Genomic DNA, 121,896 nt, shown 5'->3' on the forward strand with positions numbered 1-121,896 from the left:
AAATTAAACATTACAATACAGTCCACAAACAAACAAACAAAAAAACTATTAATCCAAAACACCAATAAAAACAAATAAGCAATTAAAATGATAGAAATACATACATAGTTTATAGGCCAAAATTCAATAGTTTTTTAAGTAATTCATGAATTTCTTAGAGCGCCTCGATGGGGCCAGTAAATTTAATATATGTAAGTTATAGATCATACACTAGTTTTAATCCTTTTTTCTAGTATTAAGTAGTAATAAGTTAAAATGAATAAAAAATTAAATAAAACTTAAATTTTTAAGTTTCTTATTGCAAAATAAAAACGAAGAAGGAGTTTTCTTCGCAGGTCTATGTTTTAAGTTCAATAATATTTCAATAAATATAAAAAATATAAAAACGTTTCAAATGAATATACATATATTTAAAATAACAAACAAATTTTGTTTTTGATTTTTAGACATACGAAAGCAATTTAATGGAGATATTGCAAGGTAAGAAGATAGCTGGAAAATACCCGGTAGAACTGAGGTCCTTCGCATTGACTTTACATTTGTATAGCCCCCGGGCGTATAAGTACGTAAGGTCACTCTCTAAAGACAATTTACCAGCAGAGAGTACCTTGAGATCGTGGTATAGCCAGACAGAAGCTGGACCTGGGTATACCCAAAAATCTATAGATGTCCTCATTCTTAAGTCTATTGCTCAAGAAAAAAAGAACAGAAAGTTGGTCGCATGTCCGATGATGGACAAAATGGCCATAAAAAAATCATATCCAATAGGATGACTCTAAAAAAATATGTTGGCACCATAGATTATGGAACAGATTTCTCGTCAACTGAAGAACTTCCTCATGCAAAAGAGGCACTTGTTTACCTACTTGTTGGAATGAACGGGGCATGGAAACTTCCTGTTGCATACTTTTTATGCAATGGCTTAACCGCGTCTGAAAAGGCCAGTTTTACTAGAAAGGTTGTAGATTTTGTGAGTCAAACAAATGTTGAAATTGTTGGTCTTACTTTCAATGGTCATCCAGGCAATATGGGCATTAAGGTGGGTCGATTTTGTATGGGACAAAATAAAAGTTATTTGATCATATTGTAATAGTAATATTATGTTGTGTATAGTCCAGACAAATAATAATTGCAAAAAAAATGAAATTAAATCATATCTTTATCCCGCGCATGGGCTTTGAGGTTTCTGAGATTTTGAAAAAAAACAGCGTTTTTTTTTATTAATTTAAAGATTTTATTGAACAAAATTAAATATTATTGAAAAATTAAAAATTAATTATTAATTCATTAATCATAAAATACAATTTAGAAATTCATATCACAAAATTTAATTTAAATAGGTAAGAAATAATTTATTTTATATTCTCGGCAAGAAATCTCGTTTACTCTCAAATCGAGGCATTAGTTTCCTGGATGAAAGTTTCGCTGGTATCGAGCTTTCCCTTGAATTTTTGTCACATAAGATCATAGATGCTTCTGTAACTATTTTCACAGAACATTCAACAGCCTGTGTGTGACATGGTAGCTTTAAGAAAATGAGATTTTCGTTGCACTGAGAACTAAAAGCCTCGTTAATTTCTTCATTAGTGTTGTGTTGAAGAATTGGTATTTCGTAAAATTCTTGCTGCCAATCTATGAGCTCACAATAGCTTGCAGCATCGAAATTGAGAGGAGGCTCTTCAAAGACACGAGGTTGCTTTTCTGTATAAGGTGAATTTCGTGCTTTTAGTATCCTCCTGGCAGCTAGTTCCCTGATTGTTTGATTTTGATCGGACAGCATAGATAGCAGCAAATTCTCTGGATGAGCGAAGTAGGCGTTTCGTTGAATTACGGGATCAATTAATAGTTTAAACTCTGATGGCAGATAACGAGTACTTTTAATCAACGTCCACAAATTTTTAGATCCATCTTTACATGTTGGATTTGTTTTTACTTCAAACCATATCGGAGCGTATGTAGGCAAAAGGTGCCTAGCAATGGACCCTTAAGTCCGTCCTTTCAAAGAATGACAGCAACAACAGCAACACTAACCAAATAATTCGAACTTGAACGACCAACAGCAATAACCAACAGGAACAAAAAGAAAGACGAAACGAAAACGCCACGAATTTAAATTGTTATCCTTATCTACTTTTATTAAACTAAATTTATTTTTATTTAAACTAAATATCGCTATTACTAAACTTAAAACTATTATTATTTAAAAACTAAAGTGAATTAAAACTATATACTATTATTGAACTATTAAAACAAGTGTTTCTTTTGATTTAAGAAAACCTTTATTCCTCTACTTAGCCCCCCACATGGTGTCAGAAGTGTTTTTATCCCCCCTCAGTGATTTTTTTTTTCTTTTCGTAAAAATATAGTGCATGACAAATAATAGATAGCAGTGTAATACAAAGTGAAAAAAAAATATTCTACTCATATATTAATTAAAAAATTAAAAAAAAAAAAAAATTAAAAAATACTATATGATATGCTAAATGCATGATTGTGCGTACATATTTATCATATAGCTGTTAAAACGTGGTGTGATTTGTGACAGTGCAATCAAAATAAACGGTTGTCTATACACCGTAACAAACGGCATTAGTATGCAGCAGTATTCAAGAAGAAACAAAAAATGAAAAATTGGAATCAAAAATACAATTAGAAAGAAAACGATAAGTATCATTATTTTTTTCACTATATTTTTTTATATGCACGTACATAAATGAATTTTGAAGCATTATCGACAAAGCAATTACAGGCTTTATTAAAAGATCGTGGTTATTCCGTAAGCTATAGGCTCAAACAAGATTTAATCGAGCGACTTAAATCTGTGCTTGGTGAAGAGAGTCTCGAAAAGTCTTTAGAAGGGGTTGAACTTGAGGAAAGTGTTGACGGGGATCAAGAAAAGGGTGTGAGTGAGGGCGGAGACGAATACGATAGCAACGGGAAGGACAGTGTCGACAATACGGTAGAAATGGCGCAAAATAATTTCGTATTTAAAGATGTTGAAGATTCCTTAGAATCATTTGATGGTGAAAGCGGCAAAGAAATTAGCGATTGGATAAAGGATTTTGAGGACATTGCCTCTGTATGTCTGTGGAACGATATCCAACGTTATTTATACGCGAGACGTTTGTTGAAAGGTGCTGCAAAATTAGCTATAGAATCAGAGAAAAACATAAATACGTGGAAAGGGTTAAAATCTATCCTAGAAAAAGAATTCGGTAAAACTGTTTCGGGTTTATTGATTCATCGTCAACTAGAATCACGGCGTAAAAATGTAAACGAGTCGTATTTGGAATACATGTTCCAAATGAAGTTGATCGCGAACAAAGGGAACGTCGACGAAGAATCCTTATTTTCATATATTGTATCGGGTATAAATGATAGCACAATAAATAAAACAATCTTATACGAAGCAAGAACATTTAGCGATTTAAAGTCAAAATTTAAAATTTACGATGAAATGAAGCTCCAAATACAAAAACAAAGAGACGAGGTCCGTACACATAAAACAAACACCCAAACTCAGAGTTTTAAAATTCAAAACCGTGTTCAAACTCCGGGTTATTCATCGCAAGGTTCGGAGTCCCAAAAACGCTGTGTTACCTGTGGAGCGAAAGGGCATCCTTCACAAAGCTGCCCCCATAAAGATAAAGGACCTCGTTGCTTCAATTGCAATGATTTTGGGCATCTGTCTAAACTTTGTCCAAAAAAGAACCAAAATCAAAATTCAACTAAAGTTAACCGTATCTTTTCTCCTATTGTTAGAATGCAGATAAAGATAGATTCGATTCCTTTAGATGCATTATTTGATACAGGTAGTCAATTATGCCTGATAAAAAACTCTGTATTTTTGAAGTTGAATAAACGATTTGATAGTGCAGGTACTTTACTAACAGGTATCGGGCAAACGGTATATAAATCGGTCGGTGCGGTTAAAATGACTGTCATTGTCGATGATATGCCCTACATTCTAACTTTCGATGTCGTCAATGATGAATGGATGTCTGAAAATGTTTTGATCGGTACAGAAATCCTAGAATACGCGAATATGGTGATTGAAAATGGCAACGTTAGTTTTAAACGCAAAGATGTTAAGTGTAGCGATGAAGTAGGAAATGACAATCATATTAGCAAAATCGATACGGAAGCTTTAGTAACGGAAAATAAAAAAGTATACAATATAGACATAATTCAGAATACGCGAATAAAGCAAACAATAGAAAATATGGTAAAAGCTTATAACCCAAAAAAACCGATAAAATCGTGCGTGGAAATAAAGATCTTATTAGAAGACGAAAAGCCAGTCTTCCATCGTCCTAGAAGGCTAGCGCCTAAGGAAAAAAACTTTGTGACCAATCAAAAATCGGAGTGGCTTGTAGAAGGCATCGTGGTTCCAAGCAATTCCAATTTTGCAAGTCCAGTTGTTCTCGCGAAGAAAAAAGACGGTAGCTACAGACTTTGTGTCGACTACCGCAAATTAAATACAAGAATTGTTAAGGATAGGTACCCATTACCAATAATCGAAGACATTTTGGAAAACCTCTATAGTGCGCGTGTTTTTACTAGTTTAGACCTTAAAAATGGATTCTTCCATGTAGACATCCATCCCGAAAGTCGAAAGTTTACATCGTTTGTCACTCCAGATGCTCAATATGAGTTTTGCAAAGTTCCTTTCGGTCTTTGTAATTCACCTTCCGTTTTTCAAAGATTCATTAATACGGTTTTTAAAGATTTAGTACGTGAACGATTTTTATTTATTTATATGGACGATTTAATAATCCCATCGGAAAATGAAGAAGACAATTTAAAGACTTTAGAGCTTGTTTTAAACGTTGCGGAAAAGAATGGGCTCATAATTAAATGGGAAAAGTGTAATTTTGTGACTCGATCAATTGAATTTCTTGGCCATATTGTTGAAAATGGAACGGTAAAACCTTCAATCGAAAAAACAAAAGCTGTCCGAAATTTCCCAGAGCCGAAGCGCTTAAAAGACCTTAAAAGTTTTCTGGGTTTGACAGGTTTTTTTAGAAAATTTATTTATATTTATATATATTATTCTAGAATCGCGAAACCTTTGTCCGATTTGACAAGAAAAACTTCCGTCGGTTTTAGTTTTGGCCACGAGCAAAGAAACTCATATTTGCAGCTGAAAGAACTTCTGTGTCAGGAACCAGTTCTCAAACTTTTTAACCCAGCATTGGAAACCGAGTTGCATACGGACGCAAGTAAAGTTGGTCTTGCTGCAGTTCTGCTTCAGCGCCACGAAAGGGAGTTGCACCCGGTGTTCTTCCTAAGTTTTAAGACTAAACCGACTGAAGAAAAGTACAGTAGTTATGAGTTAGAGGTACTCGCAATCATACGGTCACTTCAAAAGTTAAGGGTTTACTTGCTAGGTTTGAAATTCAAAACTTTCACTGATTGTAAAGCGTTTCAGTTAACAATGCAGAAGAAAGAACTATGTACTCGCGTGGCACACTGGGCGTTATATTTAGAGGAGTTCGACTGTACAGTTCATCATAAGCCAGGGAAATATATGCAGCATGTGGATGCACTGAGTCGTGTTTTGACTTTAGCAACAGTTGATACAGGAGTTCTCCATAGAATAAAAAAGGCTCAAGAGAAAGATGAAACTTGTCAACTTATTCTCAAAATTCTACAGCAGGAGCAATACGAAGATTACATCAATCGCAATGGTGTCCTTTACCGATTCATCGAGGGAGCATACCTTCTTGTAGTCCCAAAAAGTATACAGAGAGAAATTGTAAGAAGCGTTCATGAAATCGGACATATCAACTCCCAGAAGGTGGAAACGCATTTAAAACAACATTACTACTTTGCGAATATGCGGAAAAGAATTAATGAAATTTTATCGAACTGTGTCTCATGTATTTTAGCAGTTAAGAAAGGTGGCAAGCAGGAAGGGTTCCTCAATCCAATTACAAAAGTTGATGTACCGTTACATACTATTCATATGGATCACCTGGGACCCATGCCCTCTACTAATAAGAATTATAAGCATCTGCTCGTAATAATGGATGCCTTTACGAAATTTGTCTGGATTTTTCCAGTAAAGTCAACGACAACAGAGGAGGTTTTATCAAAACTTGTGACTTTAGAAAATATTTTTGGAAACCCTGCACGAGTAATAACTGATAGAGGAGCCGCTTTCAGTTCAAATAACTTCGAGGAATATTGTGACCAACGTAAAATCTTACACAGTAAAATAACAACGGGTGTCCCTCGGGGAAACGGACAAGTCGAGAGGATGAATCGGATCATAATAGCAACTCTTACGAAGATGTCCTTGGAGAACCCTCTTAAATGGTACCAGCACATCACAAAATTGCAAAAAGCTATCAACTCAACGACCTCCAGAGCTACGAAAAGAACACCGTTCGAACTTTTATTCGGTGTACCAATGCGAAATAACGAAGATGTCAAGCTTATAGAGATGTTGGAAGAAGAAATGTTAGAAGAATTCGAAAGGGACAGAGCCGAGCTAAGAAAAGAAGCCAGGATACAAATCGAACAAATTCAAAAAGAAAACAGTACACAATACAACAAAAAGCGTAAGCCAGCCAGGAAGTATGCAGTTCATGATTTAGTCGCAATTCAACGAACGCAGTTCGGAACAGGACTAAAAGTTCAACCAAAGTTTCTGGGTCCGTACGAGGTCACGAAAATTCGACGAAATGATCGTTACGACGTTTCTAAAATCGGCAGTCACGATGGTCCTAACAAAACATCGACTGCGGCTGACCTGATGAAGCCGTGGGTACAGGAAGATGATTATGAATCAGACATCAGCTCAGATTAATTCAGGATGGCCGGATGTAGGCAAAAGGTGCCTAGCAATGGACCCTTAAGTCCGTCCTTTCAAAGAATGACAGCAACAACGGCAACACTAACCAAAAAATTCGAACTTGAACGACCAACAGCAATAACCAACAGGAACAAAAAATCAATCGAACGGTGACGACGAGAAGCTACGAAAGACGAAACGAAAACGCCACGAATGTAAATTGTTATCCTTATCTACTTTTATTAAACTAAATTTATTTTTATTTAAACTAAATATCGCTATTACTAAACTTAAAACTATTATTATTTAAAAACTAAAGTGAATCAAAACTAATACTATTATTGAACTATTAAAACAAGTGTTTCTTTTGATTTAAGAAAACCTTTAACACAATATTCAGCTAATACTTGTAGGTTTTTTGATGGAGTTAAAGCAGAAATATAAAGCCGTACAATTCTGTTCGCTTTTGTCAACCATCGGGCATGGGACATCTTTCCTGGGGACCTGTTAGCCAAATCATGAGAACATTTTCCACTTATAACTGAATTCGTTATTTCGTACAGGTATTTTTGATCGGTACTTAGGTCATCAAACTGAACTTATGGCAGTTCACTTTCTATTTTTTCATAAATTACAATTTCTAGTTTCTCGCAATTTTCTAATAGTTTTCCAATTGGACCAGAATGTGAGGACGGACCAGTGGTAGCCCCATCTAATTTGTTAACAAATGTCTCAAGGGCAATTCGTTCAAATATAGCATAAAAATGATCCACTGTAAGGGACGCTGAAGCCTTTTTTCGATCGTTCCATCGCAACCAAGAGCCATTAAATCATCTTCCTTAATGTTGTGTGACAAAAGAAGCTCGGTAATTGATGCTTCAATACTTTTGGCAGTTCCTGCATCAGGGGTAGCGCAGCCGATATAAATTGAACCTGGTTCTTTAAGAACAGATATATGTTCCTCAATCACTGTTTGTTTGTACTTTTTTGCTCCTTTCTTTACAATATTCAGCGTCTTATCTTTTCGACCATCAAAAAACAGAGCAGGTAAATGGAGCTGCTTTTGCTTATTTTGTAGTTCGTTGCGTTCTTTGGTTCTTTCGCGGCGTATTTTTGATTTATCAACCACTTCAAAATCGTCTGATATGTCATGAAATACAGAGGAAACAATTGCAGCAGCCGCTCTGTCAGAAATACCGTAACGGTCACATGTTTTTGACACCATAGGTAAATTTTGAACATGTTTTTTTTTGTGCTTTTGATGTAGATGGTAAGTTAAGTTGTTCAGGCAAAGGTATTTTTGTTGCAGGTAAGTTTAGTTTCTTAGGAGAATGTCTCGTTACCTCAGAGTCGCTCGAAGAGGAACATAACTCCTGTTGTTGAGTATTAGACTTACCTTGATTTTTGTTAATGTTAGTATTAGGTTTTGGTTTTGTAACATTAGTTCGATTTAACTTTTGTTTTAATTTAGTTGTTAGAATTCTGTCAATTCCTCCAAAACGCATCTTCCTTTCCTGTCTTTGATCCATCAAAAAGTTCCACTCTTCTTTTGGTACCTTGTTTTCTCTTCGACAGCAACAAAGTTGAAGTTGTTTGCATTTACACGCACAAATATCGAAAAGGGCCTTGCTTTGTTTTTTTCTGCTGATAAACGCTTAAGGGATTTGATGAGGTCTTTGCATTTTAAGTGGTACGCTTTTATAAGCTGAATTACCCTAGTGTGGGAAACCGTTGGAAGCGACGATTTTCTCCATACCATTTTAATTTTTTGTGACATTCTCACTTTCAATCTCTGAACTGTGCCATTCATAGCATTTCATGACATCTTCGTAGGTAAGTAAAATATCATCCCATATATCTCCTACATTTCCAAATAAAGGGCACTGGTTACTTTATCTCCTCGTTTCCATGTTAATCTAATTACCAGTATTATTGAATATTAATCAGAAACAAACAATGGTGAATCAAAAAGCAATTCATGTAAGTTTGGTAAATACCTAAATAAAATTAATCAATCTAACTTTAAAGCTATAGATTTGGCCGAAGCTAATTTATTTATTAATTGCAAACTTCTAACTCCCGCTTACACATCAGAGAGACGATTGGTGTTTGATACGAGATACTGTAAGTGCGCCGCGATAGTAATGCAGCTGTGAAAGCTTCTTTTCTAATCTCGGTCGCAACTACCGCTATTTTTCACAGAAAGAATTTGTGTTTGATACAAGTGCATTAGCTGACCTTCACATTCGTTACAATATTTTTTTTGTCATTTTGTTGGGACTAAGCTGCAAAAAATCTTAGAGGAATAGGAGATGTGCTTTTCTATGATTGACAAAAGCTAATATTTGATTTTGGGTGTAAAGAAAAATTAATGTATCGAATGTTTGCCGCACTGAGGAGATAGTAGAAAAATCGCAATATTATAAGGCTTAATACAGCTTTGAACTATCTCTAAGTCTTACAAAACAGACATTTTATTTAACAATAGGGACATAAAAACTATATTCTCTAAAAACAATACAATGGTATGCATTACACTGAAAATATTTGAATAATATTTTAGGTGTGTGCTATTACAAATTAATTTGACAAAAAAAATCGACCCACCTTAATGGGCATGCTGCGATCTTTGGGTGCCAGTTTAAAACATTTTGAGCCGAAATTCGCAAATCCTGGTAATGGTACAAGTATTTCGATGTTCCTCGACCTTAAATTGATACGTAATACGTGGGGTACAAAAAAAAAACATTTACGAATGAAAGTGGTCAAGCAGTAAGGGTGGAATACATTGAAAAGTGTGTCCATTACCAAGGAGAATTAGGACTTCATTTGGCAAATAAAGTGAGCAAGAAACATTTAAACTGGCACTCAAAAATAATGAATATCAAACTTGCAGCAGAAACTATGAGTGAGAGCGCTGCAAACGCCCTTACTTTTCTACTCGAAACTAATGTTGCAGGATTTGAAGGTTGTGAAGCGACCATCCAGTTTATAAAAACTATAAATGATGTTTTTGACTGCTTAAATTCAAAAAGCAAATTTGAATTTTCTTTTAAAAGAGGCATATCCGAAGAAAACAAAACTGTCACATTTGAATTTTTCGAAAAAGCTATCAATTACATCTCAGGACTTAGAATAGGACAGGAAAAAATTATATGTACTAAAAATAAAACAGGTTTTATTGGTTTCATCATTGCTATGAAAAATATAAGAAACCTGTATGTAACTCAAGTAGAGGAGTTAAAAAACCTAGAGTATATACTTACTTACAAACTGTCGCAAGATCACTTAGAGTTAATCTTTTCAAGTATAAGATCTTGAGGAGGCTTTGACAACAACCCATCCTTCATGCAGTTTGCTTCAGTATATAAAAGACTTTTAATTCATAATGAAGTGAGTTCGTCTACTCAAGCAAACTGCATTGCTTGCGACAAAACAAATATTTTAATGGCATCTTCGAATGCACTGTCTAAAAAAGTCAATTAAGAAGAAGTTAATGACGATGAATTAGTCAATTTTGAAAATATAATTTCTCCGAATGATTTTGCTTCCAACGAAATTATAAACTACATAAGTGGATTTGTAGAATTCAAACTAAAAAAAATTGCTAAATTTAAAAAATGTGTTCAGTTTTTACTGCATTCAGAAAAAGTTAGTTCGAAACTTATGTCATTAAAAACAAAGGGGTTTCTTACATATCCGCACAAGGATACTATAAATATATGTAAGAACTAATATATCTGTAAGTATTAGAAACAGAAAGAAAAACCAAACAAATAAAAATGTCTATAGTTTAATAGTTTTAAGTACGCTTAAAAATTTAGATTTAAGCAATATTTATAGGAAACTGGATAACCATATATTGAATGGCGATGCTTTAAATAATCACAAGTATGAGTGAAAAATTTGTAATATTTTTTACAAATTGATTCTTATTTCGAATCTAAATTTACTTTTAAAATTCGTTTAAAAACGACGAGAAAAAAGGAGCGAAAAAAAGAAAAGACCGTGCGGGTTGAATTGTTCGTATGGAATGATTTTATTTCTTTCATTTTCTTCTTTTTCTTTTCTTAAATTAAATATGGCCGGAAGGGCGCCATGAAAAATTTGTAATATTTTTTACAAATTGATTCTTATTTCGAATCTAAATTTACTTTTCAATTAAGAAAATAAAAAAAAATTTAAACCACGAAACTTGTTTTTGTTTGTTCACCAATAAAATAAATAATATGTAAATGTATAATGTCAAAGTGACAAAAACTGAAAGTTGTGGTATTATAATTTAATTACAACACAAATTGGCAAATGTTGCAGAATAGCAAAATTAAAACACTTTCAGTTTTTGTTAAATACCTCTTCCTCAAGAATTTCAACTTCCCTTGGCGAACTCATTGGGTGCTTGTCAGGGTTTGTCTTGGTATTTGATGTTGCTGTTGACGGCTGCTGCTCCCTGCTGGCTTGAATTGTTGCTGCTGCGGCTGCGTTGTTGGTTTTTGGTGGTGGTTTTTTATTTGTTTTTATTTATGGCTTTTTAGCTTAAAGCCTTAAAATTTACAACTCGCGCACGGCAAATGATTCCACGGATTAATAGTTAGTTTAGTTACTTGTATTTAAAGTACACTCGCGACTTTATATTTATTATATATGTGTCTATATATTCATATATATGTATATATGTATATGCAAATGCACAAAAACACTTTATGTTTTAACAAATTAAAATTTAATAGTTATTTAATTTGTCCCTGTTCGGGCGCCATGAAAAATTTGTAATATTTTTTACAAATTGATTCTTATTTCGAATCTAAATTTACTTTTAAAATTCGTTTAAAAACGACGAGAAAAAAGGAGCGAAAAAAAGAAAAGACCGTGCGAGTTGAATTGTTCCCATGGAATGATTTTATTTCTTTCATTTTCTTCTCCTTCTTTTCTTAAATTAAATATGGCCGGAAGGGCGCCAAATTCAAATGTTATACCAGTTGTATAATTCAAATACTGGTATTTTTAAAATTCATATTTTTATTATTATTTTGTTTTTATAATTTTTTAAAAATCGAAGTCTCGTCGAAACAATGAATTTATTAAAAAAGTTATCGAACAATTTTCAAAAGTACTTTTGCATTTTGTTGCAAAAAAGAACAATATTGAGTGCCACCAGAATCTAGTCCGCAGTAAACTGTCAAAAATTGTGCAATTTATGGGTTAGTAATTATTTTTATTTATTATGTTTTAGCTTAACTAAAAGCCCAACACTAAAAAAACCTATTTTGTTTTAGCTAAACTAAAAGCCTAAATTATAAGAAAACCTATTCTGTTTTGTTACTTGTATTTATACATATATTTATTTTTGTTTATATATTTTTTTTTTACTTGTATGCCAATATTTTTATTTTTTATATAAAAACAAACTTGAAACATAAATGAGGAAAACAAATTTAACCATATACAAAAAATGCCTTTTGATTGTTTTTATTTACTTATATTGAATACTATTCGCGGATGACGTTCGTGGTTCGTCTAATGACTTAAATAAATACATAGTATGTACATGAAAAGTTTTACATCAAAATAGCTGAAAAGCTTTACATCTAAATAACATACATGCATAGTTTATTCAAAGATCAAAACAGGGGTATTTATGATACAACTAAATTGCATAGATTAAGAAAATAACAAGATTAAAAAAAAAAAATAAATTATTTTGAATATTGAAAATATCATTCGAAACCACTGTACCATCATATCTCCTCTGAGACTGAGATGTTGGCTTCAGCACCAGTTCAGTGGGTCATTCACGAGAGTAGTCCTCCTAATGAATTGACAAACGGTCTCTTGGTCAGGCGCATCAAATCACTGAGGCGGCTGTTAATTGCCATCCCACTGCAACAGCACCATCCACAGCAGCAGCATGGCAGTGGAGCGCGATTGGGAGCGCATGCGTTTCGTTCGTATGCCTGATCTTCCGAACTAAAGCATCTTGCACATGAGCTACGCTCTTAAAAGTTTTCCGCATTTTATAATCTGGGACATGTCACACAGAGTGGTACAATTCAAAGCCATAGACACACCATATAAAGACCGGAAACCAATCTGTCATTCTGGATTCTACGCACCCTTAGGTCTAACATCAGTTCACCACCCTCTAAAGTCAATTCACCACGAAAATAAAGCAGAGTGATAGGAATTTTTTAAGGGGAGGCACCTTATAGTTCCAATGTGAGTTCCAATGTTCGTATATTCCTATCAAAAATGTTAAAAAATGGAAACATCGAAATTCATTTGGTCGTGTCCTTGGTACAATAATGTACCTACAGGAATGGTTTATACCTACCTGAAATCCTTGAAGTGTGAGTAAGAAAGTTGAATTCACTTTAGTAAAAATCAAAAAACCTTATAAGAACACGTCTAAGTGAGTTCCAATGTTCGTATTTTCCTATCAAAAATACAAACATCGGAATTCATTTTGTCATTTGACAGCTTAAATCAAATCTAAAATTCTCACCACAGCAATTTAATAAAAAACAACATCTGTCAAAACAAGTACATACACTGCATCGAATTGTTGTTGGATTTCAAATTTCAAAATGGACGTAATGTCAAAATTACATATACAACAATGTAAACAAATGGGTGTTGGAGGGTAAAACGTACGAAAGATTCCGGTCTTTATATGGTGTGTCTATGTTCAAAGCTATAGATTGTTTGCATACGAGTGTGCAGAAGCAGAGAGAAAAAACTAATCTAAAAAAAACTTGGCATCGTTTGTCTTCAACAAATTATACTAGATGTCAATACTTTCTATATCAGCTTATCTTAACTAAATTAAAACAGATGTCGCTAAATATTTCATAATTTTTGTTGCCACTGTGCCTGGAAGGGCTAGTGTAGCTAATTTGAAGTGGAACAATTTTTATTCAAATTTTGTATGGAAAATTCACACCACTAGCAGTCCATGTATAGTATGTCTATGTGCAAAGGGCTTTCGAGGTTTGTATTTCCGTGTGCACCATAGATATACTATAGTATGTCAATGGTGTGCACAGTCGAAACTTCTCCTGTAGCTCCACCTGTTTTCGCACAAAAAGGACAGACTCCTCGATTTGAAGATCGTTTATCATTGACATACTATACATGGACTGCTAGTGGTGTGAATTTTCCATACAAAATTTGAATAAAAATGGTTCCACTTCAAATTAGCTACACTAGCCCTTTCAGGCACAGTGGAAAAAAAAGTTATGAAATATTTAGCGACATCTGTTTGTATTTAGTTGTGATAAGCTTTTTCTGACATAGAAAGTCCTGACATCTAGTATAATTTGTTGAAGACAAACGATGCCACGTTTTTTTTTGCTGTCGTTTTGAAAATTTCAAGAGTAGTATTTTTCTATCATTTCGGGGAGCATTTCCTAAATTGAGGAGTAAAACAAAAAAACAACAAACACATGCTTGGCCCATGAACAAATTAAAAACTGAAAATAAAAATGGCCAAATTCGAAGTTAATTGGCCTATTGCGAAGGTATTTGTTCCGAAAACAGACAAATAGAAGGATATAATGTCGTACCAAATTTTTGCTTTCACTGCTTAAAGGCCAACATTTTGAGAATAAAAATAATTGCGCATTTATTTTTCTCTACAACGGACGGACATTCATTTTCCTGAACAGCTGATACTTTATGTTCAAAAGTGAAACAAATCGTTCCACTGATTTGTGTTCCAATTTCACACAATTCCAATGATAGATTTCCGTCAGTAAAATTTTACCGGTGGATTTCAATCCGGACATTTTTTCAATGACAGAAATGTTTAAGGATAGCTATAAACGACAATGATTTGTTATTCTCGTTTAAAGTTTTCGATGGCTCCCATTTTTCTGTGAAATTGTTTTTAAGGAGTTCCTTAGTAGTTAGAAGGGCATTTACCGATTCTACCTTGAGTGAATTTCTTTTTTTATCTTTTATAAAGCTTATATCTGAAAATTTTCTTTCTGCTGTTGCACTATTATTGGGGCATTATGTTTTAAATTTTGGTTTTTATTGTAAACCAAATACAAATTTCTTTTCCGTTTTATTTTGGGGAGTAGTTTTCGTCCGTGGGTAGAGTAGCAGTTGACTCTGAAAATAGTAAAATAGTACTATAGTAGCAAAAACGACAGCAATGGATGTGAGTATTAAATGTTACACAATTTTTCCGCATAGCCCTCTTTGCGCTAGTGTTTTGTCCGTTAAAAGTGGAACCATCGTGAAGTTGGCTACTAGCAGTCCATGTATAGTATGTCAATGTCGTTTATACTTTTTAATGCTGACCTTTCATGTTTTGAATTAGTTTGAGTTGTTGCAGTTGTGAAATTACGAGTTGGTCGTTGAGCTATTATTTTATCCGAGTCCGATAGAAAGGTTTTTATTTCTTCGTCGAAATCTAAAAATGTTCAAAAAAATGTTTTATTTGAACTAAAACTAACTTTCTTTCGTCTTCACCACCATATGTAGCTTGAAACACCACAGCATTTTGTGGGATTCTTTATAGTTATTTCCCTTTGGAGAAAAGGACTTGGCCAAGTCTGTGTGCTGCTGCATCACAATTCTTGTTTTTAGAATTTGACACAATGGTTACTTACATTTTTGTCCGACTTGTTTGTAATATTTAAACTCTTCCGTTGTTTATTATTAAATAAATAAGAATTTGACACAAACCTCAAGACTGAAGTTCATATTTTATTTTGAAGTGATCCAAAGCTTTGAGAAAAAAAGTATGATTTCAAAACAATCATCTTAAACAGACGGAAAAGTATAAACGATCAAATTTGATAGTAAAAAAAATGATAGCCGATTTCACTCTTTATCTCCGGTGGAGTGATCAAGTTGAGGCCGACACCCAGCGGCTTATTATTCGAAACTGGAGACAGCAAGTCAGAGATCGAGTAAGCTGGCGGGATCTATTGCTTGAGGCTTAGGAGCACGATGCGTTGTAGCGCCAGCTAAAGCAAAGTAAATTAAGAGCTAAAATAGTTTCCTTGCGGGTTGTTAATATGACTCATTTGATATTATCTGTAAATCAAACAAATATTTTAATAATTATGAGATGCTATACAATATAAAAAATACTTGGAAGTGGAATTCATCTTATTGCATTTATCTTTTGGTTTAATTAAGCTCTAAAAGTTTCAAAAAATAAAAAACAAAAATCTCACTGATGGATTTTCTGACTCCTTACTACAAGCAATGCATTTTCTTAGGCCCATAAGATCATAGTGTAATAGGTGTACAAGCATAATTACCAGAAAAGTCTTCTTGGCAGCACTGTTACGAAATTAATCGCTGCCAACTTCGCAGGTCTTCTTCAACAAAATTCCTCTTTCGTCAAATAGCCGTAGAACAGTGCGGACTCTGCTAAAATGGCGTAAGTAAAATTAAATATTTTATCTAATTTTTTCTTCGTAATCCTTTAATAATTTTAAAATTTAACGATGTAATATCAAAAAGAATATATTAAACTATTAATTTGTTCTTAAATTATGAAAGAAATAAAACTTGTAAAATTCAGCAATCATAAACCAGCCATATGGATCTTTCATGTCCATTTTCGGTTTGGAAATGATTGCAAAATTAATTTAAAGTTTTTGTTCAATAATCCTTCGGGAAATTTAATAAACTTATACGAATATTAAATTATGAATAAAATCATACAATTCCATAACATTTTTATTAAGTTCTTTCTTATTTTCTATGAAATGTGCATCAATACTAAAAATCTTCATTTTATTTTCTTAATTTCAGATCCAAGGTATCACGTGATACCCTGTACGAGGCAGTCAATGCTACCCTCGAAACTTCATTGAAGAAGAAGCGTAAGTTCTTGGAAACCGTGGAACTACAAATCGGTTTGAAGAACTACGATCCCCAAAAGGACAAGCGTTTCTCCGGCACCGTCAAGTACGTCTCAGCAAGTAATGTTACCTGATAGCTGCATTAGGGAAACGACCATTGATCAATCCCAAAACCAAGCAGGAAAAAAAAAAGTTAACCTCTTGTTTCTGGGATTCGGAAGTTTCTCCGAGCGCTATTTGGAAGCCAAGAGTATGAACTCTTGGCGGACCTCTACTCAGGGTCTTTAAATCAAATTGAGGAGGTATCTTTTGTTTGGCTCCGGTCACTCGAGAGATACCGAACCCCCTTATTAATTTCATATATATATGTACACATTTTTCAAGTGCAGCTGCCACGCCAATGGCGGTAAGTTCTTGTTTCACGTGGTCTCTTCCTGACAAAGGCTCAAATGATGTTACAAATTGCATGTATTATCTTAAATATACCATGTGGATACATTTTTCACTGATTTTAGTCTTCTCACTTCCATCCCTCCTTGAAGCTGTGACAACCTAGCTAAAGATTTTCATTTTGTTTTTCTTTACTCCAAATAGATTGAAGCACATTCCCCGTCCAAAGATGAAGGTTTGTGTGTTGGGAGACCAACAGCATTGTGACGAAGCCAAGGCCAACAACGTCGAATGCATGGACGCTGAAGCTCTCAAGAAGTTGAACAAGAACAAGAAACTCGTCAAGAAGCTAGCCAAGTCATACGACGCTTTCTTGGCCTCCGAGTCTCTGATCAAACAAATCCCACGTCTGTTGGGACCCGGTCTGAACAAGGCTGGTAAGTTCCCTGGTCTTTTATCTCACCAGGAATCGATGATGGGCAAGATCGATGAGGTCAAGGCCACCATCAAGTTCCAGATGAAGAAAGTCTTGTGTCTGTCCGTCGCCGTCGGTCACGTTGACATGAAGCCCGATGAGTTGGTCCAGAACATCCATTTGTCGATCAATTTCTTGGTCTCGCTGCTGAAGAAGCATTGGCAAAACGTCCGTTCCCTGCACATCAAGTCATCCATGGGACCACCACAGCGATTGTACTAAGCATATGTTTTGTAGAAGAGAAATACAAAGAACCGTTTTTTTATTGACTTAACACAAAATCTATTTGTTTTTATTTTCTTCTATCTTTGAATTTCGCTAGAATTATAAATTGTCTGGGTTAGGTAGTCTCTTGTCTTTAGGGCTTGTTTGGAGTCCTTCCTCCTGTCTGCCTCGAAGGTGGGGTTGCATTTTGACGTGTCCACGGAGTCGCCCCACTCCTCACGATAACCATCTTCGTTTTCCTCGAGGAGATTGTGCAGAGCGCAGCAGGCCATCGCTATGGCTTCGATGGTTCGGGCTTCTAGGTCGTATTTGCGTTGGAGGATGCGCCAACGGGCAAAGAGGCGCATGTAGGCATTCTCCTTGAAATCGAGAACATTATCAACGGCCTCATTGAAGGCGTGCTGCTGCGGCGTCTGTGGGTTGGGGTACTTCTGCATGAGCCAAGAATTCAAGGGGTAATATTGATTGGGAGATATGACGAAGCTAGGGACGAGGCGGTCTCCAACTGGTTGTGATTTTGTCTGAAAGAGGCAAGAAGACAACTAGAATTACCAAAGGACTTCCTCGCCTCTTCGAAAGGGCAAACATACCATTATTAGCTCCTGCGGAGAGTCCATGAACATTGTTGGAGAATTGGGGACCATGCTTACTTTTCGGAATCTAAAAAGAAACGATGATTAAAATTGAGGTCACGTCACACAGAAATTCAATCATACAAAAGTTTGTCATCGATCAGGGCCTGCATCGTTATGGATGTACCACCATTGGGCTTGGCATAGAGCTCGGCGTTGTTTGCCGAGGCATTGATCGGGATCAAACAGAAACCCAAACAACCTACGACATTGGGCAACGATGACGCTGCTTGGAATGTCTGTCGAATCACATCGTATTCGGCCTCGTCCTGAGGCATCACCAGCAGGAATGAGGCCATTTCTTCAATGATAGAATCTGCAAAGCGTTTTATGAATTTGCACACAGATGTCCGAGACACCCCGAAGAGCTCGGCGACCATACGATAGTCGTCACCAGTCGCTAGGGTGTATATCGAGAGAGCAACTCGCTTCTGGAGATTGATCAGATTCTTTAATGGAACTGAGGCGCCATTGGGGCGCATTGTGACGTCCAATCTGTCGCAGATCCAGTGAAAGGTCTTTCGGGACATTCGAAATGTCTCTAGCCACTGTTCGTCGGTGTAAGTAGGCACCACACCTTCCCAGAAACGAGAATCTGCATCGCGAATGAATTTTTTTGTGGCAGTAATAGGCAATTGCATTAGGAACTCATTCTGAATGCTCATCATCTGATGGAGGTATTGATTGCGATGGATTCTTTGTCGATTACGGATTCTCTGAATAGTTTGGCGACGATTCCAGAGAATCGTACGACGGAATGACATTAGTTGTGTGGCAAAGATGCTCATGATGCGCTCCCATTGCTGTTTTGCATTTGCTTTGTTGGCTTCTGAGTTGCTAGTGGAAATGGATTCATTGGAATCTAGACAAAATTATGGTACAATTAGAGAGGGTAAGGAGTTTAATAAAATTGATCTACCTATATCGGACATTTTAGCGCAGTTTCACATTAAAATTAAGACAAATAATTAAACAAAATATTAACTTTTTTAGGAAAAACAAACAGGTGTGTTCTGTCTTGTAATTGGTTGTAAATTCTTGTTTTTATTTATAATAGAAGTGCACAGGTGTTGCCATCATAGCAATTCTTTAAAATGAATACAAGTTTCGGGCTAAGGTTGAGGGTTTCAGTTGAAGTTTAGTTGAAATTGTATTTTGAATGAAGGATCTCTGCATTTTTGGTATACTTTCTCAATTAATGCATTGAATATGATTTGAATCTTTTATGCAGATTTAGAAGTGTAGAAAAATGTGACTATAAAAACTATTTTTAGACTGAAATTGAATAAGGATTGTCATACAAAGAGATACATATCCGCTTTGCAGGCAAATATTATTTTTTCGACGACTAGAACTTTGGATGAATATCCATCTCCTATAATAAACAAGTTAAGATTATACTGAAGACGAAAATGTTAAATTTTATTTAAGCATCTTCGTCGGCGTCAGTGTTGCCAAAATGTTGCAAGTGTAACAAAAGCCTTATAGCTGAATCACAAACACGCTTCAGCTTCGCATTCGTCTGCGTTACGGTGGGCCTTTTTCGAGGTTGCTTTGAATGACATTTCTATTATTTCATCCCTCCGAAGACCAAATATTTTGTTTGTTGACATTTTTTTTACAGCTGTTGAGCTGTCAGACAAATGTTCAGATAATTGATCTAGAGCTCCCGTTGGAGTCATATTACGTTACATTACATTCTTTTTCTTATGATTGTCAAACGAAACGTTAGGTCGGAGCTCAATTGTGTGTGATAGCATGCATTGAATTCCTATGGCTGAACTCGTAAACGTCAGGTGAAGCCGAAGCTGAATTCTTTAATTTTTCGTTTTGTGACACCTTTTTTCGGCTTTTGACATTTATTTTGCATTCTACTTTTCTGCATTATGCGGATGCAGATACCTATTAATCCACTTTCAGACTTTGATAAATCGATTATTTTTATGTTTTTATATGTGTGTACATATTATATCCAAATATTAGTTGATATAAAAAGGTTTTTATTATGTAAATTTATGACTCATGGCTATTTGTTTTAAAAAAAAATGCTAGAAAAACATGAATGAAAATCGCAACTTTTATTTAATACTTTGTTTTTAAGCTTTCAACTAAAAATAGAGAAAATTATATGAGAGAAAGAGATATAATTGTATGAAGGTAGACTGAGAAAGTTTGGTAGTTGGTAGACCGCATACAGAATAGAATTGGCTCGTTTATTATCCACACACGTTAGCTAGAGTTCGATGATTTTTGAATTGCTGAATAGCTGCACCGAACCATTTCATTTTCCCACACACGTTCGATTTTGAATCGGCTCCGGTTCATTTGGCTCTGACGTGTATGCTTTAAGGCTTACTTTACATTTATTTGATAAACAGCTCGCTTACCCTGAGGCTCCACAATAGTAAAATCCAATACAACTTCTCTACCGCAATCCAGTGTTTTTTACTGGGCATATTATGGCTTGCCATGAGCAACTCAAATGTCACATTGGACACAACGATTAATCTGTTGTTTACTTTTTTGTTGATTTACCATTTGTGTTGGTAGTTGTTGTTTTTTTTTTTACAAAATAAAATTAAAACAAATTATATCAAAAAAATGCCCATGGACTGGATGTTGGATTGTTTGTCTCTATTGTCTCTATTCAATGGAGACCCCAAGTTAAGTCAGACATTACTTCTATGAGTTTTCTTATCAGGTTTTCCGGTAATACATATATATGCATTGTAGGGTAGGACACACCTTTATACTTCAAAATGGCTCTACAAAATTGCTCAAAAAATCTTCATAGCAATTTAAGTTGTTATTATCACAGCCAAATGTCATATTTGATTTTTGTTTGTGAATTGAAAAGCTGAAAAAGTAAATTATATCAAATAAAAATGTCGATTAATACCGCAATTGAAGAAGATATGGATTTCTTAGAGGAGTTTGAGTTATTTGGTGTTCTGCAAACTATGCCAAGTATAGAAAAACATACAAAATACGGCACAATTCATTTGAATTAGGTCACAAGAATTTTTAGGAATGATATCGTTTATATAAAGAAACAGTCACATTTCTTTGATATTATTATTATATTATACACCCAATTTGAGGAATGACAACAAAAAAGAGAATAATGATTTAAGAGCGAACCCTAATACCTTAAACTAGCAAATATCTGTGTTGTATACAGAAGCGTATATAACGGGTTATCCGTTTTATGATTTCAAAAGTATAGGATTGGAATTCGACATCTGTCAAACTATGCTGTTAATTTTTTTTTTCAGTTTAAATTCTTACTTTTAAAAAAATGGATTGCTTAACTATCGCACAACCCATACAAATTGTTAAAAGCTACTACAAAAATTGTGATTCTACCACAGAGGATATGGTTTACATAACACATAATCGCCCAATTTGAAGAAATTTAAAGGGACTGCATTAGTTACAAATATTGTAAGGTCTGTGCATCATCGTTTTGCTCGTTCCAATGAAAATATTACTGCTGTAAGTGAAAGTGTTGTCAAAGACCCAAATTTGTCGATTCCTCATCGTTTTCAGGAATTAGGGTTGTCTTACGGCACATTATGGCGTATTTTGCACTTCGATCTACACTTACATCCATATAAAGAGCAGCTCACATAACAACTGAAGCCACCTGACCATTCAAAGCGTCTTAGATACGTCGAATGGATGCTTCAACAACAGGTGGTGGACGGCGATTCTTCGAACAAAATTTTCTACAGGGACGAATCACATTGTTCACGCGATGGGTATGTTAATAAACAAAACTGTGATATTAGGGGTTTTGAGAATCCTCAATTAATTGAAGAGAGGTTATTTCATCCACAAAAAGTAAATGTTTGGTGCGCTTTTTGTTTCGGAGGTGTTATTGGACCTTACTTCTTCGAAAACGACGATGAAACGGCTATCGTCGGCAATTCGGAGCGTTAGACTAGGCGCGCACATACAACTTTTAGTTTCGAAACTGTTTGGTTTAGTTTCTAAAGATCTATTATATTTCTATCACTAAAAATAAATAAGTAAAATAAAATTGAAAGATGTTTTATTTTCATTCAACAAAGTTAAAATCCATCAAAAATGGCAGTGTTAAAAAGCGTTTTGGCAACCAAAAGGAAAGGGGGCATTTTATTTCGATATTCTCTTAGTTACAGGTTTATTCCCTATTTTTTATTCAAAGGCACATATCAGTGCAAATCAGTAAAAATCCATATCCAGAAATTTGTATTGAATTACTCGTATGATATCTCTTTCAAAAAACAAAAATTATATTTTATATAATTTTGTATTCCAACAATATATCTACTCTTTTCTTTCATAAGTAAATGAATGAGATAGAAAAAGTGAATAAAATAAATGTTTCCTGTCTATTGGTTTATTTAATTGATTACTTTTGGAGTTGCCAATGTACGCGATGTTTAAGCAACTAACGATTAAGCTATTTTGTTTTGAAAAAGTTGAATGTGCGCGCATAGCCTTATGGTCATATGATAGCCAACTGTTTTGCCTGCTATTGAAGAATACGACTTAGAGAATATGTGGTTTCAACAAAACTATGCCACATGCCACACAACTCGAGTAAATATGCTTTTATTGCAAGTCATTTCCTCGCCGCATAGTTTCTCGTCCCGGCAATATCAATTGGCCACCAAAAACGTGTTTATGCAGATAAACTCTTGAGCTCAAAAACGAACATTCGTCAAGCTATGGCTCAAACACTTCCCAATATGTGTCAAAAAGTGGTCGAGGATTACAACAAAAAAACGATGCTTTCAACAATTCACGTGGTGTTCATTTAAATGATGTACCTAGTGTTTCATACAAAATGTCAATGTTTAAAATTTATAATAAAAAAAATATATAAGAAAAAACATATATTTTCAAATCAAATCAAATGGGGTTGCACAACAGTCCGTTGTGAACCAGGGCCTAGTGGCTTACAACTCTCAACCATTCCTGTGTGCGAGTACTGTTGTCAGGAATGGAAGGGACCTACAATTTTAGAGAAAGCACTTTTTCATGACAAGAATTACTCTTGAAGGATTTGTCAATTCCTCGCAAGAGGCAGTACCCGCGTAAATTAATTTTTTTTTAAATTAAGGTGGCACAGGCAGGGATTGAACCCAAGACCCCTTGCATGACAGTCCAACGCACTAACCATCATGCCACGGGTACTACATAAACATATATTTTAGATGTATTTTATTAACGTTTATTTTTGAAACCGCAAAATAGATAACCCTGTACATTTATGATATCCGTACAACCGTACAAAATTCTATGAGTAGGCTGTGAAAAGATTCAAATTTCAGTTCTGACGCTTCTATCACTTAAATATCAAAAAATCACTCTGAATAAACCTGAAACATATACTGCAATTTATAATTGCCATGAAAATCGCGTTACCTTTTATTGTGTAGTTTTTGTTTTTAAAACTTATGACATTTCTAAGTTGGACCATCTGTACGATTATTTTGTGCACTTTGGCGGCCTACTCGGTGCTTTGTCGCATAAGCCAATGTTTGTACAGACCTTAATATAAATTTCTCACAACGCACCCTTAAATTAATACCAACTATACCCACCTTCACTCGATCGAACAATCAATTTTTGACACTTGTCCTTTGTTCTCACCAAATCCACTCAATACCCATTCCCTCTCACACGCTATCCTAACCAACCATTTCCATGCAAACTCCACTCAAACACAACTAAATTGTTCGCCGTGGTGAGAAGTCCGTCGCGGAATTTCTCTCGCAATCGAAAAAACAGAAAAATCATTTTCAACTCTCAAGCTCAAGTAGACCATCTGTAACAAAAGAAAATTCATTTACCCGAGTTTCTCTTCTCGCATAACGTTTTTCCTATCGAGTGCTCGGTTTTGCTTACGCAGAGAAAAAAGCCAATTAAAAACTCCAATCAAGTGAAAATATCAAATCTAGAAAAACATTTTTAAATCAAAAGAAGAAGAAAAAGAAAACTACGCAACTTCCCAGCCCATAACAGGAAAAAGGCAAAAACAAAAACCACTCAACTCGAGCGCTCTTGAATTAAATATCGATCGAGTGGAATTTAGAAAATAAAAAGAAAGAAGAAGAAGAACGAACGAGCACCCAAATTAACTCGTGCGTATGTGTGTGTGGGGGGAAAAACAAAAACAAACGTCAGCCGCGAAGCAAAACGTCAAATAAACGCGTTATTTTTGTTGTTGTTAAAAAGTGAAGAAGCAGGAAAAAAAAGAAAACGAATCGGAAGACGTTCACAGTGGTGGAGAAGCAAAGAAATAAAAGAAAAAATTGTGTGCCCCAAAACCAAAAGTTTCTCTACTGAATTCCTCCTTGATTTAGATCAACAAAAAGAAATAAATAAAATGAATTGAATTAAAATTAAAATTAAGAAATAAAGTTTCATAAAGGAATTGCGTTAGTTTTGTTTTTTTTTTTTTGTTTCTAATCGAGTCGAGAGTCCAAATCCGTCACGGAAATTCCAATATCCAGTGAAAAGAGAAGAGTTTCTTGAAAGTGCTGATAAAGAATTTTCTCAAGTGAAATAGTTTTGCATTAATTTATTTTTGTTGTCTGTTGTTTATCCTTGTTCCGCATCTCTGTTGTTTCCCAGAGGAGGACTCATCATCTTAATCTTTTCCGTTTTATATAAGAAGAAAAAAGTTTTTACAGGGGTAGGGGAGTGGCAAAGGCAAAGGAAAAGCCAAAAAGATAAGCCACCGTTAAGCTTAAGGAACAAAAACACCAAACCAACCAAGGATTCGCATGAAAATTAAGCACGGATCGATGCAATGAATATTGTCGGAGACTATGAATACAGTACAAAAGATATGCTCGGCCATGGGGCCTTTGCTGTCGTCTACAAAGGTCGACACCGCAAGGTAGGTCTTATTTAAATAGAATAGAATACAAAAACTTTTCTGTTTTTCATTCTTTGGATAATTTTATTCTAGCCTCTCACTAAGCTGAAATTCCATTTAATACCAAACAAAACTACGACCTGATGTTGTTGTTGTTTTCGATTTTATAAATTGCTTCGGTATTCAATATTCTTAATATGACGACAGTTTTGTTTTCTATGCTTTTATTCGGCCTTGTTTTGGAGGGGTGACAAGGCGCTACGGGTCGGGTACAAAAAAAAGTTGATTGAGAGCAAGCATTGTTATTTTCAATCAAGTGCGTAGTAGGTGGGTTGAAGGTGTTAACGGATAGGAGGGCTCCAACTAATGAAATCTTCTAAGAAGAAACAATTTGGAAGCTTTAAAAAGTATTGTCGTAACTTAGGCTATGTCTGAGTTACACTTTAATTCGATTTGTTTGTTGACACAGTATTGGAAATCCTTTTGCCACTGAAATTTAGTTTGCTTGCATTTTTTTGCCACTAAAATTTAGTTTGCTTGCATTTTTGAAATAAAATATCAGAAGGATCTTTAGCTCAGAAAATTAAAACAAATCTTTTGTGTGAGTGCCAAAAAACACACGCAATTATTATTATTATTTTAAACTTTATTCACTCATTACAGGGGTTCGTATGTATAACATAAGTATTTTAGGCTTTGTTTGTTTTTAATTTCTTTTGTTATAAGGATGTTTGAGTATAAGCCTCCACGATGATCTTGCATCTTTTTCGGTTGAGTGTTTTTCTCGCCAGTATAGTGTACATGCGGTCCGAATATCACATTTCCAGCGTTTGAGTTGTCCTACATTTTTTCTTTCATCTAGGGGTAACAATTCCTTTGACAGCTTCGCCCATCGGTTATCAGAGAGACTCATGATTTGTCCCGCCCATTCCCATTTATGTTTTCAAATTATATTATACGCACATCTTCAAGATTAGTTTGCTTTTTTAAGAATGTATGGTTGATTTGGCAAACAAATAGCTGCAAGCTCTGCTATTCGCCTCAAAGTTCCATCACAGTGTATTAACAACAACATTGGCCACTCCGTAATTCTTAGGTATTTAGAATCAATTCCAAACCACACAGACTACATCATCCCTCAAATGCAATTCGACAGAAACTTCGAGATTTCTATACCTTCCAGATCTTCCTGTGAGGATAGGGCTTTCGTGGAAGACGAGTCAATCCATTTCTATACGGATGGTTCAAAAAAAATCCTGAAAAAGTAGACCGTCTTAACTGCACCAACTATAAAGGAATCAGTCTACTTAACAACGCTTACAAATTCTTCTCTGCCGATGGGTCCTTATCAGTGTGGTTTAAGACCAGGAAAGTCTACAGTCGATCAAATATTCACATTACGCAGATCCTGAAAAAACCCAAGAACACCAAATCGACACAATAACATCGATTTCAAGGCCACATATGACAGCATCAACAGGATGACCATAGAGAATTCACGCTGCTCCATAAAGGTTGGAAACAACTTAACAGAACCTTTCGATGTCAAAAAGGTTTTAGAGAAGGTGATGCGCTGTCATGTGATTTTTTTAACATCGTGCTTGAAAGAATAGTGCAGAGCTCACACGTCATCACTACAGGCACTATCTTTCAAAAGTCTGTCCAATTACTAGCATATGCTGATGACATTGACATCATCGGAAGAACTCAGCGTGATGTCAATGGTGCTTTTGTCAGTATTGAGACAGAGGCGGCAAAAATGGGTTTAACGGTTAATAAGGGACACACAACACAGACTTCTTCTTCAAAACGTCACAATCGACAGACGTAACTTTGAGGTAGTCAAGGACTTCGTCTACCTAGGCTCCGCTGTAAACTCAGAAAACAACACCAGTGCTGAGATCAAACAAAGAATAACTCTTGCTAACCGCTGTTTCTTTCAGCTAAGAAAGCAATTGAGTGGTAATGTCCTCTCTCGAGGGACCAAAGTGTCGCTATATTAGAACCTTATCATCCCCGCCCTGCTATACGGTGCAGAAGCATGGACTATGACAAAAGCGGATGAAAGCACCTTGGGTCGTTTCGAGAGAAAAGTTCTTCATGTGATCTACGGTCCCGTATGCATCGATGGGGAGTGGAGAAGAAGCTGGAACGACGAGCTGTACGGGCTGTACAGCGACGTAGACTTAGCCAGAAGGGTAAAAGTGCAACGACTAAGATGGCTGGGTCACGTAGAGCGCATAGAAACCAATGCTACGGCCCGGAAAGTCTTCAAATTCATACTTACAGGACAGCCCAGTAGAGGAAAGTGACCACACCCAACTTGGAGCGTGAAACTGGAGACATCTAGCTACGGACCGAGCTATATGGAGAAGTTTGTTGGGTGAGGCCCTAGTTCACACAGAATTGTAGCGTTACCTTTTGTAAGTAAGTAAGGATCAAAAAAAGAAGGTGTTGGTGGAGGTGCTTACTCTGAACGACTGAAATTAAGTCTCTCATTCCGCCTTCCCAGTCATTGTAGCGTGTTGAAGGCATAATTTTTGGCAATAAAAGAAGTCTTGTCCTTGCTTAAAGAAGACTTGATATCAACATCGGATATCAGTATTTTCTCAGATACTCAGGCCGCTTTCAAATCTCTGGACTCTAACAGTCCATAACTGTCGATCATCTCTAATGGAGATGGCACAACAGTTTATATTCACCTTTGCTGGGTGCCGGGCCATAGAGATATTCCAGGTAACTGTAAGGCAGATAAACTCGCCAGGAACGTCACAGTACAACCCATTCGACCACGTTTGGCAAATGCTAGCACATCAATCGCTACTTGTAAACTATTGCTAATGCAGGACGCTATGAGGAAGGCAAACTCCAGGTGGAACAACATACCAAGGTGTCAGGTCACAAAAAACAGATCGCATATAAGTTAATACGTGTCATAACAGGGCACTGTTTAAAAGGACAGCATGCCAAGCGCTTAGGTGTATTCTCAAATGACTTTTGCAGAAGCTGTATGGACGAGGAAGAGGAGGAAACAGTTTTTCACCTTCCCTGTACATGGCCTGCACTAGCCCAAAAAAGCAAGAATGACCTAGGAAGATTCTTTTTTAACAATCTAAATCCTTTAATCAGCCTCTCGCGTTTCGTAAGTGACTCAAACTTGAGGAGGAAGCCTCAAGATTCATGTGGTATCACAATGGGCCATTAAACTGGCCTAATTCTGTCCTATTCCTATTTGTTTGTAGATGCGAATATTTAAAACTGCTCTTTCCACTGGTCTTTGACACGATCTGAGAAATGTTTGACATCTGTAATTTAAAACTGGGAGCACTGTTGAATATATATTTTCTTGTTTGGTTTCAAATATTTAAATCACGAAGATGTTTGACATTCCAGAATTGTTTCCATGTTTGTCATTCCTTGTTCTAGCTCTTTTGTTTCTCTATTTCTAAAGGAAATAATTTGATCAAGGTATACGAAATCCTAAGCGTATTCTAGTTATTGTATTGAAATTTGTCATAATTTTTTCTTTTAACTGATTTTTTGATAAGTCAATATTTGTATAGCTTGAATTTCTTAACTAGTGTTTGATGTCATAAAGATATCTGAAAATCGGAGGTTTGAAAGGAAATTTGCCATTTATTTTAAGTCATTTCTCCCCCTAATCTAGCTGCCTACAGATATGGCGCGAGGGGTCTACTTGTCTTGCACCTCCTGAAATTTTAAATTCTGATTAGATAAAATTCTGTCGGACCGTATCGAAAGCTTTGGCAAAATGGATAAAAGCAAAGATAGTAATGTTGTACTCCTTGTATTTTCTATTATTTGGTTTACAGTTTGGAAATGATCCATTGTTGAAAAATCGAATTGCTGTAAAAGCTTGTAGCTATTTCGTTGATGTTTTTCCCTTTCATAATGTTTAACATTTTTATATTAAAGGGATGCTATCTATTCTTTGTAGACTTGAATTGCGTTTTAATCTTTTTTATTTTATTTATTGCCTTCAAATTGATTTTATAAGATTATCATTGAAGTTTTTGAAATTCTAATATCTTTTTTGTAGGCACTTTAGTAAAGATATGATCTTGTTTAAAAAAGATATGCAGCCTTATCGGCAGTTCCTTGGGAAATATTTCTCTCACGGAATTTTTCTCTTCTCGAGAACACATTCCTCCCATCAGGAATTCCTGGCAGAATGCTTTTCCCTGGGAATAAGTTTTACCAACATGAAACGAGAAAAAAATATTCGAACATATCGATTTTAAAGAAAAAACAAAAAAGTTAGCTTTGATACAAAATAATAACATTAGTTAAACATTAAATTAAACATTTATAAAAATGCAAAGAATATCAGTTTTGTTGTTATTAGAGAAAGAAGAGTCAAGAAGGCGAAATGAGCCGAGAGCCATACGACGCAATTTGAGAGACCATTCTAATCCTTTGGAGCTTCCACAAGCACTGTATTTTGAAAAACCTATTTGTTTGAATCATCACATTTGTTATGAGTATCCTTTATCCACAGATTTCACAATCGTAATGGAGTTGAGGTCTTGTTCTAGCCGATTCCAAAATTTTTGGACATCATCCTTGCTTTTATTAGTAAAGCCATTTGCAATGTCTGGATTTTTTCCATTGAGGAAATTAATTCTTCTATTTGTTTGGAATTTGAAGATTTAGACCTTAAAAAATCAATTATTTTAGTTAGTTTTTATAGTTTTGTTTATTTTTTATAGAGATAACTCACATATCAACAGATAACTTTCCGGATTCCCTTGCAAAATTGTAACGGAATATTTCTCGAGAAAGCGAAGGAAATTTCCCATAAAAAAATAGGTAAATATTTCTCGCGGAATTTTTCCCTAATTTCGAAATTACTTTACGATAGCTATTTTTCGAATTTGGGAAACATTTCTCGAGAAATGCGATTCACGATAGCAATGATGATCTTGTTTAAGAAAAATATGATCTAGTTCATTTAGGTTTGTCTTCCTTCTGAGGTGCTTTCGATGTGTTATAAGTTTTAGAGTTTCGTACGATAATTTTTACGTTTTTTGAAATGTTGCTGTGAGAATGTATCTATTTGCTGAGTCCTTGATAGTTATTTCCATTTTATTATACGCTATTTGAGTAACGCAATATTCTTTAATGATCAAAGCTTCTTACAACTTTTAAAAAAATTAAAGAATATCATCCATTTTGTTTTTAATTGCGGTTCATTGGTTTCGTTTTTGAAATATATTTAATTTTAATTTATAATTAAATTCATTAAATTATAATTATTAATTAATAATTAATTAAAAACGGAAAATGATTGACAGTCGAAATTTTTTGCAAAAAATTGTTAAGTAAATTTATATCCTTGTATATAGAACGTTAAACATCTTCCCTTAATTATTATTGCGTCGCTTCATATCTTCTTTGTCTGGGAATTTGTTGTCCAGGCATTACGAACTGTTCCTTCAATCGTTTGTGGATTTACAATAAGCAATTACTTACATCACATTAAAGTTCTCAGTAGGGTTATAATCGGATGGCAGTGGGGCTATTTCAAAACATTGATCATGCTGACTTATTGACTTTGCTGGTATACATACATAAATTACTGGCATTTTGTCACTAACAATTATAGAAACCATGACTTTTTAAAGTCCTTCTTCGGTTTATAAGCAAATAAAAAATCAATCATTTCTTTTTGTGAAATGCACAACTATTTTATTTCACTGATGGAAAACAATATTTTGAACATGAACTTAACAAAAACAAAAAACACAAAAACTGAAAGAGGACTTAAAGAAGCAATTTGTGTTGCTATTTGTTTTAGTTATACCAGTTCTTGAAAGTAACTGTCGAGAAATAGACTAGGCGGAATTATGAGGCTATTACAACAATATTTATATCCATTTTTGAAACATTTCTGATAAAGATTTTCTATAATTTCTTGTTCGTATTTTGCTTTAAAATCGTATTGTATTTTAGAGTACTTAATTTTTTTATAAACTGGGTTCTCTATTTTAATTTAACTCAAAAAAAAAACCGATATCGAAAAACTATAATTTTTTAAACAAGACATTCTTCTTGGAACTGCCCTCATTTAACACTAAACTCGGTTTCCTTCGCATTGCTCAAAAACGCTCCACTGAAATCAAGGTTTGATCTTCCAATTATCTCATTTCTTGTGTATTGTGCAAACTATACTGAGATTCCATCATTGGACATGCTTTCTGCCGACAATATTTTGCAGATGAGTTGGTGCATGTTCCCCACGAAGTCATGGTTTCTGCATTGAATAATTCGGCAGCGATGCCGTCAACTCAGCTCCAACAGACTTTAGTTTAAATATAGCTATCTTTACTTCGTCGATGACAGGTAGGTGGAGTTGATGATCTACGTCTAAACCTAGAACTTCAGAGGCGGCATCTCTGATAGCTGCAAGCCAATGTTGCCACTGGTTTTCAATGCTTAAAGCATACAACTTATTAAGTTGTTGTTAGAGACTCTATCGGAAAAGAACATGACAGTCTCTTGCGATTTTAGCAGTCTAACGTTGGATCTTCCAGTACTTGATTGTTTTGGCTTGGATCACTATATCCGTAGCCGTATATGGGCAACAAAGAGGTAGTGGTCGGAGTCAATGTTGGCCTCTCGGAATTTCCTGAAATATGGTCCATCTAGTTGACAGTTGTTTGATCAGGAGATTTGTATGTTCCCTTATTTGATCTGCGTACTAACTACTAGTGCTCTCGTGCAGGCTGTATCTCCCGATTGTGCCACCAAAGATTTCTTCTCTTTCCAAGTTGGCGTCAAAAGGGTTTTCATAACCCATTTAATGCGCGCACAATATAAACAAAATAAGCCATGGCACTGCTTATACATATTTCTTGTCCAAAAGCACGAAGAATATGTTTTTGGTGTCATCATCTTTCTCCTTTTAGGCTTATGTTAAGAATTTAGCCTTGATGCGGATTGTCGTGATGCGTTCGTCCACACTGTTCAAACTCAAGACTTTTTACCTGAGTCTAGTTCCAACAACAAATCCAGACCCAAACAGACGCTGCCTATGTTCTCGGTAGCAGTCGCCGTAGTAGTTTGCGTTTGCCCGGTCTATCCTGTCGCACTTTTTAGATGGCAGTAATATCTGCCTCGCTAATTGTTCAGCTTCACGTGGTTTATTAATTAACCTAACATTACACAGATCCGAAGTTCGTTATCATTATTTCGTTTGTTCGGTTCTTCATCTGTAAATTCGTCCGTCTCCGACGCTTGTTGGTGCTTTGCAAATAGGATGTTTTTACGTGTTCAGGAAGTCACTTCGACAACAAAACCCCCAACCTGGAGGGCCAGATCCTTAGTATAACTCAAAGGACGGGGAGCCCGATAAAGCGATCCTTATAGGCAGGGTTCTAAGTATGTCGTAGAACCCCTATAAGGTGTTCACTAAGTAGTTCAACCTTACTAGAACTATAGACGCCACCGTTGATGCCGTCTCGATAAAGAGGGGTGCCTAAGTGGAAACACTTCTCCCTCTCTCTCGTGTGCTTCCCCAACAACTTTTTATTGGGGTTTGAATTTAATCTCTAGTTGAGGCACCCGATTTTAAATTTTGGCAAGTAGGTTAACCAAAATGTCCATTCTCCTTTAATGTTTTTTTAAATACGTACCTTTTGTATCGTACATCAATTCAAAAGACTATTTCCTTATTACATACAATAAGGTTTTATCAGAAATAAAATGAAATCTGAAAGTCACAGATTCCGTGTAAAGCTTTCGATGCTCTTTGATCTTGAAAACATAATAAAAATGTATTCCTGATTAAGTTGATTGCTCGACCTATCTATTATTTTTAATATTCACCATAACAGGGCTTATTAAAAGTTAATCATTTTTGACCTACCTCGATGTATTAGTTTTTTGATGAAATAAAAACAGAGGTTAACGTTTTCAAGATACATACATACTACATATTTTAGTATATTCTCAACAGCATACTTATAATTGTAAATAAGCTAAGCGTGTAAAGGGTATTGAAGTCTTTTTTTTTAGTTTGATTTAAAAACCAAATCAGGCAAAATTAGGCCTCCAATGGTGGGTAACCTACTACAAGTTGGTATTATTATAAGTTCTTCCTACTTAACCGCCCCGCACACCGAATCCAAAAAAAAAAATAAAAATAAAATACAAATGGAACACTAGCAGAGAGTAATTAGGTCAAACAAATGAATACGAATACGGATTTTGTAGGAATGATAAGAGGCCACACATAGAGATCATAATATAGCGACTTCGCCTACTTATTGTGTATTTTTCTTTGTAAATCTCTTTACAGATGCTAAAAACGAGACTAACACTTTGTATACAAAAAGACAAATATCATAGGTATATAAATATATGTACATATGTACTGTACATAGGAGTGCCAAAAATAGATTTTGTTTTTGTAAACAATTTTTCATTAGTTTTTCTTTTTATTTTTCTTTCTTTTCGTATGCGTTTTGATGATCCTACATAATAAGAAGAAATACCCTTGAGTCATTGAGGGTGTCATTTTATTTTGTTTGTTAGATTTTATTATGATTTTTCAAAAAAAAACAAGGGATTGTGTCGGAAACAGAGAAGCCGTGTAGAGAATAATTAGAAAACTCGTTCTTGAAAAAAATATTCTACCTCCAGAGGGTGCATATGTTTACAAGAAATAAGTAATATGTTGTAACATATTGTGTATTTCAAGATTTACTCTTATATAGAAAATATTTGTATATACATAGGGTAGGTCAAAAGTGACTTCCTAATTTAGAGTGATATTAACTTCATAGATTTAATTTTGTATTATTAACTTCCCATAGGAAGTTATTGTAATGGGTCCGATTTGTCAAATTGAAAATTTTGACATTTCTCGACGTTTCATGGTCCCTAGAGTCGAAATAAAAGATTTTTAGAAAGATGTCTGTGCGTGCGTGTGTACGTACGTTTGTACGTCCGTACGTCCGTACGTTCGCGACGTTTTTTTCGTCGTCCATAGCTCAAGAACAAGAAGAGATATCGACTTCAAATAAATTTTGTTATACAGATAATAAGGCAGAAAGATGCAGAAAGGGCTCTCAAGAATATTGCATGGGTGTTTTTTTTACTATAGCAGTTTGAAAAAAAGGTGAACATTTTGGTTAACCCTAAATATCTTACGAACCAAAAACGCTAGAGACTTGAATTAAATTGTATATAATATATTGTAACATGATACCAAACAGGTATATTTTTTGAAAAAAATCAATATAACGGTTTTTTTTAAATCAATAAAACTGAAAAAAAAAAATTTGTCACCTCCAAAATTTTACGACTTAAATATAATTTCATCTCTAAAACAATTTTGTGCAACGAAGAATAATGTTTTTGACATCTGATAAAATTTTAAGAAAAATCTAATTGGCAGTTTTTTTTACAAAAAATAAAAATCTAAAAAAAACATTACTCAAAGTTGGTAAAAATTGAATATCGATTCAAATATCTTTTTAAAAACTTGAAATTTAGGCTTCAAACTTATTTTATCTTATAAGAAATAGTGTTTTCAACATTTTGAAGAATGTTGAGAAAAATCGAATAGACAGTTTTTTTACAAAAAATAAAAACCTACAAAAAAAATTATAAAAGTTGGTAAAAATTGATTTTCGACTCAAATATCTTTTCAAAACTTTGAGATATTGGCTTTAATTTACTTTTATCTTTCAAAGCATCTTGTTGTCAACATTCAGTTTAAGTTTGAAAAAAATCGAATTGACAGTTTTTTTACAAAAAATAAAAACCTAAAAAAAAATTTATAAAAGTTGGTAAAAATTGATTTTCGACTCAAATATCTTTTCAAAACATTGAGATATTGGCTTTAATTTACTTTTATCTTTCAAAAAATCTTGTTTTCAATATTCAGTTAAAAATTAAAAAAAATCGAATTGACAGTTTTTTTTACAAAAAATAAAAACCTAAAAAAAAAATTTATAAAAGTGGGTAAAAATTGATTTTCGACTCAAATAGCTTTTCAAAACTTAAAAATATTGGCTTGAAACTTATTTTATTTCACAGAAAATATTGTTTTCCATATTCAGTAATTTTTATATAAAAATCCAAGAGTCCGTTTTTTTCATAAAAAATAAAATCTACAAAAAATAGTACGCAAATTTGGTAAAAATTGATACGAGTACATATAGACAAACTTTTAAGCAAGACAAATCGACAGACGGGATGGGAAGTTATCAGTGTGGGTCGCATCCCAGCCTCTTTTTAATTTTATTTTAGAATCACAAAGTACAATTTATGGAGATTCATTGGGCTTAGTATGGAATATAGGGTCATATGCTAAAAGATGAGAAAATTCTCAGAGTCAAAACTGACGAGCTTGAAGTCGCATGTGAGATCGATCGAACAGATTTGGACTCGGTCTAAGTTTCATATGCAAAAAACCAGTTCACTCTCTGCGGATCTGACTCAGTGATATGATAACGATCTCAAAGCTCTTTTTATGCACTTGCACTAGTTAAAACAGTAGTTTCTGTGCGGTCAGTCGAGTCAAGAAGGAAAAATGTCTTCTGAGGGCGAAAATAAAAGTGTAATTATTAACAATAATGCTGACCATCTAAGTGAATTTCTACCTAGTTACTGAAACTTAATAAAGTTTTACTGGAGAAGTCGCAGTTACCAGTTTTAAAGCCAAGAGAAAAATCATAGAAGCATTTAAAAACGTGGCGTGGACATAAGTGAACAAAAATTACTAAAAAAGTCTCAAATATTAAGTTCCGCTTAAAAATCAAAATGGATTTAAAAAAAAAAAACTGAAAATAAGAAAATAATTTATATAAATTAAGAGAAAAATAAATATAATAAAAAGTAAATACTCACTTTTTATACATCAAAGTTTCTTTAACAATAATTATCAATACAATTTAAGTCCATTGTGAAATGCCAGTCTTTAACTTTTTTAAGAAAAGAGTTTAAATTTTCAGAAGATCTTATAAATGTTGTGTTGGTAGGTTATTAAATGACTTGGGTGCTGCGGCAGTATAAATATAAAAGTTAGAGAAATGAGTTTTATGAGCAGTGGGAATATTGACAAGTGGCATATTATTTATGCGTAGATTATATTTATTACATGAATCCTATCATAGAGTGGTTTCAATGAGCCTCTAACTCCATGCATAAAAGAATCTAATATCATTTTTAATCATGTTGACTTCTTTTCCTACCAAAGTCGAGTATTTTTAAAAAAAATATATATTACTTAACTCCTAAACTGGTGTTTCAAGTTTTAGCCTTACATAATTAGATAATTATTTATATATCACTTCTTTGTTGCTAAAGTTAAAAACCTTGTTTCTGTAGTCTGTAAGATTATATTTTATTTTTTTTAATTGTATATATGCCCATAAGTTTTTATCCCAGAGCTTCCACCGTACACTAAGGTTTTCAGAGATTCGTTCTTAAGCCGTACTGCGCGAATGTGGAATATTTCAACACACTCCGTCTTTTCCCGTCTAAGTTTGAAGTTACTCCAATAAGCTCTTGCCTTGTAAACCCAACACTTTATTTATAATTAAAAGCAAGCATTTAATCTTTTTAATATGCATTCTAGTTGTCCATAAATTTATTGCATTAAGTTATCTATTATTCAATTCCTATGTATTCTGTCGTAATTATTACAAGTCATGTAAGTAGTCAATGACTTCAAGTCATGTTATTCAAATATCAAATGTAAGTTACTAAGGAATGGTGAGAGGTTGTAGATTTTACGTTAAAATCGATTTTATAATTATATTTACCTAACCTCGTTGTAAGTAGCAAAATTACGTTGTTATGATATCATTCACGTAACTCAACAATTAATAACTAACTATTTTGTTAAATTTACATAAAGGTTCATTAACATGGTTCATTATCATTACCAAACACATTATACCCCTGCAGAACAGTCTCAGTAACAGTAGTGAAATAAATTTTGAAAATGATCCATTAACCTTAAGAAAAACCCTATAACGACCAATGTCTATGCAAAACCCATTGCAGTCAAAACACCAAGAAACAAAGAAAACAAAGAAAGTCGTCACTAGCTCCTACCTTAATCACACCTTTCACTTTGCGTGTTACAACTTATTTTCCTTCAACAAAATGTATGTAAAGGTTCCCTTTACATAGGTTCGTCAAAAATATATCAAAGCTTAAAGTTATGTAGTTATCCAAGTTATCTAAACTCTAGTTGGCTCTATATACAATTTATATACCATAAACAGTAGTTCCAAGCTTTGGGGGGTACCTGCCAACAAAAGTAAAGAAACATGAAAAATCAGCGAAGTGAAAGTGGCTAAAATGTACTTTTCTGCTAGAGTCGCCACGCAGTCTGGTCAAATTTCCTACTTGCTGAATTTTCTTTTTGTTTTTCTGCTTCTTCTTCTCCTTTTTCGAAGTTTTTTAACACAAAATGCCCCCGTGAGTCGTAAACTGTGTGCGACGAGATTCAGTTGCCATATTTTTGCAAACCGCCATTAAAAACCAGTGCAATGCAATTGTTGTTGTTTTTGCTGTAACTACTGCTACGTGTGCGATGAAGATTTATAAAGGGTGTTTTTTTTTAGTTAAAAGGTAAAGAACTTGGAAATGGAATTTAATAATAATGATTTTGTTTAATTGACATGAAATTAAATAATTTCGGAAGATAATTTTCTAGCATATGACCGCCACAGCTGGCTTGCACGTCCATAGCCTAATTTGGAGCTACGAATTTCGATGACTTTTTCCAACGTTTTGTGGGCGTTAAACGGTAATAACGCGATTTCACATATCCTCACAGAAAGTAGTCGAGCGGCGCGGCGGCATTAAATCGCACCATCTTGTTGAAATCACAGCTCGTGCATATCATAGTTTTTCAATTGTAACGATCTGATACATTTTTGATTAATCGGATTAGTGGCGTTATAAATATTAAGGGAGTTCAATTTAGTACCCATCCCGAACGTTTCGCTTCTAATTGAATCGACCGTGGTCCCTGGGGAACTATAGGGTCCGCTAAATAACTTTTTTTTCTTGAAAATGCCGAGTGTAGCTTCGGCGGTGTGGTACGTAGCGCCGCCGTCCCGATGAATCCAAATGTTTCCAATATCCTCCTCCTTTTGTGAACAAAAATTCGTTCAACATGGCCCGATTATTTATTTATTTATCATCAATAAGAGATTATAATAAGTCTTACAGACTATCGAAATACAAAATTTATCTTAACACAAATTTAAGTCAATTAACCAGAAAGAATAAGCTGAGCAAATTTTTAAATGTATTCCTACTCAAATGAAAATTAAAATCAATAAAATCAGATATTTGGTTAATTTCTCTGACACAGCGAGATATTGGCTCGTTAACAGCATAATTTACTCTATGAAGTACCTCATGGAATAAATAACGATTTTTAAGCACTCAAGTTGGAGCATGCAAATTTATAAGATACAATAAAAACGGGCCGTCAATATGATAGGATAAAATATCTTTAAAAACATTATAAAGGGTGTCCTAAAATTAACGCAAGATTTGAATTTGCCGCCATTTGTGCAGTGAAGTGTTGGCAACCCTGAAAAAAAGCAATTTGACAGCTAACAGTATAGGGTTATTAAAAATGGAGCGTTACACGATAGAACAACGTGCCTTCATTATTAAAGAATATTTCAAAAATAGTGAAAGCTTGGCGGCTGCAGTTCGAAAATTTCATACAAAATATGGTCGGAATAGTGTTTTAACTTCGTCAACTGTGAAGAGATTAATTGAAAAATTCATGGAGACTGGATCCGTTGGAGCCGCCAAACACACTGGTCGTCCAAAAACAAGCCGTTCAAATGTGAATGTCGAAGCAGTGCGTGAGAGTGTTGCTGACAATCCAGGAACCTCAATTCGACGTCGTGGACAAGAATTGCAAATTTCAAGAACCTCTCTACAGCGTATACTCACCAAAGCTCTGTGTCTTCATGCTTACAAAATTCAATTAACACAACAATTGAAGCCTAATGACCATGGACAGAGAAGAGAGTTCGTTGAATGGATTATTGAACATCAACAAATGGACCCTGATTTTTCGAGCAAAATCATCCTAAGCGATCATCAATCGCCAAAATTGCCGCATTTGGGGTTCGGGGAACCCACATGTGATTGTCGAAAAACAAATATGGTGTGGATTTTGGGCTGGAGGAATAATTGGGCCATATTTTTTTGAAAATGATGCTGGTCAAGCAGTGACTGTTACTGGTGCTCGATATCGCGACATGATTACACAGTTCTTTCTGCCAAAATTGGATGATGTTGATGTGTCCAATATGTGGTTTCAACAAGACGGTGCCACATGTCATACAGCCCGTGAAACAATTCAATTACTGCATGAGACATTTCCAGGTCGTGTACTCTCTCGTTTCGGTGATCAAAATTGGCCTCCTAAATCGTGTGATTTAACACCATTAGACTTCTTTTTATGGGGTTATTTGAAATCACAAGTATATGTCAACAAGCCCACAACCACCCGTGCATTAAAGGAGAAGATTCAACGCTGCATCAACGAAATTCAACCACATTAATGCAGAATGGTCATGGAAAATTTCAACAAAAGAGTGCGCATGTGCATGCAAAGCCGTGGAGGCCATTTGTCCGATGTGTTATTCCATACATAACCCTATCCTATGTACTTTACGAGCCAATAAAAATATAGCTATCAAAAGACTAAAAACGGCGTTTTCTATTTAATTCAAATCTTGCGTTAATTTTGGGACACCCTATAGAATATATTTTGCGGCGATTTTCTAAGGTCTGAATGCCAAGAAGTTGACACCGAGTATTATAGGGTGGCATAACATCAGTGTTCCATCTAAGTTTATAAATAACTATTCTTGTAAATTTTCTTTGAATTTTTTCAATTCTAACAGAATGAGTTTTGTAAAACGGATTCCATACCACACAGCAGTATTCCAGAACTGATCAAACATAAGCAACATAAATCGTTTTAAGGTATAGGGATCAGTTAGACCTTTTGAGTTGCGGAAAACAAATCCAAGCATAGAGTTGGCCTTATTAACTATGAATTCTCAATTTAGAGTCAAAAATGACTCTCAGATCTTTTTTGGTTGAGACTCTATCGAGAACTTTGTTCTCAATATGATAATCATGTACAAAAGGAGACGAGCGGCAAATGAAAAACATTGACATTCAGAGATGTTGAGGTTTAATTTGTTGATTTTGCACCAAGTTGATAAGCTTTGAAGATCTTCTTGAAGAAGCACACAGTCATCCGGATCCTTAATGCATCTCAGAAATTTGAGATCATCGGCAAACATCATGGAAAAGGAATTTAAGCGAAAATAAGGTAGATCATTTATGAACATAAGAAACAAAAGTGGTCCAAGATGGCTACCATGGGGAACACCCGAGGAAACATCTATTGGACTTGAGACGATCGAATCAATACGGACATATTGAATGCGTCCTGTAAGATATGAACGAAACCAATTTAACAAGTTAGAATGTATACCTAGTTTTTCCAGTTTATGAATCAAATTTTTATGGTAAACTCTGTCAAATGCTTTGACAAAATCCGTATATATGACATCGACTTGAAATCCTTTTTTTAGATTATTTAAAACCAAGTTGGAGAAAATTGTAAGATTTATAGAAGTTGATCTCCCGGATACAAATCCTTGTTGAAAATGGAGATAAAATCTCTTTTAATAAAAACGAAAGCTTATCGCAAACAATTTGTTTCAAAAAGTTTTGGTATTACGGATAACTTGTAAGTCGTGCGATAGTTGGATATGTCCTGTTTTGGACCACTTTTATGGATAGGAGTTATAAAAGATGTTTTCCATTTGGAAAAAAATACACCTTTCTCAAATGACCTGTTAAAATTAAAACATAGTATTCGAGACAGGGAAGGCGCTCAATTCATTAAAATAATGGAAAGAATGTCGTCTGGACCAGCATTCTTATCGTCATTCATGCTCGATTAAACTTTTTCAACCTCAGTTATGTGAAAACTTAACAATGTTAACCGTATTATCTACGGCACTATCTACCAAAGAGAAAGCATTGTTGTTATTTGAAACTAAATAAATAGATTCGAAAAATTTTGCAAAATTATTGGAAATGTTAAGTAGGTCAGTGTACGTACAATCCCAAATACTCTATACACTTTGGAATTCCATTATTATTTTTTTATTTTTAATAAAAGTCCAAAAATACTTGCTATTGTTTTTTAATTTAGATTCCATTGAACAAATATAGTTTTATTAATAAATTTATTTAACAAGTTGAAGCTCTTTTCAAGAGCAATGTATTCACCTCTCAAATTGGCATCAAACGAAGAAGCCTGCAACAGTTTATAAACTTTGTTCTTTTATTTATGAGTCTTTTGTTGTATCATGGTGGCTTAGAGTTATTTTTACTTATTTTTATTTAGTTTACATAACCGCCAAGATCAAAATGAGCTTCATCTGAAAAGATGATTTTTTTTTGTTGGCAAAATCGGCATCTTCTCTTAGCGTTGTTTCCAGCGTTATTCAAGCGTATACAAAAAAATATTCGTCCAGCGGAAGGATAAAAACTAATGATCCGTCAAATCAGACATGAGCTAAGTGTCACCATTCACGATATAAGCACTAGGTAAAAAAAAAACGTTAGATGGCGGACCCTATACAATACAAATGTTCTGAGCGATGCCTAAGGTGTTCTGTCTGTCTCTTGCTGTTGTTGTTGGTGGTGAAAAGCAAGTTGAGAGAAAACAGTGTTCACTGCACGCCTGTTGTTTAAAATGGGATCCCAAGATAGCGACCGATTAAAACTGTCGTCTATAATGTCGGGATATAATGCGGCTCGTTCAGAAGAACATAAGCTTGTTCAAAGTGAATCCAGTGGTGTTCGTCTAGTGTGTGTTCGCATATGGCGAAATTTTTTTTTAAGCGTGTAGCAATGCTCATCTGAGTCTGTCCTACATATGAAAACCAACTAGTGCAGAGTACCACATATAATCCAGATGTTTTTTGTTTGGATTTTGGTGATTGAAGGTAATTAATCACAGGTGGTAAAAATGTGTATTTTATACCATATCGTTTCAAAACTTTCCATACACTGTCAGTTACACCTCTTAAAGACGGCAGGAGGGCTTTTCATTAAATTGGCTATATTTCTATTCCTTTGACGAAATTAACTTCTACAATCTTTGTTTTTTAGACTAGCCATTCGCTTTGAGATCGTTGTCTAACAATGAAAGTTCAGTGGCAATATGGTCGCTGTCACATATCCTGTAGGCTCACTTAAAAACCGATCTTAATTCACCAGATAGTGGTGGAAAAAAACATTCAAGTACCTGTTTGTGTGTGTGTTCGTTCTGTATACTTTGTGTGCCAATGTGAAATTTTAAATCCGCATTACTTTCACATCCAAAAATGCAACGGATTCATCATTTTCTTTTTCCATAACTTTCTTTGTTTTTTGATTCTGAGTTAATATGCTCCAGGAAATTCAAAATGGAGAATTTTGTTAATAATACAACAAGTATCATCGACATAACATCTCAGCCATACTTTTGGTATTACTTTGGTTCAGAGCTTTTTACTCAAATTTCTCTATCCGGATACCTGCAATTAATGGAACTAAATGTTCCAATGGCAACGCCATCTATTTGCCAATAAAAGTGATGAATAAACATGGGCCTGCTTCGAGGATACTTTGAATGACACTTCCAATGACATTTATAAAATGGCACTTCTGTCATTATTAGCGTTTTTTTTTTTTTTTGTCAAATAAAAAAATACTAGTTTTGAAATCGAAATAATTAAATTTATCGCGGAAGTAGCTTACATTGCCCTCCAAAAGCAAATGCATTTAGTTTGTTGAATTTTTCAAAGCTATTGAGCTGTCAGACAAAGCAAATGTTCAGCAAATTTGAACTAGAGCTTCTATTTGGAGTCACTTAACGTAACATTACGTTATTTCCTTACGATTGTCAAATAAAACGTGAGGTCGAAGATTCGTTGTGATAGCATGCATTGAATTCCTATGGATGAACTCGTTAACGTCAGGCGAAGCCGAAACTAAAGAGTGTTTGTGTTTCAGCCAAAAATAAATTAGGTGGCGCAACGGTCCATTGAGAACTAGGGCCTTACAACTCTCAACCATTCCTGTGTGCGAGTAATGCTTTCAGGGATGGTTGAAACTAAAATATTCTAATGAAAGGCAAAATCTCAAAATCGGCATATAGTTTTCGTTGGCGCCAGATGTTGAGATAAGCTCATGAATGATAATAAGTACACTGGTTCTCAGCTTAAATGATGCAGTTCCTTTTTTTATGAAAAAAAGCTTACGGTTCATTCAAAATTGTAAAACACTTCAATTTTAAGTATGTAGAATATTCTATCAAGAGCAGCGCAGTAACCATCCGTCGAATCCTGCGAGAGTCAGATTTCAATGGAAGAAGTGCCCGGGAAAAGGCGTATATTAGTGCAAAGAACAAAATTGCAAGAATAACATTTGCTCGTGACCATGTAATCAAGGACGAAACCTTTTGGGAAACCGTTATCTTCACGGACGAGAGCAAATTTAATCTCCATGGCTCGGATGGCAGGTCATAAGTTTGGAGACAACCCAATACAGAGCTCCAACCGAAGAATATGCGTGGGACTGTGAAACACGGAGGAGGTCATGTTATGGTGTGGGGCGCCATGTCATCCTCTGGTGTTCATCGAAGGCAACATGGACAAAAATATGTACCTTGACATATTGAAGGAAAATTTAGTACAAAGTGCCGAAAAGCTGAACATAAAGGACTGTTTCCGGTTATACCAAGATAACGACCCAAAACACAAATCTGGTATTGTGCAAACTTGGTTGATATGGAACTGCCCCCATGTCATGCAGCCACCCGCGCAGTCTCCAGACATAAACTAAACTTAAGCGAGAAATACGAAAGCACGAGATAAGATGCAAAGACGATCTCAAAAAGGCGCTCTTGGAAGAATGGGGAAAAATACCTCCAGACTACTGTCGAAAACTGGTGCGATCTCTTCATAGGAGACTTAAATCGGTCCTGCAGCAAAAAGGATATCCTACTAAGTATTAGTGACACAATTTTGAACTTATAACTTATTTTTTTATATTACTTTATTAAGTGCATCATTTAAACTATGAGTCTATTTTTTAAGAATAAATGTTTAAGTTAATATTAAAATGTAAATATATTGTTGATTTAATTTTTTTTTTGCTTTTCCATTATAAATGAAGTTCTTTTAAATAAAAAATATAAGATTTTTTTTCCACTAATAAGTGCGTGCTTATTTTTTGACCAAATAAGGGAAACTAAGACTGCATCATTTTAGCTGAGAGCCACTGTACCTCCTGCACGGGTACTTTCATAAAGAGTGACTCAACATGAAAACTCACTATAATTTGATCATCTTCGATTTTTAAATCACCTAAAATATACACAACTCATAAATCACATGTCTCAACATACATTTGAGGATTATCATCACTCAAAATTTAACCAACGTTGATTTTGAAATAAAATTTTCACAATTTGTAAGCGTTGTTCAGGCGTCATGTCAGTCTATTGATGTTTAAATGTCAAACTAAACTGTCACTTGACAGCTGACAAAATGGCTGCCAGTTAAAAGTTCGATACCTCCAAAAAACAAAACACCCGTTACAAGTTAAGTTATTTCATATGGTGATGTAATCGTACATTTTAATTTCACATTAAATCACTCTCTGATGTTATTATCGAATGTTCGTGGGAAACTTTACTATAGGCACAATAACTTTTCTTATTGATTTCTTAGAGAAGTTAAAGTTGAAAATCCAATCAGTATTTCTTTTTTAATTCTTAACCCATTCTCAATCCCCTCTCGTGAATCGTGAATAATTTGACGAGAAACCAAGTTATCTGTATTTAACTGCACCGGAAGGTACACTATAAAGTTCATTATTCCAACATGGTCGCTTCATCAACAGACAGTTGGGTTGTTTCTTTAATTTTTAAAATGTACTCACTATGGATATGGAGATATCATAAAATAAAAGTAAAAATAAAATGCATCCCCTCGACCATAATTTCAGTGAAGATTATGATGACGATAATAATGATGATGCTGATGATTTTGATTCTGGGGGAAGATAATTTCGTTACATTTTTGATGGGGGTGTTGAGAGTACACTGGGTATATGATAGAGTGAGGATTATGTACGAGTACGAAAACGTTATTCTAGAGCTTGATTTTAATATGTAGGTTTATTACTTTTGTAAGTAGGTATTTTAGGCGAAAGTTATGACTCCAATTTTTGCTGAATACCTTTTATAAGTTATTAATAAATAACTAGACGCATGAACAGGAAAGTATTTGACTTTAAGTGAACTGAATAAATCACACTGACGAAGACGAGTTAAATGATATGGAGCTTTGTTTCAAGTTGATTACTAAGTTGTAATGCTAAAAATTAAGAATTTTTTTAAGTTTGTAGTGAGTTGAATTGAATTCATCGTATTCATTCTAATTGTATTTTAACATTTGCATTGTAAGGGGTTGAGTTTTAAAATTTTAGCAATAAGTATTTTTTATGAAACTTTGAAAAAAAGGTTGTTGCGGCACAAAGCAAAAAGAAACGGTGCTTGTTGAACTTGCGGCACTTTAGCCACAACCGGTACTTGCAATATCTGCTATGTGTTTTAGCAACAGCCGTAATCTATGTACTGTTGCCGCTCTTGGAAACAAAAGACCTTTTGTTAATCCACTCAATATAAAAAAACAGTTGATTTCTTGAGATGAATTACAAAACCTAAATTTTATTTCAGTTATTAGGTTTTTGAACAATATACTTTTTAAATTATATCTTACAGTGTCTTTCGTAGGTATTAATATTCGGCTCACAATAAAGTTTGACTATAATAGCAATAATATAAATCTACAAAAAAGTTATCTCAAAACAAATTTTAACAATTAAATTATTAATTAAGAATCTTACAGTTATTAATTGCTCAAGATATTTAACTACAATTTTTAATTTATAAGATTCAATTATTACTGTCGCTGATGAATATTAATGATGAAATGAAAATTGAAATTATATGAAATTCGCCATTTTGAATATTTGGCCACCTGTGGGTATGACATATGACGTTGAAATTAAGCTTTTAGCCATAAGGAGATACCTACATTATTTTTGCACGGCCTGTTTCAGGGGGGCCTGTTCCAATGTGGGGATACGTTCACAACAAAGGTAAATGATACAGTACAATCATTTGGGTTTAAAAGATTATGATCTACATGGTTTCTTATTCTCCATTGTTCAATATTGATGGTGATGGTTAGAACAGGATAAAATAACCTTATCATATTTTGTCGTTGCAGTTCCGCATCCGAAGAGGAAGGATGTGAGTTTGGCGCCCCATGGTGGCCATTTTGTTTTGGTGACATCTGTTAAATCTTTTGTTTATTATTCAGTTGTTCATGCCAAATTATGATGGCATGGTTACACGATTCAACAGCACGTTCAAAGTGTGTTCGTTAACGCAAACGTTGCGTTAACACATGACATATACCTATAGGGTTTTTAAATTGGCGCTGGTAGATTTTGGCGCTCCATGGCGGCTATTTTGTTTTGGTGACATCTGTCAAATCTTTTGTTTATTGTTCAGTTGTTTATGCCAAATCATCATGGCATGGCTACACTATTGAACAGCGACTATTTTACGGTAGACGTAATGTCCCTTCACAGCCGACTTTTCAACGTTTGGTGGCCAAATTTGAGACTACCGGTTCAGTAAACAATCAGCCAATGGTCCGTGAAAGTGTACATCAGAACCCGAGGCATCCTATTCCTCGCCGTGCACAAGAACTCGGCCTTTCAACTTTGCGTACGAATTGGGCCTACATCCGTTCAAAATCCAACTGACCCAGGAATTCAAAATTTCTGACCAGATGGTGTTAACAAGCAAAATTGCCGTATATGGAACGACCACGACACCAACCCACGAGGTTCACCATGTGATTATGCATTCTCAAAAAGCTATCGTTTGGTCTTGATTTTGGGCCGGCGCGGCGAGTTCGAATACATTTTACTCGACAGGCCCAATTAAGTGACAGCTGTCAAAAAACTACACGTCTCAAAAAGGACCCGATACTAAAAAAAACTTTAGAAAAATGAGTTTCAAATATGAAAAAAGGTTTAGCAGCAACTTCTAAAATCACCTTAAGGGGGTATTCTGGTCTAGAAATTAAAAAAAATCGATTTTTTTTTCTTTTCATATTTTCATAGTTTAACTATTTAAGAATATGTCTACTAGAGGATTTTCCCAAATTCAAATTATTTTCGGAGAAATAAGTATTTTGCTGAGCAGCCATCCAAATCGGTTGGGCTGCAACTAATAGAACAAAAGACATAATGGGGTACTTTAAACGCGTTTTTCTCAGAACTGTCTTTTTGAATCTGATACCCACGATTTCTCAGGTTCTGCCGAACCGATTTACTTGAAATTTTAAGAAAGTCTTCTTTAGGGACTTGTCTACGTCCGGAACTACGGCCATCCCCAAATTTTTATTTTTACTATTTTTAACAAATCGAAGAATGTTCAAAAAAATGGTAAATTTTTTGTATTTTTCTTTAGACAGCCGCCATTTTGTAAAAAAAAATGTTTGTAACTTTTCCGTAGTTCCAGACATTGCGACATTATTGTAGATTAATAATCTTTTTTAGTTTTTGATTTCAGATTTCTAGGAGAGTTAAAATCGTGGGTATGGTCACGCACCAAATTTTTGAGACGCACTACTCTATCAGCTGATAACTAACGGAATTTTTATTTTTTTTTTACTTTTTTATTTTTTTTGTATGCTTCTAATGTGAATAAATAATGTATAAAAAATTGATGGTAAAATTGTAGCTTGCTTTTTTCTACAGCACTTCAAAAATTACATAAAATTCATGTCTCTAGACCAGAATACCCCCTTAATTGAACATAAACGAAGTTTTCACTGTCAAAAAAAATCAACTATGAAAAAAGTATTGCCAGATAGAAAACCACATGTCTAACAAAATAATCGTAAGAAAAGTTACTGTCAAAACCAACAAATTTTTCAGCAGCTACTTCAAAAAGCACCTAAAGCATATAATTTTAATACGTAACCTGAAATATAGCTGTATTAACCACAAAACTGGTCAAAATTTAATTTTCTATGATATGTTTATATTGTATACATTTAATAAATCAATTCAAATTAAATTTGAAACTGTTAAAATTTAGATTTAACTAAAAAAAAGTCTAGTTTTGGAATATTGATGTTTTTGTTTTAATATTATTTGGAATTAAATTTTAAAATCCTGTTTTCTAAATTTAATTGATTCATTTCAAAACTGCCCTCCAACCAACCTCCAAAACCCCCATATCAAGTCAATCCATTTCATAAAACAAAATCCCAACTTGTTCTTACACGTTATTGTATATTTTGTTTTCTTTTTCTCAATCGATGAAGTCAGTGTCAGATATTGAATTACTCATTCCACAAATTACACCACAATATCGTACCACCGTACGTCGATTTAATAGATTGCTTTGTCAGATGAATAAACATATCGTTTTAGATATATGTAGGAACTTCCAAGCCTTTTGTTTTTATATTTTTGTTTATGTCACAGGTTTTAAAATGTAACCTGTAAGCGGTATACTTTTCTCATAATCATTATCAACTAACACACGCTTTTGCTAAAAAGATAAAAATAAACAAAATTAACAACAAATCATTAAAATTCCCAGACACTTGAGAACGAACGCGACGTAGTTTAGTTTTTTTTCGATGACCCTAACCTACTTTTCGAAAACATTAGAAAGTCATTTTAAAAATTATTGTCTATTCAACAAAACTCATGGGCAAAAGTACAAGTAGTACTTATGTACCTTAGCTCACAAAAGTTATTCCCTGGACAAATAAACATCCAACGATATAGTAATAGCTTATAGACGCTGTCTAGCCTCTTAACTAATAAACTACAAACTACCTGCTGATAAGAATTTTACATTTCAATTTAAAACTGATTAACAGTTCAATGGGGACTTGTGAATTCATTACTATCTTCATTTTTACTTGAAATTTGAATGAACTGAATATCGAAGAAAATGACATTTAAGTATCGATTCGAAGTTCGTGACAAATGTCACAGAATGCATTGTGTGAGATCTGTGGGAAACCTGTTGCTGTTCGAATTTAAATTCGAAAGTTGTTTACATTTATTTAACAACAATATGAAATTGTTTGACTTCAAATAATGAATAATGAATTTGTTATTGCAAAATAATATAATCTTATCAAAAAAAGTAAAAAAAAAACGACAAAATAAAACAAGAAGCGGAAGAGAAAAAATAAAGAAATATTGTTTACTTAATTTACAACCACCATCGCCACCATGCGTCGCCAGCGTCGCGTCGCCGGCCGAGTTCTGTTTGCTGTATTTTTGTTATTATCGACAAACTGTTATATTTATCAGCACCGGCTAAGCTTAGCGGGCTGTAATAGTTGATTACACTCGAGATCCGCGTGGTTTCTGTCACGGCTGTTTGTTGAACTTCAAATCGGTTGAACGCGGTTTCAATCACAAAGCAACAAAACAAACAAAAACCAGTAACTTTGCAAATATATTTTACAAAAATCTTTAACGATGACAGATGTAGGTGTTCTTTTTTTCCAACTGCCTTTGGCTCTGATAGATAATATCTGTCAATGGGGTTTTGCCCATCAGTTGATGATTTTGTTGCTGTCAAAAGTGTAGTTGTTTCGTTGTTGGTTGCGTGCAGCAAAATCAAGTGTAGCAGCTACATAATGTTATTTAATTTGAAATAAAGTTTGAAAAGAAAGTTTTTCGTTACCAAAATTGTTGACCTTTTTTTAAAGTATCCACTCTTTGTTTGAGTAACCAGAAATAACCCAATTCTGTGTTCACACTCTGGGTACTTAACCTTTATTTTTGTTCTTTTTTATTTGTTTGTTTAAAAAAGTCTTTTTTGGTTTGGATCTTGGTTTCCTATGTGAACGTTCAATTGTTTTTGGCCTTATAAATCTGTTTGCTTTTATCATTTTACATACATAATAATTTTATTGTTCCTATTTTTCTTAAATTAAATATTGATTCAATAGTAGATTGTTGAATTTTTTCCTGTATTTGTTTAAGACTGCTCGAAGTCAAAGAATTAAAAAAAACAAGCATTTTATACCAATATTTATTTAGTTAATTACAAATGCTTGTCATAAAAAAGTGCTTCTCAAATTGTTTATCTATTCGTTTTCTTTGTGAAACCCGTATTAGTAATCAACTCGCTACTCATTATGACGTTTTATATGGCCCTTTTTACTTTATTTAGTTCTCGCCTCTTTTTATATGTTTTGTTGAAACGTCAAAATAAACGTTCATAGCAAGCCCCAAATGAAAATTGACAGCTTGACTGAAGGTGTCAAAGTTTTAAATGAACTGGAACCAATTTGCTTGATTTTTGTTGTCTTTAAGTTAAACACATTGCTATGCGTTTTATTTAACACCTTTAGGAGTTTTTTTTTCTTTACTTCGATTTTAAAAACTTTGTTATTAAAGCGCGGTTAGTCCTAGTTTGGAATTAGAAAAACTTGTTTTAATTAAAAAAAATTAATGGAAGTACGATAAAGTAATAAATCGCCTAATGTGAACAAAGTCTTATATTAAAAAAGATAGGTCTGTTCCTTTATTTGAAATGTTTTTTTTTGTCTGTGTACGATGTAATGTCATATTTAAAATATAAAATATTAAAAATAAATTGACAGAACTTGTTAACAATCAGAGACATTTATAAACAAACCTCATAAGAACAAAACGAAATACAAAATAAAACTATAAGCATTTAAGTGTAAAGTTAATATTGAACGGCTAACGCATTGGCTCTTTGACGTAAGAATGATGTCACAATCTGTCACAAAAGTGTCACGCCGAGTGATCGCCAAAACTGCTGTCAATGCGTTGACTAGTAAATTGACGCTTACGTTGACACATATTTTGTGACTATGTAATGTGTGAGTCAAATGCATTTGGACACAAGGACTCGTTTTTGGGACTATCCTAAGACTGTGTCCCAACATTGACATCAGAAAAGTTTTACCGAGCGAACGCATATTTTTATAGAAACGTACAATATTGAAATTAAGTTGAAACATTGGTTTATAATTTATTTGCTAAAACAGGTTGAATTTAAATCGTATGTAATCGTCAAAGTTTTGTAAGTCAACGAATTGACAGTGATAATGATAACCAATCACGTTGACTGAAGAGTGTCATTCGTGTGATAGTCAACTTTTTAAGCATTGATGCTGTGAACGTAAACGGTTCGTTGAAACAGAACATTTTGAATTTTTGTGACGTCAGATAATCAACGGGTTGACCCTTTACGTTGATCTTGTAAATCTAGCTCAACAGAATGCTTAAAAATGCCAAATCGTGTGTGAAGGGCTTTTATTTTGTGATTTTCTTTATACTTTTTTAAATACTCAATTTTTTCAAAATTTAATTTGTTTTAGAATTGAATATAAGAATGAAACAACAACAACTTGTGTGTGCTACCACCAAGTTCATAGGCTGGAGTTATAGCTATTTCACGGGGGCCAACCCGATCATCAGACTCCTTTAGTGGTGCTTAATCGCTTTGTTTTATTTAAATACAAAATGGTTGAACATATCTGAGTTTTTGACGTGTTGGGGCTTATAGTCATTGGCTGCGTTCAATCTCAGACAGATAGGGTTCCGGATACCTTTTTGTTAGTGTTTTACGTCTAATATAATAGATGATCAAAAACAGCTGAGATGTCAAAAAAAGAATCCAAAGGTATCCAAGAATTTCTGGGGTATGTAGGTATCTGACAGGACAGCTGATTGAACACATGGTTGAATTTCAAGAAACTTGAAAATTGATTTTAGCATGTTGTATTTGTTTGTAAACAAAAATATATAAAATATATAAATATATGTTAGTTGAAGTTGTATTTGAGGATGTTCTGTGCAAAATAGACGATGAAGAACCTATTTGACTCCTTTATCTAATTATATCTATGTATTGTCCCTTCCGACTCGTTTATGTTAGGTTAGTTTTTTGTAAAACGTAAATCCTTTAAAACCGGAGATTTCGCAAGAAAATTATTAATCGTATAGAATTCCAATTGAGCTAAGAATAAATTTAACATAGATTACAGATTAAGGTCATCATCCATTAAATGTTTTATCGCTATCCAACTCGTTCAACAAGGAATCTAAAAATCCACCTATCCAACACGAGATTGAACGCAGCCATTCAAACAAGACTTTTGAAAGTCTGTGTGTTCCGTTGTGTGAAATGATGAGTTCTGATTTTTTGACTTCAATTAGATGATTTGTTTGTATAAACTCAAGACTTTTAGAATAGAGGTGTTCAAAAATATAGTACTAGATGCATATGTTATTTCGGAGAAAGCCCTTATCGTGTTCTGAAACTACTGCATTGTGATTAATTCGTGTTAAAAGAAACAAAATATGATATTTTAACTAATTGGTTTATTTTATTAGGCTTGTTCATTTATTTACAAAAGTTCTGGTTCAATGGTATTAATTAATTAAAATCGGCTTAATACATAATTAAATTTTCAAGCTCTGAATTTTTTTTAATAAACATTTGGTCTTACAAGATAACTTGTGAATATATTAATCGTAATACCCTGCTTTTGTTCTTGGCTTAATAAATTTTAGTTTTAACCGAAATCAAAAGTTAACTAAAATATGAAAACCAACATTATGATGTTTTTTGTATTTGCTCATTTACATTCGAACACTGCCATAAGCTTGTTTCTATTATAGTAATATCTTAAACCTCGACTTTTATTGTGCTTCTACTGGCATTTTTCGTGTTTTTGACACTTCTCTTTCATTTGTTGTTCTCATCCGATGAAGAAATGTTGTTAGATGTGAAATTGTCCGACGACATATTTCGTATTTCCTCGGAAACACTAGAAACAATAATATAGCAACGCCAACAAACAAAGAAAGACAAGAAAGAGAAACGTCAAAAACCATCCAAGACAATGGGTGCATTCACTTAGCTAGAATGCAAACTACACTACAAAGCTAGTCAATCCGGAACTGTCATATTATTCAAAAATGCAAATATAAAAAATAAGAGACATTTTTGATTTGACAACTTTAACTTATCTTTTGTGTTTTTAAAATCAATAAAATAAAATTTAAGACACAATTTGAATGATTTATATTTGTAATTGAATACTGAACGATTTATTTTATTTTGAATTTATGTGTTTTTACCGAGCAGCTGATTGTGAAATTTCAAAATCATTCTCCACTAACTTTATAGCCGAATTTTTTACACTAGGTTCGCTGGAGTGGAAATTTCAACTATTTTTGTAGTTAGATTTAGCCAATCAGAATCAATTGACTACGTACCCACTAGTGACCAATCCTGAACCCTGAACTCTGCGGGTTGAGGATTGGGAACCTTTGAAGTATTTCTATTTCACCTACTTTCTCTTTTGCACTTATTTGCGTCTTTCTAAAAACGGCTGAGTGTAATAACCAAAAATACTCCATTTACCAAGATCGGAATCTTTCGTACGTTTCACTCTCCAAAAACCGTTTGTTTACATTGTTGTATTTGTAATTTTGACAATTAGTTAAACATCAGTTTAATATTATTTATTCACTCATTTTCAGCAGTTACTACTAAATGCTTTAAATTTCATTATTAACTTCGGATTAATGTATCAAAGATGCGTTCGAAGAACCACCAAGTTAAGGGTGCGAGCGCAATTTATTGAATTCAGATATTTTTTTTGCAAGTAATTAAAATCTGTATCAATTTGATTAATCCAAGTATATTTATAGTTTGTTTTTAATGATTTAAGCTTGCAACTATTTTTCAATTCCATTTTGATTAATTAATATTAAATTTAAAAAAAGAGTTATAATCGAAAAATACCTCATTCATAACATTCTTGATTGATGGAAGCATATCAAACAAAAATTATGCTTCAAAGGAACACCAATATTTAAAAAAAAATAATCAGAACGATTATAAAGAACTTGTTGAATAAATGCAGAGCAAATAAAATGCAAATTTTGACGTTTATCACACAATAGAACGAAAAAATCGTTCTGAATTCATGCACAACTCATTGAATAGATCATGTTATCGACATTAATGTTTATTGTTGACGTACAGAACTTTCTTTTAGTGAATTCCAACAGTTTAACGCAAAATACAATTTTCATTCATTCCTTAAAAATGTTTAGTTACCAAAGTTTAAGTATTATTGTTTGAAGGGACGGAGACACCCGCCTATTGTTTCCACCAGAATTTCTAACTTCACCAAAAAAATGTTCTAAGCTACTCTAAGAAAACTACAGCTGAAAAATGTTCTGTTTTGTTGTTTTACAAAGTATTGAGTTACACTTTTGTCCATTTCCAATTATACTTAACCAGTTGCAGCTCATATTGCGTTCGCAAATAATATAAACAAAAAACAGCACTAATAAATCATTAAATATGTATTTGGTCATTCTTATTTTATTTAATATACATTTGCAACTTTTGTTTGGATTGAAATTAAAAAGCTATGCAAATCTTCCAATTTAAGGCCATGTCAGCACTTCAGATTCTGTTGGTTCGGATTGTTTCGTTTTTGAACGAAGGCCAAAATGAAGCATTTAGATGTGCCTGAGGAGAATGTGTTTGGTTTTTGCATCAATTCACGCACACTTTCTCACATTTAGTAAGCAAGTAGCTTATAGGCAAACCGAAATGTCACTCTGAGATTCCGATCTTGGAAATGGAGTATTTTTGGTAATAACACACATACCAAACTGAAAATAAATCACTTGACAGCTAACAAAATGGCCGCCAGTTAAATTAGTATTGCCAACTTAAAATTCTATAATTCCCTATAAATGCCCATTGTATGTTACCAGAGATATACTTTTATTATTTATTTTTACTTATTATCCGTGAAAACAAAAAATTATATTCAAGTAAATAAAAATAATTGTATGTGCATATAATTTCCCTTAAAAAATTCATTTCCCAAATGCTGAAATAGAAAAGCAATCCATTTTACTTGAAATTCTAACTTGAGACTAATGTACTTCTCCAAGTCCAGGGATTATGCGACATAAAAATTAATTCATCTGAACTTTATATTCATAACGAAAACGTGTTTAAAATCCATAATCGCCCAACATATTTTCTCGATTATAAAAGTAGTTTCAGCCCCACGCTCACACCCTTGATGTCGACCAAAACGTCAAAGTCAGTTCTATATGAGAAAATGATACTGAAGTCTCACCACTGCTCATTGCACGTGGTTCCGATTTGATAGAGAAATAAAAATAAAAAAAAAAATTAACCAAGCTTGCGATTTAACAAAGCTCTCTGGAGAAATAGTATAATTCTATATTCATATTTTCTATATATGTATGAATGTTAGTTTATAACGCCTGATTAAGAATTGCCCCCCTCCTCCCCTTTGCGCATTTACTTACTTCATGAACTGTGCACGCGAAAAAATTATCAACAATTAAATTTAAAATCATGATGACGATGATGAAATGAGTTCATCTTTGTTCAAAAATATTTCCTGTCATAATATTCTAGCTGCCTTGTAGTAGGCGGGCGGGCGGTCGGTTACATACATATATACACACATACATATAAAATAAAAATAAATTAATTAAGATCGTCATCGTCACCTCTCAATTTTTCTTTACAGAAATCCAGTTTCCCAGTGGCCATTAAATGCATCACTAAGAAGGGTCTAATCAAGACACAAAATCTCCTTGGAAAAGAAATAAAAATCCTCAAGGAATTAACCGAGCTGCATCATGAGAATGTCGTTGCTTTGTTGGACTGTAAAGAGTCACAGGACTGTGTCAATCTTGTTATGGAGGTAAGCAAAAAAATCACAAAACAAAAACAAAATCACTAAAAACTATCTATAACAGCTAAGTTCTAGGTATCTACCATCACTTAAAGGATATACGAGTATATAGGAAGGTCCTTTATTGATTTTTCATTGTTTTCTTTAGGGTTTCTTATATGCATACATATATGTATACGGGTGTTGCTTTTTTTCACCCTCTTTGTTTTTTTGTATTGCAAATTTATGCAATGCGGCAAATTGTTGTTTATTTTTTAAACCATTTTCGCTGAGTTGGAATTACTTAAGTTACTGCAGGTCAAATTCAAATTTGCATGAAATCCATGAAATACATACAAAACGAGGAAGTAGTTTTGCAAAGAAATAAATAAAAATAGTTCGAGGATAGTCTATTGCTAGAGGGTTTTAATTTCGCTAAGTTGAGCGAATTAAATAATGAAATATTCAACCACGTTTTCTATTTTTTAAATTTTATTTTGCAATGATTTTGTGTTTTTTTTTTTTGCGAAAGAAGAACAAAATCCAACTGTTCGTTAACCTCAAAGCCTGAAAAGATAAAACAAAGGACTTACCTAGCTGGATTCAGCAGGAAACTACATATTTCCACAACAAATACAATCTATGTACCTACATTGGTTTGGTTGGTTTGGGATCCTGCAGTCGAAAACTTTCACATTTATCCTAATGCTCTAGGGTGGGGTGGGTGTATAGTCTGGGAATGAAGTAAATGACGTCGTCTGTTGCATACCAATTTCAATATTTGCGGTTTAGATTACGGGGATACATTTTGGTTGGCATTTAAAAAGCAGTTTTCAACTTCATTATCAACAAAGAAAAATACGTTTTAAATAAATGATTTTCCCTTTAACGTTAAAAGTTAATTCCTTTAAAAAAACAAGCGTTTCAAAAGTGCATTTTTAATGAAATCCATAGGTGAATGTGCCTTATATAAATATACCTCTTTTTTATTAAGAGTACATATGTATGTGTTCTGATGTTGGGAAGACTTGTGTGCGGAGCAATGTCCCTAAAATAATGCAAGCAGGTGTTTCTTAAAATAGACTGTGAACAGAAAATAGATAGATCTTACTTTCGTGTAATGCTCCAGAGTGTGAATTTTTATTTATATGTACCGACAGAGTACAGACACATAAATTTTATATTTATTTTTTGCCAAACCAAATGTTCACATAAATAAATATATTTCTCAAAAACGAAAATTGAGAATTTTCTGTTTAGATTAGGAGCGTTTGTTAGTTTTTGAAATATGAATCTATAGATACCTACATAGGTACGCGTAATTTATGCGTTTTTCGTATGTTTTCAAAAATAACTTAAATTAAGTATTTTACAGAAAATCAGAATAAGGAAGAAATGAGAAGTCGAGAAGATGCAGTTTTCCGCTTTGAATATAATTTTCATTCTTTTGGAAATAACTCACAAAATATTGTCTTTTAAAAAGTAGACAAATGTTGGAAACTCTACAATTATTGATTTTGTAACTTTTTTCATCTAGCTCGGTCCCTAGCTAGACTTACTCAGTTGCGCACTTCAAGTTGGGTGAAGTCACTGTCTACTTGTGCGCGCCACCTGATCCGCGTTCTTCGTCTACAGTGCTGTCCTGTGAGCGTTAATTTGAAGACTTTCCGGGCCGGAGCATTGATCTCCATGCGCTCTACGTGACCCAGCCATCTCAGTCGTTGGACTTTTTTACCTTCTAGCTAAAGTCTACGTCGCCTTATAGACCGTTTTTCCATCTTTTTCTCAATTCACCTTTTATGCATACGGAACGGTAGATCACGAGAAGAACTTTTAAATTTTAAATCCAGGGAGGAAAAAGTTATCAGACATTAAATTGTTCTTTTTCCATTAAGCAACCAAAAACCAATTTTTTTTTTATTGTATTCTACTGAAATAAAAACTAAATAAATTAATTAATAAAAAGGAACATAAAGTACAGGTATTGTTGTTTCCATATTAACATTCTGTAATTTGAGGGTACATAAGTATAATACATTATTAAGGCTTTATTACATTTGAGTCCGACATTTTACCAAATTTAATTTTATTTAGACACAAACAATAGAACTGTTTTGAAATAAAAAACGAAGTGACAGATGGAAAACAATTGTTTGCGAGTGAAGTTGGTAACGATTTGTTAAAAGAATGGATGTGTTCAGCTGTGAAAATTTAAATAACTATGATGGAAGTATTCACTTTTTTTCAATCAAAGAATACAGAATGTGGAAAAAGTTTTTGTGATAGAAAAATATTGCTTGAAAATAAAAATAATTTGCGGTTATTTAAAAATGGGGGACATAATGTGCCCGTTTTATGTCTTGAGGAACAAAACATCTCCTGAGATCTTAAAAGGGGACAATTCCCCCAAAATGGGGACGAAGATCTAACGCTGGTGTCGTTGTCTGAATTTATTTCGGTGCCTACCTAGCAGAGTTTTAAAGCCTCCAGTCTTTTGGGTAATGCATTCAATTAAGTCGCAGTTAATTAACTAATTTCATGAATGTAAGTTAAAACTGCGACTGGGAAATCAACCTGCAAAAAAAATGTCAGCAGTCAGTACTTACTTTCTGACTTGGCAATTGACTAAAAGTTAATTAACTGCAGTGCTTTTGACTGGTTTAAATCTTTTTAGTCAGTACAAATTCTTTTGTACTGGGGTATTAGAAGTTTTAGTCGCTAAGACTTTACACTGCAGTTAATTCAAATCAATTAACTTTTATTTAGAATTTTCACTAAGATACTACAGGGATTTGAAAATAATATGAAATATTTATGAGGTAACAATGCTGTTTTGGCTTAAAAATTGAAATTTGTTTTGAATTGTTTAAATTGGAACCAGACTTCTTTGTGGTCTGATTTAAGTTTGGTTGTAGGAAGGTCTGAATCATGTGACAGTAGCGATCCGCATTAATATTAACTTTTTGCCCATTTTAAAAAATAAAAATACGGACCTAACACACCAAATGCAGCAACAGCACACTAAACTGTCATGCCACGTCATTATGATTACTAAAAAAGGCACGTAGACCTCTATCTATCTATACCCGGAATACCATTTCGTCTATAAATATCTTTAAATATAAACGTTTAAAAATACGGGAGGTTTTTTTGCCAGACCCTGTACAATGTACATATATGTGTGAATTATTAAAATCGTCTTTAAAATAAATAAATTGGGTCCGTTGGGAACTAGTGACTTACAACTCTCAACCATTCCTGTGTGCGAGTAATGTTGTCAGGAATGGAGGGGACCTACAGTTTATATGCCGAATTCGAACGACTAATTTGAGAAAGCACTTTTTCATGACAAGAGTTACTCTTGGAGAACTTGTCAATTTCTCGCAAGATTCAGTACCCGTGATAAACTAAAAACAAATAATGAAGGTACTGTTGCAGATGATGGATTTCGAGTTTTATCTGAGATCTTCGATCTTACGATCGAATTAATATCACCTTCTTTGAAAGCAAGATTCAGTACCCGTGATAAACTAAAAACAAATAATGAAGGTACTGTTGCAGATGATGGATTTCGAGTTTTATCTGAGATCTTCGATCTTACGATCGAATTAATATCACCTTCTTTGAAAGCGGGATTAATTGCTCTTATCCACTTTAGCTTAACAGACGGGCAAAGCACATAGACAACAATGGCATCATTTACTTCTCGTGTCAAATTGAAGTGATCCTTAAACCTTGACACGAAGGAACTTTCCAATTTTAACATTACTTCTATTGGAATGATCCTTAGGTTATCATTAAGCTGTCATTTTTGCATTTTGCAAAGGTAGTTTTCGTTTCCAAAGCGAACAAATGCTAGCATGTCAACCCTAAAGACCTAAGACCTATTAACATATCATAATTCATTCTCAAAGCTCTGGAACGATTGATTGATATCCATGTACGTAATAGCATTGATAAGAGATTATCCATGTCTCAGCATGCTTACTGCAAAGGGAAATCGGTATAGAAACAGCCTTGCACACTCTGGTAAGAACTATCGAATACTCCCTTGAGAAAAAGGAATATACTATGATTACCTTCCTGGATATTGAGGGCCTTTCAACAGCGTTGACACATCCGCTATCACTTCTGCTATGACGACCCTAATCTAATATACAGGAAAGTGTTAAAAAAGATACAGCAGCTCTTTTCATTTGCAAGAAAACCATAGGAAGCAAATGGGGTTTTCAACCTCGCATAACCTACTGGCTATACACATCGGTCATCCGACCAATACTTATGTACGGGGTTACAGTATGGTGGATTGCACTGTAGAAAGTCACATACTACGAAAAACTCAGCAGAGTCCAACGCACTGCATGTCTCTGCATAAGCGGGGCATTGAGAACCACACCCTCAGCAGCGTTAAACACTCTCCTCCATCTGACACTCCTCGGCATCTTCAGTAAACAATTGGCAGCGAGTACAGCTATAAGACTCAACGCCTCATCTCAATGGACCAACAACAATCATTTTAAACCTCTTTGGTTCTAGACCAAAGTACATAGACTACACTATTCCTAAACTCCAATTTGGAAAAAACTTTTAGGTATCCATTTCATCCAGAGATGAATTTGAAGACAAAAAACTCCTGGATGACAAAAGCATTAATTTTTTTTACCGATGGATCCAAGAAAAATGAGGAAGTTGGTAGTGGTACTCAGAAAAGCTTAATCTAAACATCTCATTCCGCCTCCCTAACCATTTTAGCGTCTTCCAAGCATAAATTTTAGCGTTCAAATAAGTTCTATCCTCGCTAAAACAAAATGTGATATCAACTTCTGATATCCGCATCTTCTCTGAAAGTCAGGCCGCTATTAAATCTCTTGACGGTGTCTCAACCAAATCTCAAACACGGCCCTCGATTGTCGATTGTTTCTTTTAGAGATGGGGCGGCACAGCAATTTAACATTCACCTCTGTTGGGTGCAGCCTTGCGGGCCACAGAGACATCACAGGAAATTGTAGATCCGATGAACTCGCTAAAAATGGAACCGTCATGCCTATTTGACCTGAAAGGGAGGAGATAGGTATACCGATAGCTGCATGTAAACTTATGTTAAAAGAAACAGCCTAGGGGCTTCTTGTTGATGGCTGCTTGAAACCCAACGCGATTTCTCTGATTGCATCTTGGCAATGTTGCCACTGGTTCTTGATACATTGTTTTATCATCAGAGAACTTTAAAAAGGTTACTTGGTCGGAAAAGAGTTTGGCGATCGTTTTCGATTGTAGTTCGAGATTTCTTAAACAGCTTGATATAACTTCTTTTAAATAAATCGTTTTTTTTTTTGTTGTCTCTAAACATTTAAAGTACATACATATCTGTGATTTCTACTCATAAAATGTCATTTTATATGTCTTTTTCGTCAAACATAAATTCTCTAATATTATTTAACATTTAAAAAGCAAAAAAAGAAAACAATAAGCTCATTAAAAAGGTACAGCCTTTGGATAATTGGTAATCTTTTATTTAACACTCAAACAATATAAATTCACAAGTTTGTGCAAACTCAACTATTCTTTGTTATTTTCTAAAATAAAATTTCGGATGAATAATACATACCTAAAAAACTTCATTTTAAAAACAAATATTGACTTAAACAAAGATTGTTCCGCATTGTTTTGTTTAAAATAAAATATATGTAAATGCAAAAATTAAAACAATACACGCTTTGCTAAAATGTTGCGTCATTTTATTTTTTACTTTTCATTTCTAGTTTTGTTTCAAAATAAAAATGTATTCCAGTTGAAAATGTGTGCCATTATGAAATTGTATGTTGTTGAATTTAAATGAGAGTGAATTAAAATTAATACCGAAATTTATAAATTTAAATTTAAAAATCATTGAATCAGATACTATTAAAAATACTCAAGATCCATTTTATTATTGCAACTTGTTAACTTCTTGTTATTGCCATTTCGGTTTTAAATTTACAGCACTTCGTTAATTTTAGCAATTAAAAGTATGTAATTTGCAAATTAGTCTAATTAACCAATTTTCTTTCCTCATACCGCGAAAAATTGCATGATATGATAAATTCTTCAGGGATAGTGGCATACGTGCAATGGGCGTAGTATGTATAAATTGAAACTTTAATTTAAACCCTGACTTTACAATAAACTGACCTTTAAAACGCGTGTTCTTAAACCGGGTAGTGGTAAAGATACAGAATTAACAGTAAACAAGCTGTAGTTTATACATCAGTCAATTATTTCTAATGAAACATGAAAATGACAAATTTGAACTTCTTTGGCTCAATTGAGTTCAAATTCACTTTCAAATATAATGTACACAATTTACATTTAATGAATTTCTTTAAAACGTTAAATAACAATAATGTTACTTTAACATTTGTGAAATCTGTCAATTAACTAATCTCAGGGCAAAGGCAGGTTCAGACATCATAGAAACCTAAATTCCATCTTTATTCCCCGAGTATACTAAACCAGGGAATAAGCTGTGTTAAAATGTTCCATTAATAAAAACAAAGTGTTCGTGGAATATTAAGGTGACGTTTACCAAAATTCCCTTTGGTAATTATAAATTTCCACAAAGTTCCGTAGACTTGTTTGTTTTTTTTCTGATGGATTTTGACAGCAAATTGTGATCATTTGTAAACACACCTAGGAATTATCTGGTTTATATGTTTTTGTCAAAATTATTATCAAAGACTCAAAGAGTGTCTTTGATTATTGTCATTTTCGAATTTGTGTCTGTTTTCTGTCTCCCTCTTGTGCCCCCATTTAGGTCATCTTCAACAACCGCCATCAATGTCCTCATATTTTTCTTGGGAAACCTATATTTCTTCCTCAAAATCCTTCTCTTGCGCTGGGTTATACTTGGTTTTGTATATTTTTCCTTTTCTGTTGGTTGAGGGCTGATTGTCTAATAAATGGAACTGATTTAAAAACTCGACAAACCGAGCACGCATTATTATAAAAAAATCAAATAAGCAATGTTCACTTATTTGTTTATTTCAGAACAAATTTGACACATTTGGATCTTAATCCTTTACTAAACTACCTTCTTCGGTGGTTTAACTTAGTAAACATCACTTAGTAGGAATTTTGTTTTATTCGTAACATTTTGAACATAGTCCATGGAATAAGACCTAACCCTTTGCTATTCCACGTTTATTAATTTGGCTATAAATGTTAAGAGTATATGCATCTGCTCTGAAAGTTTGAACAAAATTTCCTGACAGAAATCTGTCATTGGAATTGTGTGAAATTGGAACACAAACAAGTGGAACGATTCGGTTTACTTTTGAACATAAAAGTATCAGCTGTTCAGGAAATTTAATATCCGTCCGGAAAATAGAAAATTACATTTTTAGGGAAAAATAAATGCGTAATTACACTTTTTTTCTCAAAAAAATTCTTTGTGTGCTTTCCGAGCGATCAGTATATAGTTTTCATTTTTAATCAAAGTGAAAGAACGTTAAATATCGATTCAAAACTTTTTCCGGATCGATTTCAATGATAGCTATAACTGGCGCCTGAATATAATCAACTTTTATTGATCCACAAATTTACCTTCTTTGCGAGAGCAACCTACTTCTTCCTTCATTAATTGTTTTAAGAGTTCTTATTCACTTTTTCTCTGTCAAACCCTTGAATTTTTGCCCTGTTCAGTGTTTTACTTTACCATTTGACTTATGCAAAATTTTCATTTAAATGATGCATACAATTAATAAATCAGAGAAAAATTGTATAAACTGCTTAAATTTTGACACAATTAAGTATCTTGCACATGAGCTACGAACTGCGAACTGCGAACTGTGGATGTTCGCATATTTTGACTTTTCTTTCACATGAGCTTTGTTTCTATTCGCAGACAGCGACGAAATGTCAATTTATAATTACCCTTTTCAACAAACTAAATAAGAGAGATATAATTTTGAGGTTAAGTTGAGCGCGAACAATTTATTCGTTGCAGTGTGGATTGTATGTGGAACGCGAATAGAGTTTGACAGTTTGTAGCAATCACATTGCAATTTGTTGCTAACAAATTGTCTTGTTTTAGAGTACAAAATGCTAATTTCAATTCAATTCAATTCAATTTATTGTATACATATTATTAACATTTGTACATTAAGATTAATATCTTTTGTAGTACAAAGAGATAAGATAAATAGGAACTAATTTAGTTTTTTATGTATTCAATTTTAATTTTATTATCCTAACATAAGTGTCAATTGGTTTCTTATAATTTAATTGTGTTTTTGTTTGAAATTGACTTTTTGAAATGTGTAAAATCACGTTTGTTCGTCCATTCGTTCATTCGTTGTTCGCTCTCGTGTGCAAGGCTCTTTAGGATTAGTCGGGTTCAGACAATGAGCAGGTTCAAACAACATAAGGGACTTCATTTGCTGTCAACAATTACTTTGAATGTACCTTTTGACCCAGTCTGTATATTCGGAACTTTACTTCACCAACCTCTAACCTAATTTGATCGTGCAAAAACCAATAAAAACTTAATTGTCTACAGAAAACTTCTCAGGCAAGCTACAAGTCCATCTCGACTTGTATTTTAAATAAATATGACTTATTTCTTTACAAATTTGATAAGGGACATTTTTACATAAAATATAAAATGAAATTGTGCAGACAAAAAAAAATAAATCACAAGCGGGGATGTTGAACATTTCTTTTTTCTGCAGAGGTGATTCGCAAAAACGTCAATTTAAAAAAATAACTTGGAGTCCTCGGTATATCAATCAGTGGCAATCTAACATGGAATATTCACATCAAAAACACTACGAACCAATTAAATAGCCGGAACAATGCTCTAAGAATGATATGTCCTCGACGGCCCTCAAAATAACAAAAGCGCTTGTCGAAGGCTCCCTTCAGCATGGAATAACACTCTACATGTGGACATCTTAAAAAAATTAGAAATCCTCGATATAGCCGTTAACGAATGCTACCGGAAATCTAAAGGAGCACTTAAAACAACAGCCCTTAGAATAGAAGCAGCTCAGGTCAGCTCCCAAAAAATGTACTTTCTATCAAAGCAACTTTATTCAGCTGGACAATCTGCCCGACGCTGACGACAGTCTGACGTTTATGAACGATAGGTACTGCAGTTCGACAATCTGACTTTATCAATGCAGATAACGCAGTTTTTAGTTAGGCTGACGTTTATGAATACACCAGTACTGTTAAGTTTAGAAATTTTCTTCTATCTTTATCTTAATTTAATTTCCCATTTCCATTGCAATGTGCAGAAAATCAAAGTAGATCCAATGTTTCCTAAGAAAACGATTGCCCCTATTTTCCTAATCGCCATCAGTTTGTTATTAATTGTAATTGTAAACAAATTGTTTTGCCATCCTTCATCTCAAATAGACCTTAAAATTAAGATGAGGTGAATTAAAAACACCTTATAGGGCTTCTTCGACATGGCCTGTAAGGAGCGGTATCCGGTTCCCCTTCCTTGGAGTTATACTAAGGATCTGGCCCTCCAGGTTGGGGGTTGTGCCGTCGGGGTGACTTCCTAGCCACGTAAAAAATACCTTTAGCGATACTCTCTCGGATACGGACGGATTCACTGTTGACAACCCACGCAAACGAAATAAGGACAACGAACTTCGGATCAATACGTTTAATGTTAGGTCCCTTAACAGACTACGTGCAACCGAACAATTAGCGGAAGCCCTAAACTGCTGCAAAGCAGATATTACCGCCATCCAAGAAGTGCGATGGGATGGACCTGTCAAACGCAAACTAAAAGACTGCGATATATACTACGGCGACTGCTACCGAGAACATTTGGATTTGTTGTTGGAACTAGGCTCTGGCAAAAAGTCTTGAGTTTCAACAGTGTGAGCGAGCGCATCACGACAATCCGCATCAAGGCTAAATTCGCCAACATAAGCCTAATATGCGCGCAGGCCCCAACAGAGGAGAAAGATGAAGACACCAAAGACATATTCTTCGAGCTCTTGGACAAGACATATGAGCAGTGCCCTGGCTATGACATTAAAATTGTCTTAGGAGATTTTAATGCCAAGCTAGGAAGAGAAGACATCTTTGGTGGCATAATCGGGAGATAAAGCCTGCACGAGACCACCTCCGACAACGGATTCAGGCTGATCGATTTCGCCCGATTTCGCTGCGGGGCGAGACGTTCTGGTAGCTAGTACGCAGTTCACGCATCTTACCGAGCAATGTCTAGTTTTGGCATCCCCGTCAAACTTATCCGTTTGTGCAGAACGACGATGGAGAATGCACGCTGCTCTATCAAGGTCGGAAAAGATCTTACCGATTCATTTGATGTCAAAAAAGGTTTTAGACAAGGCGATGCACTGTCATGCGACTTCTTCAACATCGTTCTGGAAAGAATTGTGCAAAACTCAACCGTCAACACTAGAGACACAATCTTCCAAAGGTCCATCCAATTATTTGGATACGCAGATGATATTGATATAATTGGAAGATCAAAGCGTGATGTCAGTGGAGCGTTTTTGAGCATTGTGACGGAAGCCAAGAAGATGGGTTTAGTGGTCAATGAGGGCAAGACCAAGTATATGCTGTCATCAAAAAAGGACACTGAACAACGACGTCTTGGACAAAACGTCACCATGGACAGCTATAACTTCGAGTCAGTTAACGACTTTTTGTCTACCTATAGGCTCCCCTTATAAGTAGAGACAACGGCACCAGCTCTGAAATCAAACGAAGAATAACTCTTGCAAATCGCTGCTTCTTTGGACTTAGGAGGTAATTGAGAAGTAAAGTCCTCTCTCGAGCATCTAAAATCACCATCTATAAGACATGAGAGCGTCTTAGGATGCTTGGAGAGAAAAATTCTTCGGGCGATTTTTGGTCACATACGCATAGATGGATAATGGAGGAGAAAATATAACGACGAACTGTACGGGCTGTACAGCGACACTGACCTAGTTAGCAGAATTAAAGTCCAACGACTTAGATGGCTAGGTCTCGTAGAGCGGATGGACATCAATGCTCCAGCTCGGAAGGTCTTCGAATCCAATCTCGAGGGACGGACGGCACAGTAGAGGAAGACCGCGACTCAGGTGGCGCACCCAGGTGGGAGACGACCCCATCCAACTTGGTGTGCGAAACTTGAGACAGCTAGCTAGGGACTGTAGCGCCACCTTAAGTAAGTAAGCTTAAGAATAAAAAATAAAAAATAAGTCTCCTTGATAATTGCTAATAGGCTGGAAGAATGCAAAATCCCTTTAGTCTATACCTCGAAGTACAAATAGATAAATTATATATTATATAATAATTATATAAATTATAAATAAAATATAGCCGTAAAACCCTTCCTTCGTGGTGGAATGAAGAACTGTCGAGTCTTAGGAAAATGACGAGGACAATTTTCAATATCTACCACAAACATAAGTTTTACCAACCGTATAAAGACTCTCTTAAAATTTACAAACAAGCCCTGTCATCAGCCAAAAGACAAGGCTGGAGAGAATACTGTCAATCAATCGAAGACATAAAGGACTCCGCAAGGCTCAGCAAAGTTTTATGGAAGGAACATTGTAATTCTTCATTTCTAAAAAAGCCTGATGGAACCTGGACAGCCTCTCCAGCCGAATCTCTTGAGCTACTGATGAAGACGCACTTTCCGGGTTGCGAGAGTGATAACCCCGAATCGCTTGAAACCACAGAGCTAAACGTAGCTCATATGAAGCAAGTCAATTCCGTTATAACCAGAGAAAATATTTTGTGGGACATCAATACTTTTTCTCTTTTTTTCCCCAGGCATGGATGCCATACTGCCAGTTATGCTTCAAAAGTTGCATGATGTGGCAGCTCCATGGCTGGAACAAATTTTCAAAGGAAGCCTCCTTCTCAAACATGTGCCCATGTCGTGGAGACAGATCAAAGTAGTTTTTATCCCGAAAGTGGGTAGGCGAGGTCACGAATCCGCGAAGGATTTCAGACCAATAAGCTTATCATCTTTTGGGCTTAAAACCTAGGAGCGCATTGTTGATTACCATATAAGAGAAATCCTAGTTGGACGACCTCTCGAAAGCTCTCAGCATGCTTATCTTTAGAGCAAATCTACGGAGACTACCCTCCATGAGGTAGTGCGTACTGTAGAACAAACAATCCATTATAAAGAATTTACTCTTGCCACCTTCCTAGACATAGAAGGTGCTTTTAACAACTTCCTTACCGAATCCATAGAAGAATCGCTCGTTAAGTTCGGTGTAGAAGACTTCATTCGAGAATGGATTATTTCCATGCTCAGTGGTAGGAAGATTCGAGCCTCTCTAGGCAATACAATCGCAACAAAACACGTGAGTAGGGGAACACCCCAGGGTGGTGTTCTTTCGCCTCTTCTATGGCTTCTGGTCATGGATACAATTCTCGTTGAATTAGAGAGATGTGGAGTGAAGGCGGTAGCCTACGCGGATGATTTGGTGCTATTGGTGTCAGGAAAGTACACCTCTGTGATTAGTGAAATCACGGAGTCAGCTTTGAAGAAGTTAGCAACTGGGCCACGAGTTGTGGACGAGGAGTTAACCAAAGTAAAACTCAACTGTTGCTCTTTACCACCAAAACTAAAGTACCGCCCTTCACGCTACATCGACTCAATGGTCAAATCCTATCATTGTCTTCCAGTGCAAAATACTTGGGAGTTATACTCGACCCTAAACTAAACTGGAAACTAAATATTGAAGTACGGGTTAAGAAGGCCTGTGTTGCCTTCTATGCCTGCAGCAAAACTTTCGGCAAAAAGTGGGGACTTCAGTCGAAGATGATTTTATGGACGTACACTCTTAGCAAAGCCTATAAAATTAATAAGCTAAAGAAGGTTCAGAGAACAGCTTGCGTGGGTACCACAGGGGCCATGCGTACTTGCCCAACGGACGCCTTAAACGTTATTTTGGATCTTCTACCAATCGACCTTTTTATTAAATACATAGTTTCCTGCAGCGCTATTAGGCTGAAGGAATCAAATAGCTGGTTGTCAAAACCTTACGGTCACAGCAACACAACCAAATTGATTCCCTCAGATATTATCTCGGTAGACACTGACTACTGCACTCCTACTTTAAACCTTAGTAAGGGTTTTAAGTTTATTTTCCCATCGAGAGAAGATTGGGAGGATGACATCGTGTCGATAGGTTTCGACACACCCATCTATACTGACGGCTCAAAGATGGAGTGCGGAGTTGGTTCTGGGATCTTTTCTGAGTCCCTAAATGTAGCCAAATCCTTTAGGCTTCCTGACTTTGCTAGCGTTTTTCAGGCTGAACTGCTGTCAATAAGGGAGGCATGTAAGATACTTAAACAAAAACCCACACCAAAACCGATATGTGGCTATCTTTACAGACAGTCAGGCAGCTGTCAAAGCCATTAACTTGGCCATATCCTCATCTAAACTGGTCCAGCAATGTCGCGATGAGCTTGCGAACCTGAATATTAACCACGGTGTCACCCTGATCTGGGTTCCGGGCCATAGTGGTATCGTGGGAAATGAACGGGCTGACGAGCTAGCCAGACAAGGATCGGCCCATCATAGCTCATTTGCGGAAATGGTTAACATTCCTCTTGGTGCTATAAAGGGTAAAATCTTTTCTATCTACCAAACTGAATCAAACCGAAGGTGGAGCAATTTACCCAACTGCATTATATCTAGGAAGATATGGCCCACCTATAACAAAACCCGTACAAACGATCTTCTATGCAGGCCAAGGCAAGACATAGCCAGGATTGTTGCGGTTCGTACCGGACATTGGCCTATAGGAGTTATGCAGAGAAGTTGGGTATCTCTTACAACACCTTTTGCCGTAGCTGTAGTGACCAAAGAGAAAGTGAAACCATAATCCATTTCCTCTGCAAATTTCCGGCTTTGGCAAACACCAGAATGAAATGCTTTGGAAAAGCATTCTTTCAAGAACTCGATGAGCTATCTGAGACAAAGATTAGAGACCTAATCTTTTTTTCTCAATGCGACAAAATGGCTCTAACATAATCGCTATGAAGCTTCTCTATAAATCTATCCCTTTCAATCAAAGGTCAAACGAGTTTTCGGTATCAAAACGGCGCACTACAGCGCTAATTGGATCTCAGGCTAGGTTGCCTTGAGATCGCCAATTCTACCTACCTATAAAATAAAATGAATACTTGCAGATTTTGTTATTGGGGCCTTTTTAATTTTATACTTTTTCTTTTGAAAATGCAAGATTCCGATGGTAAACAAAATTAACTTCATCAAATAAGACACAATTCTATTTCTTTAAACCATCTCAATATCAATTTTATATTTATTTAATAATTATTAAATGTCAAAAAATTTTGTTGGTTTTGTGCATTCCAACAAGGAATTCTATTTTTGTTTTTGTTTGAATTTTGTGTATAACAACTTATAGTGGAAGTAAATTGCTGCGAGCACATCCTACATTGATATAAACTTATTTAGGACTAGGCATCTTAAACTTATAAATATTCCTTAATAATTAAATTAATCTTCTTCTACACACTAAACACATAATTTAAGAAACAAAAAAGTAATAACAAACTTCTCAATATTGTAAACATACATATTTTTCATTATGGAACACAATATAATTGGCTGTTTAAAAGAATATTCTCTTAAATAATTAAACTATTTCAATATTATTATTTCTTTAACAAAAACAAAACTATTGGCAATTTATTAGCATTTTGATATAATTCATTAAACATGAAGAACAAACCATTTTCTTTAAATAACAAACTTTAAATTAAGGAATTTGACATATGACCTACATATTATATAACAAAAGATGCAAATACTTAAAAAAACGTTTTAATTTAATAAATACATTAACAAATATGATTTTTCTGATTTCTGTTCTTGTTGGTTGCAATATTGGTCCTTTTGCAGAGAAAGAAAAAACAAAAATACTTAATTAAATAATTGTGCCTATATCTTACAATAGACTTGTTTTTTTAAATTTTCCTTTGCTGTTCGGTTTTTGTCGGCCAGACTGTTTCTTTAGCTTATCCAATTTTATTCAATGGAATTTCTTCAGCTGGCCTCACTTGGTCCCCCGGCGGTGGTTTCCGCGTTCTACAGCACTTTGTCTTTATTCCTCCAAAGTCTTTTCGACAAATGAACCCGATAATTAGGCCAATGACGGCAATTACGATGATACCTTAAGAAGAAACAAGTTTATTAAAAGTGTTGTCTTATTTAAAAAAAAAAAGAATCTCTCTTACTTATCAGGGCGTAATTTATGGCTTCCTGAGAAATAGGCACCTGATATGCTGCCTTCTCAGTTGACGACGAAGCCGTGGTGGCGAGTATGTGTGGAAGCTCAGTTCCTTCCATGGCTGCGGCACCTCCGTCACTGGATGGCTCTAACTCTGACAAATTGGCATTCGTCATCACATCCATAGCCACAGCTGATGCGTTGACAGACTTCATAGTGGGCTTGGAAGTAGTAGAAGCTGTAGCTATATAATCATGCGAAAGAGCAAAAGTTTAAACAATTGAATTAAATTCATACCCCCCCCCTTCTCTACCCCGTTCTTCCCATCAACTCAGGAAAAAAACAGTAAAATAGAGAAGACAATAAAAAAATAAACAACTTACTTTTTGTTGGAATTAAAGATGGCGCATCTGTGACAAAGATTAAGCTCTGATTAAAGGTATCTCCATTGACTAGCTGGAAGCAGCTAATATCGAAGCGTTTAAGACTTATATTATCTATTGCTTTTAAAACATTACAGAGCTCTTCTATATTATCTTGATGGAGTTCGGGTAATTTTAATTTGATGAGTTCTTTCAAAGGTTGAAAAGCTAGAGTATTGATTTTCTGTCAAAAATAGTGATAAAGATAAGAGAAAAAGCTTTTAGTTAGCTTTTGTTTTTGTTTAAATTGTTTATCAAAGTTTATTAAGAGATTATCTTTAATTTTTTGTTTAAGTAAGAGAAGAGAGAACTAAAAAGTGTTGCCATTGTTAACTTACCTTATTAAATGAGTTTCCGTCCATTTTGAGTACATGCAAACCACTCAGATTAGAAAATGTCTCATCGTAAAGTTCAGTGAGACTTGAGTTTCTTAGTAAAAGCTCTCTCAGCACCGGCTGATTTAGAAATGAACCTTCTGTGGGCAAAACTATTGAATTATTACTCAGGTTTAGAACTCTCAGCTCAGATGCTTCAGTGAAGGTGTCTGCTGCTACATCTGTCAGTTTGTTGTTAGCTAAAGATAGATAGTCTAGGTTTGGCAGACTACTGAAAACCTAAGAACAAAAAAATGGATTTCATTATTGTTTGGCTTTTTTTGAAAATTTCCTCTCTTCTACCTCTTTGTCAATATGTGCTATCATATTTCCATCCAAATTGATTTCCTTCAACTTCGAGTTACTGCTAAATACTCCCACAGGGATTTCCGTTATTTTGTTATGACTTAAATCTAAGCGTTCAGCTGTTGGTGGAATGTCTGTTGGAATGGTTGTCAAATCCATACCGGAACAACTGACGTTTGTATTGTAATTTTGACAAATGCAATTATTTGGACATTTTGGTGTTTCATTTGTTCTTTGAAGTTGATCTAAAAACAAAATTTAAACTATAACCCCAAAAAATTATTCTATAAAATGTCACCTTCTTCTTTATCCAATGATTGATTTGAATCACTGAATGAGCTATCGAACAGATCTGTTAGGAAGTTTTTACTTATTGTTGGTTTATATGTTGTACTTGTTGGATGATTTGTTGTGGTTTCATCTACATCATCATAATAATCGCCATCATAATTATAATCAGAACTGTTGGTTTGATTTGATGATGGAAATGCTTGAGTGAAGTTTTTACTAAAAAAATAAACAAAAATAATATGACATTTCAGTGATTTATGCTTTTTTTTAAGTAATTGTCATAGGCCCTTAAAAGTGTCATTGAGTGTCATTGTTTATTTCATTGGAATTTTTTTTTCATGGATGGAAGCGCACACTCAAGGGAATTTTTGATGTCCTGATTATTGGTTTCGAATATTGCAATGACTGGAAAAAGCAGAGTGTGGTAAAGCATTCCACATTCGCGTAGTACGGTTAAAGAGCGAATCTCTATACTCTACTTATGGGCATTTCTGGAGGAGCCAGTATTGCGGTTAGAATTGATTACTAGTTAAATTTCTAAAAGGGGTTAAAATCTATAAAACCAATGGAAAATGCCGATGAAATCGCCCTCAAAGTGATCTAATTGTGACACTAATGATTTAAAGCAACAGAAAAATGGTAAATGCAGTAAAAAAATAAAAGTTTCGTGAGTCGTAATATTTGTTTTGCTCATGCCTTCCGGGGAGTCATTTATTTTGATATCTTAAGCCATAAATTTAACTTGCACACAACTTTTGAATGACATAGTAACTACCGGCAAATCTCACTTTCGTTAAGAAATAATGAATTGAAAAAGATAAGATTATATTTTTAACTATTACTTATTATTCAAAGTTAAAAATGTACGTATATTTCTTAAGTATTTATTAATAAAAGTTTATCAAATTCAAAGAAGTTTTGATAAGTTTTCATTTTAATACAATACACATACCTTTGACTATCTATCTACAATACATTCAAACAAAATTTGCTTTATAAACTTAAACGTACCTGTAGTAATAAAATTCGACCTAAATGTGCATTTACAGTTTTATTGATTTTCTTGACTAATAGGATTTTTCGCTTCTTCGAGTTTTAAAAAGTGGTTGTGTTTCATAGGGAGGCAATATTAAATGTTAACGGTACTTGTGGTTTCTTGTCATGTTTAATTGGCTATATATGTATTATAATACTATCTAACCTAATTGGTATCAATGAAGGGCCAAAGAGGTTTTCGTTGGAAGGCGGAATGTTTGTGGCTTTAAAAGTTGTTATCAAAGCAATACTTGTTTTTGCAAGATGAAATTTGCGACAGTGCAATCCCCACCTTAAATTCTATTGTCTCTGCATTTGTTGTGTGACAACTTCCATTCAATTTTGTCAGAAGCATGTTTGATAACTTGAAGTTAAAAGAAAGTATAGGTCAGTTCCCATGGCATGATGGTTAGTGGAACTGTCATGCCAAACGTCTTGGGTTCGATCCCTGCCTATGTCATCTTTAGTTTTATTTACGGGTAAACAAATCCTTCAAGAGTAATTCTTGTCATGAAAAAGTGCTTTCTCAAATTAGCCGTTCGGATTCGGCATATAAACTGTAGGTCCCCTCCATCACTGCAAGTACTCGCACGCAGAAATGGTTAAGAACTGTTGCGCCACATAATTCATTTATTTTTTTAGGTCAGTTTCTCTAAACCCTCTCGGATATTTTATTGTTAATATAATTTATACTTAAGAACTTAAGGACTTTGTGGTTTAAAAAGTTGTTAAAGCAATACTGATTTTCGAAATATATAATATTTTACAATGAAATCCCCACCTTAAACGCAAATGCTTTGCATTTATTTGCTTTTTGACAGATTCAATTAATTTGTTGTTAGGATTGTGTTTGGTAACTTGAAGTTTGTACCCAAAAGAAAGTATAGGTCTGTTCCTCTATCAATTCTCGGATAGTTTATTGTAAATATAATTTATACTAAAGGACTATTTGTGGTTTAAAAAGTTGTTAAAGCAATACTGATTTTTGACAGATGTAATGTGTAACAATGAAATCCCCACCTTAAACGGAATCGCTTTGCATTTATTTGCTTTTTGACAGATTCAATTAATTTGTTGTCAGAATTATGTTTGGTAACTTGGAGTCCGTACCCAAAAGAAAGTATTAGTCCGTTCCTCTATTCACTTTTAAATATTTCAATATTTGATGAAATTGCGGTGGAACGCACTATTTATGCAAAAAACAATCAATAAATGCAGATTTCTTTTTTAAATAGCTCGAAGGTCATTTCTTAAAGTTTAACCGCGAAACTACTCTGTGACGTAAAAATCAAGATTTTACACACTTCCACTGAAACTTCAAACTGGTTTTGATTCATCATAAAGTATTTGCAACTTAATCTTAATATTTTTGTTTATGAAATAAAAGAGAAACCAAATGGAATTTTGTTGAATAAATTAAAGAGTCTATAATAAAATAGTCATCAACATTTCTTACTGAGGCTTTTATGAAAACATAAAGTTAAAGGTACGTTTACATTATGCCAAAAGTATTTTAATATTTTTTTTCATAGCAAAACATTTAAATTCAAATTAAGTTTTATGGCTTAAGTTAAGTTTTTTTTTAAATTCAAATTAAGTTTTATGGCTTAAGTTAAGTTTTTTTTTCTTTAAGTTGAATGCCTTAAACAGATGTCAGATGAAATTGACATCTGTTTTAGTCAACTTGACGTTTCCATGACATGAGTAAGATTCGTCATTTTTTAAGTTTAAAGCTGTATTTGCACACTTGTTCCTCTTACTATTAAAAGCAATAATGTTAGTAATTAATTTTGGCTGAAAAGCGTACCTTTGAAACATAAGAAATAAAAAAATACCTTTTACGGTTTAGAACTGTCAGTTTAAAAAAAAACTTTCGTTAAGTTGTTACTTATTGTGTTTCACAATGCATTCATTTCAAAGGAAGAACTCTTATTTGACTTTCATTTAACAACTTGAACCAAACAATGGTCAAAACCAAATCCCTTCAAGTTCAAGCGCCATAGAAGAAACAAAACTAGAATGATTGCGCTTAAACCCGGAAATCTGTAAACCTTTTGAGGGAGAATTCTTCAAAACGACACAAAAAGCCATTCAACTGTGTAAAGCATAATATATCACCATCGTAGGCAAAGTATTTCCTGTTTCTTTTTCAACTCATTTAGTAGTTTGTATCTATTTTAATCCCTTTTAATCGTTGCAACTTTACCTACGTATCAATGGACTTTGAACAACAACCATCCTAACGTTGAGTAATTTAAAGTGGCTCATTGTTTTTATAGTAAATTCTTCCCTACCACAAGTCAAGCAAAAGCGACGAACGGCCGATTAAAAAATAATTACAATTATTATTTTCAAATACTACAATAAAACAATTAAAATCAAATACACAACCACAGCTGGAGGAATCAAAGTTCATTAAAGCCGCCCTACAAAGAGATGATGTTTTGTTTGAAATGATTCGCTCACAATTTTTCAGTAATGCCAACTTATAAACAAAAAAAAAAGTTATAATCTTCCGAAACAAAAAAAACAAAAAACAAAGAAATGTGATTAGGCTCTGAAGTCTATTACTAACCTCTCCATACTTGGAGATTGTTGTACATTAACGATATGTAAGAAAACAGTCCAAAGTCAAACTTATTATGTCACATTGTTTCACTTTCTTGATGTTATAACAAATAAGGGAAAAACAATGTTAAATTACTTGAATCTTGAACTCTGTAAACTCTGTAATTAAATCTGGCTATTTAAGTACTCTTTTAAAACCAATTAATATTGTTTTAAATTAAGGCTTAAATGACAGACGTCAAAGTGGATTATGTAAATGGTTTGCGTGTTTTATTGTTAAAACAAACATACCTAACACGCATTCGTATTGCCTTAACATAATATCAAACATGGCTAAAATAAATTTCTTGTCATAAAAGATAAACACACAATACCACAAATTTTTGCCTTTATCATGGTGTTAAAAAAAAATTGATCTAAATAAAGCAGATTGTGCTACCGTTTTGCTCTGACGTGCGAAAGAGCAATTATTATGTATCATCTTAGGCTATAACTATACTATAGGTAGAATTATGGTATGTATAAACTTGTATGGCTATGGATGGTCCCCTGTGAAACAAAAGTGAATTCAATGAATTCGTTTTTGCTCTTGACCCATATTATGTGTCCATTGTCGGTCCGTTGTCGGCGTCGTCCGTGCAGTCGGGTTATTTTATGTTGATTATAGATTGATTTTTTTTGTCTTGTTATAAATGGAACTAGTTTTATTGATTAATCTTGTTGTTGTTGCTGGCAAGATATGAAGTTTTAGTTACTTATAAGCACGTGAATGGTTTCGTGTGGAGCTAAAAGGGTAATTCTTGGTTGTGTATAAGTTTTTAAACTGCAATTTTGTTGTATAATCCAGTTTGTCCTTTTGGCAACAAAAGTGATTTTATGAACATGTTAAGATTGTTTTTTAAACAAAGGAAGGGAACCAAAAAGTGCAAAGAAGGGAGATGTGTGGCATCGTGCCAGGGAAATTTGTTGTATTTACTTTTTAAGTAATATTTGAATGCAAATATATTTTTGATGACGAATTAACTTAAACATTTGTATCAAACTTTAAACATCAGAAAAGGTAGAAAATTGGCCTATCGATTTTTAATTTAAAGTTTCAATGACCAATACAAATAATTTGACATTGGTCGAATTCAGAATGCTAGTGGCTACGTAGGCAAGGGATTCTGATTGGCTAAATCTATCTGCAAAAGTAGTTGAAATTTCCTCTCCGACGTAGTGTAAAAATGTCAGTTACAAAGTAAGTGCACACTGGTTTTGACGTTTCACAATCAGCTGCTCGGTATAAGGGCACAAGAATTTAAAATGAAATTACTCTTCCGGTATTTAAATACAAATATAAATCAATCATTTTATATCTTCTATTTGGTTTTATTGAATTTAAAAAGAAAAACAAAACTATTTAAAGTTCTGAAAACACAAATGTTTCTTATTTTATATATTTGCATTTTTATTAATATGACAGTTTCGGATTGACTAGCTTTGTAGTGCAATTTTGCATTCACATTCACATCGTAGTTGAATTTTGACTACGTAGTCACTAAGTTTGTGAATGCGCCCATTCTTTGATTTGTAATTTTTGACGTTAGCGGTTTTACTTTATTCACCTTGAATTTGTTGTCTTCTTATCGTTTGTGACTTCTTATACAAATTACTAATTTTCAATAAGGATCACAATTGTTTACAAAGAACTCTCTCTCTCTTTTATTTCAAAGTGTCAATGAACAAAATATTGATTTGTAATTTTTGACGTTAGCGGTTTTACTTTATTCACCTTGAATTTGTTGTCTTCTTATCGTTTGTGACTTCTTATACAAATTACTAATTTTCAATAAGGAACACAGTTGTTTACAAAGAACTCTCTCTCTCGTCAACATAGTTATATTTTTTTCGTATTTTACTATACAAATTAAAAATGTTGGACAAATATTGAAAATTGCAAAAAGACAGTACGGTTGACAGTTGACAGAAGTAACAATTACTCAAAAAGAACGCTTGCAAACAGATCTACCAACATTCAACACCAATTTACCTGGAATTGTCAGTTAATTTAATTTTCTTTTTTTTTATTGAACTCAAAATAAAAATACTTTTTGTGATTCAGCATATTTCTCCCTGACACATCGTTTAATTTACAAAAAAAAAACTGGTGCCTAAATTATATCAGAAACCATTTAAAAACTATTTCACTGCAAATGACAAATGTCATTGTAATGCAATAGATTAAACTATCATAATATGAACGTTCACAATTTATCTTTTCTATTATGGTATGTATCTACTTATATGATCTTTGTGTAGGGCTTTTAAATAAGCTGTCATTATTTACGCAATTAAAAGTCAAGTCGTGTAAGTTATAGGTCCCACAGTTACTAAAAGCTATTTGCAATTGAAATGACTAATGCAAAATTTATAAAGAAGAACATTTGTAATGTTTTTAAATCCGGAAAACAAACTTTGATGAGCCAATGGACTTTATCTCTATTTTTTAAGCACAATTTAATCTAAAAACCTGTTTTGTGTTGACAACTCGCCTTTTGTAATATGTTATCTAAAATAAAAAGACATTAACTATTCCGGTTTTTGCTAAATGTGTTAGATTTCATTCCTTTCCTGTCAAAAATATATTCGCAGTTTTATGTCATTCCCACATATCATTATGCCTACCTGTCAATTTTGCTAATTGATTCTTATGTTCATCATCATTCATTTATAAGGGATTTAATTTAAATTTAATTTTAACATAAAACCTTGACTTTGCTTACGGTCAAGTTTGTAATTGAAAGACGACCCCCCTTGAAATTCCCTAAGCACACCTTTTCCTTTTCCGCGTAGGTATATACCTTTTTGTATATACTCATATTTGAAGAATTCTTTAGTTTCAAACAACATGTTATTTTGTTTGTGTGTTTTTCTTATCTACAGTTTTAAATTTCGATTCATTTATACTCGTGCATACATTTCCACTTGTTTATTATATTATATCCATTCAAAGTTCAATGTCCACATTGATGGCCTTATGGGTCATGTTTTTAAGTGTTATGTTCATGATAACATTGACGTTTGAAGGTCGCTTTAAATTATTTTATTCCAACAGATGTTTGACAGAACAAAACTTTCTATCTATATGAATGTAGAGGGCACTATCAAAATATTGTTCCAAACTATCTTTTTGATTTTTACTTTGTTAAAACAATGACACTTTTGAGATCCCATTGATAAAATGATATTGATTTGATTTACCTCATAGAAACAATAAATATGAGAAATAATCCAAATTTGTAGTAGACATGCATGATTGTGATTTTCTTGATGCTGCTTCTGTTGCTGTTTTCTGCGCTTCAGTTGCACTTTATTTAAGATTAATAGAATACTGTAAGGATTTATGTACGTTTAAAAAATGAGCACAACTTGTCACTTTTGTTATCACTTTTCTTTTTTGCACCAATAACGAATTCAATTAAATTGAACTCTGAACTGTCACTGGCCCGATAAGCATTTTTATTTTTATTCTCTTTTTTTTTTGCTATTTTGTAATCGAACACACCTTTACAACACGAACTGTCAAATTACGCTGATTAATTTTTTAATTGTAAATGAAAATAAATATTTAAAAAGAAAAAAAAAACATTATGAGTGAAATTGAAATAAAAATATTGTTCGCAATGAAATAACCATTTCGGTTGCCTCCACCGGCCTCAATAACCGCTGTCGAATCTTTATATTTACAAATAGGCGATATCTTTACATTTATAGAGAGTTTTAAAAATTCTCACTCATTCATTTTTATAAACAAAAGAGAATTTCTAGACAAGTGTTTGAATAAAATATAAATACTTTGAATTATTGTGTGACGTTGATTAACACTCATATTATGTCTTATCTTATCAACTTTGTTTCGTAGTTTGTATTTTTTTCTTTTTTTTTTTTGTTTATTATAAAAATGTGTTCTATGTTCAAAAATCAGTATCTGTTTATTTTTTATTTCTTTTCTATTTTTAAAAGTACTAAAACAATTTTTAATTTTAAACAACAATTTTGTTTTAGTTCTTAGAAACGATTCTGCGAATTGTAAGACACTCTCAAACATTCGAACAGGCCTATTGCTGTTTGAGTTTTAAAGCATTGACAGGTCAACAGTCAAAATATCTATTTGTAAAGTTAAGGCAGAGTTCACATTTAATGAGCATTTTATAAACACGCGCCGTCATGCGACAAATTTTTCGAAAGTAAAAACCAGGAAATGTCTGATATTTTAGCTTTGTTAACTGAACTTTATATTGAATTTGAACGCTCCCTTATCAAACTTTAGCAGAACTTAACATTTTATATTCATTTCTAAATAACATGTGATTTATATTTCCATGCTCCACTCCGCTCAAAAACGCTTACATTGAATGTGAACTCTACTTCATTTATAAAATTCGACATGCACTAATTAACGGTAGTTCAAAAACTCCAGCCACAACGACGACGACGCGATATGGTCTCATCATAAAGTTCACCCTTTTCATAATAAATTCACCGTTTTAGTTTTTCATAGTAATCTAAAAATCACCCTACGATTTAACATTTAAATGTTAGAAAAACAATGCCATCTATATTCTGTGCGTTGATAAAGAAACGCAGGCGGTGAAGCTTTTGTTATGTTTTGAGGTTGTAGAAGTACATATTCCATGTTTATTTTGTTAAATTTGAATAATTTTGTAAATTAAATTCCCAAAATTGTTTATTTGAATTTAATGCGGCAGCGTTTTGTGTTTTTTTTTATAGTTGCGTCAGTATTATGACGTTAGTCTCACTTACATATGTCACTTTAATGTCAAATTTAGCATGCACATTATTATTATTATTATTTGATTTTTTAGAAGTTGTGTTAAGGTTAGGTTTAATGACCTTTGTTTCTTATTTCCTTAAACTTTTTTTCTTGATACGACTTGAGAATTTAGAAAGACAGAAGTTAATATCCTTAAGTTGTGTTCCTGGTTCTGGGAAATAGGTAATATGCGGTTGGTCAACTTTTTGTTTTTACGACTTCGAACGATTCCTGCAAGACGAACCTATAGACAGACAAGTCAGACAGCAAAGGAAGAGAAAGTATACACAAAGTGAACAGTGGACGAATAATGCCAGACAAGGGTATCCGACGAACCAAACCGAACCGTCACAAATGAGAGAGTACCAAAAACTGATTTCAGTTTTTTAATTCTACTCAATCGTTCGTTGTGGCGACTGGCGATGGCGATTTGGCAGCCTGCTAGAGTTAGAGTGCTTCTGCCTATGTTAGCGCTAGAGGCTAGCCCAAGAAAGCGTTTTCATATGAATTGAGCTTAAAACAAACTGTCTGCTCTGTAAATTGTGTTATGGGGTGAATCGTCTAGATTTTGAGTAGGTTTTTGTTGTTATTTTGACTGTGTTGCCGCCGCCGCGCCGCTGGTGGCGCTGCTGTATTTCCAAAATGCAGCAAGCCAGCATATCTATAGTTTTTCGAGTTGCCTCCGATTGACTCTTTTTGTTTTACGCTCATTCATGCCGAGGCGTTATAAGTTGGAGTGGAGTTGAGAATTTGAGATTGGTTGGGCTCGTATCAACTAATTCTCTCGAAATTTTATTTGTTATTGTTTTCCGAACTGGTTTTTATTTCTGATGAACTTGTGACGTCACTTGTGTGAATCTTTATTCGATTAAGAGGTTTATCCCTCCTCTCCTTCTGTGCATTGAAATGCCGGATTATTCACAATAACATAAAATAAAAAGGCAGCATAGTTATTTTAAAGGTGATATTACGGAAAAGTAAACGTTGTTGTGCTAAAGGTATTCAACTCGGGCGCAGAGCATGTGCAATAGGTAAATAACTTTTAACTGTAAGCTTACCAAAAAGAGCTTTTGCCATTCTCTTAATAACTTTCTCTTAAATTTTAGTAAAACTGTACAAAACCAGAGTTGCCTTATGTTTCCATTTTATTATGAAGACAAATAATAATCTCTTGAAGTTTATAAGTGGAGATATTTGAATGTATGATTAAAAGTTACCGGTTCTATCAATTTCATTTTTACTTTCCATATATAGGGACTATATGACAAGTTTTGCATTCGTTTAAAATTTCGAACTCGATATTTTAATCAAACATGACATAACGATAGAGAAGTAAAAAAAGGATGTCCCCCGATTCCGTCCATCGGACTGTCCTGCATTATGTTAATTGACTTCAAATTTGGTATTTTGTTTTCTTAATTTGGTTTCTTTCAATATTAAAAAGAGGCTGGGATGCGACTTACACTGATATCTTCATATCCCTTCTGTTGATTTGTCTTGCTTAAAATGTTTGTAGGCTAACGTGTTTTGTTAAAAAAGTTGTCAGTTGAATTATTCTTAAAAATTAAAAACATTACCAACAATGTTTTGCATATGATGAAAATCTATTTTTGTAAACGAGAATTTTAGTCGCAAATTCTTTTTTAACAATTTAAGTTGCATTTGTTAAAACCTTTTATTTCTTATATATAACCAAATACAAATTTAAAGAATGAAATTAGTTTGAAGACAATATCTTCTACCGAACATGAATTTCTAACAATTTTGCTTACTATTTTTTGTACATAGATAGATTTAACTTTTTTATGAAAAAATAACGTTCAGTTGGATTTTTATAACAAAAATTACTGAATGTCGAAAACAATATTTTCTGTGAGATGAACTCAGTTTGAAGCCAATATTTTTAGTTTTTGAAAAGATATTTGAGTCGAAGTAAATTTGTACCAAGTTTCAATATTGTTTTTTGTTAAGGTTTTTATAGTTTTGTAAAAAAAACTTTCAATTAGATTTTTCTCAAAATTTTACCGAATGTTGCAAACTGTTTTTTTTATATGACAAAATTAGTTTAAAGCCATAATCTCAAATTTTTGAAAAGATGTCTAAGTCGAAAATCAATTTTTACCAACTTTTATTAATTTTGTTTAGCTTTTTTATTTTTTGTAAAAAAAACTGTCAATCGATTTTCCTCAAAACTTCGAGCCATAATCTCAAATTTATGAAAATATATTTAAGTCGAAAATTAATTATTACCAACTTTTATTTTTTTATTTTTTATAAAAAAAAAAAACTGTCAATATATTTTTTATCAATTTTACCAGTTGTCAAACACGTTATTTCTCGCTGCATACATTTATTTTGGAGATTACATTTTTGTTTTTCAGTAAAATTTTCAGTTTTTTTGATTTATAAAAAAACGTCAGTTGGATTTTTTTTCAAAAATTTGTTTGATATCATTACAATATATAATGTAAAATTTAATTCAAGCGTTATTTATTCGTGAGATTTTTAGTTCTAACCTTTTTAAACTACTATGCTAAAAAAAACTATCCACGCAATTTTCTTGAGAGCCCTTTCTGTCTCTACTGTCTCTCTGTCTCTACTTGTTGCGAACAGAGCCTTAAGCCTTTCAAGTAACCACACAGTGGCTCAACTAGATATACTTTCAACAACCTCCCAAGCTTGAAAGTCAAAATATTAAAACTAAATATACAAATGTAATTAAGGAAGGATTTAATAGATAATATTGAACACTAATTTACTATGCTTAACATAAATAAAATAAAATCACAGTTAAAGTTTACTGAAGTGCCAATCGATGAACAATATTTTTCGTCAGCCTGTCTTTTGTCAACACAAATAAACTCGATGGTCTCCCTACACGTGAACAGGCCACGTATAATTGCCCATGAGAGAAACATGGATTTTCTAAGTCTTAGCCGCAAATAGACATTGTTTGTCCTTGTAATTTGTTAATAGTCATCGCGAAAGCTAAACGGATAGGAAATTGCAGTCTTTTGAGAGGTATTGGAGAATCTGTCGGTATCATTGGAATGCGCGGTAACAGAACGATTTCTCCTTTAAACTTTTTTCCGGTGATTCTTTTGAGTACCAAACGTGTACCGTTGCATAGTTTAGGGGGGTTCAAATTACGCAGAAGAATAATCGGTGATCCGATTTTTAACCTAAGATTGTGTGGTGGCATTCCTGATATGTCTAAAGAATTTAAAAATTCAATTGGAAATTTTACTGCCTCGTCTTCATCGACAGTAGCGTCGATTGACTTAAACGAAATTATATCGCCTGGTAATAATTGTTGTATCTGGTAGTTAATTACATCTACATCAACATTTGTTGCTGCCAAAATAGCACGATTACTGAGCCAATTGTGATTTAGATAGTTATTTATTATATCTGGGAAGACACTCTCTATCAGATCATTTTTAGTTTCAACAACAGTACAGAAATTGTCTGGCAATCTGCAGCAAAAGTAGAGCGAGGAATCACTGGCAATGTTTGCCGAAAATCACCAGATAATAATAGAATAGCTCCGCCAAAAAGGCTGTCATTACTGTTTAAATCCTGCAAAGTTCTATTTAATGCTTCGAGTGAATGTTTATGAGCCATTGTACACTCATCCCAAATTATGATTGAACTCCTTTGTAACACTGTAGCCATTCCACTCCTTTTCTTAATGTTACACATAGCATTTGGATTGTTATGGACATCTAGTGGTAACGTAAAAGCAGAATGCACTGTTCGACCACCATCTAACAAAGTAGCAGCTATGCCTGATGATGCAATTTCTAATGCAATTTTCTTTTGTGACCGTACTTTCGCAAGGATCAACGATAGCAAAAATGTTTTACCCGTTCCACCTAGTGCATCCAAGAAAAAGAAACCACTTTGTTTAGCATCAACAGCCAACATAATCTGATTTTATACATTTTTTTCTTCGTCATACAACTGACGATATCGAAGAATATAATTGGTCTGATTATATCTAATCATTAATCGAAGCGCTTAGTAATTCATTGAACTAACTTTTTTACTTAATTCATTACATTTATTGGATCACACTGTTTGATATTGATGTGATATTCATCTTGTCCTTACCAGAATATCAATGGGTATTGGAGTGCGTCGTACAAACGGTGTATATCTGAAATTCTACTCACTGTATTATCTCGTGTAATTTTAATAGATCTGTTGTCAACTGGATCACCGACCATAATAATAGCAACTTCATCTACGGTTGGCGCATTGAATCTGCCAGCGTGCTCTCCTGATGGTACTTTGTCAGCTTTGATGACAATTTCATAATTGTCATTTTTCAATTTTGGTAATACTCTTTTGAACAGTTGAACCAGATGATTACGGTTCTCTAAAAATATTTCCAACAATACTACAATTGCTCTCTCTTCTGCTTGTTCAATTAAATTATAATTTTCTAGTTGGCACAAGTTCTTCACAACTGCCCATGAAGTATATTTGGAGAAATTTAGTGCCTTCATTTGGCATTGGCATCAATGATCCAATTTTATGGTACACTTGGCCCTGTGTTTTAAATGTTGTTTCAAAATTACGACCATCAGATGAGAGATCGCAAATTTTAGATGCTCCAAATGATGTCATTTGAAAGCAAGAATTAAACTTTTGTGTCTTACGCAAAAATAATTTTGAATCATTTGAAATGTCAGAAAGTAGTGATTTCAAGGGTTCAGGTGGAGTAGGAAGTAATGGCAATACAACTTTTCCGGATGCCAGGTGTTTCATTACGAAATTTTAACGCTTGGCAATACTAACATATTTTGTCCATCTCACCGATGGTAACTTTGGGATCAGCTGAGTTTTATTTCAAAGTCAAAATATATTTCCGAAAACATAATGATCATATATAATTAGAACAGTAGATTTTATATTAAGTATTTTTCATTTGCAACATATATGTTAACAATTTAGACCATTACTCGAAATATAAACTATCCTATATCTTAAGTTAGACCAAATTACACATAAATTGCCAACTTTCACCGAAATCGGTTGACTTGGTGAAAAGTTCACTGGGAACATACATATGACGCTGAATTTTTATATATTTAGATTTAACTGTAAAATTGCGCCTAAAATTTTGGTATTGTTTGTTCAATAAATTTATTATTACTTTGTCAAACCTCATTAACGAGTCAGTGTTGCGGGTTCATGAGGGGTTGGATAAGTTCCTCCTCTGGAATGTTTAGGTACTGAAATATTCACTACTTGTTCTTAAAATATATGTAGACAGCAAAAAAAACTCCGCGAATGTCATTGTTTTTATTTTTGTTTTTTTTTTTTTTTTTAATATTGCATTTTTTTCGAAATTCTTGAAATGAATCATAATTTTTCACGAAATTCTAATGTAAAAAGTATATTAATAAGCTTTTTTAACTTAAATTGAAAAATTTTATAAATGTTTATAAAAATGTATTAAAAACCGCTGTAACGATTCTCAATTAAAATTTTTGTCGAATAAAGTTTTTTTTGAGAAATCAAATGACGTTTAAATTTTTGCAGATATATTTTTAAAACTTAAAATACAGAAAATATTTTTACACATACTTTTTGGATACATGAGCAAGTTCGTACGATTCAGTCGTGCATCTTATTATATACGGATTAATTCAAATGTCAATTTTCACAATTCTACCATAGTAAACTTGTCAAAAATCTCTCCAAATCTATGTGTGAATAGTACAATTCATGAAATTTAGAATAAGGAAACAGGTCTAATAATATTTATACTCATAATCTTTCAAAGAAATGTAATGAATTTTTGACATGTCACAGAAAAAAGTTGATTGTGATTTCGGTCATCTTTGTTTTATGAAAAGTGTTTTGGTGTGTTTATAAATGTAATTTTGTTGCATGTGCAACAATATATGACAGGGGTAATAAATGCTGCAATAGTTGAATTGACTTGAAATTTTGGACATAAAGGGTGTTTGATTTAGGTATATAACTTTGATATTAAATACATACAACAGTTGATTTTTTTTAAACTGCCATGAAGTTTACTTTATCCCACAGATATTAGCTATGTAAAGATAATATTCTAGTATTATAATTTATATATGATTTTTAGCATAAGACCGCTCGGACCACTAATCTTAACGTCCAATTTCCGTGGCCGTATATCGGCAATAACGCGATGAATGTTGGCCTTTAAGTGGTCAACAGTTTTGAACTTATCCGTGGCGTAGACTAGCGACTTCACAGTGGTCCGTTTTGACTTTTTTGGTTGCAAAAATCATATTTCCTAAACGAATAAAGGTATTGCTTAATTTTTTTTTATCTTGAAGGAAATTTCCTAGGCTATAAAAATTGTGACTTAAAAAAAAACTATTTGCAGGGTGTTTCAGAAGTTTGTGTTAAAATAAGAAGTTTTTAACAAAGGTGATAAACATAGAGGTATTTTAAGGGCATGTCGCATGCAAAAAAATTGATTGGTGCTTTGCGCTTAGCTTTGTAGCGTTCACATTTTTTTAAATATTTAAACGAAATAAACGGGTTTTGATTGAAAATATATTGGGCTAAATATTTATAAAAGAATAAAAAATTTAAAAAAATTGTTTGTTCGTTAACAGCACTAGAATCACTAAAAAATCATTAAATTCAGGTAGTTACTTGCGAAAATCAATGGGGCAGTGTGTAAAATATAATTTTTTATTTTTTTTATATTTTTTTCCAAAAAACAATAAATTTTTATAAATAGTATCGATTTTCTTTTTTTTTAATTTATTTATTTATTCCAAGAAAAATTGTAGAAAACTATGAAAAATAGGGCAAATTTGCATTGTGGCATAGGTGCAATATTTGATAAAACTTCCAAAGTATAACAGCTAGCTAAGTCAATTTAACTTTTTTTCAAATTCTAAATATATGTTCAGATATTTGCTTTTAAATTTTTTTTTTTAAAAAATAGTTATAGTAACTTTTTTAGACAAAAAATCCAAAATGAATTCTTTTTTTTCCAATATTTTTTGCGAATTCATGGGGCGAGCTGGTTTTTATTTTTTTAGTTTTAATTTTTTTTTTAAAAAAAAGGACCATATATATTACTCTTACTATCGATTTTGAAAAAAAAAAATATTTGTCGCAACATAATTAAAAATGCATTTCTATATAACAACATTTGTGGTGCAATTGTGAGGGATTGGGAGTTTATATAATTGCAAAATATTTTTTTTATTTTTTTTTGGCATTTTGTTTATTCTATTTAAAAAAGTAAAAAGTTCTTGCGTCTACTGTTTATTTAATTTAATTTTTATAAAAGAGGTCTATTTTGCATTTTTTAACAACAAATTTCTTTGTAAACGCACACAATGAAGTTTCCAGTTCCCAAGAATGCCACTGCATCTCAGCGCTCAAGAAGAGAATTCTTTGCAAAAGAATTTCGCCCGCCCATCCTCTCTCAGATTTTTTTTTTGTTGTTGGTCTCATGGCTCATTTAGTTTTTGTATTCTTTGTTTTGCTTGCGGTATACAATAACAGAAAATACAACAAAAAAAGACTTTTCTTAGAAATATTTTTTTATTTCTAGTATGTGGTATGATGTGAGGTCATGGACTCGTGATTTGGGTTTTACGTAGTCAATCGTATAAGCAGAATTTGATTTTTGGTTCAACTTTCGGCAAGTTTTGTTGCACATTGTAGTGTAGGTATAAAAAAGGGTAAAGAGGTATTGTAGGTATCGTGAATTCGCTGTCATATATTTTGTTTTCTTGATTTTTTTTGCGTACTATCACTCCTGGGTATTGCATTTTTTTAACTTCCCATACGAAGTTATTATAATGGGTCCGATTTGTCAAATTGAAAATTTTCGACGTTTCAAGGTCCCTAGAGTCGAAATAAAAGATTTTTAGAAAGATTTCTGTGCGTGCGTGTGTACGTACGTTCATACGTCCGTACGTTCGCTACGTTTTTTTCGTCGTCCATAGCTCAAGAACCAGAAGAGATATCGACTTCAAATAAATTTTGCTATACAGATAATAAGGCAGAAAAATGCAGAAAGGGCTCTCAAGAAAATTGCGTAGGTGTTTTTTTTACCATAGCAGTTTGAAAAAAAGGTGAAAATTTTGGTTAACCCTAAATATCTTACGAACCAAAAACGCTAGAGACTTGAATTAAATTTTATATAATATATTGTAACGTGATATCAACCAAAAACAATTTTGTGCAACGAAAAATAAGGTTTTTGAAATTTGATAAAATTTTGAGAAAAATCGAATTGACAGTTTTTTTTTTATACAAAATAAAAATCTAAAAAAACTTTACTCAAAGTTGGTAAAAATTGAATATCGATTCAAATATCTTTTCAAAAAGTTGAAATATTGGATTCAAACTAATTTTATCTTATATGAAATATTGTTTTCAAAATTTGATAGAAATTTGAAGAAAATCTCATTGACAGTTTTTTTTACAAAAAAAATCCATCAGTCCGTTTTTTCATAAAAATAAAATCTACAAGAAATAAAACGCAAATTTGCTAAAAATTGATAGACAATCTTTTAAGCAAGACAAATCGACAGACGTGATGGGAAGTTATCAGTGTGCACAATCCTGTCAAACTATTTCAAAAAAGATGCTAGGATGTGACCCACACTTATAACTTCCCATCCCGTCTGTCAATTTGTCTTGCATAAAAGTTTGTCTATATGTACTCGTATCAATTTTGACCAAATTTGCGTACTATTTTTTGTAGATTTTATTTTTTATGACAAAACGGACTGTTGGATTTTTATATAAAAATGAAATGAAAAGAGTTTTGAATCGATATTCAATTTTTACCAACTTTGAGTAAAGTTTTTTAGATTTTTATTTTGTATAAAAAAAACTGTCAATTCAATTTTCTCAACATTGTTGATAACAATATTTCTTATAAGATAAAAAAAGTTTGATGCCTAAATTTCAACTTTTTGAAAAGATATTTGAATCGATATTCAATTTTTACCAATTTTTGTTAATTTTTTACGGTTTTTAATTTTTTGTAAACAAACTGTGAATCCGATTTTTCTCAAAATTTTATTAAATGTTGACAACAATATTTTTTGAAAGATAAAAGTAAATTAAAGCCAATATATCAAAGTTTTGAAAAGATATTTGAGTCGAAAGTCAATTTTTACCAACTTTTATTAATTTTTGTTTAGGTTTTTATTTTTTATAAAAAAACTGTCAATTCGATTTTTCTCAAAATTTTATCAGATTTGAAAAACATTATTTTTCGTTGCACAAAATTGTTTTGGAGATGAAATCATATTTAAGTCGTAAAATTTAGTAGGTGACACATTTTTTTTCAGTTTTTTGATTTATAAAAAAACCGTTAAATGGATTTTTTTCAAAAAAAAAACTTGGTTGATATCACGTTACAATATATTATATAAAATTTAATTCAAGTCTAGCGTTTTTGGTTCGTAAGATATTTAGGGTTATCCAAAATGTTCACCTTTTTTTTAAACTGCTATGGTAAAAAAAATACCTACGCAATTTTCTTGAGAGCCCTTTCTGCATTTTTCTGCCTTATTATCTGTATAACAAAATTTATTTGAAGTCGATATCTCTTCTGGTTCTTGAGCTATGGACGACGAAAAAAACGTCGCGAAAGTTCGGACGTACGAACGTACGTACACACGCACGCACAACCATGTTTCTAAAATCCTTTTATTTTGACTCTAGAGACCTTGAAACCTCGAGAAATGTCAAAATTTTCAATTTGACAAATCGGACCCATTACAATAATTTCCAATGGGAAGTAAAAAAATATTAAAATAAAATAGATATTTTCAATAATTAGAAAATGTCGACCAAAAAAAGAAATTCAAGAAAAAAATATCTCCTTCGATAGCAAAATACCCACTTGCTTTATAAAATTCGAACCATATGCAAAAGACAACAACAAATCTACCTAACTAGACATACCAAAAAAAAACCGGTTTATCATGCAACGTTGTTCTATTTCTTATTTCTTTGATTGGCTGCTTGTGCGGAAATATATCCCTCGCTCTGAGAGACAAAAAAGATCAAGAGGCAATTATAGAGTAATTGGAAATTCAAATTTTGAATTTGATAATGAAGAGAGTAACGATCTTTCACTAATACATTCAAATTCATTTACATGAGTTCTGAGTTCGCTTCTGCGGGAGACATACCCTTAATATGCAATCGTCAAAATCAATTTTTTAAGTAATCTAAGTGAATTGGAACAGTAAAGCAAAAAGAAAAAGTACCAATTCGAGTGAAAATGTTTGCATTCTTGGGCTTCTTCTGACAGTTTTCCAAGTGGTAGTGATTGATATTCAATGATATTTTGACTATGAACCAATATTTTGTGTAGAAAAGGTAGTCGTTTTTCAGGATACTTTTGTTTTAAAAACTCTGCTGTTTTCTTAGCATACTCCCCAAATTTAACTGCGTTCACTACTTCTCTGCAATTGAAAACTTTCAGTATTACTTTGAGCCTCATTATAACTTCTCCACACCACAAAAAAAAAAAGAAATTCATAAGAAACGATGCAAACTGACGAAGCTGATCTTTTGGATTTATGTTAAGAAAAAAATAAGGATTCTGAATCAGTTGAGATCTTAGGACCACTCGTTGAATCTTTTTTTCTATACAATTTGAAGTCAGAAAAGTGTGCAAAAAGAATTGTTTTCAAAAACATTAAATTAAACAATTAAAAAATATTTTTTTTGCAATACATATTATGAAAACAAAAACGAAAAGCGTTTCGAAGCTTTTTTTCTAGTTTTTACATTCAAAGTTAAGAAAAAAAAATAAAAAAAATTATCATTTATAAAAAAATCTTCAACTTTGGCCTTCTCTATAAGGCATACCAATAACCCAAATTGAATAATTTTTTGATTACTGGAGCTTCAAATATTTGTGAATCCAGTGAACTAAAAAGTTTTGCATTGTAGACCCACTCGAAAAATAAATATTGCTAGCAGTTTTGCATAAACGGGGCCACTGTGCGCCGGCCGACACGACGCCGGACGTCATAGGTGTTCAGTTGATGAACGAAAAATTTAGAAATCAAATGCCCGTTACGTTCTCTCAAGCATTGTTTTTAAAGAATTAATTTGGGATAAACGGCAATCTGGTTTTGGGCCCACTCGGAAGCATCGTTCAGGCGTCAAAACCAAACTAAATAAATAACTTGACAGCTGACAAAATAGCCACCAGTTGAAATATTGTTGTCAACTTAAAGCTCTGTACCTCCAAAAAACACCCTTTGGTAGCTGCATCAAAAAATTACAGAAGTTTTAGTTGTGAGAAGTAATTATAAAACGTTGTAAATATATAAAGAAAATAGACGATAAAAAAGTGGTTTTCCATCGAATCTTAAAAGCGTCTCAATTAAGCTTTCCAACTCATTCTATAAGGTATCTAAAGATTTACTCATCCAGGATAGCCTATCCAACACAAAATTGAACGCAGTCAATGCATTTTATTTACATACGAGTAAAACGCTAATTTGGAATGACTGCTGCATTTTTACATTATTCAACTTGACATTTGTCAGACAAAATTTAACAGTTTTATTTATGACAGTTCTATGCAATGCAATAAACTGAACAGGCCTATTAAAATTTAATTTTGTAAATTTTGTACAGTTGAAATTTCTTACATATTTTTTGCTTCAAATTTATACATACTTGTAAATCCCTAAAATGTTTCAATTAAATAAACATTTTCTGTATAAGGACGGCTTTCCAAATGAGAAAACACTTAAGCGCATGCAAAAATTATTCCTTACGTCAAATGAATCTATATTCGTGAAAATATAGGGGACCAGCCTATGATTAATTCATACAATAAAAACGGGTGCCGGTTTGATGTTTGTAATTCATTTGAAGACAACCCAAAGAAATTATTTTCTTTTTTTCTCTTTCATTTTGGATTGCGAATTTAAATCGTGTCGATAATAAAAAATGTCAAAAAAAAACTACTCTAAAACCTAAAACGAGTTAGACTCGTACATCTGCTAGATGTCGCACAAACAAAAAAGAAAGATGGAAATAAGGGGATAATTTTTGTGTGTATTCAATCCTTCCTTCTATAGAGATAGATCTGAATAGAACTGTCAGTCATATGAAATTTATAATGCCCATACAGATCGCTATAACGGTCTTATTCCTAATTTAAATGAATAATGGCGCGACGTCGACACGACACGGGTTTCATAGATCATCAAACTAAAGACTTTACTGGATGAGCTAGCTAGTCGTAATAAAAATGTAGAGTTAAACTGTCTCAGCTGTAAACATTTTATCGCCTTCAATCGGCAAAACTGTTGGATGTCAGGGCACAATGATGCTTCTTCCATTGCTCTAGACATAACCGAAGCTGTGTATATATGAACTCATCTATGAACTACCTCTATTTTATTATTTGATGGGAAGTTCCATATGATGTGCAACAATGCGAAGGTGGCGGCCCCAGCGGATCGGTGGTGACAGTTGGCTTTTTTTTGTTTTGAAGGCCACCGGATGAGTTGTTTACACTTATGGCGCATAAATGTTCACAACATGTAAATAGTTAATTTAAAATAATTTCGCTGATAAAGTATATGAACCTAAACTTGTTGGCAAAAAAAAAATGAAGTGATAAGTGCGTGAGACTAGCAGTCGCGCCCCCTAATGCAACTTTATAATCAGGGTGACCATATTTTCAAAAATTAGCACCTTAAATTTACTCTTCAATGTTTAATACAAACTGTCATTTATTAGGAAAGAGTTGTCTCTTATTTAAAAAAACATTTTAATTTGTATTCAATTGACGTTTCTAATGACAGTAATTGGATTCCTTAAGGGCGATTGATTTTGACGTTTTATCATTTCATCTCTCTGTAACTCATTGGCTGTGTTCAATCTCACGTTGGATAGGGTATTTTGGATAGGTTGAATTTTAGATATCTTGTTGAACGAGTTGGATAGCTGTATTGAGATAGCTGTCAACAAATAAAAACAACTTACAGCTGTTCACAAAAAGCAAAGAAACATTTAAGCTTCGCAGTCAAAATTGTGCAGGATAAAATATTTATTAGATAATTCAACTGATTCGTCGGACGATGATGAATTGATAGGTGCGTAACAATTTAATAAATAAGAGAGAACTTTAATCTGTAATCTATGTTAAATTTCCTCTTAGCTCAGTTCGAATTCTGTACGATTAATAATAATTAACCTCTAAAATTTGGAGGCTAATAGCTTCCTAATCGTCTATTATGAACAGAACACCCTCAAGTCCAACTTCAACCGTCATTTTGTATCTCTTTGTTTACCAACAAATACAAAAAGCTGAAATTAATTTTAAAGTTACTTGAAATTCAAACATGTGTTGAATCACCTGTTCTGTCAGATACCTACATACCCCAGAAATTCTTGGATACCTTTGGATTCCTTTTTTGACATCTCAGATGTTATTTTACACGTGAAACACTAACAAAAAGGTATCCGGATACCCTATCTGTCTAAGATTGAACGTAGCCATTTTAAACAATATATTTTGACGTTTTATCATTTCATCTCTCTGTAACTCATTTTAAGCAAAATTTATATCTACCTAACTTTTGTATCTCTTTTTATTTATAAAGTCGAAGTGAGATGAAATGATTAGACGTCAAAAAAGAACATCTTAAAAGTGTCAATTATGCCTAACTTTTGTAGTCTTTTAGTTATGGTCACCCCAATTATAATAAAGGTTTTAATGTACATTACTTTGAAACAAAATAAAATAAAAATGAATCTGCAAGATCATCTCAAATGCAGATGATGCATTTGAGAGATGATACCTATCCTAAGTGGGTGGTTTTGTAGGTTATTTGTCTGTTTTTTGTTTTGTTTTATTAAGAATTAAGATTGAGCTTGTTTTTAGGTCAGGAGCTTGCAATCACAAATTTAAATATTTTATTAAAATAGTTTTTTTATACTTTTGTTCTTCCATTTTTCTTATTTCAGTATTGTAATGGAGGAGACTTAGCTGATTATCTAAGTGTACAAGGCACTCTAAGTGAGGATACAGTACGATTGTTTTTAATACAATTGGGTAAGTTGAAAAGAATATAAAATGTTTGTATGTAATTCTAGTTCTACTTCTAGAATATAAAAGTGGAAGGTTTAATTATTTTAAGTATTCCTTAATTTTCCTTAAACAATAAAATATTTCCTTATTATAAGTACACAGTCATATACAAATGTATAAAAAAGTCAAATATAAGTCAATCATATTTTATACTGCTTTAGACCTTGGAGACATCCATCTCATTCAGCATACTAAGAACTTGTTAATCTGATAAAAAGTCACTTTCAAGAATATTTCTTCTAGTTTCCCTCAAAGTTGGACACTTTTCGATGAAATGTATGCCTTTCTCTCTTTCTGTTAAATTACAAATAGTACACTACAGTCGTAAATCGGGTATAGGTGCGGTATGAAGTTCAAGTTGAGTAGTTCGTTTCTTAACTTGACCATTGTAGCAATGACGTTTACATTATTTGCATCATGGAAGTAGTTACTTTATGCGAGATTATGGTTGAGCCTACTGTAAGTTGTTCTGAACAAGGACCCAACTGCTTCAGCGGCATATTGTGCTCTACACTTCTCATCTACCGCTGCTATAACCTTGTAGATAAGATCTTTACTGTGCGATACATCTTCCACATTTAAATTATAATTTTAATTGCATCCTTCTGTGAGACTCAACCACTCACTGTACCAGTGATTTAGCTCTTCTACAGCTTTTACTACTAGTTTTCTCACAAGTCGGTATTCGTTCATACTAAAAACGTGCAAGAGATAATCAGCTTGCTTTTCTATATAAATAGGGGTGATAGAAAGGTCCGGTTTCCAGCATAATTACGTAATTTGGAGTATTTTTTTTCACATAATGTGTTAAAGAGTTTTTCCACCGTGTGAAACTTTTTGCATCCATACTTGTGAGCCATACAAAAGAATACTTTCTGCAACTGCTGCAAATACCTTATATTTACTACTGTGAGCTATGTTTTTGTTCCTAAAACATCTTTTCCATGAGATATTAATTGATGTTTTTGCTTTTTTGTAGTTTCTCGCTAAAATGTTTCTCCAAATTCAAGTTGCTTGAAAAAATTACTCCTAGGTATTTGTATTCGTTAACACATTCTTTATCTTCTCTGTTGAAATTCCATTAATTGATTCGATGTATTTCGTTCACTCCCTTTCTTAAAGATCATCACTGTTAAAACGGCTATTCCAAGAAGTCCAATTTATAAATAAGAAGTAATTTACTGTCCAACTAAAGAAATGGTTGCATACATTCTTACGAAACCATTACAGAATATTAAACAATCAAAATTCAGACTCCTGGCTGGTCTAACTGAGAACGATGAAGACTTTACTTAAGAAGTGTTTATTAAGAAGGGGTGTTAGCATATTGATGTCCGGCCTTGTATTTCCTGATAAGTAAAGAAGTGAGCCAATAGCTTTTCGATAAATTTTATTATCGTCTAAAAGCTCATCATCCGTCATTTGGTTTTTGAAATATCCAGTATCCAAAGGTATTTTGGATGTCTTCGCATCTGACATATTAAAGGTACCAAGTATTTTCTGTATGTATTTTTCTTGGTGCATATAATACTTTCCATTTCTCTTTTTTAATTTGAATTCCAAGATACAACTTCAAATTTCCCATGTCAGTAATTTCAAAATGTTTTGTAATTTCTGTAATTGTCTGTTAAATAAAATTCTGTTCTTTTGAAATAACCAGGATATCATCAACATAAACTAGTATATATATAATTTTGTCACCTTTGCCTTTTATACACAAACAACTATCAACTTTACCCCTTCTTAATCCAAAGTTAATTAGGATCAAATTTATCTTTTGATTCAAACATCTCGCTGATTGTTTGAGACCATATATACTTCTATTCAATTTACATACCAAATTTTCTTTTCGGCGTTTTACATATCCTGGGGGAAAATTTCATTTTCTAGGTTACCATTCAAGAATGCAGTTTTAACATCTATGTGTTGTATTGTCATGTCATTCATTGATGCAATCGCTAAAAGTGTTCGAAGAGTCGTCTGATTCACCACTGGGGCAAACACCTGGTCGTAGTTCTGACCATATTTCTGCGAGAAACCTTTCGCCACAAGTCTTGCCTTATACCTTTTTGATTCATCAGCTAATGTTTTGATCTTAAATATCCATTTACAGTTCATAGCTTTTCTACCTTTCGGTAACTCCACCAACTCCCAAGTATTGTTCCTTGCATAGCTTGCAGTTCTTCCTCCATGGCACATACCCATTGCGCACTGTCAGAACTTTTCAATGCTTCCTTATAAGTTGTGGGTTCATTTGAGTAAGCAGTTTTATAGCCATATTTTTTAGGAGGTACACCTCAGTTGGTTCTTGTTGATTTTCTAACATTATCTTCAGAATAGTAAGTACTATAATAGTTAGTACTGCCATCTTCTAATAACTGTTCTTCAATATCAACATTGTTTTCATCTTCAACAATTTCTTCATTTTCTCATTTTCAATCGTATTTGTTAAGTTGTCGATTCCTTGGTTCTTGCTGGTAAAAAGATTAACTTCAAAAGCAGAATCATCTTCATATTTTGTCACATCAGGTAATTTTTTCAAGCCGGCATTCATTTCTTCATTAAACTTGACATCTCTGGATTTGATTATCTTGGCTGTTTCTGTATACAACAGTCTGTATGCCTTTGATTCATCACAGAATCCTACAAGTAGATATTTATAAGATACATCTTTCAACTTATGTCGAAGTTTCTTAATGATATAATGTCATTTCCATTAGACTCCGGTTCTTTTGCTCAGCTACACCATTCTGCTGTGGAATATAAGGGGCTGTTAACTGCTGCTTAATACCTTTACTTTTAAGGGGGTATTCTGGTCTAGAGACATGAATTTTAGGTAATTTTTGAAGTGCTGTAGAAAAAAGCAAGCAAAAATTTTACCATCAATTTGTTTATACATTATTTATTCTCATTAGAAGCATACAAAAAAAAATAAAAAAGTAAAAAAAAAATAAAAATTCCGTTAGTTATCAGCTGATGGAGTGGTGCGTCTCAAAAATTTGGTGCGTGACCATACCCACGATTTTAACTCTCCTAGAAATCTGAAATCAAAAACTAAAAAAGATTATTAATCTACAATAATGTCGCAATGTCTGGAACTACGGAAAAGTAACAAACATTTTTTTTTACAAAATGCCGACTGTCTAAAGAAAAATACAAGTAATTTACCATTTTTTTGAACATTCTTCGATTTGTTAAAAATAGTAAAAATGAAAATTTGGGGATGGCCGTAGTTCCGGACATAGACAAGTCCCTAAAGAAGACTTTCTTAAAATTTCAAGTAAATCGGTTCGGCAGAACCTGAGAAATCGTGGGTATCAGATTCAAAAAGACAGTTCTGAGAAAAACGCGTTTAAAGTACCCCATTATGTCTTTTGTTCTATTAGTTGCAGCCCAACCGATTTGGATGGCTGCTCAGCAAAATACTTATTTCTCCGAAAATAATTTGAATTTGTGAAAATCCTCTCGTAGACATATTCTTAAATAGTTAAACTATGAAAATATGAAAAGAAAAAAAAATCGATTTTTTTTAATTTCTAGACCAGAATACCCCCTTAAGATAATCTTTCAACTTTTTGCTAGTGAATTCTCCACCTCTGTCAGTTTTTAGTATTTTTTATTGTTCTTTCAAAATAGTTTTTAGTTTGCAATAAAGCAATATACCACTGCCAGAACTATTTGCTTCGTTTTTGTTCCCATTTGTTAATAATTGTAATTGCCAGTCTTTCTATTTAAATTTCCGGTTCTTTCAAAAGAATAGCATTTAAACTTGAAGTTTTTAGTCTTCAATGCAGCATCTTCTAACGGTCCCTTCGATGTTTTGTCACTTTTATTTTTATATTCTTGAATCAGCTTTTCTTTAACTAATTCGAGTGTAAACTCTTCGTCTCTTCTGACTTCAAGAGCAGTCACCAAAGAATTGTAGTCGTCTGGTAAACTTCCTAGGAGAAATGCAACCAAAAGATGATCTGCTAATTACTCGCCTAAGCCAATTAGACGATCCACAATGTCCAGCATATCACAAATGTGGTCTTCCATTGTTCGTCCGTTCTGAAGTTGCATACGACACAATTTCTTTAATAGCGTTACATTATTCGAGAGTGTTGACTTCTCGTGTGCTTTCTTTAGAGCATTCCAGCATTCTTTAGCAGTTTTCAATTTCCAAATATGCACTAGTTGAGAATCTTCCACTGCGAGTCCGATTGTGGCACGAGCTTTCCCATCTTTCAAGGTCCAAGTAGCAAGAACAGGATTAGGTGCTGCATCAACAATAACTTCCCAAAGATCTTCTTTGATTATTAACAGCTCCATCCTGTATTTCCATGTTTGATAGTTGTTGTTGTTCAGCTTCTTGAAAATCGATCTTCCTTCTTCCATCTTGAATTTTTTGTTTTGTTGTATCTATTATAATTTCCTTAATTAATTCCTTATATTAAAATTGTTGGGGTTCTGGGCCCATAACCTGTTAGAACGGCTAAAGTAATGTAATTCAACATAAATTAAACAAGATATTTATTGTTCAAGAAAATATGATCGAATAAAATCAAAACTGAAAAATATCGAACTTCAATATTGTTCGATATTAAAACTATAAAAATATCACAAGTGTTTTTATAAAAAAGTATATACATATGTATATACAAATAGTGAACTATGTATATGCTAACAATCACCTTAGATTTTTGAGTATTGACTGTAATATTCCAAAGACAGCATTTGGAATATTTATCATAAGTTGTAGTGTTTCTGGAGAATACGCAAAAATTACTATATCATCAGCAAACATTAATGCCTTAATACGAAATCCTGCTAAATCAACACCACCACAAGGTCATCTATGAAGAACCAATCAGAAAGCTCAGCTCCGTTCCACACTGCAGCCTGCGTTCCTCTATACAGCTCTTCTAGAACGCGTCCGAACTTCAGAGACAAGCCCAGGCCATATAGCTTGTAGTATAAAGCACATCGGTTTATTGAGTCGAATGCTGCTTTGAAGTCAATATAGAATGCATACAATTTTCTTCCCTGTTTAATAAAGCTTTCGGCTATTCTCCTGACAATGACAATATTATCTATTGTCTCTTTAAACAGGTTCTGGTCTGCAATCCACGTTGCGAGACTTTTCTGTGACAGATTGATAAAATCTTATAAGTCAAATTAAAAAAAGAAATTCCATGATAGTTCGCTACATCCAACAAGGATCCTTTTTTATGTATCGGGAAGATTATAGCGTCTCGAAATTTATTTACTACATTAAAAAGTATTACCATACGTTCATTGTAAAATGCTTTATTCTACTCTGTTTATGTCTCCCATGGCGCCTTATGTGCTTGAACATGATAAAGGGAATGTCTCAATTTTCAAACGTACTGTCATGCTTAGAGATGCATTTCTTTAGCTGTACATCAAGAATGCGGAATAAAACTCTGTATTTACCACTCTCATTTTATTTCCTTTAACGCTCCCAATGTATTTAAGAATTATAAGGGTATTAGATTAATTACGAATGAAATGTCATGAATAGAAATTCTTTTTTTCAGACGCATGTCAAGAATGTGAAATGTCCACCTTTTTTCCCACCCATTTTATTCTTAGCATTGATTAGGGTTGTTGTAGCTTCTCACTTCTTACAAAGAATCCCTATGAATTTATAAGAAGACACTAAGGAAATCTAAGCGATCCTTATGTGGCATGATAGAAAAAACTTCCGAGTCCTCGAGGCTACGGAAAATTCTTTAACTAATGCAGTTTGATCCTGGCCAATTTCAAGTGAAGAATCGTTGTACTCACTACTGGATACTCACTTCCATGGTAGTTCTCTAGCCGCAAATTAAAACAATCATATTCGTTCAAGTTTCAATATAACATATACACAAGCCCTGATCACAAGGGACAACCTTCAATGGGCTCTCAACAGCTTCAAACCATTTAAATCTGCAAGACCAGATGGCATAATACCAGCCGAACTACAAGAAACCTCACATTAATCCTTGAGGCAATTTTTAACAGCTGTTTATATCTGGTCCATATTCCCTCGGCATGAAGAAAAGTTAAAGTTGTTTTTATACCCAAAGCAGGTAAATGCTCGCAAGGCAACCCTAAGGATCTATGACCTATAAGTCTATCATCATTCCTTTTTAAGACCTTAGAAATATTGATTGATATCCATTGAAGGGCACGTATTGGTACAAGACTTCTGTTCAAGTCTCAACAAGCCTACTGTAAAGGTAAATCGCTGGAAACGGCGTTACACATCGAAAGCAAGTAGGAAGATTCGTTAGTAGAGGGACACCGCAAGGTTGTGTTCAATCCCCTCTCCTGAAACCTGGTGGCAAATATTATCCTAACTGGTTTGGATATCGAGGGTTTCAGAGTTATATATATCATATTTGCTTAAGCGGATAAAAGCATCTTAACACCCTTAAAGAATTCTTATTACTATGCCTTATACAAACTAATACTTTGGGCTGTGTGGACTGGGTGTTAATTCACACAAAACCGAATATGTCCTATTTTAAGAAATACACAATTCCATTTGTTAACCCTCTCTTGAAGGAATCCAATTAAAATTTTCAGACGATGATAAGTAACTGGATCTTATTTTAGACAAATAACTAAATTGAAAACACAATATACAAGAATGAGTCAAATAGCTACTGTAGCTCTCTTTTCTTGCAAAAAAGCAATTGATAATTAATCGGGCTTACAACCCCGAATTAAGCAATGGTTATACTTATGCACATAGGAAATGGGACCGATTTTAATGTACGGTGTGGCATTATGATGGATTGCTTTAGAATAGGCTATAAACTGCTACAAAATAAATAAAGTCCAACATACAGCTTGGCTATTTATAAGTGGATCGCTTTGCACAACCCCATCTGCCGTACAAACAAATAGCTGCAAGCTCTACTCTTCGCCTCAAAGCTTCATAGCGGTGGGTTAACAACAAAATTAGCCACTCCGTAATTCTTAAGTATTTAGAATTAATTCCCCTGCACACAGACTACACCATCCCTCAACTGCCTACCTTCCAGATTTTTCTGGGAGGATATTGCATTGCTAGAAGACGAGTCAGTCCACTTTTACTCAGATGAATCAAAAATAAATAGAGGAGTTGGTGGAGGTGTGTACTCTGAAAGACTGAAATTAAGTCTCTGATTCTGTCTTCCCAATCATTGTAGCCTGTTTTGGGCGGAACTTTTGGCGATAAAAGAAGTCTTGTCCTGGCTTAAAGAAAACGTGATATCAACATCTGATATTCGTATTTTCTCAGAAGGTCAGGCCGCTATCAAATCTCTGGACTCTGTCTCTACAAACTATATAACAGTCCACAACAGTTAAATATTCACCTTTGCCAGAAATAGTACAATACAGTCCATTCTACCGCGTTTGACTAATGTTGACCTACCAATTGCAACATGTAAACTATTGCTGATGCAAGACGTTATGAAGAAGGCAAATATCAGGTGGGATAACATCACCACGTTTCAGGTCATCTGGCTTACACTAGATTTAAAGCGATATTCTCAAATGATATCTGCAGAAGCTGTATGAATCAGGAAAGGGAGGGAACAGTTTTTCACCTCCTCTGTACATGCCCGGCTCTAGCTCAAAAACCCAAGAATTACCTAGGAAAATTCTTCTATAACGATCTAAACGCTCTAAATCGTATTAACATAATCAGCCTCTCACGTTTCGTAAGGGACTCAAACTGGTTTCATTAAGCTTAGGAGGAAGCCTCAAGATTCATGTGGTATCACAATGGGCCATTAAACTGGCCTAAGTGTGTCCGATTCCATCATGGACAGCAACTTTAACCTAACATAACCTAATATATAATATTTAAAATAAAACTTGTGTTATTTATTGGTCTAACAAGACCTTTACTTGATGTAAATATATAATTAAATAAATAATAAATTAGCTTAATTCCGAAAGAAATGTCAAGTATAGAGATTCCTTTTCAGCCGCACGTTAAGAATCTGAAATACCTTTACCCATCTCTTTTTTCCTTCCCGTTTGTGGCCTTTATTCCCAACGCTTTAACTGTTTTTAAACATGATGAAGGTAGTAGCTGGATTTCGAACGTACTACCAAATATCAGAATTCTTGTATCAGCCGTACATCCAGAATATGAAATATCTACCCAAACCGGGTTCTCCCTGAAAATTCCATATATCATGTTTTTGAAACGCTTGTGGCATCTGAAATTCAAACGTATGGTTAAAAAAAAGAGACCGCACGTCTAGAATATGGAAGGTCTTTATGGCTTAAATTTAATATTTCTCCCATTCTTAAAATAAAACCCTTTTAAAAAATATTGCACGGTTAACCTTTTCCCCTTTTTGATTAAAAGTCAATTTCTTCTGTTGAAAAAGTGAAAGACTTTTTTCCATTCAAATGTTAAAATATTTTCACTTATAACTATTCCACTTTTTGTGAAATGGGGATTTTTAGTATAATAATCGTAGGCCTACTTGTTTCCTACTCTCTAAACATTTTCCCACAAATTTGGACCTGTGAACTTTTACTACTCTTCCTTACTCTTACTCGCTCTTCCAAATTATGTTTACTTTATCATAATCATAAGCACAATTTTGAGAATTTAATTTATTCATTATTTTTTTTTCGTTTGGAACAGCTGGTGCTATGAAAGCCCTCTACACCAAGGGAATCGTTCATCGTGATCTCAAACCCCAAAATATATTACTCTCGCATAGTTATGGAAAATCATTGCCGCAGCCCTCAAAAATAACGCTTAAAATTGGTAAGTCTCATAAAATTATCAAGTTTTTTAAAATGTTTCTTCTGTCTAACTTAATAAATCCATTTTTTATTTTATTATCATAGCCGATTTTGGATTTGCTCGATTCCTTCATGATGGTGTTATGGCAGCTACACTCTGTGGATCTCCAATGTATATGGTAATTGAAACCTCATGCTTTTTAATCTTATTCAACAAAAACAAGTTGATATAAATTCACAAATCAATGTACATTTATTTTAAAAATTGATTAAATTCAATTTTTCTGTTGAATAGGCTCCTGAGGTTATAATGTCTTTACAATATGATGCCAAAGCAGATCTCTGGTCTCTGGGAACAATTGTATATCAATGCTTAACCGGAAAGGCACCATTTTATGCTCAAACCCCAAATGAATTGAAATTCTATTACGAACAAAATTCAAATTTGGCACCAAAGTGAGTAAATTTCAAAACTACCACAAACAATTTAATTCACCATTTTTATATGATTTAAATTTTTGTTTTCTTTTCTATTTTTCGTTTTTTTTTTTTTGTCATGCAATTCTTCCTTCCCGTCGTCGTGTTCAAGAATGCCAAATGGTATTTCACCGGAATTGAGTGATTTACTATTGGGTTTGTTGCGCCGCAATGCCAAGGACCGTATTTCATTTGAAAGCTTTTTCAATCATCGATTCTTGCAGGGACTTAGGCAAGCACAGCAGGCAGCAGGTAAATAGAATTCAAAATATAATTTCATATAAAATACTCAAGTCATATGTTTTTTTTTTATTTTTCAGTTGATATGCCACCATTGGGAACCAATCTTACACCGCCCAAAACTCCAAGTCCTTTACAAAATAAATTGGAAAAATCTCCAAGTACAGGTTTGTGTTTTTGTGTGTTTTTAATATTATGATTGTTTTGAATTTTATTTCAAGATACTTATAAATTTTTCGGTGTTCATTGTAAAGCTATTTTAAGAAAGACTGCATCATCTTATGATTAGAATGAGGCATAAATAAATATCTCGATAGATCTTTGGCAACTATTTGTCTAAGATGAAGAGAAAGTGGTTTTGCTTGTTGTTTACATTTCTCTCATTTCGTCTTTGATTTTTGAATCACTTCAAGTTGTTGGTGGATAGTAAAATTATTTCTGAATTTATTTGGCTAAATTTTATTTGTGAATGTCGACGCAGTAAATTATATTCATTGAGAACTGTTGATTCAAATTGTATGTTCTTTTTACGTAAGTGATACTCAAAAAAAAACAAATAAAAGTGTGGTGAACTTAAATATTAATTTATTTCAAAATCAGAATGTCTTGTTAAATTTCTGTTAACTGCAAATAAAATACCCCATATTTTTCCTCTAACTTTCTTTAAAAGATGCTAACTTTAATGAATATTCTAAAAAATATAACAAGCAGTGGTGGAAAAGTTATTGTTTCATTATCTTAAATATTCAATAGTAATACCCATGGAGTGATAGTGTGTGAGTAGGACTGTCATCCCAGAAGTCTTGGGTTCAATCCCTGCATGTGCCTGCCTGTCTGTGGGTTCAAGTCATGACTCTTGTGAGGAATTGACAAATCCTCCAAGAGTAATTCTTGTCATGAAAAGTGCTTTTTCAAATTAGCCGTTGGGATTTGGCCTAAAACTGTAGATCCCCTCCATCCCTGAAAACATTACTTGCACACAGGAATGGTAGTAGTAAGTAATTCATTTATTTACATTAATATACAAAATTGTATACAAGATTTTGAGTTTAGATGCTATGGCTCTGCCGTCAGCCAGGTTGACAAAAAAAAATAAGAATATTTAAATTTGTGTATGTTTTGAATTTAATAGAATTCTGTTATTAATAAAAATCTGTACTTGTAAATATCTTTCTTTCAAAAATGTACTTAATGTTTTTCCAATCGCGGTCTTTAAGGATGTTTATAGTCTCTTGTATGGTAAGAGTATTTTTTCCGAAAAAGTAGCGTCTTTGAGTGTTGAATATTGGACAGATATATATGAAATGTAGACAATCTTCTTTGATCACATCTTGCTTTAAAGATTAGGGATCTTCATAACTTAGAGTATCCTTGAAATAATTTCTGGAACCAAGATTATAGCTGAGCTGACTGTAGATTAATCTACTGAATGAGGATTGAGCTTCTTCTATCAGTGAATGCCTCATTGTGTCCTCATTTTTCTCTATGATGCTGTACATTTGCACTTTCACATGGTTTACATTGCTGAAATCTTCATCCAATCTTACTCAACACTCATTGCCAACAGATTGCCATCTTGCCAACCACCAATCCTTGTTTCTCAGCTCATATAAACGATTTTTTTCGAAAGTCTTGTGCAATGATGGTTGCTGCAGACCTTGATGACAGTCAGATTGAGACTTCAGGGTGCTTGTTAGAAGTTTTGGAAGTCCTGCCTCTAAATTTATTAGGCATAACTAGGCGTATTCAGATGTAGGTTGAAAAGTTTCTTTATACAATTCCTATTTAATTTTTCGATTTCTTCATATTCTTCAGATCCCCAAACCTAAGCAGCATACAAGAGAGTAGATTTCACTTCTGAATAATATATTGTATTTTGTTGATAAATTGATTTGTTTGTTAGAGAAGATATTTTTCCATGTTAAATTTATCAAACTTTCTGAGCTTTTGGCTTTCTCCGATAAATGGATTTTGAAATTTAATGTTGGATTCAATTTCAAGCCTAGATGTTTGATATCTTGTGCTACGTCCAATTGCGTACCATTATATTTCCAGCTTCTTCCATTAAAAGCGCTTTGTGTACGGGAAAATACCACTATTTTGGATTTTGTTGTGTTGAGAGAAAGTCCCCATCTGTTACAATATGCAGATAACCTATTGATCATCAATTGTAAACCTTCGGGTGATTAAGAAAGTATAACGAGGATTTTGTTCCTCGCTAAGTGGGCATCCTTGTTTGAGTCCTGTGCTGGTGCTAAACCATTATGAAAAGCTCACTCCATTCCAGACAGCAGCCTTTGTACCCGTGTGCATCTCTCCAAGTGGCAACTTATAAATAAGCGCATTCGTATTGATTAGGTCAAAAGCAGCTTTAAAGTGAACGAAAAATGCGAAGATCTTTTTGTTAAGTGCTTGAAACGCTTTGACTATAGATGGTAGTGTAAAAATGTGATCGATCGTTGAAAAGTTTTTTCTGTTCGATCCATTTTTCGAGTCTTACATTCATGAATGAAGTTTCTCTGCAATTTTCTGGAGAGTCTAGTTAGCCTTTGTTGTGTTTAGGGAAATTGACAAATTTTTTGAACGTTGAAGGTATGTCGGAAAACATAAAGATTTTATTGAAAATAACTTTGAAATGGTTGAGAAGCATAGGGGTTCACCAGGTGCCTTGTTTAACACAGCCTAGTTCAGTTGCTTTTTTATTATCATAAGCATATTTGTTTCATACATAACATTTTATAACTTGCGTTCGCTTCCAGCTTCTTAATAGAAGATCATTTGATGACCGCAGTGTTTTCAGAAGTGCAAACGATTTTTTCTAAGCTTTGTAGCAGTCATAGTCAAACCATTTTTGCTCAAATTTTAAGTTTGGTGAGAGTGATTTGTTATATGTTGAATTTCGTATGTATTCAGCCAACTTATTGGTGAGAACTTACGGCAGTTCGGATGAAGCGTTGCTGTTTAAAAGAATCCAAGGAATGTTGGTATAGGGTAGATGATTCATTTTTCAACAAAGTCGAGGTAATAGATTTAGATTGGAATGGTTGAGAGTTGTAAGTCACTAGTCCATAGTTCTTAATGGACTTTTGAATCACCTAATTTATTTTATTTGTATTTATTTTTTTTAGAGGTATAGAACTTTGAAATGGAAAGATTTTAGACGTGAAATTTACTTTTATCGAAAAACAATATCTTTGGATTACAATGAACACCAAGGCTAGCGTGGACGTAGTCTAATCTGGAAGACATTTTTTTTTTAACTTTTACCAACATTTGCAGCCGTATTTCGGTAATAAAGAAGCGAATGTTTTCCTTCAAGTCGCTAATTGTTTTGGGCTTATCAGCCCCGGATTTGACTAGTGACTTCAAATATCCTCACAGAAAGTGGTTGAGCGGCTCGCGCACGATCTAGTTAACCAATTTAACTGGAAACTATCCTTAACATTTCTTTCAATAAATGAATTGTGTCAAGAACTATGTGACATGTTGCGCCGGTCGCAGTCTTGTAGAAACCGCAACCAAAAGTGAGCTTCATCGCTAAAAAAAATATTAAAGTTTCAGTTGATTTCATTTGAAAAATAATAAGACACGACTTACATTTTGCTAATTTAACTTTTTAGTGAGTGATTAGATTCAAACAATTCTTAATATATCTTTATGATGGATGAACTTAGGTCTCCTGCACGCAAAATAAATAAAAACAAAAGCTTCAGCTCATTGTGCAGATGTTCGTTGGACTTTTATCCTTCCGACTAAGTCTATGTCGAAGCCTCTATAGGTTTCCGTTACATCTTCTCCTTCACTCACCTTCTATGCATACGGGACCGTAGATCACGGAAACAAACGACCCAAGGTGCTTTCATCAGCTTTTGTCATAGTCCCTGCTTCTATACCCTATAGTTGGATGGGGATGATGAATGTCTTATATAGCGACACTTTGGTCACTTTGCTACTCAATTGCCAAATGAAACAGCGGTTAGCAAGAGTGATTCTTCGTTTGATATCAGCGCTGGCCCTTTACTACCTCAAAGTTACGTCTGTCGATGGTGACATTTTGACCGAGACGTCGTTCGGTGTTGTAGGCCCTTTTTTGAAGACAGTGATGAAAAACGGGTTTAAAACAATAAACCGAGAAAATTCGGGAAGGAATTAAAAACTATGTTTATTCTTTGATAATCAGAAATAGAATAGAGTATTTATTTATTTTTATTATAAAAATAAATTACAAAGAAAAAGTTATTATTCACTCAGTGTTTAATGGTAAAATTATAAACAAATGTCAAGTGTTCATTCTTTTAAAACTACACTTTCTCTGAATGAATAATGACAAAATTTAAAGTAACTTAACTAATTAATCCTAATCGCTTAGCATCTTCTGTGTGCTTGGTAGATGACAAAGCTTTAGAAAAATGTTGGCTAACATTTCCTTGTTTGGAATGTATTTCAAATTTGTGATTTCATCTTGTATTTTTTCTCGAACAAATTTTTGTTTTTGTATCTACATGTTTGGTTCTGGCTGAATATGAGTTATTTTTCGCAAGTTGAATAGTGCTTTTGTTATCACAATAAATTACCATTTGTTTAGAACATTCTGGAAACAATTCAGCCTTTAAACGTTTGAGCCACATTGATTCTTGTACAGCAGCAACCATAGCCATGAACTCCGACTCATTTGTAGAAAGTGCCACAGTTGGTTGTCGTTTTGATGACCATGTAATTGCGGTGCGTTGCATCGTAAAAACATAACCTATTGTTGACTTCCTCTGATTGATGTCGCTTGCCCAGTCGCCATCGCAGAATCCTAGAATCTGGGTAGGTTCCTTCAAGTAAATAAGTTTCTTTTTTATAGTGCCTTTCAAATATCGAAAGACCCGCTTTATGGCCATCCAGTGTGTCTTCCTTGGATTGTTGCTGTACCTAAGCAAATTCACTACATAACTTATGTCCGGCATATTTGTTTGAGTCACAAACAGCAGGAAACCAACAGCTTCCATGTATAGCACTTTAGACATACATTTTTTTTTCTCTTCTGCAGTTGGGGACATTTTCAGCGATATCTTCTGATTCAAATCTAAAGGTGGCGATACTGGATTGCAATCGAACATTCCATATCGCTTCAGAATTTCGAAAATATTACATTACATTACATTACATTTCACACTACTGTGCACATAAATGTGCAGAGTAGAGAACACAGCACCTTGAGCAACTAAGGCTATGTAAGGTGATAACAACACAAGACAGAAGGACAGAAGAGAAAGAACAACAGAAAGAAAGAACACATGAAAACAGCACGCAGTAGGTTTCGAGACGGTCCCCCATCTTTCTACTAACCACGCTCACTGATGCTTGATCTCGGTGATCGATGGGAACCGAAGCTTTATCAGTGACTAGGCCGTTGCCCTTCGAAAATATATTGCGATTGGTCAATCCCAATTGCTCCAGCTGTCCTATTTCGAGAATTTCGAATTCCTACAACTAAACATGCATCTTCATTAAGCTTTCTTTAGCAAATAATTCTTGACTTTCATCGTTGGAGAAAATCAGAACGTCATCTACGTAAACAGCAACGATCGACATCAGAACGCTTTAGACCAGCCTCCAAGAACACATCATTCAACTTTTCATTCCATACTCGACTGGACTGTTCTAATCTGTACAGAGATTTATTGAGCTTGCATACCTTTTGTGATCCATCACTGTGTCTTCCGTTTCGTTTTCGGTTTTAATGGAACTCATATCGAATTTTATATAAGGAAACAGCATTCGATTCACGCTGAATTGACGGTTCTTGTTCATCGTTTCCCTCAGATCTTGCATTTGGTTCATTACAGTTTTCCATAAAGGAAACAAAAGGGTACTTTCTTTATCTTTAATTAACTTTTCACTCCAAGAATTCTCAACGAAAACAACATCGCGGTTCACAACAACATTTTGTGTTACCATATTAAGTACACGATAAGCTTTCGACTCAGTGCTGAATCCAAGCAATATACTTTCTACAGACTTGGCATCTAGTTTCTTTCTTTTTTCACTTGGAATATGCTCCAATGCCTTGCAACCAAACACACTCAACATTTTTAAATCTGGTTTGACTTAATACCATAATTGTTTAGGTATTTTTGACTTTTCACCTCTGCAAGAAAACGTTTTTCAAGATTTGCATCAAAGAACATGCATCTTATTCGCTCAATAATGCTTCGATTGATCCTTTCCGCAACTCTGTTCTGTTGAGGGGTGTAAGGGGCTGATTTTTGGTGTTGAATGTCAAATCCAGATAGATATTTTTGAAACTTTGAATTGCAATATTACATACCGTTGTCAGTATGCAAAAACTTTGCTTTTCAACGAGAGCCTTGAACTTTAAAAACATCTCGGAAACTTCGGACTTCTGCATCAATGGATAAAGATTAAGCCTTCGACTTGAAAGGTTCTCTTGTTTGCTTCCCCTTGATGCATTTTCCCCTTCCATATCCTCAGAATTGACTGTGGTTCCACTATGGTGTTTCCACATTCGTCTTTGCAGCCTTCGGTTTATGTACTTAACTTTCAAACTTCTTTTTTGATTTTCAATCTCTCAATATCTTCGACGGCATGCTTCTCATGCTCTCGCTCTTTCCTTCTGTGAAATCTGTGTTTCTTCTTCCTCTTCTGCTCACAGAGCTCGTAAGCAGCTCTCGCTAGAAGCTATTTGCCTGCATTTTCCTACCAAAATTCGTCAGCAAATTATAGGTTTCTTGTTGGTGGCTGCTTAAAACCCATCAAGCCAGAGGCGGCTTCTCTTGGCAAGGTTGCCTCTAGTTTTAGATCTATTGTGTTTTTGGACTTCGAAAGAGGTTACTAGTGACTCGGTGAAAGAGGGGTTTGGCGATCGCTTGCGATTCATCCGTTATATAAAATTGAAGAATTTGGTTTGAATTTTATTAAACTACTTGAGTTATATTAAGATTGGTTTTGTCCTCAAATATATCTATAAGTTCAGAAGATGTCAGAAAGTTTGAATTTTTAAAAATGTATATTTAGTTTAAACTAAAAAATGTCATATTTTCTCCAACAGAATCACAGGTAGAAAATCCAGCCATTATAGCCACAATAACAAATGTCGGCATTTTATGTGACAGTGAAGCAAATAGCGGTTCATCAAGTAGTCCTGAAGATTCTGATGATTTTGTCTTAGTGCCGAAGAATCTTCCAGAAGATCAGAATGTCGTAGAATATGAAAAGAAGTAAGTTATTTATTTTTTAATAGTTTTATTCGAATTGATTCACTAATGATTTTTCAGGCACAACACACGCATGCAGCCCCAGAATCCTCAATCCAGTCCTCCACGACCTAGCAGTCTCCCAATTTCAGAGCCCAAACCTGTTCCAGCTCCAGTACGACGACAATCGACGGCCAATGCTAACAACACCAACAACACTAATGCCACCAACACTACTACAGCTGTTGATAAATTGCGACGTCAAGATTCGGCTCCGTCGTCAAAGAATTTGCAAGCTGTTGCTGCTGCGGCTGCTGCTGCTACTGCTACCACTACATCTCCAAATCCGATTCCACGTTCGCAGCCGATAAGTGTCAAGCGGCCTGAGCATCGCAGCTCTGTGAGCAGCGATATCAATTCCATTTCACCGCCAGCAGTGCAGTTTGCTATTGGAACACCTCCAAGTCGTCTCAGATCGGCCTCTGGAGGATCACTCTCAGAGACACCACCACCAACGGCACCATGCACGTGGCAGGTGAGCCCTGGCGCTCTGACACAATCACCACTGCGACGATCTGGCAACAGTTCACCCGTCCTTCCATCGACTTTGACCAAGCTTCCAACCTTGGGCAGTCCAACTCTGGTGATCAATAGTGGCAGCGGTGGCAGTACTGGCAGTGGCAGCAGCGAGAACAACAATCATCCTCATATGCTGGGACAGCGGGCATTCACACTGCCCGAATTGGGCCCTACCGGTGGGCTGCCAAGTCTGTTGGACACGAACAACTGTGACGGACAGACAATTCCATTCCAAGCACCAGAACTGTCTGAGGAGACGCTCATGGACCGTGAGCACAATGAGACATTGTCCAAATTGAACTTCGTCCTTGCCCTCACCGATTGCATACAGGAAGTAGCCGACTCGAGGTGTGCTCCTTTGTCGGCGCTTATGTCGGCCACAGAGCAACAAATCCCACCGCATGCTCCCGAGCATTGTAAGAGAGTAGAGCGACTGGTGCTGCTGGTGAGGGCGTTGCAGTTGTTGTCTTCCGGATTGAATTTGGCATCTCAGCAGTTGCATAGTGGTAACTTGAAGCCTTCTTCAAATGTTAAAAATGGTTAGAAACTGATTTCAAACTGAAATTCATTAAAATCTTGAAATTATTCGTTACCTTTACCTTTTGCAGCACTTCTCACAATGAACTCGAAATATCGTAGTATTCTTTATGAATCAAAGAGGCTGAACGGAACTGGCTTGTTGCAGAAAGCAAGTGCATTTAATATAACTGCTGACAAAATTCTATACGATTATGCAATAGATATGGTAAGAAACTTTATTTTATAAGCAATTGTTTATAAAAATGAATTTATTTCTCATTTTTAGTGTCAAGCTGCTGCTTTGGACGAACTCCTAAGCAATACTAAGAATTGCTTTGAGCGATACAATACCGCACATATTTTATTGCATTCGCTCGTACAGAAGTGCAATCATCCACAGGATAAAATGCTTTTGAATAAATGTAAGTTAAAACAACATACTTAAGTACTTGAATGAATATTATAGTTATCCTAAGAGAACGGTTTGGTAATACGAGAAATACCACAGTCTCAGAAACCTTGAGTGATAAAAATTATTCCTATTAATCATGAAGTGTTCTTCCTCTTCCTCGGTTCCTACACTTGTTTTCAATGAAACTACTTTAGGTAGCTCTATTGAGAAAGATAATTTGTTACCAAGCCATTTCGATGCTAGTGAATACTTGCCTGATATTAACTTAGCTCTCACAATTCCTGAGCGCATTAATGATTCTATTTAATCAATTTTGTTCATACTTATACTCGTACTATGGCAAACATTCTAAATGATGTCAACGTACGTACATTCGGTGGTTCCGATTGTATCGCCGTTCTTCCAAGCTAGCAAAACCCTGCGTAATATCTCAAATCTATCCTATTCTTCAGGCTCCTTCCGAATAGTTAAATACCAAGATTTGTTCACCTAATCCCTAAAAGGCAAATCTTCTTCTCCATTAAATTATTCACCGATTCCACTGACGTCTCTTCTTTCCAACACTGATTAATTTTTAGCTTCAAAAATATCTTCTCAATGACTGGCAGTGCGGCTTTCGTAGCAATGGGCCCACTTGAGATCTCATGGTCCTTCTCACCAAACATTGGAACAAATCGTTTTGGAGAAAGTAAAAGTGCTTTCTAAAATTGTCCGTTGGGATTCGGCTTAAAAAAGTAGGTCTCCTCCATCTCTGACAACATTAATCGCACACAGGAATGGTTAAGAGTTTTAAGTCACTAGACACTAGTTCTCAATGGACTGTAGCGCCTACTAATTTATTTATTTTACTTCAAAAATATTTGATAAAGTCTGTCATCTTGCTTTCTTGCCCCAAAAGCGTGCTAAAAAATTTCCTCTTCGTTGGATTAGCAAATTTTGTTACTTTCGAAGGATTAGAGTCTAAAACCCACAAAATAAATGCTAGTGTGCACAAGGTCTCCGTTTGATACCCGATTCTTCCCATTTTTATAAATGATCTCGTTTCTGAAACTTTTAATCAAATTAATTGTTTCACTGAAGATAGTACTTTTAGGTTTTCATATTCGTTTCCATACTAATACTAGCAAGGATTCGCTTCGGATGTGGAACTGCAAAGGAAAGACATGATAAGCTCGTTACATATATTAAATGCTTCAAAACTCAATGCTGTCTCGTATTCTTAAAAAGAGAATATTTCCTTGGGTGTGAGTGGCACTTGCATCGATGAAACTGCACATTTCTGTAGATTTTTGTCATTTTCTCGGCATTTAGGTTGTCAGTAAAGAGGTACAAAGTGCCGAATCCCTTTTTTTCTTTTTTCATCTTTTTTGTTCACTTTTCTTATCGAACCACGTTCTGGTAAATCATCGACATTTTTAGCCACTGTATATCGCTGCACCCACTTCTGTACAAATGCCTTCGACTTTCTCATATATTTAGCAGCCGCTGATTGCGACATTTTAGGACCTTTCGGGTGGATGCAAAGGAACACAGCCTCGTAGCGCGACGCGTACTTAGCACTCATGGCGTTTAATGTGATTCTCTTTCATAAAATTAAAAACAACTGAACCTTTGTTGACAATGCATCAAGGACAAAGCTTTCCTCTATCGGCTCGCGAAGGAATTAGAGCCAAATCTTTCATTAACTATCGGTAAAGTCGGCTGTATGTTACAATAAAGTACCTAGCTTAGCTACATATGTATATTCCATCCCTATAATAATTAAACCGTAATAATTGCACTTCTAGGAGTAATAATCAGTTTACCTTTGATTCCAACTTCGGATATACTATAAATTATATTGTTTTGTTCTTTAGCTATACAACGCGAATGTGGAACCACACTTTTACCTCCCTGTATTGCAGTGTTCAAAAATTCAAAACTAATGTACACCAGCACTTCTTTTTTAAACCCTCACTTTTTTTTCTAATGCTTAAACTCTGTCTCTGGCATATTATATAGGGTTATCCATTTCGCGGTTTGAAAAGTAAACGTAAATAAAACACATATAAAATATTTTTGTTCATGACATTATGAGTGAAACACAAGCAAGCATCGATTCTTTTTAGGTTATTTTCGACCACTTTTTGACATATGTTGGGCCATGTGGCTTCAGTTTTTGTGTAAGCAAGGCTTTATATGGATGTAGGTGTAGATTCAATTTCAAAATACGCCGTATTTTGTTGTAAGACAGTCATAATTCCTGAAATCGACGAGGAATCTACACATCCGGTTTTTGACACTTTAACTTACAGCAGCGATATTTTTAATGGTTCGAGCGAAACGATGCAATAACTGTAACCAATCCACTTTCTTCAAATATCTTCACAATTTTGCAATTTATTTGCGTAGTTGGATGATTATGTAAACAATTATCTCCTCTTAAAGTACACGATATGTTGCAGATTTTAACAATTTTTATGCGTTGTGTGATAATTAAGCGATCCATTTTCCTAAATTTCAAACTTTAAACTTATCAATTATCATAAACGAACAAAACAAGTATTTTCAATTTTTAATTTCAACATCTTCACTAAAATTCAATATATTAACAAAGTCCATTAATGAATTAAATATTTTAATTTTAACTCAAGGAAAAGGTTTTGTTAAAATGTCAGCAATCATTTTATCTGAACAAATAGTTTTAAGGTTGATTTTATTATTAACTATAGTCTCTAATAAAATGATGACGAATATCTATATGTTTAGTTCGCTGATGATAGTTTTCATCAATTGCCAGCTGAACCGCTCCATGATTATCACAAAAAATATCTGTTGCTTCCATTAGTTTATCAAAAATTTCTTGTTACAATCCTTTGATCCATAAAGCTTCTTGGACAGCAGAGCCTATCGCCATGTATTCTGCTTCGCAGGTAGACAGTGCAGTTGTTATTTGCTTTTTCGATCCCTAGGAAATAGCGTCATTTTGTTTTAAAAATATATATCCACTCACAGATTTTCTTTCATCTTGGTCATTTGCAAAGTCAGCATCGCAATAGCCTTTTTCTTTGGAATCTTCAAATTCATTATTCTTGTAAGTTAATTTTAAGTCCATTGTTAGAATTGTTATTAAATCTGCTCAAATTATTGAATCCATATCATATATTTGGGTTAACTGAGCTGCAAATAATAAACTCCCAATAAGCTCTTGATAGGGAAATTTTATCATATCAAATTTATCTTTACCTTTCGACGGACACTGTTCTTTTGATAATTTAATATTCACATCCATTGGAGAAGAAACTGGATTACAATTTGTCATTCCAAATTTATCTAACAATTTTGAAATATATTGTTTCTGATGTATTGAAATTTGTTTTCTATAATCGTACTGAACATGTTATCCCAAAAATGATTTTGCTTCTCCAAGTTCCTTCATTTTAAATTTTTCTTAAGATGATTTACTATAAATTTCGTATATTTTCGTTTGTCCAAAAAATTAACAAATAATCTACATATACCGTTAAAATAAGCATTCCTTTGCATCCTTATTTAAAATGTATATATGTACATTGGTCTGTTTTAAATTTAATTAACCCAAATTCTGACAATATTTGTTTTAGTTTGATGTTCCACATTCTAGCGGATTGTTTAAGACCATAAATAGGTTTATTCAATTTTAAAACCTTTCCTTTTGGAACACTCATACCGTCTGGTGTACGTAAATATATTTCTTCATTAAAATCGCCTTGTAAAAACGGTGTGGTGGCATCTAAATGGTCGATATGCATTTTGAATTTCAAAGCTAGAGCTAAAAGATATCTCAGCTATCTATATCGCATCACAGGTGAATATGTTTCTTGAAAATCTATACCGTTTCGTTGCGCACAACCCCTGGCAACTAATCTTGCCTTATATCTTAATATATTCCCTTTTTCATTACGTTTAATAGTAAAAACCTATTTAGTAGTTAAAGTTTTCTTGCCTTTAGGTAAATCAACGATCTCAATTTGTGATAGTTCTTTTTCAGCTTCAACGATTGTGTCATCTTCTTGATCTTCTTCTATCAAGTTTTAAATAACAGGATTTCTTTGCACATATATCCTCACTTAATCCTGATTATATGTTTGTTCTGCTAGAAATATATCGTCTCGGCTGATGATTATTTTTTTTGTAAATGGATTATAAAGTCTGTTAGCTTTGGTATTTTCACAGTATCCTAACATCATACATTTTTCTGACTTTGAATCCCACTTCTTACGCTTTTCTTTTGGTACTAAAGCCATTGCTAAACATTCAAATACCCTTAAATATTTCAAATTCTGTTTAATTCCGGTCCATATCTCTTCTGGTAAACTATTGATTAAATGCTTTCGAGGTGTTCTGTTCAAAAGCTGTATTAGTTGCCTCTGCCCAGTATATTTTTTTAAATTTGCATCTGTTAGTAAGGATCTGACTTTTCAACAAGAGTCCGATTCATTCGTTCAGCCTTACCATTTTGTTTTTTGAAGTTTGGTGAATTATTCCCCTTTCTACGCATATCTGTTTCATTTCCTTGTTTATAAATTCAAGTCCGTTGTCTGACCTCACTTTCTTGATTCTCTTGCCTGTTTGATTTTCTGCCATTAGTTTAAATTTCTTGAAAATATTTGCAACTTCAGATTTATGCTTCATATAAACAAAAACTTTGTTCGAAAAATCATCCAAAAACAAAACAAAATAAAGCGTACCTCCCATTGATTTTTGATCCATTGGACCACAAACGTCTGTATGAACTAATATTCTAGTATTTCAGTTGTAATACTCTCAGATTTTCTAAAAAGAAATTTTGCTTGTTTTCCTTGGATGCAAGGAACGCATTTCTTATCTTTTAATGTTCTGCCAATTTTCACTTCATACGAGTTTTGTAAATCAAGGTTTTCGATATTAGCATCCATGGTATGTCCTAAACGTTTATGCCCAATTTCTTTCGAATTAACGTGAAAACCTTTGTAATCATTTTCAACATTCAATTTAAACATATTATTTATTGCAATTCCTTCTCGATTTTGGTATATTTCACATTTATTTTTGAAGAATTTAACGGTTAACCCTTTTTTAGTTAATTGACTTACTGATAGTAAATTCTACAAATGTTCGGCACAAGTAAAACGTTTTGAACAACAATTTCTTCTATTGTGTTATTCTTTAGAACATGAATTGGTACATCACCTCTTCCAATTGCTTTTAATTTTGAATTGTTTGCAACAGTAACAAACTCATCAGTTAAAAATGTTTTGAAATTAATAAAATCTTCTTTTAGTCTTGCCATATTTGCAGATGCTCCTAAATCAATTTGCCAATTTTTAAATCAATATAAAATTCGGCAGCAAATGTCAGTGCCTTTGTCCTTTTGTTGTTCATAAAACCAGACTTAGGTTTTTCTTTGCAATATTTCGGTATGTGCCCTTCTTTCTGACATTTAAAGTATATTATCTTCTTCTTTTGGTTAGCTCCATGGAAATAGTTTCCCTTATACTTACTGTATAATAAACTGTTACCAATTTCGTTCGTATCATTTTTACTGTAGTTGTCATAGTCTTGCAGTAATTTAGTTTTCACAGATCACCAGTAATTTCCTTACTTGAATAGTAAACTTACAATCCATTGTTCATCGATTTTCATTCCAATTTGGTTTAACTTCTGTGCTGTATCAATAATTGTATCAACATATTCTCCAATATTTGCACAATTATCCAATTACGTCGTTGTTAATTTTCTAAGAAAACCACAACGCGTTGTTAAACCAGAATCGTCATATGTAGAATTAAGTTTATCCCACATTTCTTTAGCAGTAGTACATCCTTGAATATGACCATAAAGATTCGATGATATACATAAAACTAATCTTGATGTAGCTTTCTCTATAATATCTTCATTGGTTTGAGTACCTAAAACTGATTTCCAATACCCTTGAAGTTTTAACCCATGTTTCACAGAAAATTTCCATTTATGGAAATTATCTCTTCAAAATTAATTATTCAAAATCTGCAAACTTTTTCATTTTCTGTTCTTTATTGCACGCATTGTTTATCCTACGACGCTACCTGGGCCCATAACCTGATGAAAAAAACGTCCTTTGTGTTTTAGATATTCCAAGACAATAATCTCGAATCTTTATTTTTCGTTTGAAATTAAAATATAAATAATTCAATTTCAACATTAATAATTTCAGAAAAGGTAAAAAAGTACATTTACGGCACAGTGTCTTTACTTTCTGAATAATTATTTTGGTTATAAATAAAATCCAATGAAATAAATAAAACTGTGATTTTAATCATAATTCTTTCCTTTTTGCAGATCGTGATGCTGTGGAAAAACGGCTCAATATCCTTCAGCAGCAAGGATTCATCTATGTTACGGATGAGAACTCATAAAACAGTGCAAATGCAAAACAATAACTTTTTATTTTCATCTTGCATTACTTGAAAGTGCAACAACAAAAGAAAAAACAAAAGTTAAAAAAAAATGTGATTATGGTTATTTTATTAAATTTATATTAAATAACTATTAGAAAACAAAATATGGCAAATGCATGAAAAAAAAGAAAACAAAACAAACCGTATTCCCCACTTATATTTATAACCCTAAAAGTGTAAATAAAAAAAGATATATAAATATATGAATACAAAATTATTAATATATACAAACAAAATACACACATAAACACACAAATAAAACACAAACTACAAGGAAAACATAAAATATCGTTATTGACCTATTTCCCTTAGACAAAAAATGAAAAACAAAAACAAACTTCTCTTTGATTTAGTCCTTAGTTTTAAATATTTTTAAGTTGAATGAAAGAAAAATCTTATTCTTACTTATATATACATAACATATATATTATTACTTCATAAAAGAATCATTAGAGGAAAGGGATTTCGAAGAAAGTTTATAAATTCATATTACATATGTACTACAAAAATATTCACAACAATTAAAAAAACATAAACACATCATATTGAAAAAGAATATTATATACTTTTTTAGTTTTATGTCTTATAACAATTTATAAAGATTTATATCTCCTCCAGCGCAATATTATTTCAATTTCAGTTTCTTTATTTGTTTATGATATTTTTATATATGAATGAATGTTTAAATAATAATAATAATATAAGTTGGTCAAGTTATATGAAAAACGAATGACATTTCATAATGTATGTGAAAATAAAGTGAATGAAAAGTTTTATGTTTAATATTTACGTCTAACAAATTAAAAAAGTAATGTAGAAGTTAATTTAATTACAAAACACAAAAGAAAAAAGAGTTATTAAAGAAAAGAAAAACATAATAAATTAACACCTAACCATTATAATATAGAAATTCTATAATATATATTTTAGTTTTAAATTCTAAGTGAAATGACGAGAAAAATAAAAAATATATCCTCTTTTTTGCATTTCGTTGGTAAAAATTTCAACTCATATTACAAAAACAAAAAGATACATTATAACAAATAAATTTGTCCTATGAAAGGTATATTGAACAAAAACAAAAAACATATATCATGTAAGATACATAAAACATAAAATACAAACAAATAAATATGAAAACTAAATGAAGTGTAATTTAAAGTGTGTCTTATTTAACGAATAGAAAAACAATAATATGAGGCAATATTTGATTAGAGAGCATTCAATGAAGGCAATGCAAGCAACTTATGAACTTTATGGGTATGATGAGTTTCACAAGACAAATATTTTACCCAATCAAATTTCTATAAAGTGTTTTCTTGAAGATAAAATAAAATATATATATAATATTTATAAAGTGATCTTTAAAATCAGCCTTATCAAATTCCCCGGCGAGCGTAATAACTTTCTTATACGAACACCGCAAAAAAGTATAATTGCCCCTGTCGCATAGTGGTTCATTCATGGTCATTAGCTGTATTAAGTACAGCTGATTTGGTGTTTTTATATTAGTTTTTGTAAAATAAATATTTACAATTTATTAAAAGTCATGTTCATTACTTCAGATGGTAGTATGTTATGAATTCGGATTGAAAGATGACTAAATTAATTTATTTATTATCAGAGGATGTTAATATATTTAATATATCGGTATTGGTTGCGATGCCGGAAATTTTTCTGGAAACCCAACTCCGAACAATTTTGTAATCCTTTCGACGGGCTTTTTAAAACATCTTCCGAAAGCTGTTCGATAGCCATTGGCAAGCTGTCTATTATGTTAGCTCCGTGCAACCATATTTTATGAACACTTGTGGGCTTATAATACCAGAACACTTTCTTAAGCCATGACTCTTCAGATTTCCAAAATCGTTATGGAGACTTTTTTTAATTTTTTAACTTCCCATAGGAAGTTATTGTAATGGGTCCGATTTGTCAAATTGAAAATTTTGACATTTCTCGACGTT

At 33.6% G+C, this 121,896-nt stretch overlaps 4 protein-coding genes across 9 annotated transcripts; 2 read left to right on the top strand and 2 right to left on the bottom strand.

Annotated features, from left to right (window-relative positions):
• The first annotated feature begins 16,057 nt into the window (after positions 1 to 16,057).
• LOC129941486 (60S ribosomal protein L10a-2) lies at positions 16,058 to 17,769 on the top strand. The gene is made up of 3 exons (XM_056050124.1): positions 16,058 to 16,196; positions 16,574 to 16,729; positions 17,218 to 17,769. The coding sequence occupies exons 1-3, from the start codon at positions 16,192 to 16,194 to the stop codon at positions 17,708 to 17,710; spliced, it is 654 nt and encodes a 217-aa protein (XP_055906099.1). The 5' UTR covers positions 16,058 to 16,191; the 3' UTR covers positions 17,711 to 17,769.
• On the bottom strand, positions 17,538 to 19,277 carry LOC129951834 (uncharacterized). Its single transcript, XM_056064187.1, has 4 exons — positions 19,265 to 19,277; positions 18,430 to 19,207; positions 18,304 to 18,373; positions 17,538 to 18,234 (listed from the first exon to the last, which is right to left on the bottom strand). Exons 1-4 carry the CDS (start codon positions 19,275 to 19,277, stop codon positions 17,791 to 17,793), a joined length of 1,305 nt encoding a protein of 434 aa, XP_055920162.1. The 3' UTR covers positions 17,538 to 17,790.
• Positions 19,278 to 24,056: 4,779 nt separating this feature from the next.
• On the top strand, positions 24,057 to 121,093 carry LOC129941487 (serine/threonine-protein kinase unc-51). Its single transcript, XM_056050125.1, has 13 exons — positions 24,057 to 25,240; positions 56,014 to 56,190; positions 95,195 to 95,282; positions 103,963 to 104,088; positions 104,172 to 104,245; positions 104,362 to 104,522; positions 104,656 to 104,795; positions 104,864 to 104,950; positions 111,841 to 112,009; positions 112,067 to 113,103; positions 113,173 to 113,309; positions 113,370 to 113,505; positions 119,814 to 121,093. Exons 1-13 carry the CDS (start codon positions 25,151 to 25,153, stop codon positions 119,888 to 119,890), a joined length of 2,499 nt encoding a protein of 832 aa, XP_055906100.1. The 5' UTR covers positions 24,057 to 25,150; the 3' UTR covers positions 119,891 to 121,093.
• On the bottom strand, positions 70,428 to 81,596 carry LOC129941488 (leucine-rich repeat and immunoglobulin-like domain-containing nogo receptor-interacting protein 2). 6 transcript variants are annotated; one of them, XM_056050131.1, is made up of 8 exons: positions 81,447 to 81,596; positions 79,630 to 79,947; positions 72,791 to 72,999; positions 72,490 to 72,737; positions 72,151 to 72,426; positions 71,774 to 71,996; positions 71,398 to 71,634; positions 70,428 to 71,333 (listed from the first exon to the last, which is right to left on the bottom strand). In XM_056050131.1, the coding sequence occupies exons 2-8, from the start codon at positions 79,680 to 79,682 to the stop codon at positions 71,179 to 71,181; spliced, it is 1,401 nt and encodes a 466-aa protein (XP_055906106.1). In that variant the 5' UTR covers positions 79,683 to 79,947; positions 81,447 to 81,596; the 3' UTR covers positions 70,428 to 71,178. The 6 variants fall into 6 exon arrangements, with proteins under 6 accessions (XP_055906106.1, XP_055906105.1, XP_055906103.1 ...); XM_056050130.1 differs by having other exon boundaries at positions 79,630 to 79,960; XM_056050128.1 differs by having other exon boundaries at positions 81,283 to 81,596.
• Positions 121,094 to 121,896: the final 803 nt, after the last annotated feature.

This window comes from Eupeodes corollae, chromosome 1 (assembly GCF_945859685.1).
Source record: "Eupeodes corollae chromosome 1, idEupCoro1.1, whole genome shotgun sequence".
In the NCBI taxonomy this organism is placed as follows: Eukaryota; Metazoa; Arthropoda; class Insecta; order Diptera; family Syrphidae; genus Eupeodes; species Eupeodes corollae.

Bases quoted from the DNA above. Each gene is read 5' to 3' on its own strand.
- LOC129941486 (XM_056050124.1), top strand. The intron at 16,730-17,217 runs GTACGTCTCAGC...TACTCCAAATAG, and splicing joins CGTTTCTCCGGCACCGTCAA to ATTGAAGCACATTCCCCGTC.
- LOC129951834 (XM_056064187.1), bottom strand. The intron at 18,374-18,429 runs GTATGATTGAAT...GTTTCTTTTTAG, and splicing joins CTGATCGATGACAAACTTTT to ATTCCGAAAAGTAAGCATGG. The intron at 18,235-18,303 runs GTATGTTTGCCC...TGCCTCTTTCAG, and splicing joins CTCCGCAGGAGCTAATAATG to ACAAAATCACAACCAGTTGG.
- LOC129941487 (XM_056050125.1), top strand. From the start codon at position 25,151: ATGAATATTGTCGGAGACTATGAATACAGTACAAAAGATATGCTCGGC. The intron at 25,241-56,013 runs GTAGGTCTTATT...TTTTCTTTACAG, and splicing joins ACAAAGGTCGACACCGCAAG to AAATCCAGTTTCCCAGTGGC. The intron at 113,506-119,813 runs GTAAGTTAAAAC...TCCTTTTTGCAG, and splicing joins TAAAATGCTTTTGAATAAAT to ATCGTGATGCTGTGGAAAAA.
- LOC129941488 (XM_056050131.1), bottom strand. From the start codon at position 79,682: ATGCATGTCTACTACAAATTTGGATTATTTCTCATATTTATTGTTTCT. The intron at 73,000-79,629 runs GTAAATCAAATC...TTATTTTTTTAG, and splicing joins ATATTTATTGTTTCTATGAG to TAAAAACTTCACTCAAGCAT. The intron at 72,427-72,489 runs GTAGAAGAGAGG...TTTTGTTCTTAG, and splicing joins TAGCACATATTGACAAAGAG to GTTTTCAGTAGTCTGCCAAA.